The 144,179-nt window shown below is 43.4% G+C and overlaps 1 protein-coding gene across 1 annotated transcript; it reads left to right on the top strand.

Annotated features, from left to right (window-relative positions):
- The first annotated feature begins 37,529 nt into the window (after positions 1 to 37,529).
- LOC126162303 (esterase E4-like) lies at positions 37,530 to 139,464 on the top strand. Its single transcript, XM_049918721.1, has 10 exons — positions 37,530 to 37,737; positions 64,484 to 64,621; positions 64,707 to 64,866; positions 70,331 to 70,516; positions 94,891 to 95,090; positions 103,344 to 103,512; positions 115,989 to 116,158; positions 134,063 to 134,216; positions 138,744 to 138,873; positions 139,049 to 139,464. Exons 1-10 carry the CDS (start codon positions 37,603 to 37,605, stop codon positions 139,227 to 139,229), a joined length of 1,623 nt encoding a protein of 540 aa, XP_049774678.1. The 5' UTR covers positions 37,530 to 37,602; the 3' UTR covers positions 139,230 to 139,464.
- Positions 139,465 to 144,179: the final 4,715 nt, after the last annotated feature.

Raw genomic sequence — 144,179 nt, 5'->3', positions numbered from 1 at the left:
AATACAATTATTTAAAACGGCAGCTAAAAAGTAACTGTTGTGCAATACATTTTATACATTGAAGTATTACTTAGGTAAAACAGAGTAGGGGTCTGATAAAAATGTTGTACAAATAGATAATAATAATAATAATAATAATAATAATAATGATTATAAAACATCCAACATTCCACATAACATTTTCACTTTTTTCCTTTCTAGAAATACTTACCCCCAAGCTATGCACAGCACAATACTAATACTTCTTCCTCTTTCTGAGCTCAGCGTCTCATTTATTATGGAGGGATGCTGACTCAGTTTTTCGGGATAGCAAATGGGAACTTGCGGTACAGAAAATGGCCCAGAGATCAATAGTGTGTGTGTGTGTGTGTGTGTGTGTGTGTGTGTGTTTGTGTGTGTGTGTGTGTGTGTGTGTGTGTGTGTGTGTGTAGTGAGCGAAGTGTTATGAAACAATCTACATCTACATCTACATCTATACTCCGCGAGCCACCTTACGGTGTGTGGCGGAGGGTACTTATTGTACCACTATCTGATCCCCCCTTCCCTGTTCCATTCACGAATTGTGCGTGGGAAGAACGACTGCTTGTAAGTCTCCGTATTTGCTCTAATTTCTCGGATCTTTTCGTTGTGATCATTACGCGAGATATATGTGGGCGGTAGTAATATGTTGCCCATCTCTTCCCGGAATGTGCTCTCTCGTAATTTCGATAATAAACCTCTCCGTATTGCGTAACGCCTTTCTTGAAGTGTCCGCCACTGGAGCTTGTTCAGCATCTCCGTAACGCTCTCGCGCTGACTGAATGTCCCCATGACGAATCGCGCTGCTTTTCGCTGGATCATGTCTATCTCTTCTATTAATCCAACCTGGTAAGGGTCCCATACTGATGAGCAATACTCAAGAATCGGACGAACAAGCGTTTTGTAAGCTACTTCTTTCGTCGATGAGTCACATTTTCTTAGAATTCTTCCTATGAATCTCAACCTGGCGCCTGCTTTTCCCACAATTTGTTTTATGTGATCATTCCACTTCAGATCGCTCCGGATAGTAACTCCTAAGTATTTTACGGTCGTTACCGCTTCCAATGATTTACCACCTATGGCATAATCGTACTGGAATGGATTTCTGCCCCTATGTATGCGCATTATATTACATTTATCTACGTTTAGGGAAAGCTGCCAGCTGTCGCACCATGCATTAATCCTCTGCAGGTCTTCCTGGAGTACGTACGAGTCTTCTGATGTTGCTACTTTCTTGTAGACAACCGTGTCATCTGCAAATAGCCTCACGGAGCTACCGATGTTGTCAACTAAGTCATTTATGTATATTGTAAACAATAAAGGTCCTATCACGCTTCCTTGCGGTACTCCCGAAATTACGAAATGTGTGTATAGTGTGGGCAGTGACTGATAGTGAGATACGAATGAACGGTGTGGCATTACATTATTTAATAAGTTATTTGTAAAAAAAGTATTGTATACCAGGACTAAATCTAATGATTATGTCTAACTAGAAGTCTGTAAATATATGTGTATACGAATTAGCTTATTTTAAATTGGTCTAAACTAGTAAATACTTTGACATGTCCTATATCCTTGTAAAAAGAGATCTACGGATGAAGAAAGCTACTACTACTAGTACTACTACTACTACTATTACGGTGAAGCTTGTCTTCTGCCTCGAGCAATAGAAACAATTCCATCACAGCTCGCGCATAGTACACTTACGTTTCCGTCACGTTTTTATGTTACGTTTTCTGCAGTGTTCACAGCTGTAATGCTTATTTATGGCCTAATTTTATCCATTGTTGTTAGTGTCGCTACCACAACTGTATTACTTACTTAAAGCAGAAAACAATCCTACTGGTTTATTTCGAACTGCGGGGCTCATCTTCAGGATCTTAGGCAGTTATTCGAATTTAGGTTACTGTTGGTCGTGTTGAGAGTACCTAGGTAAGGTGCCACAGTGTGACTAATTTTTTTAAAAACTAACATCACACAGTATGAGCAGAAAGACTGATACATTTACATACCTTTTGCCTCACAGCACATTTGTAAACAAAATTCAAACACATCAAAGAATATCCAGATGTAAAGCTGCTACATTTCTGTCTACATACCAGTGTCATTATTTCTAAGAAGAAACAAAGATGTTACGTTATTATTTATGCACAGATGTCATTTGGAAAACGATTATTTGTGCAGATATCCTATGTGACCTAATGTTAGGAAATGGCTGCAACTATTAAACTCATGTTTTTTTGTTTTATTGAAAATAAACTTTTCAAACTATTGAACAGACTGTTGCTGTTAAGTTCATCTTGCTCATTGAGATATACAGAATTAGCTACGGAGGATTTATCCAAGTGGTTGAGCCTGAAAACATCAGTGGGTTCTTTGTAACGAATATGGAAATGTCTTCCTGTTTTTTCCTGTCACACAGGGCAGCTGTTTCACTGTAAGTTACATGTTGTACTATGTTTTGTTAATGGGGGTTTACGTTCACCAAGTGGGACAAGTGGTGTCCATGTTTGTTGCTTGCGGAGAAATATATTTTTATATTAGTACTTCTAAATAAGTTAGTAATTTTTTGTGACTCTGAATCTAGATATTGTTGTGTAAGTAGTTTTTCCTGCAGTGCTTCTATTAACGATTTGGCTTGTATTTTGTTGGATAGTTTGTCAGTGGATTTTGTCTAGCACCCATTATTCATTGTAATAGCTTGCTTTGACGGCATGTATTTGCTCTGTTAGTGCCATGTGTTTTAAATGTAATGTTTGTGTCCTGTTCAAAATTGACGTTTGGATGGTATGATGATTTGTGTAATGCGATATCAGTGTAGGATGGACTCTTAAAAATTTAAAAGTTGAATTCGTGTTGTTCATATTCTGTTGTGATCTAGATATCATTATGGAGTGAATTCAATAATACTTCATCTTTTGTGTGACCAAATAGGAGTAGAGTGTCATCCACGTTACAGGAGATACACAACACTAGTGTACATGTAGAAATGTAACATCTCTACATTTGGATATCCTTTTGTGTCTATGGAGTTTGTTTAAAAATGTGCTGTGAAAGGAAGAATATGTATAGTTACACAAATATGCCTACTCATGCTGGGCTTACAAGCTACGACTAATGAAAACAGTAATTTTTCGAACTAGTTCTGTAAAAATTGCAACCATAATATACCACCTTGTAATACGTCTGTGTACTCTTAACAGAGCGAGTAGTAACATCAATTTGCAACATGATGTAAAATGACCAACTATATGAAGATGATGCCCCATGGCTCGAAAGCATTGTGTACTAATTTGAAAATCACGATTTTTAACTGAAGGCGGTTTTTTTTCCGTTTTACGAGTAGAATAGACCCTTGAAAACAACACTGACAACAATGTAGAAAATTAAATTATAAATACTTTATACATCTGGCGACACTACAGAAGACTATACATAATAACGGGACGGGAACGTGTGTGTACTTTTTGTGTGCTGTGAAGTCTGTGGTAAGAAATTATGATTATGTGAGTAATGTGTGTATGTATGGATGTTGTAACTGTTTCACGTATTAGGCCAGGTTGACTAGTATATAGTTGTTTACGGGTGCTTAATCATTTATTAATTGCTTTCTGTTATGCTATTTGCCACAGTTATTTCTCGTGTGATGTAGATAACAGTCAAAAACCTATATTATTTTTTCGTTGGAATGCTATGTCTGATGCGTGAACTGAGCAGGTAGAAAGGCAAGCGAACGAATGATAGATGCGTCAAGCAAGTTCTTTCTTGCTCCCCGAAGTTAAAAAGCACCTAGACGACGCTATAAGGGGAGGTGGGTACATATCGTCAGAAGATATATATGACCAACATGGAAGTGTGTCACTGAGTATGGAAATCCATGAACAAGTCTAGAAGAAAACTTTAAGCAACAGTCAATATCTAATAGTTTATGATAATGATGGCATGACCGAGCGGTTCTAGGCGCTACAGTCTGGAACTGCATGACTGCATGACTGCATCCTGCCTCGGGCATGGATGTGTGTGATGTCCTTAGGTTAGTTAGGGGTTTAAGTAGTTCTAAGTTCTATGGGACTGATGACCTCAGAAGTTAAGTCCCGTAGTGCTCAGAGCCATTTGAACTATTTGAACCATTATGTATATATGACGATGATTGAAATTGATGATCACAAATATTATTTTCTTTATTGGTTACCTATTGCGCACCCGAGACAGAAACTGTGTCGTATTTCGAAATGACCTCCTGCACTCTCTGTGGAAATTAGCCAGTGCTCCCAACACGGATGACTTTGCATGACTAGGGAATGATTTCGAAGTTCATGTAACCACCTGCATAATGTTATAATGTTTCGGCTCATTAGTGTATTATGGAGATGCTAGACAAACGAGGTTATCCTGCACGGACTCTTATGTTCTGCGTTCGCTGGCAACACACCGCGTCCTCTACTCGTCCACCGCGGCGCTCGGGGTCACTTAACGAATTTATAACACCTGAAGATGGGAGTATAAGAGCCCGAAATCGGTCGTGCTCTAAATAAAAGAGCCTTACAACTGTAGCGGTATTTTCAACCTCTGGACATTTATTGTTAATTCGGGCCGATTATTGTGTCCAGATACGCCGTTATCTACATGGACGACTGCTCGAAACAAGGTGCGTGCCACGGACGCAGGCCTATGGGAGCAGTCTTATGTTATTCGGGACGTTCACCTGGGCTCCCATGGGACCTGCGGCAGTAATCGACCGTATCATGTCAGCTGTGGACTAACTGAACATTGTTAGGTACCTTCTGTAAACCCTTATGCTTAATGTCTTCCTCAACAGCGATGGCATCTTCCAGCAGGATAAGTCTTCGTGTTAAAAGTCAGAATTTTGCTGTACTGGCTTGGCGAGCATTATAGCGAACTCGCGTTGACGTCTTGGCTATGAAATTAGGATTATTTTAGTCCGATTAAATCCAACTGGGACGCTATCGGGCGCCACCTCCACAGCCACAAATACGGGAAGTGTGCGACCTGTGTGTAGGCATCTGGTGTCATGAACCTCTGCAAACCTATCAAGTACTTGTCGAATCCATGGCACGCGCAATCACTGCTGAATTGCTTTCCAGAAGTGGATCAGCAAGCTTTTAAGTAGGTCGTCATAATGTTTCGGCTCATCAGCGTATTATGGAGATGCTAGACCAACGAGGTCATCCTACACACTCCGTAGAGTTTCTGCATGATTTATATCCAGACACTAAAGTGAAGATTAAAGGAGATGCAAGAATTTTATATCAAGTGCCTGTGCATCAGAGTATTAGGAAAGGATGCAGTGTACCGCCAACATTATTGCATATATACACTGAAGACATTTTGAAAAGATGGAAACCAGAAGAAAATCATGGGTTACAGATTTGGCTGCAGACGATCAGTTTCTGGTATTTGACAGTGAAAATAAATTACAATGTGCAACTGCTGGGCAGAGAATATAACGGAATCTCGATTAAATAAATGAAGTTAATGGTATCTAATGGAGGAGCGCCAATCGATGAAAACTTGTTAGCAACAGGTTTAATTATCTGGGAGAACAAATATGTCACATGCACAATAGAGATGTGGAGATCGAGCTTAATCAGTTTTGTTATGCAGGGTGGTCAGAAACAATCTGGAAAGCTTTTAAAGATGTTGCAGGCTACGTTGTGCTGAGAAATAATTGTTGAGAAAAACATTGTATACGTTGCACCGTTCCGTGTTAATAAGCTCAAATGAAAACGCCTTTGTGGAGACGGTGTCGCCAAATGTGTTCTACATCTACATTTATACTCCGCAAGCCACCCAACGGTGTGTGGCGGAGGGCACTTTACGTGCCACTGTCATTACCTCCCATTCCTGTTCCAGTCGCGTATGGCTCGCGGGAAGAACGACTGCCGGAAAGCCTCCGTGTGCGCTCGAATTTCTCTAATTTTACATTCTTGATCTCCTCGGGAGGTATAGGTAGGGGAAAGCAATATATTCGATACCTCATCCAGAAACGCATCCTCTCGAAACCTGGACAGCAAGCTACACCGCGATGCAAAGCACCTCTCTTGCAGAGTTGGCCACTTGACTTTGCTAAACATCTCTGTAACGCTATCATGGTTACCAAATAACACTGTGACGAAACGCGCCGCTCTTCTTTGGATATTCTCTATCTCTTCTGTCAACCCGACCTGGTACGGCTCCCACACTGATGAGCAATACTCAAGTACAGGTCGAACGAGTGTTTTGTAAGCAACCTCCTTTGTTGATGGACTACATTTTCTAAGAACTCTCCCAATGAATCTCAACCTGGCACCCGCATTACCAACAATTAATTTTATGTGATCATTCCACTTCAAATCGTTCCGTCGCATACTCCCAGATATTTTACAGAAGTAACTGCTACCAGTGTTTGTTCCGCTATCATATAATCATACAATAAATGATCCTTCTTTCTATGTAATCGCAATACATTACATTTGTCTATGTTAAGGGTCAGTTGCCACTCGCTGCACCAAGTGTCTATCCGCCGCAGATCTTCCTCCATTTCGCTGTAATTTTATAATGCTGCAACTTCTCTGTATACTACAGCATCATCCGCGAAAATCCGCATGGAACTTGCGACACTATGTACTAGGTCATTTCTATATATTGCGGAAAGCAATGGCCCCGTAACACTCCCCTGTTGCACGCCAGAGGTTACTTTAACGTCTGTAGACGTCCCTCCATTGAGAACAACATGCTGTGTTCTGTTTGCTAAAAACTCTTCAATGCAGCCACATAGCTGGTCTAATATTCCGTAGACTCTTACTTTGTTTATCAGGCGACAGTGAGGAACTGTATCGTACGCCTTCCAGAAGTCAAGGAAGTCTACCTGGGAGTCTGTATCTAATATTTTCTGGATTCCATGAACAAATAAAGCGAGTTTGGTCTCACACGATCGCTTTTTCCGGAATCCATGTTGATTCCTACAGAGTAGATTCTGGGTTTCCAGAAACGACATGATACGTGAGCAAAAAACATGTTCTAAAATTCTACAACAGATCGATGGCAGAGATATAGGCCTATAGTTTTGCGTATCTGCTCGACGACCCTTCGATGTCAGCCATTTTTTCGTTCGTGCGAGGATTTAGAGAAGGGTGCTGCCTTCCTCTGTGAGACAGCTTTGGAAAAAGGTGTTTAATATTTCAGATTTACGCGTGTCATCCTCTGTTTCAGGGCCATTACCATCCCAGAGTGTCTGGATATGCTGTTTCGATCCACTTACTGATTTAACGTAAGACCAGAACTTCCTAGGATTTTCTGTCAAGTCGGTACATAGAATTTTACTTTCGATTTCACTGAACGCTTCACGCATAGCCCTCCTTACGCTAACTTTGTCATCGTTTAGCTTCTGTTTGTCTGAGAGGTTTTGGATGCGTTTAAATTTGCACTGAAGCTCTCTTTGCTTTCGCAGTAGTTTCTTAACTTTGTTGTTGAGCCACAGTGGGTTTTTCCCGTCCCTCACAGTTTTACTCGGCACGTACCTGTCTAAAACGCATTTTACGATTGCCCTGAACTTTTTCCATAAACACTCAACATTGTCAGTGTTGTTTGTGAGTCGTGGCGCCTTCTTTTTATATCTGGCGCCAGCCGTGTGCCGTCTCTTCGTCTTAGCATGACTTTGCTGTGGCGTGATTGGCCACGTGAAGTTTGAAGAGGAGCGGGCTAAAACGGGCTCACAGGTCGGTTTCCAGGGAGGTTGGTGGGAGTTACGAGCATATTCGGGAGAGGGAGAGGGCAGTACTGTCTGTACGGAGCGAGGTGTGGCTACGGCGGCCGTAGCGAGGAGTCATCACTGGAGCAGTGCGGCGCCGCTGTTGGTTTGGCGACACCACTGAGTGGGTCGGCACGGCGGGGCCACGTTGGCATAGCAGGACCTGGGGATGTCGGCGTCCGCAGTGGAAGCCGTTGCTGTGCGTGGATTCTTAGGTCTGGGTGTGGCTGTGTCCTGGCCTTTGGCATCACGTTGTTATCTCCAAGCCTCATGCTGCTGTTACAGACGGCGTCTTTTCTCGCTGGTGAGCGATTTATTAAGTTCTGTACTCCGATGTACCAAGTTGTTGGCCGTTATTTTTCTGTAGGGAACAGTGCTATGTTGCGATTGCAGTACTTTACTTCCTGGCTTAGCAGTACCCTTGTTCAACTCTTTCTACACTGCTCTGTGTATTTAAATCAGTTTGTTGTGCCTTTAAAATGAGTTTTATACGGTCGTGCCAGGCATGTACATTTAAAATGTTTTTATGTGAAGCCAGTAAAAAAAAAAACTGATCTCTAGTTCTGTTAGTGATTATTAAATTATATTCAGTATGGGAGGTATCAGGTATCATTATCAACAATGTAAATTTCAAATTTGTTTGCAGCCCGTTACTGATATTTAGCATTACTTAAGTTTGTTAAGACTCTTAACCGCCCAGTGTTTCTGTAACTTGAGTTGTGTAATTAAATACTAATATGCTGTCCATTTTCACTGTATTGCCTACTAATCATAGTTAGTCATCTCCTTGTCTGAAAATTTGTCTATATGAGCCACACTATGAGCTGTGTGGTATTTACCGAAATAGTCGCTTCCTCTGATCTTTTAATTCAATGTTCGCTACCTTACTGCTGAGTAAAAGGTTTACGGCTTCACAAGAGTCACAACGCTTGGCTATAAATTTATTGGTTTTTCCATATGTTGCAGAGTGCGGCTTGTATGTCTGTGTCGTACCCGAGGCTGCCTTTGGTTGTTGCTAGCGTCGGGTGCAGTCAGTCGGGCCTGCGCTGTCTCAAAGGGCCGTAGGGCGTCTACACAGTATTTTTGAGAAAGCACCTCCCTTAAGAGCATTTTTAGTTATAAACCAGGATATTTTAAGCAAGAGGAAGTAGAAGGGTTTGATTCTATGAAATTGTGTCGTGCTTAAGGTCCCCTTGACAAGGGATTGGTTGTATCCTTGTGATTATAAAATTCTGTATGGAATTGCGGTTTTTTGTTTGAAGCAGAAGTTTAAATTCAGTTGACGTATAATTTCACTAGCTGTGCCTACTTGCTGATGTTACAAGAGTGATTTTGTTTTACAATGAAGTATTCATATATAAATATTCCATTTATCTTAAGAAGTCACCCTTTTAATTGTTGCGTGTTATATTTGACTGGGCAACCGCCGGTGGTTCCGAACTATAAATACGATATATTGTCAGTTTTAGTCTTTCATCTTCTTGTTACATTTTATTTATATAAAATTTGCCGGCTACAGACCGGTTATTGAAGTCTTAGTATCTATGCTGGTACCAATGTGCAATGGTGTTATGCTATTACGTAGTGGTAAATAAAGGAATTAACACGGTATTGTTATACTGTACCCTGAAATCGGTGTCGTCCTTTTACTCTCGCAGCCAAATGCTCTGCATTCACACATCACTTTGGCTTCCTGAAACCGAACAAGAGAGCGATACGGAAATTGCAGATGACCCGGTAATAAGGATCGAGCCTGAGCTAAAGGCGAAGCAGTTTCGTTTGCTATCGTCTAGTGCGCTGTGAGAACAACTGACTCTAACTGCCTCTGGCGGGTCACTTGAATCTGCGCTTGCAACAGCCTGGTTGACTAACTTCAATATTAATTAACTTGGAAACGGCGCAACTTATCGAATTCTTTTCTTAACAATTATTTTCCATCACCAAGATACCCTGCAACATCCTTGCAAGCTTTTCAGACTGTTTATGACCACCCTGTATAGTGGCATTATTAATTCAACCTTACAGAACAAACCTCGAAAGTAAACAAAAATAAAGTTTCATAAAACAATGGCTATGACACCCCTGTTGCAAGGGAGTGACAATTGAGTCTCATGAAGAGGGACGAGATGAAATACTGCCAGCGAAATGAAATTTTTAAGGCCCGTGAGGGGTTACACACTCCAGTACTGGATTAGAAATGTACAAATTAGACAAGAGATGAAGAACATAATGGTAAAATACACAAACAGGTGCAAAACGAATGTGTGGGTGGGGTGCCGGAAGAAATGCTGAAGAAACAGCTGTTGAGACACTGGCCAAAATAAGAAGAAAACTTGGTGGGTCCAAAATAAGATGATCTCACCAGCAACCCTTCAAGGCAGAACACCATAGGCCCTGGAAGTGAAAATGATCATGATGAGGATGATAATGATGATGATGAAAAGCTACCTTTGTGTCTAAAATCAGAACATTTTCTTGCTCAGGTAGTTTGAATGATGATCGTTTTAGAGAATTATTTAGCATATTGCAATGCTGTCTGGTGACAAACCCTGGAACGACGTCAATCTCTAGCTCACTATGGCATTGTTACAGCCAGTGCCACACTGTACGTAGCCCTTGGGACTGGACGATATCTGTAGCCGCCGTCTGGCCGCTTGCCGGCTGCAGCGGCGCACAGCAGCATTCCCTGGGCGACCGCCGGCGTCGCCCTTTCGTCACAAGTGAAAAGTGCGCCCTGGGCGACGGCGAAAGCGAGGGAGGCAGCCCCCAATTATTCAGGAGGGCGGCGGATGGTGGGCGGCGCTGATCTCTTATTCAGGCGCAGAGCGCAAACACAGCCCACGCGAGCGGTAATGAAAATTGTCGGCCACTGGCTACTCGCCAGGGGCTGGCCCACTGTGGTACCGCGAAAGCGGACCCATTCGTGCTGCTCCAGAATATGGTAGCAACAGTTCCATCCAATGGTGTGACATCATTGAGGGAGGGGGACTTGGAAGGAGGTAGAGATACAGTTTTTGCACTCCCCTCTTTCCCTCACGTGTAAGTGATAAAGGTAGAGTCAGCAATATGTAATTATTTAATTAAAAGTACTTTGATAATAAAGTTTGTAAACTTATATAAAGATTTTGACGGTGCTGACTGGAAGGAAGCAGGGATAAAATATAGGGAGCGAAAGCGCTATTTACAACTTGTACAGAACCAGACGGCAGCAACAGGATTCGAGTGGCATGAAAGGGAAGCAGTGGTTGAGAAGGGACTGAGGCAGCTTACGCCCAATGTTATTAACTCTGTATACTGAGCAAGCAGTAAAGGAAACCAAAGAAAAATTTGAGTAGGAATTAAAGTCCATGAAGACAGAATAAAAATTTTGAGATTTACAATGACATCGTTATTCTATCAGAGACAGCAAGGGACTTGGAAGAGCAATTGAACGGAATGGATAGTGTCTTAAAAGGAGGATATAATATGAATATCAAAAACAGCAATAAAGGAGGATAATGGAACGTAATCAAATTAGATCAGGTGATGTTGAGAGAATAAGCAAAATAACTGATGATGGCCAAAGTAGAGAAGATATAAAATGTAGAATGGCGATGGTAAGAAAAGCGTTTCTTAAGAAGAGCTGTAAGTGTTAGAAAGTCTTTACTGAAAGTATTTCTATGGGGATGAAATATGGTAAACTGTTTAGACAAATAGAAAACAGAAAGTAGAATGGCGATGGTAAGAAAAGCGTTTCTTAAGAAGAGCTGTAAGTGTTAGAAAGTCTTTACTGAAAGTATTTCTATGGGGATGAAACATGGTAAACTGTTTAGACAAATAGAAAACAGAAACCTTTGAAATGCGGTGCTGCAGAAGAATGCTGAAGATTAGATAGATAGATCAGGTAAATAATGGGGAGGTACTGAACAGTACTGAGGGAAAAAAATTTATGGCACAATCTAACTGGAAGAAGAGACAGGTTCATAGGACAATTTTTGAGATATCAAGGGACCACTAATTTAGTGGTGAAGAGAAGTGTGGAGTGTAAAAATCGTACAGGGAGATCGAGTGGTGAATACCGTAAACAGATTCACAAGGATGTAGGTTTCAATAGTTATTCAGACATGAAGAGGCTTGCACAGGATAGAGTAGCTTGGAGAACTGCAACAAACTAGTCTTCAGATTGATTACCACAATAACAGCAACATTTTTTAAAATATAGCCCTTTTTTAAAGTGGACTAAAAACTATAAAGTTATTTCTCATTGCCCCATGCAGATTCACAAGTCCGTAAGGATGTTTCTGATAGATCGATACTGTGAATATTTAATACGAAAATACTTCTAACATTTATAATCAAAAACGTGTGGCACATGTAATAAATAACTGATGCATTAACAGTCACCGTCCTAACGTTTATCTACTAGATGTCTCCACGTTTGCTATAAATCTTACAAATGTTAAAAACTCTCAGCAACAAAATTTTGGAACTATTTGTATGAGGATAACGATCTATATGGTACTAGGAGAAATTATTTTGTAAATTTTGGTCTGATTTCAAAACGGTATGTATAAAAAACGTTTTTCTTTAAATAAACGTTTTATGCTTTTTAGTCTTGAGTGCGTGAAATTTCTCAACGTATTTTAACATTTTAATGAGATTTTAAGATAGATTTGTGTTGAATACTGGGTTTATTTCAATGTCTTTTGACATGATCGTATCTGAAATATAGTGTTATGCCTACCTAATAGCATAATATCTTTTTGTTCTATTGTTATTTTCGGAAAAAATGAAATGAATAATCAAGCAAAGTTAATTTATACAAGACTTTCATTTCACTACTAGCTTTATACATGCAGCTTCACCCTTGTACACGTGTGTCATACATATTGCACACATTTCCTCCTACCTCATCTCTCTATCCATGTTCTCCTATCCAATCCCTCTGTACATCTTCTCCTCTCTCTTTGTCCATCGCCTCCTCCCCCTCTCTCTGGCCAACTCCTACTCTGTCTGTCCATCTACCCTTTGTATGTCCATTTCCTGCTGCCTGTCTCTCGGTCCACCTACTGCTCCCCAACTCTCGGTGCATGTTCTCCCTGCCATTCTCTATCTTCTGTTCCCCCCCTTTCTTAGGATGTCTGCTTCCCCATTTCTAGGTCCATCTTTTGCTCTACTTCTGTCCTTCTCCTCCTCCACCCTCTCCCTGCTCATTTTAACTTCCCCCTCTCTCTGTCCATTTCCTCCTTCTCTTCCTTTCTGTCTGTACTATCAGAAACAGTCTTGATCACAATTTATTTATTACCGTAGTAAATAAATTCCGATCAAGACTGTTTTTGATAGTAAACATTTGTAACACATTGATAACTGTCACTCCCATAATGTATTCAACAGTAATTCCTTTCTGTCTGTTTCCCCCTCCCTCCTGTGTCCATCTCCTCTTCTCTCTGTCTATTCGTCTCCTATTTCCCCCTCTCCTTGCTTATCCATGCCTGTCCACACACATACCTCCGAAATGCATCCAGGTACTACCTACTCAACATGCTGGGCATGCAGGGCAGCATAGATGTCAGGCATTACATGAGGCATATCATCAAGTAAGTGATTAATATTTTGCTTGACACCAGTGTCTGTTGGTAGCTGAATCAACCTATTGCGTGCTTGTAGCTATAGATAATCTTAAAAATCTTACAATTCCAACTAAATTTTCTCCTGTCCCCTCTCCTTTCATTCCATTTTTCAGCCCCTCTCTTACTTCCCCAAAAAGAAAATTGATAATGGGCGACAACCTCTAAGAGTAGGCGTGACAAATTCTGCATATCACTTTCTTATGAACATTTGAACAGTGGTTGAGATTGGTTGAGTCAGGATGGCCACCTGTCGCAAATTTGTAATATAACATAGCCGCCTGATGTGCTGAATGTTGGGGGAGTATCACCAAATAAATGTAAGATAATAATCTTAACACTTTCAACAAGTCGGCTTACCTTTCAATTTATGTTGTTAACAGCTGTCTCCTAATCTGCATGAAAATATACTGTTCAAAACAACTTTTGCACCGCACTCATCACTTCCATAGCTGCCACGAGATGGTGGCCTGAAAAGCTGAAAGCTGGTTCGTGATCTAGTAAATATAATTTTGCGGAACATTAGGAAGTCTTTCTTATTTAATATTACAATTATTTCCTGCCAAGCACTGACAGAAAATTCAGCTAATTTTGTTTTCTTTCTCTGTAACCTTTTCGACACAGGAAATAACTGTGACTTAGTCTCATGAAACTTAATTTTTCGTGTTTGTTCCCTTGAATCTAGGCATACGCTGTTTCATTGATATGTAGATAGTGCAAAACTATTCTGAAAAATTTAGTTTCCCAAGTAAAAGAACGTTTTCAGGATTTGTACAGACTACCACACTGGCAATTACTATTAAAGACGACTTTCTAATACTCTCTCTAGTAACGTTTCGATAGTGCAGCTAATATTTCTGGGTGTAAGAGTTGTATGAAGAAAATTTATCTTCAAGAACAGCCACAGAGCTGCTCCATCCACTGCAGTAATCGTTGTTTTGATCTTGCGTTACCGTGTGTTTCAAGAATCTGTGATGTCTTATGCGATATACTAGCAACTCCAGAATACGTCTCAGATGTAATTCTGGAATTCGATAAAAGGGAAAACGCGTCCACGAGATGAATCCATATCTAGAAGTTTAACGAAGGATACCAATGTGTCTGACCCGAAGGGTTGTAAGGGTAAAATATTTCAAACGTTTCAGGGAAAACTACGGCCGGTTCCAGGAAACAGTGATGAAATACTGAACGCACAGAGCTCTATGGAGGGCGAAAAACGGTCAATTCTACGGCGCTGACGAAGGGACTAGGAAAGACTAACATCACCATATAAAAACAACCGCAAGTGAAGAAGCAGCCAGATCTCTGCAGAACCCAAATTTTAGTGCAGCTGGGGTGAAATGTTATGCAGACGTTCTAAAAGATGTTATCGCGAATCGCAGTACTGCGAAAGCGTTTGGTACGCCGTTAGAGAAAGCAAAAGATTATTCTAGGAACCTAAAGCTGAATGACCCAAATATGTCACGGGCTTGAACACAGCAGTGATTCTGAAATCCACAGAAACTTAGCCTGTTCCTGAAGAATTCTGTCATGAACGAAGAAAGACGTTCTTCATTGTCTTCTGAATGACAATAATCGAAGTGTGAACCAAGCGACTATCCTATCTTGAAGAAATGCTTTTACGTCCTCCCAAATAAATCCTTCATCTACCTGACGTTTGGAACAGATGTCTGGAGTAAACACAGTAGCCTTTAACCTTGGCAGGCTTCACGCACTACTCGAAGTGCTGCGTATGATTACCACTGGCGTACAACCATGTAACGTATACTCTACTGGATTATGACTTAGTGCTGGATTTTTGGTAGGGTTAAGTAAATATATCCTGGTGTTATGCACGTGACCGTTCTGATTGTAAGGGCTCGCGTTACCTCTGATACGTAATACAACACCTTACAACGACTTTAAACTTGCCAATGACGTAGCCGAGACTCATCCAGCTACCCGTCCTTCATTTATTTAACTTTTTATTTACGCATCTAGTTCCTTGAGGCCAAATACAGGAGCTAATCCCCACTGTCATGGAACGAATCAGTACGTGAAATTACATAAAAAAGTTGACAATATATAAAATAAAATTTGCTCAAATCTTAAGCAGAAAACAAGTTGCTAGGTTTGTAGTAACATTATCAAAACAATGATATATAATTCAGGAATTTGCTGGAAAGCTTCCAGGAATTCTCCTATAGAACAGGAAGGGTGAGCCACAAAAATTTCTTCAGTTTTGGACTTGAAAGTGCGAGGTTTACTTTTAAGACTTTTTTAAATTTCATTTGATAGCTTATTGAAACTGAATTGAGCATAATACAATAAGCTTTTCTGCGTGGGAGTAAAGGAGGTTTGATCCAAATACAGACTGGATTTCTGCGTAATATCCACTGAATATTGACCGCGTCAAAGCTGGTAATTCTTGGAAATAAGCACATATTGTCGACAACGAACGAGACTATATATTGAGAGGCAATTATCAGAACTACGGGACTCCTTAACAGGAGTAAACGTATGCCACCTATCGCTCGAACTCCCCGTTTCTGAGCCAAAAATGCTCTTTGTGATAGGAAAGAGTAAGCACAGGGTATAATGCCGTATAGCATAAGTGAATGAAAATAGCGAGACGAATTTTCGTGTTGGACCAACACTTACAGTAATACTGTTCTAGTATGAAATACAGTAGCTTTCAGTTTTTGAAGAAGATCTTTAACATATGCTTTCCATGACAATTCACCATCAATCTGAACACTTAGGAATATGGATTGCTGTGACTTACTATTCATGTTACATAAGCAGTCTTTTCAGTAACTCCAGGAAGTATCCTGATACCCATCACGTTTCATGATAGGGCCATTCCCAGCGTCGCCCACCCCTGTAGATCGGTTGTGTGACATACAACTCGTGGGAAAATGAAGGCCACCAATTCACTGTACAGATTCAAACTCCAAAGTCAAGATAATGTTCCCCCATCGGCCTAGTATTCTAGGCCGGCAGGACGACTTAAAACTGGTGGGAAACCATGTACCCACATCTCCCCCTTCTCCCTCTATGCCACTAGTATGACATAAAAATAGTGGGAAAGCAAGCCCCCTCCTCCTCTCTTTTCTCTCTTTCTAGGACAGTTGTGTGAGTTTCGTCATTCAAGGTCTGCACTTCGTAGTGAAAAGATCATCAGAGATGTCAGCTACAGAGTTATACCACTTAAAATGGCGGTGAATATCATCTTAATTTATGATCCAAAACCAAGCAAGGTACTTTGACATTACAGTGTGTTACTAAATAACTGTGGGAAATTCGAAGGGGCATCTTGTCCTGTTGACTGAATTACTGTAATTTTACGACGTCATTGCATTTTCTGTAAGCACTCCAATGTATGATCACCCACATTGCTACTGATAATTCTAGGGTAAAATGTTACATTTTTTGTTCGATGCCCCACCCCACCCCATCCTCCACCAGTATTAATAATATCCACTTTTCAAGATTATAATCCAGAGACGTACATCACTAAGAGACTTTAAATGTTAAACATTTTCCTCAAGATGATACTTTAAACAAATATATTAATGTCCCATCTTATACAATTAGTGCAGCATGATATTTTAACAAATACACCCATATCCAACATTAAGCAGTTAGAACATTACAACAAATATGCTCTTGCTAGTACCAATTCTACGAGGAACTTGTCCCTGTGCTACGTTGCTGTAAGAGTGCCCTAAAAGAATCTGACCCTATAGTGTTACAGTATACTTGTAAATAATAGCAGAAAATGTACACACACAGCAAATTGCTAAATTTACACTGTAAAAAGTTTCACTCCAACCCACCACCACCGTCGGCATATGATGGATAACAGGATAATCCTGAAATTTAAAGCAGAGCGGTAGTCCCACGTTAAAATCTTCTCCTTGGTAACGCGTGACTGACTCTCCACATAGCTAGCGCAAGGCTGATGATTCTTCCCAACACTTCGCCAGCACTTACACACCAGATAGGTAATGGTACAGGCGAGTGAGAGAGATGAAGAGTGGTCGCTCAGTGTTTCGCCTGCCACAAACCATCAAAAAATACGCCCATACATGATAAATAACAGTCAACAGCTTTTAAATGGAGAGCTGTAGTGATCAGGTTGCGCCACCCAAATCAGAGAATACGAGACCAGCTGGTTTAAGCAGCCTGTACTGAAACGATCTAATAATTTTTATTACAAGTCTCTCTAATTTGTTGAGAATACATCCGGAAATGAGTCATTATCAGTATTCCACATAGTAGCAAAGTTCTACTGCACAGCAACTTTTTTTATATCCATTGTACTAGAAAAATGACCTGAAGCATTGGCAATGGAAATTATACAATGAAATGTTTTCTTGGTGGCAGCATGATCACGACTAACAAGCTTAATGCAGTCATTAAATTTGCGTTTTGTTAATGTGTACAGTGGTATTCTATGACAGCTGCATCTAATGAGCCATTGACAATGCCATTAAAAGTATATCACAAGTCATTATGCAAGACGCATCCTCATATTGGTTTCTTGTGTAACTTTTTCGTTTTCAATGCAGTCGGTGGACAGACCGTAGTGAAACTCTTTCGTTACAGGCAATGCTCGTGGAGTTTGGGGGCAGGTAAAGGTCGTACCCAACTGAGAGCGAAAAATCTTGATACACACATACCTTTGTAAGTAGTGGTAATCTCACTGCTCCAATTATATGGTATTATTGACCAATAATTTTGAGTGCACATACCTATGCATGATTTCTCGTAAACGCTGTAGCGTAACGAGAGAAATTAATTTGCAAAGCCACAACACACTGAGCCGTGTTTTAAATAGTACTGCCTACCTAAGTGTCGCTAACTGGCACATTGACATTATTTTTTGGATTCTTTTTGTCCGCCTCGGATTACACTGATCGTTTCTATATTACTGTCACTGACAGTATTCTGCGTGAACTCAGTCTTCGATGTCAGAGGACTACCAGAAGTGATTTTCCGTTTTATAAAGTTCAGCATTATGCTGATTCACAACAATCGTTTCATTCTAGCGAGGAAAGAGACAATCGCTCGTTGTTCGGTGAGTGATATTGAACATTATTCGAAGGAGGGGTAAGAGAACTAATGAAAATTGTAACGTCCCATCTATGACAGTGTCATCAGCTTACATCTGAGTCTCACACCAGAGCTAGTTAGTGTAGACCAGTTCGAACCAGTGGTCCAAGGATGCCGGCACGGTAGCTCAGCGTGTTCGGTCAGAGGGTTTCGCTACCCTCTGTAATAAAAAAAACTGAGTGAACTGATCAACGAACAACCTGAACGGGTGTCATAAGACGTCCGCCCCGACCATATACAACGAACAAAATAGAACAAAATAAGATAAAAAAAGAAAAAAGGGTAGTGTCTCTGGCTAGTAATAAAAACATGCTCGGTGCCGTGTTCGAACCCCGTCACTGCTAAAAGTTTGTAGAATAGACAAAACTCCAGCATACATCTGGAATCAGATGTGCAACATAGATTTCCACCAACAGAATGTCTACACAACGCCAGTCAGTGTCTTGTTTAGTACAGTTTTGTTGCGTGGTACTGCCTCCCGCCATTAACAGATGAAGCATTGTAAAACTACAGACTTACACGCTATATAAGCCCACAACAACCAACTTCCTGGTTTTGAAATGCAATTTGTTTATAAAGAATAGCAAGTACTCCAGCAACGCAATGAAACCAGACACATAACACAGATCTCCACGTAGTTGACTGGAAACTAATTAAAACTACCTGCAGACCTAGCATAGTTTATAACATTTTATTGGATCTTTTTCATCTGGAGGGTGTACTTCTATGCTAGTCAACGTTTTTGTGTTTGTATTTTTGACAGTGTTATGGAGAACAATATTCTGAATTAATAAAAATAAATCTGTTTCTCCAGTTTTAATAATATGACACTCATGTGTAATATCAGTGTCGTCTAAGGTGACAATCATCTACATGAGTCTGGTGCAATATTCTTGGCAGTCGGTCCATTAGAATACTCATTTTAACTCTAACCAGTTTCATTTCGTAGCGAGAGTGTATTTGTTTGTTTAAGCAATGCGTTACTGTAATCATTGAAGGTTAAGCCAAAAATCACTAACAGGTGCTCGCTGAATGTTAGCTAACATCGCTGCTCTGAAGTGGGTGGCTCTGGCGAGTCAGTTGCAGCATGACCCACAGCATCGTGGCTAAGCGGGCTCAATTATGACTGATGTACTATGAGGGAATTCACATTGATGAGTGGCTGGCTTTAGAACCTGTGAATGCATATCTCTAATATGATGTAAATTATGCAGAGTAGCCAAAACACTAGTTTCTATGTCCCTGGCGTTCCAAGTATCGTGTAAACTAATGTGCATATAGTAAACAGCAACGAGTCCATCGCTCTTACGTGTGGCCAATGTCCTCCAGAATCAGTAGCTTAATGTCAAAATCAGTCAGTTGCTTGAATGTCAAGGTGAATAAGCATTGTACAAAAACTAAGCAATTTCCAAGAAATAATATTAGTTGTCATGGGAAATGAATGTAGAGAAAATGTATGCAGTCATTACAACCTAGCCAGTTAGGGGAATGATTTCCAATTCTTTGTGTGAATTAATTGGAATCTATTACCGTCAGCTATAGTTTGTAATGGAGGTAACCTATTTTTGTTTATAATCTTGCACATTACCAGCTGAGCTGTATCTTTGGCACGCCGTTATAGTTCTTACTGATGCAATGGTAGCATCCTCAGAGGAAAGCGACCACATTCCGGTTATCAGCATCAAGTTTCGTTATTTGTTCATCAACCACATTTCTCATAATTACATATTTTGTCCATATTTTTCCATATTTCACATATTTTCCGTAATTTTTCCATAACCTATTGGTAAATGTACAAGAATATTTGTGCTGTAATAGCTTGTCCCGCCAGGTTTCTTGCATCCAATAGTTATTCCGATTCCCCCACTAAGCTAGAGAATTTAAGAAGTATTTGGAAGGTTACGTCTTCTGTTTCTTTCAGAATGTTCACCCATAAATTAATTGCCTTCAACACACTACGTTAACCACAAAAACGAATCTTTATGTGCACTAAAACACACTATGTTTGCAGTGGAGGTGAGGTGGAGTACTGAATTTAGATACGTCAAATACAGATTTATGCCTACTGATTCCTATAAAATCTCACTGCACGACCACCTAACAACGATGGCATCCGTTTATGCTTTCTCATATGTTAATGACAAAGAACACAGTCCTGCTACATTTTTCAAAGCTTCGTTTATACTCTAGAAACACAAGATGGACGTAACAGATGGAAGTAATGTGCCACGGTCTGACTTTATCCTCATGTAAACAAATAATACAACTGTAGTATTTAGCTGTGTGGGCCTGTGTCGGTTCCTCACGGGGCCCTACTGTCCAGGATAGATGCAGGATACAGGTCAGCGGGGGGTCCACATGTGTTAAGTCGGGGTACAGTTTGGGGATGGACAATGAGCATTCGATCCAGGGTCGAGTCTGGAGGCGGATCCACACATTTTAATTCCAGGTAGTTTCCGGGAGAGGATTTAGGCGTATTACATCCGGAATAGAGCTCGGATGTGAATCCACCACTGTTAGGTCAAGAATAGAGTCTGGAAGACCACATAGCAGACGGCACAAATGCTCATTGTCCAGTTTAGAACAAACTGTTATCGGTGGCCTCAAGCTGAAACTCTCGCTGCACTTTTGAACTACGTAATTTTTGCCACATTCATAATATGATCACTAATGGCTGCTCATGGGTTACCATGGTCCAGCCGTGATTTTCGCAAGGGTGACGATGAGAAAAGATGTGTTATCAGTTGTCGTCCAGTCTGTCAGACAATTCTTCGGGAAAGAGCAGAAATATCTTCTGGTAAACCTTCCGGGATGTAAGGTCGTGGTCCATGAAACTCCTCAGCTCCTAACGTTTCGTCCAGAGCTGCGCTGGACATCTTCAGAGGGGTGTTTCTCCTCCGGTGAGTCTTGCCGACTGACGGGTCGGACGTCTGAGAGCGTCTTATATATCGTAGAAAGTGGGCGTGACCAGAGTTACACATGATATGCAGAGATAATCTTTGTCAAAGATAAAACTTAACTATCGATCGTAATCTCGTCACGGATAAAACTATCTAGCAATTCTGTAGTGCTACTGTCCAAATATCACTAAGTTTCATGGTCTCTTCTTTCCGATTAAAATTATCCCTATGTTTATATATTTCAATTGCTTCTCTACAAAGCCGTGGGTAATAGTTCGTCGTCGTAGATAAAATTTTTGTTTCGGAAAACCTCACTTGATGATTTCCTGACTGAAAAGCGTGTTCTGCTACAGCCGATTTATCTGTTTTTCCTAATCGGCAAAGGCTTCTGTGTTCTTTTAACCGTGTATTTACGCTTCTTTTTGTTGTTCCAGTATAAACTTTTCCACATGTACATGTAGCAGAACACGCTTTTCAGTCAGGAAATCATCAAGTGAGGTTTTCCGAAACAAAAATTTTATCTACGACGACGAACTATTACCCACGGCTTTGTAGAGAAGCAATTGAAATATATAAACATATGGATAATTTTAATCGGAAAGAAGAGACCATGAAACTTAGTGATATTTGGACAGTAGCACTACAGAATTGCTAGATAGTTTTATCCGTGACGAGATTACGATCGATAGTTAAGTTTTATCTTTGACAAAGATTATCTCTGCATATCATGTGTAACTCTGGTCACGCCCACTATCTACGATATATAAGACGCTCTCAGACGTCCGACCCGTCAGTCGGCAAGGCTCACCGGAGGAGAAACACCCCTCTGAAGATGTCCAGCGCAGCTCTGGACGAAACGTTAGGAGCTGAAGAGTTTCATGGACCACGACCTTACATCCCGGAAGGTTTACCAGAAGATATGTCATCCGGTCGTGAAAGCCTTCATACTGTGAAAGAGCAGAAAGCTTACTGCAGATCCACTGTAAAACCTCACTGTAATTTATTACACCAATTTTACAAATAGACGCTGTAGTGGGATGTCTAAAACGTTACTAGCACAATGCGATGCTCGAAAGAGAGATACTCTTTTAGCAAGGCCAATACATTTACTAAGGACTTGTCGTTTCCATGTTCATTAGTGATTTCTTTTCTGTCCACAGTAAGGTGCATCGAATTACTACACCAGCCTGCATGACATAAGATGACTGAAATTAAAATTTGTTTTTAAGTAATACTTTTATGATGATTTCAAAACTATCCTCAATCCTCTCATATCACACGGTTTTTTCGTAACACAAAAAAATTTACTTTATATATTATTAGAAAAGCAAGCTGGGAATACGAAAATACCCGGCTCTTACGTGAGAGGAGGCAGCACAGCAACAAAAGGTATCAAGTATACAGATTTGGTGAACTCGGAGACGTTTCGTGCCTAAAACTAAAATCATCTTAAATTAATATGTAGACCACAAAAATGTCACTTCCGCCACTACAATGGGCTTGCGGAAACAAGTTTAAGAGCTGCTCCACAAGATGAATCTGATTTAAACTCATTTGTACGAAATTTCCCTTCATCAGTCAAGGAAAACTGAAAGATGATTTTTTTGGTCCCCAAACCGATGAAGAATCAATAATTTGTGAATTAAATGAATATAGCAGGAAAGATAACGGACTGCACTGAGGTCTGTTAGTGAAAACTTTCTAGGGTAACAAAAATCATTTAAATTATAAGAACACTGTCCGAAACATGTTGAAAACTTTTAAGAAGTTGTTTTGTAGCATGAGAATAAGAGCTCCATTTCTACACCCACATACTGGCAACATCCCAGAAACAGTGAAATATTTTAGTAAAAAGCAAGGGGAACACTCCACCAGGACATTCAAGAGCTAGGGAAGAGGCGCAAGGGAAGCTGGAATGAAAGTATAATGACCGACTATTATTGGATGTTGAAGAGGGACAAGAAAAATGAATAATGAAAAAAGGCAATAGAGTGCACTTAGTGTTGCTAACACAACTGTTTGTAGCAGTTTAGTATGTATCTAAAAGCCAAACAATAATTAAAATTCAGATCTTGATAGAAACTTTATTTTGAAATTTGTGCTCGAATTACTAAAATCGTTAAAATATTATATCTTATTTTGCAAAGAATCCTGACACGGTTGAAGAAAATGAAAGCAATTTTCAATACCAACATTAGAAATTTATTGTAGAACACAAGTTTTCGAGAAAAATCTTAGAAAAATTTTGTAAATGCAGGCCTGAGTTATCAGTCACTGCCAGTTTACACCGCGTTTTCAGGAATGTTTAATTTTTAATTTCCAACGATGTTTTGCGAGCACTTAAGAACAGAACTTCAAATCACTGATTTTCTGCAATATGTTGATATCTCACACAAAGAGCAGCTTAATGCTTGATAATACATGGACTTACTGCGAAAAAGTTGGCCAATTGCAAGTAGGGATCGCATACTGAGGGTTCCGTACAAATTTAATTCTGTATATAGACTGTTTATTCATTCGGGGACTCTAGGAAGCTGAAGATTATTTTGATACTGGCAAGATATCGGTCCCAGGCATTCCAAGACTTTCAAGAATATTTTAACTTCAAGTCTGAGGTTTGATAGCAAATGACAAAAGAAAAATGGTTTTCCTTCGCGATGGTTACAAATTAACATATTTTCCTTTTACTTGTACTGTGAAACCCTGCTTCTTCCCAAATTTCATGATTCTAGGTCAACAGGAAGCACGCTATAGGTTTTGATGAGTGAGTTTTCGGATACCAAAGTATGGGACATAAATAGCCGTATTTCGATTGAACTGACTTAGGAAGTTAAAGTTTTTACACTGCCAAGGGACCTTAGACTTTAATATGTACAATAAATTTGAACCTGATACGTCAAACCGTTCCAGAGGTCGAATGTCTTAACAGAGGGACAGGCAAACAGACAGAAAAAAATGACAAAAAAATATTTTTTCCGGTTGTGTAACTACAAATTAAGAGTTTTCGAGTAGCGAAATATGTGACACAAATGGTCGTATAATTTGAATTAATTGACATAGAAGCTTAAATTTTTACACCCCGAAGGGACGAAAGACATTATACGTGACATAGATTTGAACTTGATACAGCTACTCGCTCCTGAGAAAAAGGGTTCTTAACAGTCGTCCAGACAGACAGACAGACAACAAAGGGATTATGTAAGGGTTCCGTTTTCACAGAACGGGGCACGGAAATCTAGAAACCACTCAAAAGCTGAGGGTCGCTCCATGAGCGATGGATATACTGTATGCGGGATGGGAATTGCTAAGTCAGACAGGAAACGAACAGGGAACAGACTCCAGTGTAGAGTAAAATTAGGTAATGAAATTAAGTGAACAAAGGTTGGACAGACAGCCAGGTGAATTGATGTAAAGAGGTCCTTTCCTTGATTCCAAGAACCAAATGTGGTTCGCGACAACGATTAAGTGAAAGTGGGTTGGTTGATTTGTGGGAGGGGACCAAACTGCTAAGTCATCGATCCTATCGGGTTAGGGAAGAACGGGGAAGGAAGTCGGCCATGCCGTTCCACGGGAACAATTCCGGCGTTTGCCAGAGGCGATTTAGGGAAATCACGTAAAACCTAAATCAGGATGGCAAGATGCGGGTTCGAACCGTCGTCCTCCGAATGCGAGTCCAGTGCGTTAACCACTGCGACACCTCGCTCGGTGTGAAAGTGAAACTTGTGGGAGGAAGATGAATGCGTGCCACAGAAATCTGCAGTGCTCAGCAAACGCAAGAGAAGTCTTTTTTTCTAGCTCAGGATGTCAACAGGTAATCGCGTTTTTGTGAATAAAGAGTTAAAATGAGCACAGGTTTCGCGAAACTTCTTCGGCAACTAACGGGCCTGTGGCAATAGACTTTTTAATCATTAACCAGAAGATACCAGTGCTGTGGGTACCAGAAACATCGTGGCGTCACGCTGAACTGTATTCGAAAGAAATGTACACGTAGAAAATGCTGCCACGAATTCGCATGTAATGGCAGCCGGGTCACGGGAGAAAGGAGGTGAACGGGCAACCATGTAAGAGACGGCTTGCTTATGTGGGGCATCGACCCACTGTTTACATGAAGAGTCAAATGGTTCAAATGGCTCTGAGCACTATGGGACTAAGCTTCTGTGGTCATCAGTCCCCTAAAACTTAGAAGTACTTAAACCTAACTAACCTAAGGACGTCACACACATCCATGCCCGAAGCAGGATTCGAACCTGTGACCGTGGCGGCCGCGCGGTTCCAGAGTGTAGCGCCTAGAACCGCTCGGCCACCCCGGCCGGCCATGAAGAATCCAGAAGTGTAGTGAGAGTGGGCGAGCCGTGAGGACAGTTGCGGCGTCTGCACCGTTCGCTCGCTGGCTGCTGGTGTGGCAACGGGACGTACGGCAGATCTCCCCTGACTACGTGTAGAACGATACGTAATGTTTTCAGAGAATCGTACTGGTACGAGGGCAGTTCAATAAGTAATGCAACACATTTTTTATCTGAAACAGGGGTTGTTTTATTCAGCATTGAAATACACCAGGTTATTCCCCAATCTTTTAGCTACACAACACTATTTTTCAACGTAATCTCCATTCAATGCTACGGCCTTACGCCACCTTGAAATGAGGGCCTGTATGCCTGCACGGTACCATTCCACTGGTCGATGTCGGAGCCAACGTCGTACTGCATCAATAACTTCTTCATCATCCGCGTAGCGCCTCCCACGGATTGCGTCCTTCATTGGGCCAAACATATGGAAATCCGACGGTGCGAGATCGGGGCTGTAGGGTGCATGAGGAAGAACAGTCTACTGAAGTTTTGTGAGCTCCTCTCGGGTGCGAAGACTTGTGTGAGGTCTTGCGTTGTCATGAAGAAGGAGAAGTTTGTTCAGATTTTTGTGCCTACGAACACGCTGAAGTCGTTTCTTCAATTTCTGAAGAGTGGCACAATACACTTCAGAGTTGATCGTTTGACCATGGGGAAGGACATCGAAGAGAATAACCCCTTCAGCGTCCCAGAAGACTGTAACCATGACTTTACTGGCTGAGGGTATGGCTTTAAACTTTTTCTTGGTAGGGGAGTGGGTGTGGCGCCACTCCATTGATTGCCGTTTTGTTTCAGGTTCGAAGTGATGAACCCATGTTTCATCGCCTGTAACAATCTTTGACAAGAAATTGTCACCCTCAGCCACATGACGAGCAAGCAATTCCGCACAGATGGTTCTCCTTTGCTCTTTATGGTGTTCGGTTAGACAACGAGGGACCCAGCGGGAACAAACCTTTGAATATCCCAACTGGTGAACAATTGTGACAGCACTACCAACAGATATGTCAAGTTGAGCACTGAGTTGTTTGATGGTGATCCGTCGATCATCTCGAACGAGTGTGTTCGCACGCTCCGCCATTGCAGGAGTCACAGCTGTGCACGGCCGGCCCGCACGCGGGAGATCAGACAGTCTTGCTTGACCTTGCGGCGATGATGACACACGCTTTGCCCAACGACTCACCGTGCTTTTGTCCACTGCCAGATCACCGTAGACATTCTGCAAGCGCCTATGAATATCTGAGATGCCCTGGTTTTCCGCCAAAAGAAACTCGATCACTGCCCGTTGTTTGCAACGCACATCCGTTACAGACGCCATTTTAACAGCTCCGTACAGCGCTGCCACCTGTCGGAAGTCAATGAAACTATACGAGACGAAGCGGGAATGTTTGAAAATATTCCACAAGAAATTTCCGGTTTTTTCAACCAAAATTGGCCGAGAAAAAAAATGTGTTGCATTACTTATTGAACTGCCCTCGTATATACCCAGGTGTGCAAAACTTACGGATGAAAGTATCTTTTACATGATGTTTCACTGCTATCACACAGATCGATGGAACTTAGGCCATACATAGAAATGCTACAGTCTAGCACAGAAATGAACAGAAATGGTACTTTTATTCAAAGAAAGTAACTACATCGACGTCACCTTGATATGGTTGTACCTTGGGCTTTACAAAGGATGAGACACAATTATTAATGTGGTGCGCAACCACCACGAATAGCAGTGAATGCTTTGCAACGTACTCCAGCGCTGGTCACACGATTAGTAACGTGTTCTTGCTGTAGGGCCGCTGAAAAGAAGCAAATGGGGAAACATTACAGTTTTGCTACATAGTTGACCAGTGAGTGTATCGTATTGAAAGATTTGGAGCCTTTTATAACGACTGTGTTCGCCAACGTTCCCGGCTGCATCAGAATCACTGCTTAGATTGAATCAGCTCTCATCCGACAAGACCTCACAACTTAACCATCGCAAACGCTGCCGCCGATGTGCATGAGTCAATGGAACACAACGTACTGTTCGTCGGGCAGACTACCTCCATACAGTTGCTGTGTCACTGTGGAGCGTGAGATTGCGTGCCTTGCCGGCCGGTGTGGCCGATCGGTTCTAGGCGCTACAGTCTGGAACCGCGCGACCGCTACGGTTGCAGGTTCGAATCCTGCCTCAGGCATGGATGTCTGCGATGTCCTTAGGTTAGTTAGGTTTAAGTAGTTCTAAGTTCTAGGGGACTTATGAGCTCAGCAGTTAAGTCCAATAGTGCTCGGGGCCATTTGAACCATTTTTTTTTTTGCGTGCCTTGCATTTCTGTTAAATGTGATGCCAGGTGCATCTGCTGTTTGTCGTGGGTCCCTCCTTGCCTGTTGCAGAATGCAGCGGTCATCTGCTGCTGTAGTTAACCATGGTCAGCCACCTCCTCTACTTCGGGTTCAAATGGTTCAAATGTGTGTGAAATCTTATGGGACTTAACTGCTAAGGTCATCAGTCCCTAACTAAATTATCCTAAGGACAAACACACATACCCATGCCCGAGGGAGGATTCGAACCTCCGCCGGGATCAGCCGCGCAGTCCATGACTGCAGCCCCTGAGACTCCTCGGTTAATCCCGCGCGACCCCTACTTCGGGCAGCAGTGCCAGTGGTTGTGAACGCTCCCCATGCACGAGAAACAATGCTGTCAACAATACCAAACTCCGAGGCAACATGCAACACACTTCGTCTTTTTCCAGTGTCCCGATCGTTGTTCCCCGCGTGAATTAATCCAAGTGTTATATCCGGGCCTCGTTATAATGATGAACGCCACCACAGTACGCTGCAACTGCTCTCTGTTTGACATACACTGCCTCTCCGCGTTCCTTCAGCTGCGTCGTGTTGCGGGGTCAGCCACATTTTGTGCCACAATCACGCTAACCTCATACTTCGGCGCAACTGGAAGACCACTGGCGATATGCTCCATTTTCATTCATTTCCACCGAGTAGTTAATATGTTATGTTACTCTATTCATCTAGTCCACATGTTTTGCGGTATGGTGTACATTTGTAAAGTATCAGAAGCTTATAGCACCTAGGAATTCCAAGACACAATTTTATTGTTAATCGGAAACTTACATGTATGCCTCCATGTCACTGATTGCCAGGATCTCTTTTCCGGTTGCGCCTTACTCCCCTTGCACACAGACCGGCGAGACTTCGTTGCCTAACAGGGCGATCAATAAACATAGGAATGATAATATGTGATAAGTGAACATGTACACGGATGAGCCAAAACATTATGACCACCTGTTTAATAGCCTGTTATTCCTCTTTTGAAACACAGTGCAAGAAAGAATCTGCTTGGCACGGATTCTACAAGTCCTTGACAGGATTCCAGAAGTATGTGGCACCAGATGTCTGGCACAGGTCAAGCAGTGCCCGGATTTTACGGGATGGTGGTTAGCAGTCATGCAGCTGGCGCCCGATATGTGTTGCGGTGGGTACACATCAGGCACATTTGCTGGCCAAGACATCAACGTGAATTCACTATAACGCCCCTCAAACCACTGTAGCACGCTTCTCACCTCGAAACACGGACAGTTATTCTGTTGGAAAATTTCATCACAGTAGGGGGGGCGGGGAGGGGGGCGATGCAGATGGTCCGCAATAATGTACACTGCTGTCATGATGCCTTCGATTACCTCCACAGACCCCATAGAAGACTAGCGTACTTCTGCCCTCATTGGCCTGCACCGGTGGCGCAGTGCATGTTTCGTGCAGCCGTTTGCCTGGATGACGGCGCATAAAGACTCAACCATCGACCTGGTATAACAAGAAATGAGATTCGTTCGACAGGCGACACTCAGTGAAGCTGTGCCCACTGCAAACATAACTGACGATGTCGTTGGGTCAACACAGGAACACATAGGGGCCGTGTGATGTTGAGCTCCATGTTCAACAATCGCTTTTGAATGGTCGTGCTCCGAAACACTTGTGCCTGCACCAGCTTTGTACTCGCTGCCTGTCCTGGATTACGCAGTGGTGGATCCTCTGACCTCTACGTTTTGTGACGAGACATTTTCGTCCAATATTATGCGGTCTACTCGTTATTTCACCATTCTTCCACCATTTTATATAGGAGCTCATGACAGGCGGCCAGAGATTCTCGTTTCCAGTAGCAGGGCCGTAATACTGTGCCCTCTGACAAAACTGCGTATATCAGTGGATTTAAGCATTTACGGCCCGCATCTTTGCTGTTATGAAATTCTTCTGCTTACATTCTTTCCTTGCTGCATCACGTACCTGCAGCACGTACCTGCAGTGGTCATAATGTTTTGGCTCACCAGTGTAAATAATGGTTAATAGCTGAAGCAGGTCTTCCAATGAAAGGTCATTACACGAATGTGTTCTTAGCATCCACAAACATCTGACATGCAACTTCAGGAAGCAGCACAGGAGAAAAATTTACTAACGGGTCAGATTAAACCTTTTATCGTGGTGCTCCATATTGTACGTTTAGGAGAGTGTAGTTATTAAGAAAATGTATTATGACATCAAACAAGTAAAAGTGCAAGATAGAGAAAAGAGAGAAACTATTCTCCTGATCCACTAGTGCTAAGAAACGTGAAGCGATCCAAGAGAGGAAAACTCTGGAAGGCGTGAAATACTAGTCTGAGATATTTATCACTTAAGTTTAGAATAAACTAGATTTTGGATAAGTTCGGCTCTGAGCAAACATAATCGTCGTTTAATGGAAAAATGGCAAGGACAATAGAAAAGGCTACAGGGCATTGTGAATTCCTGTCACAGCTCAGATTTTATAGATCGGCCATTATCAAAGTGCATACACGCTCATACCACCACACACGATTATCTCAGTCAGCAACGCACTGTGACAAGTGAACAGCAGCTATAACATAACATCTCAATCTGAATGTACTCACCAATCTTTTTCTCGTACCTATGCCAACGAAAGTAAGTAACATTTACTTGGCAAAGGTATCGAAAAACACCGTGCGAAAATGTATCGCACATAAAACGTTAAGGTTATATAATATGCCAATAAAATGACGCTACATTTGCGATGTTGCTGTTGTGATCTTCAGTCAAAAGACTGGTTTCTTGCAGTTCTCTATGCTACCTCATCCTAGGGCTCATACGGAGGTATATAGACAGTCGTTTTTCCCTCACTCTGTTTAAAGAAAATGACTAGTAGTGGTACAGAGTACCCTCCGACACGCACCGTTTGGTGGGTTTCGGAGTATCTTAGTAGATGTAGACATAGGTGACCAAGGCTACGTTGAGTTATGTAGAAAGTGAGAGCGTGTGCGTAGTAGCTCCCAACAGAAGCACCTGCAGTGCACATACAGCGGCATTCAACATACTCTGATGCAGCCTTAGACTCAGAATAATTTAAAAGGCAATTGCAAATAACAAGTAAGTGCAAATCTGTTTAGCCACCAACATATTTTGTGGAGTAGAGTAATCCCTCAGTAATTCGGACTTCTCTAACTAGAAATTAAGACTGGTGCTTTTCTCTTTTTTCACTAAATGAACGGGGAACTTTCTGTACTGGACATCATCGCGCCAAAATTGTTTACTGTAAAAAGTGGTACGCATCCCACTCTCTTCCCATTCGCTTCATCTGTGTCCGATAATAAAGGACGTCCTGTATGTATTATTGTTGAGAACGAAGTCAAAGCTGCTCAGTTCGCTTACTGAAGCTCACATGACGAGTTGTATTGAATTCCATTTCTGTGATCGCTTCAAAGTGTACTAAAGTACATGCAATCGTTTTACTCAGAAGATAAAATGAAACAGCTTGATAAATTCCTAGTTGATGCTTCCGCACTGAGTTTTACGACAATATGACAGCGCTAAGTCGACTTTTTAAGACGGTAAGAAAAATCGGAATAAAGCTTAGTCGTTTACGCAATAAGAAATGGGAAACAAGGGGAAAACGAAGACCGACCACTGGACCAAAACGACAATCACTGATCTTGGGGTGTGGACCTTGCCGAAACGGCAACCCTCTGGAGTTTCTGTAAAAGGAATATTTTACCGAAGAGTCGCAGTGGAAAGATTAACTGAAAAGTGTGTGTGGTACCTTATGTGTAGACTTTGCAAGTGTTCATGCAGTTCATAAAGATTTAATGTTCAACACATGGTCATTAAATAAGGAACGAATCACTGTTTTTTTCGTGTGCTACTACTGATGGTTGAAAATCAGTCCTAAGTAGGAAATTTATAAAATGTAGGCCAGTCAACAATACTCTGCAGCATCTACCAGGCACCTATAAAGCTAAGTAACAAATTGGCTTTTATATCACAGAGCTATGCTTTTACTGGTCCAACAGGTATCGAGAGTGAAAAAATTGCAATATCAGATGGTAGTGCATCTCTCCATGCTACTCTACCCTGTGCAAGCTTCTTCATCTCCCAGTACCTACTGCAACCTACATCCTTCTGAATCTGTTTAGTGTATTCATCTCTTGGTCTCCCTCTACGATTTTTACCCTCCACGCTGCCCTCCAATACTAAATTGGCGATCCCTTGATGCCTCAGAATATCCCCTACCAACCGATCCCTTCTTCTAGTCAAGTTGGGCCACAAATTTCTCTTCTCCCCAATTCTATTCAATACCTCCTCATTAGTTATGTGATCTACCCATCTAAACTTCAACGTTCTTCTGTAGCACCACATTTCGAAAACTTCTATTGTCTTCTTGTCTAAACTATTTATCGTCGACGTTTCACTTCCATACATGGTTACACTCCAAACAAATACTTTCAGAAACGACTCCCTGACACTTAAATCTACACTCGATATTAACAAATTTCTCTTCTTCAGAAACACTTTCCTTGCCATTGGCAGTCTACATTTTATATCCTCTCTACTTAGACCATAATTAGTTATTTTGCTCCCCAAATAGCAAAACTCATTTACTAGTTTAAGCGTCTCATTTCCTAATCTAATTCCCGCAGCACCACCCGATTTAATTCGGCTGCATTCCATTATCCTCGTTTAGCTTTTGTTGATGTTCATCTTATATCCTCCTTTCAAGACAATGTACAGTCTGCTGTCTCTGACAGAATTACAATGTCATCGGCGAATTTTTCTTTTGTTTCCTTTACTGCTTGCTCAATATACAGATTGAATAACATTGGAGAGAGGCTACAACCCTGTCTCACTCCCTTCCCAACCATTGCTTCCCTTTCATGTCCGTCGATTCTTATAACTGCCATCTAGTTTCTGTACAAATTGTAAATAGCCTTTCGCTCCCTGTATTGTACTTCTGCCCACCTTCAGAATTTGAAAGAGAGTATTCCAATCAACATTGTCAAAAGCTTTCTCTAAGTCCACAAATGCTAGAAACGTAGGCTTGCCTTTCCTTAACCTATTCTCTAAAATAAGTCGTAGGGTCAATAAATATAACACATAAATTTTCCAGTACTGGCAATATTCATTTTTGAATACGAAAGGAAATATATAGGTGCAGCCGTTTACACTTCAAGCTTGTTCAGTGTAAGCTCAGGTCTTTTTTTTAATTTAATTTTTAGTGATATTGTTCATTATTCAGATATTATTACATTGGTTGCTTTGAAATTAAAAATACTGTACAGCATTGCAATTAGTATTAAAGTATACATACCTGTAGTTTCTATTTAACCACTACACACTCTGTATGTTATGTTTCTAATTGTACCCTCAAATAATTGTTACAGGAAACGTTTATGTAATTCATACTGGGACTCACACCAGTTATTCTGAAAAGGGTGTACCTGTGGCTGCGTCGCGTATCACTAGTTTTGTTATGATGAATGATAGTAAATAGGCAAATGTACATGCAGTAATTTCATTAACCTCATGTATATGACTGAGATATGTGTTCTTAAAAATGCCGTTTTGAGCGGCGGTTTTCGCTAAGTCACGAACAATTTTCTTATGTTTAACGTTAGCCATGATGTGCGTCCCGCCGTTCCCCTCCACCCCCGCCTCAGCGTTGATGGCGAAGCCGTCGCTCCATTCCCCAAAAGCACGACGAATCGGCGGCACGCGCTGCGTCACTGCAGAGCGGTGCGTGCGAGGGTAATTGACAGCAGCGTGCACCCGTGCGTCAAGCTATTCAAGTACCTGTGTATCATACAGTGTAGATATTGCGCGACAGATTTAACATTTGCAACACAGTTTATGTTATCCGGCGTAAAAAAATATGTTCTATCCCCTACTTCACACTCGTAGGGGTCATTTTTCTTCTTGTTACGTTATAAAGTTCTTCCTCGTGGTTCAAGGCTATCTCCACACCAGATTTAATCGAAAACGGTTCGGCAGTTTAGTTGTGAAAATGTGACAAAGTTAATTTTGCATTTGATAATATCAGTTTGGAAGAATGGATTAAACGCTTTGAGGATTAATATTTACGGAATACCCCGTCGGTTCTCGGAGGAACACAGACTTACTGAATACACAGTATTAATGGCCCACAACAATACTTATTTAATAGTTCGTTAAGAATCCGCTATAAGATTCTTAGGTCATCGTCAGATAATAATAAACTGATTGTCCACAAAACTTCAGCGAGAGTTCATATCTGTACAACGATCATTGTACAAAGATTACGTTCACCAGTTTATGCATGTGACATAGAAGCCTGTGACACTACCCACTTGAACAACGTATCTGGTTTATGCATTCATATACGGTAGTTTTAATATCTGAGTAAACCGTAATATAAGATTTATTTGGTCAGAGTCTCTTTGAGTATTACGTTATGCTTCATTTTGTATCGATAGTCATAAAATCTCACATATTTATGTAAAAATCTTTGTACAACTATGAACCCTCGCTGAAGTTGTTTGGATTCTCTGTTTGCCGGCCAGATTGGTTGAGCGGTTCTAGGCGCGTCAGTCTGGAACCGCGCGACCGCTGCGGTCGCAGGTTCGAATCCTGCCTCGGGCATGGATGTGTGTGATGTCGTTAGGTTAGTTAGGTTTAAGTAGTTCTAAGTTCTATGGGACTGATGACCTCAGGTGTTAAGTCCCATAGTACTAATAGCCATTTCAACCATTTTTATTATCTGTTTAGCATTAAGTTATCTGATGATGGTCTAGGAGGCCGAAAGTCGATTCATAACGAACTATTAAATAAATATTATTGTGCAACATCAATGTTGTGTATTCAAGTTTTTAATGACAGTATAAGCACTGTATTCATTGTGTTGAACCGTATTAAGTAGAACATATCAGTCAATAGAAGCATTTTCACAGATGATACAGGTCAACCGCCAAAGATCTTTTTCAAAGATTGATTATGTTTCGCTATGCCGCGATACATTCTTCAAACGATGACACGATTTTGATGGAATAAAGCCTGTGTGGCCGGCCGGAGTGGCCATGTGGTTCTAGCACTACAGTCTGGAACCGCGTGACGGCTACCGTCGCAGGTTCGAATCCTGCCTCGGGCATGGATGTGTGTGATGTCCTTAGGTTAGTTAGGTTTAAGTAGTTCTAAGTTCTAGGGGACTGATGACCTAAGAAGTTAAGTCCCATAGTGCTCAGAGCCATCAAAGCCTGTGTGTCGCTCCACGCTAAACTGAAGTTACCTGCGAAACCCCGATGAAAATTTATTCTGTAGTTTTGGAGCTTAGCGTGTTCAACAGAGAAACAGACACGACGTTTTTAGGTAAATTTTAAATCGCAATATGGTAATTCTGCGCCTGTGTTATTCCGAATGGCGATGTAGAGTTCCTTCGGACATGGGCGCATGGCACTACGGCTGCTAGAGCCGTCATGAAACACATAAAGTATATTCGCAGTTTCAAATATGGACTAACATCAGCTATATAATGGAAAGACAACAATGAAAATTTGTGCAGAACCGGGACTCGATCTCGGGTTTTCTGCTTTTCTCGTCCGATCGCAATACTTTTATTTTTTATCAAATTTTGTTCGTTAGATTTGTTCGGGGCGGACGTCGCGTGACACTCGTCCACATTCATCGTTGATCCATTCATTCAGTACTTTATTACAGAGAGCAGCTTGCCCTCTGACCGAAAACGCTGAGCTACCGTGCCGACATTTCTATTGGGCTATCCGTACACGGCTCACTGCGAGACCCGGGCTTCCATATGTCGTCAACCACGTGTGTCTACATCCAAGCGTGTCCGAAGATTTTTGATATCGTAATTCGAAATAACACAGGCACTGCAATATCGTATTTATCCGCCGACACCGGGCGACGGACTTACAAGTAAAATGCTCACCTACATGAAAATAAACATAATGAATGTACGAGAACAGGTTTTCCACACATGCAAGGATAGCCAAAAGGTAAGGCGACCGTTCGCGAAAAGAGGGAAGTCAGCAGGGTTCGAGTCCGAGTCCGGCACAAATTTTCATTGTCGTTCATTATACGGCTGATAGTAGTATATACCGAAACTACGAATACATTTCACGTATAAAACCTCAATAGCTTTCTTCTGTAAGTAGGCTGTTTTTATGTTGGTAACGCCACATAGCGCTCTGTATGAAAATCACTGGATGTGCTGTGCTGTGTGCAGTCTGTTGCTCGTTTGCATTGTTGGAATTTTCTATTGTGTTGTTGTTAACAGCGCGTAGCGTTGCGCAGTTGGAGGTGAGCCGCCAGCAGTGGTGGATGTGGGGAGAGAGATGGCGGACTTTTGAGAGCGGATGATTTGGACTTGTGTCCATCAGAGACAGTAAATTTGTAAAACTGGATGTCATGAACTGATTATATATATGACTTTTGAACACTATTAAGGTAAATACAAATGACTTTTGAACACTATTAAGGTAAATACATTGTTTGTTCTCTATCAAAATCTTTCATTTGCTAACTATGCCGATCAGTAGTTAGTGCCTTCAGTAGTCAGAATCTTTTATTTACCTGGCAGTAGTGGCGCTCGCTGTATTGCAGTAGTTCGAGTAACGAAGATTTTTGTGAGGTAAGTGGTTCATGAAAGGTATAGGTTATTGTTAGTCAGGGCCATTCCTTTGTAGGGATTATTGAAAGTCAGATTGCGTTGCGCTAAAAATATTGTGTCAATTTAGTGATGATCAGAATAAGTAAAGTGAGAAATGTTTGAGTACCTTCAGTTCTGCTCAGCTGTTTGAAAATCAAATAACGTAAGGGGTTTATCAGCACCATCATTCATCAAATTTTTCTAAGGGGACGTTTCACTTTTCAGTGATCGGATTTTCTTTCAGTGATCCGCTTTTGATGACATATAGTCTGTACGTTGCCTCTAGGTAAGCTCAAGTTATCTATGAAAACCTCATAAAAATTCGTTCCGTAGGTTTGGAGATTGACACACACACACACACACACACACACACACACACACGACTGTCTCAGACACATCTTTGTTAGTGATATTATTTTGATGAAATAAAGGCTACGTTGAAGTTACCTGTGAAATCCCATCAAAAATCCCAAAAAAATTGGTCTGGTAGTTTTCGAGATTTACGTTGTTCAAACAGGCGCGACAGTTTTACTATTTTATTTTAAGTATATAAGTTTACTCGAGTTTCACCGCAATAACTCCGATGCTGCACTCTGCTGTTAACACGACAGAAAATGAACAAGTTGAGTCAAAGTATTAATAAGTCAAAGTTTTGATAAGTCATCGTTTTGAGCAAGGCATCAGAAGGAGTGGGAGTGCAGGGCGCGCGTTGTTACGCGCCCGCCTCGGTGTGTGCCCCGAGCACTGCGATAACAAGTGGGACGCGACGGTTGCAGATGGCGGTCACGCTGGCTCACTGCTCTGTCCATCTCCCCCCTCCAGCGCCAACTCGACGGGAAGCACCAGCGACCTTGGCGGCAGCGCACAACACCAGGCAACGCTCTAACGCGGTGCGCTAGTAGAAGGCAGGCGCTGTTGTGCGAGAGAGCGGAGCAGAATGTCTTCCGTTACAGCGACCGTCCGCCAGGGAGCTCTGCGGGGAAAGGTCGCCACCACTCACACTGGCAAGACGTATTGCAGCTTCCAGGGCATTCCTTACGCCAAGCCGCCTGTTGGTCCGCTCAGGTTCAAGGTTAGTAGCCATGCGCAGTAGTATCGAGTTTTAAAGTCAGCTGACTCGCCTGACCAGAGCCCCTTTATCGAAGCTCTAAATATTATTTTGGACTTCAGATGCAGAAAATGTAATGGAACAGTACTACTATTCGATACATTTTACGTTCACTTCGTGTTTATAAACATCTACCATATATCGATTATGATACTTCGGGTGGTTAAATTGCTGGTGTTTGACAGATATTTTTTGCCGTCCTTAGGACTACAACATAAGAACATCATAATCTTCCAATAACTCCAGAAATGCGCCATCAATAACATATCATTTATTGGGTCGTTAATTTTGCAGCCACTGTTGCACTTCAGTAAATTACTTTGCTCGGGGCCCAGGTCATTCACGGGATGAAACAAGAGAAACAGCTGTTTGCATAATTTACGATAAAGTACAGATAAACCGACACCGGTAGCGTATTATTTATTTTATATTTCTTCATGAGACGCGAGTGTCCCGTGATATTCGTTGCCCCGGTGCAACACTTGGAAGTTAATCAGCGCAAAACACCTTCGTCAAGACAAACTTTATTTTATGTACTCAGCAACAAACTTTACATTGTTTACATAACAGGAATGCCCTTACGACCAAATATTGTAAATGGATTTGTTTCATTTTACTGCGTGTCCTGACTCACTTGCACAACTGCTTCCCACAAAGTCCTTATAAAAATAAACATGACCCTGGTGAAGAAATCCGTGACCAGGTCTTACTGTCCCCGGAATCTAAAATGTATAGAAATTCATCGTAGCCATCTACACTTAACAGGTAAAGTACATTTAATCATCCTCGTTAGAAAGTCGGCAATATGCAGGCCTCGAAAGCACAACACTCTATGAATCTTTCGGTGAGTAATAGGGCCTACATAGTAGAGAATTTTTTTCTGGATATAAGGCGCGCCTCTGATGTAAACAACTTTTTTTTTATAAAAACCAATACATGTGACAGCACATTTGTGCGATCATCAGTGGGCAAGGGCGCCCATACCTGCGAGGTAATGGGGTCCGCACAATCCCACGGCCCCCCTCTCCCTCGCAGAAAAAAGGTATTGCAGTCAGATGTTCTTAGAAAATGATTTAAAAGGCTGTATTATGCAGGTTTTTACGGCGACTTAAAAGTTAAAAATACTCCGTACTCCCCAGGACCAACTCCTTTCGCGTTCCACCCCCCCCCCCCCACTCCCCACAAAAAAAAACAGCGATAATGGTATGAAAGCACTTACCAATGGGTATTCTTTATTCAGTTTTGTAAAATGCAAACATGTTTTGAGCGATAGTTATTATAACGAAAGCGAGGCTTACAGGAAGTTTTCTTTGGTGTCATTAACTTAAATTTTACCTTACTGTTTTACGTGGGTCCCTTTTTAGATTGTTCGATGCAGTTAGCATGTCATCTGCAATTAAACGATCTTCCTGTGAATATTAACTTTTTCCTTCAACGTAATTTTTCTGCGCGAAATTATTCTGTGACTATATTTTGCGTTTATTTACAGCCAGCTTTCGAAAATCATCCCTAAAGTGCATTCTCGTGTGTCGTTGTTAAGCACACAAAAACACTGCACGTATTTGTGGATTTCCCGCCTTAAATAACACATCTCCACTTCACGAAAAATCGATGTTAGTGTTGCAGCTGTGTGTCAAGTCCCTGTTGATGGAGACTTGTTTCATATCACTTTGGCGCCAAATTGTTTACATTCTAGGTCCGTGTGTCTGTCTTTCTTTAACATTTCCTTTCACGTCTTAATTAGTGTGCGATTGCATACTGTAGTATAGTTGTTTATGATCAGTTATCCTTTGTTAATGCCTTGTGGATGTGGAAATTTTTTGTTGTAAGTTTATAGCACAGGCTGTTGTTGGATTTTGATATTTTTAAGCCTATTTTAGTTCGATGATAATCGTGGGCCATAAAGTCGACAGGAAATGTGATACTGGAGCTGTTCTGAACAACTTGTTTCAAAGTTCCTCTAAAAGTAATGATTAGATTAGCACATTTGCTGACCACTTAGTGACCCACAACCATCACCAAATTAAGAAAGTGACTTAAAAGTACAAAAATTGAACCGTAGCCATTACTAAAAACTTAAAATGAGAGAACACACAGAAAGCGTCAGCAGTAGGAAAACAATTTATAAACGACTATACTGCACTATGCAGTGGCACACTAGCTGGATGCACAGTACTCAGAAGCAGTATTTCGATTAGTGGGGAAGTATTAGTTACTTGGGAATTCCTTAAAACATGGGTTTTGTATGAATGACGCATGTTGTTTAAATTTATGACTTCCTTGTCTTTTGAGTCATCAGTCTTCTGTTTTGATACGATCCGCCACGAATTCGTCTCATGTGCCAACCTTTTCATCTCAGAATAGCACTTGCAACTGTTGTCTTCAATTCTTTGCTGGATGTATTCCGATCTCTGTCTTCCTTTACAGCTTCTACCGTCTACAGTTCTCTGTAGTACCACGTGAGCTACTCCTTGAAGTCTTAACAGATATCCTATCATCATGTCCTTTCTTTTTGTCGGTGTTTCCCACATATTCCCTTCCTCTACGATTCTGCGCAGAACCTCACCATTTCTTACCTTATCAGGCCACCCAATTTTCAACATTCGCCTTCAGCACCACATCTCAAAGGCTTCCATTCTCTTCTGTTCCAGTTTTCACATTGTCCATAACTCACTACCATACAGTGCTGTGTTCCAAATGTACATTCTCAGAAATTTCTTCCTCAAATGAAGAGCTGTGTTTGATAAAAGGCAGACTTCTCTCGTCCGAGAATGCCTTTTTCGCCAGTGCTAGTCCGCTTTTTATGTCCTACTTGTCCGGCTGTCATGGTTTGTTTTGCTGTCTAGGTAGCTGAGCTCCTCAACTTCGTCCACTTCATAATCCCCAGTCCTGATATCAAGTTTCACACTGTTGTCATTATTCTACTGGTCATTACTTCCGTCTTCCTTAGATTTACTCTCAATTCATATTTGGTACTCATCAGACTGTTCATTCTGTTCAACGCATCCTGTAATTTTTCTTCGCTTTACTGAGGATAGGAACGTCATCAGCGAATCTTATCATTGATATCCTGTCACATTGAATTTCAATCCCTTTCTTGAACCTCTCTTTTATTTCCGTCACTGCTTCTTCATGCATAGAATGGACAGTAGGGGCAAAAGACTAGGCTCATGAATTTCGCCCTTTGTAATCCGAGCAGTTCTTACTTGGTCTTCCACTCTTATTGTTGCCTCTTGGTTCTTGTATAGCTTACCCCTATTTTTTGACAATTTAGAACGTATTACACCATTTTATATTGTCGAAAGTTTTTTCATGTCGATAGAGCCAATGAACGTGTCTAGAGTTCTGCTTCCATTGTCAACTGCAACGTCAGAACTGCCTCTCTGATACCTTTACCGGTCCTAAAGCGAAAACGATAGTCGTGTAACAAATCATAAATTTTCTTTCTCATTCTTCTGTATATTATTCTTGTCAGCAGCTTGTAAACATAAACTTTTAAGCTGATTGTACGATAATTCTCGCGTCACTTCTTGCTATCTTGGGACTCGTATGGATGCTGATTTTCCGGAAGTCTGACAGTATATCGCTAGTCTCACACATTCTACTCACCAACGTGAATAGTCGTTTTGTTGTCACTTCCCCCAATTATTTTAGAAACTATGATTGAATGTTACCTATCCCTACTGCATTGTGTGATCTTGAGTCTTCCAAAGATCTTCTAAATTCTTATAATAACAAAGGATCCTTTATCTCTTTCCTGTCGACTCCTGTTCCTTCCTCTATCACTCCGTCAGATATTTCCTCCCCTCATAGAGGCCCCCAGTGCACTCTTTTCCACCTATTCGCTTTCTCTTTTGCATTTTTCAGTGGAATCCTCATTGTACTCTGTGTTACCGACCTTCCTTTTTAACTTCACCGCAGGTTGTTTCAGCTTTTCTATATACTTCGTCCGTCCTTCTCAAGATAATTTATTTTTCATCTTCTTCAAATTTTTATACACAAATTTCGCCTTAGCAGTCCTGCACGTCCTTTTTCTTTTATTCCTATGTTGTTGTTGTGGTCTTCAGTCCTGAGACTGGTTTGATGCAGCTCTCCATGCTTTTATTCCTAGGAGACCTGTATATCTGTATTTATGAATTTCCCTGAACATTTTTATAATTCCTTCTTACATCGATTGGCTGAATTACTCCGCCTGTTATCCATGTTTTCTTCGCAGTTGCCTTCCTTCTACTTACGGTTTTCTCTCCAGCTTCAGGGACTACTTGTTTACAAATGGCTCTGAGCACTATGCGACTTAACTTCTGAGGTCATCAGTAGCCTAGAACTTAGAACTAATTAAACCTAACTAACCTAAGGACATCACACACATCCATGCCCGAGGCAGGATTCGAACCTGCGACCGTAGCGGTCGCTCGGTTCCAGACTGTAGCGCCTAGAACCGCACGGCCACTCCGGCCGGCCTACTTGTTTACAGATGTCCATTCCTTTTCAAGTGAACTGCCTTTTGAGTACTAAGTTTCGCAGTATATGTAGCCTCAGGGATCTTCAAGCGCATCTCTCTCCATTATTTAGTACTTCTATGCTTATTGGTTCTTCCTGGCTAGCCTGTTAAACTTAAGCTAACTCTTCATCATTACTAAATTTGGATCTGAGAACACATCTTCTGCTGGGTAAGCCTTACAATCAAATATCTCATTTTGGAATCTATTCCTGACTACGATGAAACGTAACTGAAATATTCTTGTATCACCAAGGCTTTTCCTAGTATACGTCGTCCTCTTGTGATTCCCGAACAGAGTATTCGCTATTGCTAACTGATATTTATTGTAGAATACAAGGTTTCTCCTGTCTCGTTCCTAATACCAAGCCCACATTCTCCCGTAACCTTTTTTGTACTCCATACCCTACAACCGCATTCAAATCCCCAATGACAGATTTACATCTCTCTTTACGTACTGAATCACCTATTCAATATTCTCATATACCTCCTCTGTCTCTTCATCCTCCGCTTGTGACATAGGTATGTATACCTAAACTATTGTTGTCAATGTTGGTTTGGTATTGAGTCTGATGAGAACAGTCCTATCAGTGCTATCAGTGAACTGTACATAGTAACTTACTCTCTGCCCTACCAATTCATAGCGCATCCTATTCCATTACACCATTTTCTGCTGCGGTTGATATTACCCTGTACTCATCTGAGCTAAATCCTACTCTCGTTACTTCACTGACCCTTCACTGTATGTAGGTTGAGCCTGGGCATTTCCCTTTTCAGTGTTCTCTACCACTTTTAGACATTCGAAATTCTACGGCTCAACTCGTAGAACGTTATCCATTGGTTGGTTTTTCAGTCGTTTTCTCCGGGTCACCTCCCCCTACATCCATTAGATCCTGCTCATTGTATACGAGTCTGGGTCTTCCATTACAGGTATTACCCGTAAACATTTTCATGACCAATCTGATAAATCCTTGATACTTCAGGAAGTGTTCTCTTAACCTATTTGTGCTTTTGGTTTACTTGTGCCGTAAATTGTTTTCCAAAATTCTGCTCAGTATCTCGCCATCTGTAATTCGATCTACCCATGGAATCTACAGAATTTTTTGCCTCCTTCCTCCCCCATAGCCCTTCCTCCGTCTCACCAATTGTGCTTTCATCAACCATAATTCAGTACCATTTATAGCCTCTCCAAGTTGGACATACCAGCGATCACAATGAACAATATTAAAATATTACCTATCTACATATACATCCATACTCCGCAAGCCACCTGACGGTGAGTGGCGGAGAACGCTCTTGATCACACAAAAACACTTATATTAGGAATTACCAGTTTCGACCTGATCTGAATCATCTCCAGTGACTACACAGAACAGGAACTGTGGATACCACCCACTGAGTCTACAATATCAGTGGGTGGTATCCACAGTTTCTGTTCTGTGCCATCCTCTGCACACGTAATCAGTGGAGAATGGACCAAAGAAGTTCCACATCGGATCGAAACCGGTCATCGCTTACAAGTAAAAGTGTTTTTATGTCATAAAGACTGTCTAATACATCATTCGGTGTCATTGTTTAATTGTATCTGTTGATTTCCTCATAATGACATCATAATATTGAAAATATGAAATAAATATGATGTGGTCGTTTTTAAGATTTTATGAAGCGATAAAATTCCTTTAGTAAGAAAAATGACTGACTGAAAGTAATTACATGTTACTCTAGGTTCCATAAAACATATTTCTACACACTTGAAAAGGAAATAGTCTTTTTCTGGACAATGAGGAAAGTAACTGTATCGGCAATAAACAATTTCTTTCTTAAAATTATATAAAAGCAATCTTCTGTAGATGGTTGTCTTGAAATAATATAAGGTTCTTCTCACATTAAATTAATAGACTCGCTTCTCTTTCCTCCAAACACCTTTTTAAGTTTCGTAAACGTGGCTTCCATTTTCCCTAGTTACGCCAGTGTCTACAGCCTAGCATTTGTTCTCGAGCCACACCTGCTTGGCCATCTTACACTTCCTGCCAATCTCATTACTTAGACGTTTGTATTCCCCTTCACTTGCTTCATTTGTTACGTTTCTGTGTATATTTATAGCTTCCCTACCATGTATCTCAAAAATTATTGTGGGACTTTTGCTAAGTGTTGTCTTTTTACATATGTGATTTATGCCTTCCCTATTTCATCACTCAAAGCTTCCCATTTCGTTCATTTTTCTGTTCTATTCCTTTCTCTGTATCAGTGCTGCCTAATGCTCCCTCTGCAAGTCTCAAAAGCCATGGTTCCATCAATTTAGCCAACTCACTTCTCTAAAATTTCCTACTTTTTGTAGTTTCTTGAGGTTTAATCTGCACTCGGCCATTATCAGAAACACGCGATATCGTCACAGTAAACAAGTACCCCCCTCCCCGGGTCTCGCGATTATTTCGCGAGCTCGTGCATGGTGCACATGGGGCCCCAAGCTATTGCAACCCATTCGTCCTTCCCAAACTGCGTTTCCTTCTCTGTGCCCCTCCCTCCTCATCCTTGCACCTTCCCCGCTGCGCTCTCTTTTCCCTCTCTCGTTCTCCTTATTTATATCGATCTGGCTCTTCACCTGTTTCGTTGTATTCCTTGCGGTTTTGTTCCTCTTGCCTGGCCTCCTTCATCCGTTTTTGGCGTTTTTGGTCCCCCCTTCTGGGTTGACTTCCACTTCTAAATTATCTGTTTTAAGTGTGAGCCATGTGGGAAAGAACTCGCTCCATAGCACCTACAGTGTGGATTTCTGTCCTCTGTTTCTCTGTTCCTTTCTCTCTTTCTTCCCTGCCATAATGGCCCTCTGAGTCACCACCACATGTAACCTTGTGGTGGGTCTGTTATGTACCCATCTGGCTGAGCCCCTTGACAACTCAGGAATCACCCCACTAATAACTCAGCTGTTGCCTCCCTATGTATGCCAAGGAGTGGTTGCTTGTCGTCCTGGAGCATTGGAATTCCTGGCTACGGCCAACTTGCCAAATAGCCCTTGCTGGGCTGGGTGGCGCCCATGGGGAGAGCCCCTGATTGCAGTGGGTGCTTCCTGGGCGGATGCTTGGCACATGAAGTGCATTAAGCTGTGAAAATCTGGCCCTTCCCAAATGGCCGTCTCTTCAAGTGGTACCGAATCATTGTATGTTGCTTCATATGACCCTGTCACCTTCCCTTCCTGGCTCTACCCTGGGAGGAGGGAAAGTCTCAGCATCTTGAGATGCATCATTTTCCCCACTACCTAGTCTGTATGACGAAGGGTGGGTCACATTCACTGCCAGAAAGCCATTTTTTTTGTGGAAAATATTGAGGACAAGTTTGGCAAAGTGGAGTCTCTCAGTAAGATGTGGCCAGGCTCCCTGTTGATCAAAGCTTCTTCTGTTGCCTAATCTGCAGCTCTTGATGCTTGTCTTGGTGACATCCCAGTATCTATTACCGCTTACCAGCCTTTGCATATGGTCCAGGGAACTGTTTTTCTTATGGACCTCATCCTTCAAATTGATGAGGGACTCTGGGATAATCTGGAGCGACAAGCGTTAATTTTGTTGGATGTGTGCGGAAGGGTGGTAAAGACCACTGTACCAATACTCGTGCTTTTGTTTCTGAGAATGTCAAGAGAATGTACAGAGAATGTAAAGGTTACCTGTTACCCATGTGATTTGAAGCTGTATGTCCCGCCAACCATGAGAGGCTTTTGGTGCTTGCATTTTAGGCATATGTCTTCCCACTCTATGGCGAACCCTCTGTGAGGTGAGTGTGGATACCTATCCCATGAGGGAAGTCCTTGTGCTCCGCTATTTGTATGTGTAATTTGTCATGACCACCACTCACCAGTTTACAAGAAAGAAAAGAAGGTCCAAGAGTCAAGTCCCTAAAACATCTATCTTATACTGAGGATCATCAAAAATATGACCAACTCCACCCAGCAGCGATGTCTTCTACTTCTGCCTCTTCCTTACCCTGGTCCCATCTCCCACTCCTCTCCTCCTACCCTGTAGTTCCCCTTCCCCTTTCTTGCAAGCCAGGAGCTCCTGTTGCTTCCCCTCAAAGGACAGTTCCTCCTCCTCCTGCCCGGTGTTTTTGAGATCAGACGAGGCTTCCCCAGCATCCTGGGGCTCACCCCTCCTCCTCACTCTAACATACCCAGTTTTTATTGCTGCCACCCTGTCCTCATCAGTGACGAAAACTGATCCAGTGACATGACTTCCCCTCGGCTTTTTATGTCTAACCTGGGCTCTTGCTACATGAGAATCCAGTGTAACTGCAATGCATATTACCGTCACTGTCACCTAGCGGAAATACAACAACTTGTTTCTTCTTATTCTGCATTCTGTCTTAAGAATTGCACTTCGATGATAACCATTCTCCAACGTTTTGTGGCTATTTGACGTTCTGTTGGAACCATTCCGGCCCTGAAATAGCACCTGGAGGGGTCTGCATTTCAGTTCGCACCAAAGTCATTAGAGACTGGATACCACTGAGTACCAACCCGGAAGCAATAGTGACATGAGTGCGAATGACACTAGCAATCACCATTTGCAATGTCTACCTCCATCCAGGTAGCTCGGCTCCTTACTGCCTACCTTAACGGAGCAGCTCCCATTCCTTTACCTCCCCCTCTGGGACTTCATTGTACAGCACCCCTTGTAAGGGGTTGCCACTTCATGGATAGTGATCTTCTAACTGACCAACTTATTACAGACTTTGATTTGCATCTACTCAGTGATTGTTCTCCAACACAATTCAGTGACACTCATGGCCCATTTCTACCATGCATCTCATTACCTCCTCTGCTGCTCTTGTGGCTTCACTACCCTGGCCTTTCCATGATAATCGTAGTGGCCACTTTCTGGTGATTCTATCGTCCCCTAAAACCTTGTCCGGTCTTCTTTGACCTACATAAGGCTTACAACACAGCGTGGCGACATCACATTTCAGTTACCCTGCATGACAGGAGCTTTCGTGGCCCCTTCCGAACTTTACCCACGAGTTTTTATGTCACCAGCTCTTCCAGGTTAGAGTTGGCACTTCACTCGGCACTCCTGGGATGCAAAAGAACAGTATCCCACAGGGCTCTGCTTTAAGTGTCACACTCTCCGTCGTCGCCATCAATGGTCTTGTAAAATTGTCTGGGTCTGTGAGATATTCTGGCGTCGTGTTCTTTCCATGCTTGAAGAGTTACAGGTTGCTACCGTCTTCTACACTAACGGTTCTAAAACAATAGACAAGGGGGATACGTTTTGAAGTCTCCTTCTGGTATGTATAACACCCCAAATATAGAGCCCCTAATGACATCCCTTTTGACAGCAAAAGATATAAAAATTGCTGATCCTGATCTTGACGGTAGCTACTGGCAACAAAATATTAACGCTATTGAAAATTTGACCAACAGAAATTCTAGGGAACTAACAACCTCTGTTCCACGGAAAGAACTAAATGAAAGACTATCAGATGATCACTTAATCTATAAAGTATGAAACTCTAAATAAAGAATACAAAACATATGCTTTACGAAGGTTAAAACCCACGCGAGATAAAGTGGTCAGAGATAACATTTATACAAGAAGAGTTGTAGCCACATCGAGGTGTAAGTTCGCTGCGACTAAAATAAAAAATTTCAGTGGAGGTGTTAATTCGCTCTTTTGTAGACGTCGCAATAGAAGCACGCTTATTGACCAATATTAGATTGCTTCAGAACGATCTGGAATTTTAAAGTTTTTCAAGTATCGTATCGTCTTGACGTATTAGTCAAAGTTCTGAAGAAAGGTGATAGAACATTTGCCGTTAAGCCAGACAACGAAACAGATATTATACGAGAGGGAAAAGTATCTCGTGTCATACTTAATCAATTATCGGACTTCGTCGTCGTGACCTGTGATTGTCACGAACATTGAAGGACACAATAATGTACCAGACACCTACATAAACTCTACAATTAGACTTGAGTAGGAAACATATACACGCAGTCATGAAGAATTCACAGGGACGCCGTGTTGTCGGAAGCTGTAGTTAATGTCAGAATTGCTGATGTAAATCGTAGCTTCAATTCCGTGAATGACAGATGGGTGTGCTTTCCAGTGCTGTGTATAGATAATTCAGAAGTTCAATAAACTCATAACTTCAATACTTCGTGTCGTCTACATCATTTAATTGAACTTCATTGTGTAACAGTGAATAATTGTTTTCTTGATAGAACGCTTAAGCTAAAGTTGATTTGAGTGACGTTATTAACAGGGAACAGTAATTGAACATTGTATTACGACGCTTTCTGTACTTCACTTAGAGAATACTTTATCTCTCTATATACGACGTGGGAGTTGTTGAATTAGCCCCGTAGCGACGCATTAACGACGCTATAATACATCACAAATCAACATTCTCGCTAGGCTATAATGTGACATCGGCTTGAATGGTGTAACTTATAATTCGAATTATACTTTTTACGTTTGAACATTCATTTGCAAATCTACCGTAAGCTTAGAAGCCAGCCGCGAACACGCGAAGGATATTTGGTTTATTGTTTCAGATAAAGGGAGATGTTGTGGTACTGAGTGGTGCAGTCGCTGTGTGAAGCAGTAAAGAAGACAGACATCCTTCGAACACCATTGCTTCAATTACAAGCGAGGGCGTGCTGCTCCATCGATACGCGGATATCGGTTAAAGGCAGATAGTATCCGAAACTAAACAAACAAAGTGAGGAGTTTGTTACAACAGTTACAGAACGGAGTTGTCGCGATCGACGAACGCCGACCTGTGTCAACCAGACTTGAACATCCATTTCCATCGAGCCGACGCGCACACACTCGCCACATAAGGAACACCATTTACTACTGGGATCATGTACTGTGATCATAGCAGAGCTGCTAGCCAGTAACAGGGCTCTCCATTTTGTCACTCAGGCCTCCATCCACAGTCTTTCAATACGTACCTACACAATGAAGAGCTTGCAGGCTATTGACTTTGGTCTCTCCTATCCATGACAAGCTTTCTGCCCCTGGCCGTGCCGCCTGCTCAGTTGTCTTCGTCTTGGTCCCAATTCATGTGTGCATCCCAGGGAATTAAATGGCTGACCGTTTGGGTAGAGTGTCAGATACTTGCCCCCAATTTCCTTTCATAATTTCACTTGCAGATATGTAGCTACATATCAGATCTCTCTTTGCTCAAAAGTGGAATGACATCTGGTGCGCTGCTGCCCTCAGTATGAACTCCACACAATCAAGGAGACTACTGACGTCTGGCGCTCTTCCTTCCACTCTTCTAGGAACGAGTCCACTGTCTTATTCCGTCTATGCATCGGTCACAAAAGGCTCACCCATTTTTTCTCTTGTGTAACGAGCCACCCCCGCAAAGTGCCTGTGGAGCCAGTCTAACGGTATCCAATATATTGGTGCAGAGTCCCCTTCTTTTGGCCCTTTATACTAAGTATAGCCTTCCAGATTCCTTCACTTTAATATTAGCAAATAATGGTAGGATTGGTCCTCAGTTTCCTACATGACAGTTGTAAGGTTTTGTTTTACATTTGGAGCAGGGGCAGAGTGGTTGTGGTTGGGGCCTCTCTTCACGTTTCCTGGGTAAGGGAACCATGATCACTCCCCCTCTCAAAAACAGCTATTTATCCTTCTGTTTTTACCGTTTTTAGGTTTGGCCTACCCTTTTATGCCTTCTCTTGTGTTTTCAGCTTCCCCGGATTGTAGTTCGACACTTCTGACTCGATTCGCCCACTTTTAGCGGACACCTCTATCTTACACAAGTAATTTTTGAATTGCAGGACTGATGACCTTACCATTTAGTCCAATAGTCCCCACAATAAATCAATCAGACAACCGAAAACAAGTACAGTGGTGACTAACGAAAATGATTCACATCAGGTGTGTATACAGGGTAGTCCATTGATAGTGACAGGGCCAAATATCTGACGAAATAAGCGTCAAACAAAAAACTACAGAGAACGAAACTCGTCTAGCTTGACAGGTGAAACCAGATGGCGCTATGGTTGGCCCGCTAGATGGCGCTGCCGTAGGTCAAACGGATATCAACTGTTTTTTAATAGGAACCCCATTTTTATTACATATTCGTGTAGTACGTAAAGAAATACGAATGTTTTAGTTGGACCACTTTTTTCGCTTTGCGATAGACGCCGCTGTAATAGTCACAAAAGTGTAAGTACGTGGTATCACGTAACATTCCGCCAGTGCGGACGGTATTTGCTTCGTGATACATTACCCGTATTAAAATGGACCGTTTACCAATAGCGGAAAAGGTCGATATCGTGTTGATGTTTGTCTATTATGATCAAAATGCCCAACGGGCGTGTGCTATGTATGCTGCTCGGTAACCTGGACGACATCATCAAAGTGTCGGTTCCGTTCGCCGGATAGTTACGTTATTTAAGGAAACAGGAAGCGTTCAGCCACATGTGAAACGTCAACCATGACCTACAACAAATGATGATGCCCAAGTAGGTGTTTTAGCTGCTGTCGCGGCTAATCCGCACATCATTAGCAGACAAACTGCGCGAGAATCGGGAATCTCAAAAACGTCGTTGTTGAGAATGCTACATCAACATCGATTGCACCCGTACCATATTTCATTGCACTAGGAATTGCATGGCGACGACTTTGAACGTCGTGTACAGTTCTGCCACTGGGCACAAGAGAAGTTACGGGACGATGACAGATTTTTTGTACGCGTTTTATTTAGCGACGAAGCGTCATTCACCAACGGTGGTAAAGTAAACAGACATAATATGCACTATTGGACAACGGAAAATCCACGATGGCTGCGACAAGTGGAACATCAGCGACCTTGGCGGGTTAGTGTATGGTGCGGCATTATGGGAGGAAGGATAATTAGCCCCCATTTTATCGATGGCAATGTAAATGGTGCAATGTATGCTGATTTCCTACGTAATGTTCTACCGATGTTACCAAAAGATGTTTAACTGCATTACAGAATGGCGATGTGCTTCCAAAATGATGGATCTCCGGCACTTAGCTCGCGTGCGGTTGAAGCGGTATTGAATAGCATATTTCATGACAGGTGGATTGGTCTTCGAAGCACCATACCATGGCCCGCACGTTCACCGGATCTGACGTCCCCGGATTTCTTTCTGTGAGGAAAGTTGAAGGATATTTGCTATCGTGATCCACCGACAACATGTTTCAGTTAAAGCGATACTGAAGCGGTCAATGCATGTGCGAACATTACGGAAGGCGAACTACTCGCTGTTGAAAGGAACGTCGTTACACGTATTGCCAAATACATGTAGGTTGACGGACATCATTTTGAGTATTTATTGCATTAATGTGGTATATACAGGTAATCACGCTGTAATAGCATGCGTTCTCAGAAATGATAAGATCACATTGGAACAACCGAAATAAACTGTATTTTAATTTAAAAAACCTAACTGTTACCAACTGTTCGTCTAAAATTGTGAGCCATATCTTTGTGACTATTACAGCGCCATCTATCGCAAAGCGAAAAAAGTGGTCCAACTGAAAGAATATTTCCTTATGTACTACACGAATATGTAATAAATAATGGAGGTTCCTTATTTAAAAAACGCAACTGATATCCTTTTGACCTATGGCAGCGCCATCTAGCGGGCCTACAATAGCGCCATCCGGTTTCCCCTTCAAGCTAGACAAGTTTCGTTCTTTGCAGTTTTTTCGTTTGACGCTTATTTCGTGAGATACTTTGCCTGGTCACGATCAGTGGACCACCCTGTATAATACTCCTGGAAATTGAAATAAGAACACCGTGAATTCATTGTCCCAGGAAGGGGAAACTTTATTGACACATTCCTGGGGTCAGATACATCACATGATCACACTGACAGAACCACAGGCACATAGACACAGGCAACAGAGCATGCACAATGTCGGCACTAGTACAGTGTATATCCACCTTTCGCAGCAATGCAGGCTGCTATTCTCCCATGGAGACGATCGTAGAGATGCTGGATGTAGTCCTGTGGAACGGCTTGCCATGCCATTTCCACCTGGCGCCTCAGTTGGACCACCGTTCGTGCTGGACGTGCATACCGCGTGAGACGACGCTTCATCCAGTCCCAAACATGCTCAATGGGGGACAGATCCGGAGATCTTGCTGGCCAGGGTAGTTGACTTACACCTTCTAGAGCACGTTGGGTGGCACGGGATACATGCGGACGTGCATTGTCCTGTTGGAACAGCAAGTTCCCTTGCCGGTCTAGGAATGGTAGAACGATGGGTTCGATGACGGTTTGGATGTACCGTGCACTATTCAGTGTCCCCTCGACGATCACCAGTGGTGTACGGCCAGTGTAGGAGATCGCTCCCCACACCATGATGCCGGGTGTTGGCCCTGCGTGCCTCGGTCGTATGCAGTCCTGATTGTGGCGCTCACCTGCACGGCACCAAACACGCATACGACCATCATTGGCACCAAGGCAGAAGCGACTCTCATCGCTGAAGACGACACGTCTCCATTCGTCCCTCCATTCACGCCTGTCGCGACACCACTGGAGGCGGGCTGCACGATGTTGGGGCGTGAGCGGAAGACGGCCTAATGGTGTGCGGGACCGTAGCCCAGCTTCATGGAGACGGTTGCGAATGGTCCTCGCCGACACCCCAAGAGCAACAGTGTCCCTAATTTGCTGGGAAGTGGCGGTGCGGTCCCCTACGGCACTGCGTAGGATCCCACGGTCTTGGTGTGCATCCGTGCGTCGCTGCGGTCCGGTCCCAGGTCGACGGGCACGTGCACCTTCCGCCGACCACTGTCGACAACATCGATGTACTGTGGAGACCTCACACCCCACGTGTTGAGCAATTCGGCGGTACGTCCACCCGGCCTCCCGCATGCCCACTATACGCCCTCGCTCAAAGTCCGTCAACTGCACATACGGTTCACGTCCACGCTGTCGCGGCATGCTACCAGTGTTAAAGACTGCGATGGAGCTCCGTATGCCACGGCAAACTGGCTGACACTAACGGCGGCGGTGCACAAATCCTGCGGAGCTAGCGCCATTCGACGGCCAACACCGCGGATCCTGGTGTGTCCGCTGTGCCGTGCGTGTGATCATTGATTGTACAGCCCTCTCGCAGTGTCCGGAGCAAGTATGGTGGGTCTGACACACCGGTGTCAATGTGTTCTTTTTTCCATTTCCAGGAGTGTATAAACCTGGATTATATGCTGACTTCCGCTAGTCGACGAAAGTGCCTTAATTCCCAGTTATAAAAAAAGTTAAAAAAAGTTCACAGGGATGGCGTTTATATAGTGGAGTTATTTTCGGCTTATGAGTTCTTTACTTGTTTTTCCCACCACCCCTTGGTCTCTGCCATCCACAATCTTCTTGTCGACCTTGGTCCTTCTACTTATTTGGTTGATTTCCTTTGGATTCCTGGCCATGTGTGTATCGTGAGTAATGAACATTCTAATCGTCTGACTGGGGGGGGGGGGGGTCAAGGGGGATTGGTAATTGTCAACCCTCACCTGCCTCACTGCCTCACTGCCTCATTGTCCATGGCCCCTCTGCGTGTTGGTTTGCTGCCTTACATCAAATCCCTTTATGCACAATTGTGGGCCGACTATTGATGTGGTTCCAAAATGATGGATCTCTGGCACTTAGCTCGCGTGCGGTTGAAGCGGTATTGAATAGCATATTTCATGACTTCGTGAAATCGCCCTCATGGTGGCCAATATTATGCTGGGTGATCTTGCCTTTTGGCCCTTCACACTAAATATGCATGCCCCCATTCCTGGCCCTGGGTGTTAATGGACGACCCTCGCCTGGTTACGCCTGCCCTCGGTTTTCTTCACAAAAGTGGTTTGCCCTCCCATGTTTGGGTCAAATGGCTCTGAGCACTATGGGACTTAACTTCTGAGGTCATCAGTCCCCTAGAACTAGAACTACTTAAACCTAACTAACCTAAGGACATCACACACATCCATGCCCGAGGCAGGATTCGAACCTGCGACCGTAGCGGTCGCGCGGCTCCAGACTGTAGCGCCTAGAACCGCTCGGCCACACCGGCCGGCTCCCATGTTTAAGTACCTGAATTTCCCTCTGGAGTTGTTGTCCTGGAGTTAACGTTGGTGTTGGTTACAGAGGCCGCAGCATTGCCCACACGCCAGCCAGAATCTCTCCCTGCCTTTCCCTTTTGTATTGTTTGGTCTTTTGTACCGTTTTGTTTCCCTTTTTTGTGTCTTTTTTCCCCTGGTATTGTCCCCATTTTGTCATGATCATGGTATGGTGTGGAAATCGTGGAGGTTCGATGGCAGTGTTGGCGCCCAATGTGTGTAGCACCTCTGGGGGGCCCCTGCTCTTGCTGTTCCCTTCCCCCTCCCCCTTCTCTCCCTGTTCTTTGATCTTCATGTTGGCCCGATGATACCCGTACTTCGTTTGCTCGTTTTCCCTTCCCCTTGACTGGACTGTGGTATTTGTGTTGTTCCTTCCACTTTGTCATGGGACTGATGACCTCGCTATTTGGTTCTCTCCCCAACCAACAAATCAATCGATTTTTTCTCCTGGTGGGACATTTTGTTATTCTGTTCACCAGGCTTAGAAGTGTTTGGCAGTAGGAAATTTGTCGTGAGCGTATTGTGGATGGAGTTCACGTGAGACTCTTGTGCAAGTTAAATGTCGCATTAGTAGTGCACATGCTCTTATTACTGCTAGTTCCATTTTAATGTGTCCCTGTGACTTTTAGTAAAGTTATTTTTCCTTCACTATAGTGTTAAGAAGACGAATTTGTTATGGAAACTGTTTATGCTATGACGTCACTGGATACGCTGTAAAAAGTTTTGCGACCTTTGTCAGGATAGCACAAACGTACCCCACATTCAACAACTTTTTCTATTTGGCGGTTTGCAAGGCGCTGCTGAGCAGTAGATAAAAACGACGCTGTATTTCGGCGTACTAGTGACATGGAACCCTTAACAGAAGCGGTATAGTGCAATGATAAAGCAAGAAAGACCGTGAGTGCGGTGCAGCTAAATCACAAAAGATGCTTATTACACTCTTATGTCATGTAGGTCTTGTTTTCTTGTGAGTGATATAAAAACAGACGGTATTCTGCTAGTCTTCGAAGGGAAACGGCAGAAAAGATGTCGGTCACAATGAGTCCAAAATTACGGTAGTAAAATTATTTTTAGACAGTGACGACGTCCTTGCTGTCGTTTAAGACTTTAATAACAAGATGTTACTTGTTATTATCAGGGACTTAGTGGTGATAAAGACCTAACCAGTTATTCATATAATGGTTGAAGGCTTTCGGAGACACTTTGTGTTCTAGGTAAAGCTATTTCCAGGTATTCGTCAGGCTGGCATTGCAAGGAACTACAGTCATTACAGCGTCGTTAGTTTCTCTAATGGTTGCAAAGAAGTATTTCTTAAATGACGCGTTGGAAAAATGTCTTCCCTCTTTTGATGCCCGTTTGTACACGTACTTCTGTATGCAATCTTTATTACTAAACGCCTAACCCGGTCCACATGTATGGTCCCAGCTTCAGATTTTAAGTTTCTAATGGACCCAGGAGCAAAGTAAGTTTCTCATTATTTAATATAATTATTGCCCGAATTTAAAAATTGAAATTGTCATAATGTACTCACTAAGAGAATAATCGTACGTTAAATGTTTGATACGAAAGTGAAATATTAAAATTAGAAGCTGTTTACATGTCTTGAACCAACATAAGTCAATTACTTAACTACTTTCATCGAATATGAGAGCACTTAGCGACTTCAAACAATCTTTTCACAAATTTTCAAACCTATTCGAATTTTTTTTTTGTCTGACACCATTCAACTTCAGCGTCAACCTGTTGTTTTAATGTAGTTCTTCTTACTGATCTATTCGCAACACATCTTAGGACAGTATCGACATATATAATCGAATATACCTATAAAATTATTTTATAATACGATACCCAGGTCAGGACCATGAGGTCATAAACAATGAGACGCGTGAAAGACTACTTATTAAAAACTTCGATAAAGAATTGGCGGCGGGTACGTGGGGCAGAGAGGGGGGGGGGGGGGTTAAGAACATAAGTGTTCAATGGTTCATGATCCGCGTGTAACTGGTTAGGTTCCAGGTCACGAGACACTAGTGACCACTGAGTGAACAAAAGGCAGCGAGAACTCAGTGAAGTAAAATTCCTGATCACCAGAGTGTACAATACTGTTGTGGTAAATGCCTTACGGAGTTCTTGCCGCATCGGATTTTTTATCTAGTCTCGGGACTGACTAGAAATCTGACGCTGCGAGAGCTCCATGAAGCATTTATTCCAGAATGCAGCCGCGAAAAACTACGTTGTCCACAGTGTTCTGGGTTTACTTTCATGCCTTTCCTCGTTTTCTACGGAATAAGGGGGTGTTAATCTCGATGATGACCCACTCAACCTACGTGGCGTTTAGTTTGAGGGTCGCCTTTGTGTCTCTCTAGAGAAGCAGGCTGTGCACTTGCTACGCCATTAACTTATCTTTCCTTTCCTCCATACTATTTAACACTTTTGTTTATCCTAATACTGGCATACAGGAGCTTACAGCACTGGCACATTTTATGTAACCTGTTGTATTGAAAATCATCATTAATTTGTAAATAATAAATATTACAGAAGAATGGAGGAACAAGTAAAAGGTAAGCAGTGTGTGCAGTGGTGGAGAATGAATAAGGCGCAACTGTCAGTGACTAATTATCACTATAATGCCCGCATCTCGTGGTCGTGCGGTAGCGTTCTCGCTTCCCACGCCCGGGTTCCCAGGTTCGATTCCCGGCGGGGTCAGGGATTTTCTCTGCCTCGTGATGGCTGGGTGTTGTGTGCTGTCCCTAGGTTAGTTAGGTTTAAGTAGTTCTAAGTTCTAGGGGACTGATGACCATAGATGTTAAGTCCCATAGTGCTCAGAGCCATTTGAACCATTTTTATCACTATAATCATAATCATCACAGTTTTTTGTGCCATTATCTCACATTGGCATGGGTTTGAATTGATTATTAACAGATGTCGTATGGTTAATTTAAGGAGAGGTTGTATGGCGTGTGGCCTGTGGCCTGTCGCTATCTTAATTCTCCCCCCCCCCCCCCCCCCCCGCCATCCCACACCCCAGGATGGAATACGTGTACTTCAACTGTCTACTTGTAGTGTTATCTGTGTTAAAGTGAGGGAAAGTTTTCGAAATGTTTGCAAATCACGTAACTGAAGCCAGACTTGGGTTCCTGCCCAGTATTCACCTAGTGGGATGCAGAAAACCAGCTAAAAACCATTTCCAGACTGGCTGGCACACCGATTGTCGTCGTGAAACGGCCGGACGATTTTGATCTTGTGCTGGCGCACCTCCCAGTCTCGAAAGAAGGGAGACAGCCAATCGTACCACACTCGCCCCCCCTCCCCCACCCCGATCACACCCTATGTGTCAGTGGCGAGTGGCAACTTTGAAATCATTCAGGGGAACCGCTGTTTTTATTGCAGATTGCGATTCTACGGCAAAATCTACATAAGTTTTGTCTGAAGCATTTTCTCTTTTTCCCACAGATGGTGATGTAATCGGCGGAAAAGAAATGGATACACAATAGTAATTTACGACATGCTATACAATAGCCCTTGAATATTCACTGACAAATGGGACCCCACCTCCACGCTACGGAGGTAGTACAGGCCAATATTTCATAACTTCTCATTGGAAACCCCCTTTTGTAACCAATAATTCAAGAACAGTCTTAATCGCATTTATTATTGTTATAATACCGGTTGGCGGTAAAAATGCGTTTAAGACTGTTCTTGAATTATTGATTAATCATACTAATCGCTGCTTCTCTCCACAACCATGTTGTCCAAAAAACCCATTTGTAACGTTGTATTTCTCAGACATACCGAACAGGGGACTACTCGAGGCGCCACTGTGGCCGTCTCTGGAGCCGAACGCTTCTCTACTTTTCCAATTAAAGTAAGTGTTCAGACGTAATACCGCCAACTTTAGTACACTTTTCAAATGACCGTACACAGGACAGAAATACACAGGACGGAAGTACATATGCGGGAATGTCGACACAGGAATTTCTGATGCAGTGGACCATATGTTCACCGCCTGTTGGCATTGCTGGTACGCCCTATTTTTTAAATATACCAACAGAAAGAAATGTAGCGACGTCAAACCCGGTGACCTAGTGGGCCATTTAATAGGGCCACCTTTCCCGATCCACCGAGCAGTGTAAAAATGGTCTAATACCTCCCGTTCTTCAATTGCCTAATGCGGTAGGCAACGGTTTTACTGAAGCCACATATCTTGTCGAACGCCTGGGGAAACATCATACTACATTACCGGTAATTCCTGTTCCAAAAATGTTCCATATTTGGGTCCGTTCAATGTGAAGTCGATAAAATATAGACCAAAAAATTTGCTCTCCATGCTGACCTAAGAACGTTGATGGTCAACTTGCCGTAACCAGTGGGTGCTGTCTACACTCCAGTTATGCCTGCTGTGCCAGTTAACGCTACCATGCTTCGTGAATGTAGACTCAACGGAAAATAGTACGTCGGCAAAGAACGTAGGGGTCGTTTCCATTTGTTGATATGCCCATTCACTGAACACTACCGCTCAAGGAAATCGGCGCCATGAAGTTCTTGATTTAGTGATACGTCGTATCGATGATACTTAAGACGATGCAGTATTATGACAATACTGCCTACGGACATACAGGAATTGCGGTATAATTGCCGGGTGCTTAACCGTAGATTGTGGTGCACTTCCGCTAGTACAGTTATTTCATTATCTTCTGTAACACGTTTGCCTCGTTTCTTTTGTCCGTCTACGCTGCCATCAGACGTAAAGGCGTTCACAACCTTGTAAAAGAACGAACGAGGACGCTCGGTATACAAGACAACAGCAGCCTTAACATTTCTCCTACGTTCTCTGTAAATAGGGATTATTTCAATTTTCTCTTCTGTGGCTGCAACATATATCGTCCACTTGAAAGTCTATTCTCCAAATGATAGGTAGGTGTGCAGGCAATAAGCACTGTGCAAGTTTTGTAATTTTTAGATGCGTTATCTGTTCTACGTCTGCACAATACATGGGATCCAGTCGCGGTGTCTGTTATGATGCGTCGTAGTTCGCTATATGGCCACCGTGAAGCGTCGAGCAGTCCCTTGTTCGATATGTCGGACGAATACAGCGTTGTGAATGTGGTTTCCAACTTATTCTTCTCTTCTTCAGTAGCGCTACAGCCCTTGGTGAGCCTTGGCTTCTTGAATGACCTTCCTGAACTTTTCTCGGCTGTTTTCTGCTCTTTTTCCATCCCCAGACTCCCATACTTCTTCTAGGTCTCCCTTTTCGCCTAGCTGAGTGGATCACTCCTTTCATCGTTTTCTTTGGAATTAGATCCTCTGCCATTCTCTCCACGTGTCGTAGCCATCGCATTCACTGTGATTTCAGAAATTTTACTATGTCCCTACTTTGTATTAACACTTGTAATTTGGCGTTGAAACGTCTTCTCCAGCCTTCTTCCTCCTTTATTGCACCATATATTTTGAGAAGTATTTTCCGCTCAAAGGTCCTTAGTGCATCTTTGTCATGTTCTGTGAAAGCCCATACCTCTGAGCCGTATGTGATAACTGGACAGACTTGGGTGTTATATATTCGCAGTTTCGTTTTTCTTTTAACGACGCTATTTCTGAAAAGTTGTATATTTGCAAAGTAAGCTCTGTTTCCTTCTTGTATTCTTTCCCTTATTGCCTTTCCAATACTGTTATTTTTTATCAGGGCTCCCAAGCAGTTACGAGGACGCTCCTTCGAAGTGTCCCCCATTGGTGATTAGGTCTTGAGGGGTTCTTCAGGCCTCGTATTGTGTCATTACCATGTATTTTTTTTGTTTTCATTTACTATGATGCGAATTTTTAAGTCTTCGGTTTCCATTGCCTGTTATGTTTCTTGGAATGTATTGATATTTCTTTCTACCATAACAATGTCATCAGCGTATGCACATATCTGGCTAGTTTTCATAAATATGGTATCTCTTTTGTTGATTTTATTAACTAAACTATTCAGGGCTATATTGAATAGGACAGTGGAGAGACTATCACCTCGCTTCATGCCTCTATTACAGTCAAAGCTTTCACTTTTTCTGCTAAGGACCTTTACTTTTGCTCTTGTCTCAGTCATTGTCATTCGGATTAATCTTATTAGTTTAGCACATATATCAACTTCTTCCAGTACCTCCGTACAGTTATTGCCGGTTTGTGCTGCCAGAGGCTTGTTGAAGTCGATGAATAGGAAATGCAGCTCTATATCATATTCATAGAAGTTTCGCATCATTTGTCTTATCACAAATATTTGATCAGTTGTTCCTGTGTTTGGTCGAAAGCCACACTGATTTTCCCCTAGTATGTCTTCTGCTCACTTCTGTATTATATCGTTTAATATACTTGTGAAGATCTTATAACCTGTGCTTGGTTTTAGTTTTCACATGCTGTTCTGTCCGCTTTCTTATAAATGGGAATTATTATTCCAGTTTTCCAATTATCTGGTATAGTTTCTTTTTCCCATATGTCTGATATTGTTTTCAGCTCCTTTATTACATCATCGCTACAAGTTTCTATAAATTCTGGGATTGTGCCGTCTTCCCCAAGGGCTCGATTGTGTTTTCACTTGTGCACAACCTGGGAGGCCTCTTGTAGTGTTGGTTTTCTTGCCTCACTGGCATCATTGTCTACTTCCAGCTCCACTCTTTGCTCGTGTAGAGCTGTCTCTTCATCTTCCACACGGGTGCTTAGTGTGTCTTTGAAATGCTCGGTCCACATTCCCACTATCTGTTCTTCCTCCCTTATCATTTTCTCGTCTGTACTAGAACATGCCATTATGTTTGGCTGGAATCTGTTCTTTATTTTGCCTACAACATGATACAGCTTTCTTATTTCGCTCTGTTCCTTTAACTCTTCTAGTTCTTGGAATTTCTTCTTAGTCCACACTCTTTTCTTTCTTTTGAACTGTCTGTTAGCTCTTCTCCTTAATTCTCTACGTTGTTCCATATGTTCCTGGCTCCTCTCTGTAGCATTTTTGTTCTTGCCCTGTTCTTTTGCGCTATTGGTAACCTACAATCTTCGTCAAAGCATTCCTGGGTTCTTTCTGTTCCTTCTTATGTCTATTATTTCTTCTGCAGCATCCTTAATGGCATTTTCAATCCTGCTCTACTATTCGTGTACTCCTACTGCGGTCCCTTCACTGCTCAACTTCCTGCTGAGTGTTACTTGGTACTTTGTAACTTCATCAGGAATTTTGAGTTTGCCAGTGTTCCATTTCATCATCTTTCCTATTCTGTTGCCATTTGTTAGTGACAGTTTCTCTCTGAAGACCGATTTTATTACAAAGTGGTCTGAGTCAAAGTTCGATCCTCTGCAGCACCGTACATCCTCGACTGACGTGGAGTTGCGTGCAGTCACTAAAATATGGTCAATCTGACTGACTCCTCCATCGACTGCAGACTTCGAAGTTCCCAGATGGATCCTTTTGTGTGGGAAGCAGGTACTTTTAATAATCATATTATTCCTTGCTGTTAATTGGCGTAGTAAGTCTCCATTTTCGTTGTTTTCTTCTTGTAGTTAATATCCTATTACTAGTATCAGGTCACATTTAGGTACTGCGCAGTATACTTTTCCAAGTTTCCAATTAGGAATCATGAAATACTGGCCTGCGCTACCCTCACATCCTGGAGTGGGGTCCCACGTACCCTTGGATATTCAACAACCATTGAGTAGTTTGCTGTAAATTACATTTATATTCCTCCGATCGCAGCACCATCTGTGACGGAACGAAGAAAATGCTTCAGACGAAACGTATGTAGACTTTGTAACATGAAATAAAAAAACGGATGTTTCCATTGAAGATTTCAAAGTTGCGCATCCCTCCCCCCCCCCCCCCAACCCACGTCACCCACGCACAGGGTGGAGGGTGGGATGGCAAGTCGAGTGTGGTATCGCTGGACGTTCCCCTCCAGACAAACAAACTGGAATTATAACTTTTTTCATCACCTCTTCGAATGAACCAATTGTATAACGATTGAATTCACGATATCCAGTGATTTATGGCACTATACGACAAGTTCGTTTATTTAGATAGCAGCGTATGGGGCTTGAATATTGCGTAATGAAATGCCGAAACTGGTTGCCTTCAGAATAAAATAAAATATCTTAAAGTACACGGCAATCGGTGAATTTTATTGACATTGACAATTACTTAACCAGCCGATGTTCCCTGGTCATGATGGACCAACCCGAATTAAGTTCGTTGGACGCCATGGAGGAAGGTCAGAGGCACGGTGGTACCGTCGCTCTCTGTTATGGAATTCTTCGCAGTATGCAACCGTTCATGGCTCTGATGAAACATCACTGAAATGTCACGGGTAGAGTTACTTAAATAGCTGCAGTATCTCTGGCTCAGAAAGGTGCCTTGTACAGTTAACTGTCAGATTTCCCTTAATATGTAACAATCGATGTCACAATTTGTTGTATCTCACGGCAACAAGAACACATTCGCTGTGTAGGTGCTATGTTATTTAAGAAAACAGCTTTCCAGATTGTGGATACCACAATGGCGTGCCGAAAGAGGTGGTGCAATGGTTAGCATACTGGATTTGCATTAACTTGTCATCAGAGGTGAACCCGCCAGTATAAAGAAATATTGGAGTATTTTGTTGTAAGTAGAGAAGCGATAACAACACAATGGGAGGGACGGGAGAGCTAAGCGTCTTCGAACGCGGTCTAGTTGCCGGATGCCATCTGAGTAAAAAATCCTTCAAGGACATTTCAAACCTTATAAAGCTGCCTAGAATGACTGTTGATGTGGAAACGCGAAGAAGCAAGCACAGATAAACCTAGACCAGATAGAGCTCACAACGATAGATAGGGTGCGTCGAGAACTGCGGAGGATGTGTGTCTAAAAATCAAATTAAATCAGATGAAGGAATAACTCGCGAGCTTCAAAGTGCTACCAGCAGCCCGGCTAGTACAATAACGGTACGTAAGAAGTAAAAAGCAAGAGGGCACAGTTATGGACCAGCTCCTCGTAAGCCACACATTTCTGTAGTCATTACCAAGCGATGCATGAGGTGGTGTAAAGGGCGACGCACCGGATAGTGGATCACTGTGAACAAGTGATTTGGAGCTATGAATATCTCTCTATTCTGTGACTAACCGATGGAAAGATTTGGGTTTGGTGAGTTCTTGGAAAACTTCACCAAGCACCATGTATAGCGCCAACACTGGTGAGATGCTACGGTATGTGGGTGTTCTCCATGATTAGGACGTGGTCCCCTTCGTTGCCCTTAACAGAACGCCGCGCGGGATTAGCCGAGCAGTGTCAGGGGCTGCAGTCATTGACTGTGCGGCTGGTCCTGGCGGAGGTTAGAGTCCTCCCTCGGGCATGGGTGTGTGTGTGTTTGTCCTTAGTATAATTTAGGTTAAGTAGAGTGTAAGCTTAGGGACTGATGACCTTAGCAGTTAAGTCCCGTAAGATTTCACACACTTACGAGAACTCTAAATACACAAGGATGAGAAAAGAGTTTACAGCATAATTTTCTGCGTCTGGAACCGCGCGACCGCTACGGTCGCAGGTTCGAATCCTGCCTCGGGCATGGATGTGTCTGATGTCCTTAGTTAGGTTTAAGTAGTTCAACGTTATATAGGACTGATGACCTCAGAAGTTAAGTTCCATGGTGCTCAGAGCCATTTGAGCCATTTGAACCATTTGAATGTTCTGCTTACAACAGAGGAACAATTCGGAGACGACGAATGTATCAGCGTGACAAAGCACTATCTCATAAAGCTGTGTTTATCTGGCATTAGTTTGTGTACAGTAATATTCCTAAGTTGACTTGCCTGTCCAGGGTACCAACATGAACTCACTGGAACATCTCTGCGATCAGTTAGAACGTTGACTTCTCTCCAGACCCCAGCGTCCAACATCACTACCTTCTATGGTTTCGGCTCTTGAGGAAGAATGGACTGCCACTCCTCCACAGACATTCAGACACATCACTGAAAGTGTCCCCAGCAGAGCTCAAGCTGTATTAAATGCCACTAATAGGCGTCCGGATAGTTTTAACAAGATTGTGTCTACACTAATGGACAATTTGCTTTAATCATTTTGAGAGAAAAAGTATATTTTCCTGGACTCCCCATGCCTTTCTTATGTAGAGCCTTTTGAATTGATACATACCTTTTCAGCCACCTGAGCCTGCGGAGCCGTGGTCCGGAGTGAGAGACGCCACCAAGGAAGGCAATGTGGCCCCTCAGTTCAGTGATACCACGCAGCAGTACATGGGGGACGAAGACTGTCTCTTCCTCAACGTCTACACACCTCAGGTCTGTGTGCTGTATTTTAATCCCTATCATTTAGCGCGAGTGCCTTTCCTGTTTAACGTGCAGGTCTGATGACGTGCTGCTGCAGATGCCGAGTGATAGCAGCGGCGCCGTGACACCAGTAATGGTGTGGATCCACGGCGGCGGTTACACGGTCGGCTCTGGGAACACCGACATGTACGGTCCTGACTACCTGCTCGAGCACGGTGTCGTCGTGGTCACGCTCAACTACCGTCTCGGCGTCCTGGGTGCGTGGACACTAACTTAAAGATTAAAATAATCACTTAATTTTATCCATTTTATCAATGTTTCTTCCGTTTCTGTATTACTTTGGTAAAATGAAGAAAAATCTCCTTCGGCGACAATCATGATTTTAGTTCAATGCACGATGCATATCGACTCTTTGGGATTCATCTCCACGTGCTTTGACTGTTTATATCAGTTTTTTTTTCAAATTTAAGTTAATTCTGGCCCCGGTAGGAATACATTGTTGCTTTATAGAGTGGCACATTGTGAATATAAGTTCAAGCATTACTTTAAAACCAAGGATCCACTACTGGAACCAATAAGCTATATTTGTCTTGGTTTTATTCACTAAAATTCACCAAGTGCCGCTCTGTAATGTATGATCTTAATCTTACCAGGACTAAACCTGAATTTGAGAAAAAGTAGTTGTGGGCTCTATAAGCAATCCAAGATATGCATATATCAAAGCATCGTACATTGAAATAAAATCACGATTGTGATTGAAGACGTTCTTCTTTATTTTATAAAAAAATGTCAGTATCAGTGAATTTAAGCGACACACCAATGGAAGAATAACGGTAAAGTGTTGCAACATTGCAGAAATAACAAAAACGAATGTAATATGTAAACGACGAATAGTCCATATCCATATTGTTCAGTACGTGTTTCTTACAATTAAATTTCAGATTGTTTATACATCACTCGTGTTGCCATTTTGTTGCAACGTCCTTGTTACTTGGGTTCACATACAATCATTCTAGACAGAAAATTCATATTCTGAGCTGTTTCTGGTGTTTGGAAATGGCCACATTCTTAATTGTGTATTAGCTCCTACTGCCTGGCTGAATTCAGATACTGTGACAGAATCATTTATTATGTTTTCCATCGGGTCTGTCATATGTTGAGGATAATATTTCTTTGGACATATCGAAGAAGGCTTTCAAAATATTTTCGTTTCCCACCTTGGCCGTATTACAATCATCGTCATTTATTTCATACCAGTAGCTGATATCGGTAATGAGCTATTTTCAGGTGCTTGCTTATGTCTTTGTAATTCTAGACACTCACCCAATATGGCTGTGTGCAATGTACTACTGTCATTTATGTAGCTGCTGTAGTAGTCTTTATAGCTGGAGATAAGTCCCTAGATAATTGAAGCTTATCACTTGCTAGATGGACACACCACCGACTTCTGCATTACATGGTACAGCTGCTTTTGATATTACCATACTCTGTTTTTTTTATATGAGAGTTTCATGTTACATTGCTTAGCTGTTTTGTTAAATTGCTGAAGTAATCTTTGTAAATTATCTCCACTATTTATCAGTGCAGCATCAGTAGCATAACATATATTTACCACTTTGTTTCCTATTTTATATCCCAGTTTTATTCTTATGTCATCAATCATATGGTCCTTTTGTAAGTTGTACAGGAGTGAACTTAATAAGTCTCCTTGTCTAATTCTTGTAGATAATTCATCTGTGAATCCGTATATTTCAATTCACGTTTCATTACTTGAATATTTATATATCTTCTATGACTTTCGCGAAACCATAGGTACTCTCTCGCTGGTTGAGGGTTGAATCCTACCCTTTTTCTAAACCTATCAAAGACTTTTGACAAGTCAACGAAGCATAGGTTGGCTGGGTTATTAAAATCGATGGATTTATCCACAATTTGTCTTAAAGCTGTAAGGACCTAACCATTGAGGTGAAAAATCAAGCGGTAAAGGCAACAATGGTAACCGGATGCCTGCAAAATACTGTATGGAGAAACAATGTCAATTGATAGGAAAATGAAAAAATATAAAGCAATGATGCATCCTGTTTTGACATAGAGCAGAAGCTGAAGTAGAAACGAAAAGGATAAAAGATAACGGTAGTGGATCCAAGGAGTACCATATGAACACAAGATACAAATAAATATATGAAGACAAGAAAAAGAAATTCGAAGGGTCGTGTGGGAAGGCTGGATCCAACAAGACGAACTAAGATTTGTAGGAATGGATGACAGCAGGAGAAACGACAACCTAGACGACCACCCAAGGGCCCGCAGCTCGTGGTCGTGCGGTAGCGTTCTCGCTTACAGCGCCCGGGTTCCCGGGTTCGATTCCCGGCGGGGTCAGGGATTTTCTCTGCCTCGTGATGGCTGGGTGTTGTGTGATGTCCTTAGCTTAGTTAGGTTTAAGTAGTTCTAAGTTCTAGGGGACTGATGACCATAGATGTTAAGTCCCATAGTGCTCAGCCATTTGAACCACCCAAGGGATCGGACTGCAGTTGTACAGCACATCCGCGTAATGAGGCAGACAAACAGAAACAACACTAGTCAGCAGAAGGAAAATAACCACTGTCGTAGTAGAATCGAACAACGTTCCGTACCCATCAAGTATTTGATAATTCCATAGTGGCGTAACTACGAAAAAGTTAGTGGTATACCACGTATAACATTTCTCACCGCTGGTTGATCTGATCTTGTAATGGATGAAGGCTCATAGAGTGACGTAGACCTAAATTTACGTGCGCCCCAGGAAATTGATTTATGACCATTCATTTTCATGTTGCATATTACTGACATTGCAGCCAACGTCCTTGCCTAGTTGAATACACTGGTTCACGTAAAGTCATCGAAGTTAAGCAACGTTGGGCGCGCCGGTATTTGGATGGCAAGCGTTGTTGGCAGCTTCCCCTTTGTCTTAGCGGGAAATGGGAGTAGAGGTGGTGGCAAAAATTTTCTTATCGGAAGGCTCTTCACCAATGTCCTAAATTAAATTCTGAACCTATTCGCAGTGTATGTCTTTGAAAGGGGACATGTGACACTTGATAGCGATTCGTTCGTCGGCTGGGGACGTTCAGATCGGCGGCGCTCTAGGAGCTAGTCGACAGGAAGAGGCTACGTGCCGGCACCGCGTTTCACCCTCGCCTTTCTCTCATCATCACACGACGCAGGGTAGGGAACACGTGCCCCTCGAGCTCTCCCAGCCAGTCGTGCCATATGACTTTACTTTCGTATGATTTTCCAGACAACATTAATAGTAACCTGAGACTGTCCGTAGATGATGCAGTTGCCGATAACGAAGTGCTGTCCGAATAACTGCACAAATATTCTGTCAACTTTTGATGAGATTTAAAAGTGGTGCGAATACTGGCAAATTGGATTAAATGTTCAGAAACGTGAAATTGTGTACATGTTAAAACGAATAAACGCTGTATTCTATGACGACAATATCAGCGAGTATAGGCTCAGTAGTAGGTAAAGATGGAAGACTTCAGTCATTGCTAGAATACTGAAGAAATTCAATCACTGTTCAAATGTAGATTGCTTACAAAACACTCGTGCGATCCTTCCTAGAATTTTGCTGAAGTGGTGCGACCCTTACAAATAGGACTAGCAAGGGATATTGAACGTATATAAATAGTAGTAGCGAATGGCGAGAGGTTTATTTGTCCCAGCAGTCGCTTGAAGACAGACGAAAACTATCCTGTGAAAGTCTGCTTATAGGGTTCCAAGAACCAAATGTAAATGATGAATCTAGAAACATACAACAAACCCTAAGAATAGCTCCCCAAGGAGTTCTTACAAGATTAGAGTAACTACACCACGGATGGAGGTGCTTAAGCAATGACATGCTCCATACGTGAATGGGACGTGAAGAAGCCCTACTAGTAAAATGGGTAGTACTGTCTGCCATGCACTTCAGTGGTTTGCATAGTATGCATGTAGATGAAGACTTAATTAATCTGGGAGTGACTACTAGATATCAGAGGAGCCGCCGCCAATATAACATGGAAAGCTGTTTTTGTCTGCGGGGTGGGGGGGGGGGGTGGTTGAGGAGGAGGGAAGGCTAGCGAGGGGAGGTTCTATTCTGTTTTTCACTACAGAAGCAATAACAGAACAATGGGTTGGGCAGGACTTGGAACTGAGTGACAGATCCTAAAGGGATGTTTCAAATCCTGTAAAGCTGCCCACGTCGATTGTTGGTCATGTGACTGTGAAGTGAAAACGCGAGGCAACTACTGCGGCTAGAAAAAGACCAGCTGCCTGGTCTTGTTCTAGCCGCAGTAGTAGCTTCGCGTTTTGTTCTGACAGACAGGGGGTGGGGGTGTCGAGCACTGTGGCGGTGCTAGGAGGGAGGAGGGCAAGGGGGGGGGGTGTAAAAAAATCACTTGAAATCGGCGGAATGAATTACTCGAGAGTTACGAAGTGCTATCAGCAGTCTAATTAGTGCTGTGATTGTGCGTAGGAGTTAAAGGGTCGAACAGACGCTCAGAAGACAAGGGCTTTCGTAGCAAGTGCTAAGCGACGATTGAGGCGGACAGTGGATTACTGGACACGAGTGACATCGAGTGATTAGACTATACCCTAGGTTAATCCAATAGAAGGGTGTAGGCCTGGTGAATGCCTGTAGAACACTACGTGCCATCATTTGTAGTGGCAACTGTGAAGTGCCGAGGAAGTTACGTGAACCGTATTTTTTGCGGCTTGGATGGATGCTGGTGTTGCGCTTAAGACTGTAAATGTGGAATTATGTGTACACATTTTATAGCACTGTGTACTTTGTATAGCAGAGGAACAATTCTGAGAGGATGACTGAATCAGCATGAGAAGCACCCTGTCATAAAGCAGCAGTGGTTAGTGGCAGTAACATTCCTGAGCCCCAGAGTCGCAACTTGCACCCAATCGAATACCTTCGACATAAATTACATCGACGACTACGCTTCAGAACCAAGCGTTCAACATCACTACCCTCCATGTTACCAGTTTTTGGGGTAGTCTAGGCTGCCATTGCTCCACAGACATTGAGGCACTTGACTGAAAGTGCCCCCAGCTAAATTCAAGCCGCCATAAAGGCGAAGGATGGACGCAATCCACGTTAATGTCCACTAATAGGAGTCCACGTACTTTAATTAGCTGCTGTATTTAAATAACAGATACAATATACACACCCACACAGGAAGGCCACTTTAAGGATCTGAGGAAGTACTTGAAAATGGCACATCGGTGAGTATAGTTGTAGTGCGAAATAAATGTGACTGTAATAGAGCCAAGATGGATAAGGAATTGTCTTTTAATGAATATCTAGCTGTGGCACCAGATACGAAAGAACTTACTGTCGAAATTTATTAAACACACTAAGCTATTTTTGTATCGTGGTATGGCAACAACTATGGGTTTTCAAACAAAACTTTCAATGTTCGCAGTGAAACACTGCAGAAACAGCAGGACGATGTACTGACTTCAAAACTTCTCTGCAATTTCGCCCCGTTACCTACGTGTGACACTAATGGAAAGGGACTGTATATTTCGTTTAGGTTTATTTAAGAGAGAAAAGGGCAAGGTAATCCTGAGTTGCATTGGACCTGCTTCAGCTCAATAGTGGGACTCGCTTTCTGTACTCATGCCCAGTCTTAAGTTCAGACTCATTTTATATTGAGTTTTTCTCCACGTAACGCTTTGCTTGTTATGCAGGTTTCATGAGCACGGGTGATTCAGTTGTAACCGGCAACATGGGACTCAAAGATCAAGTTATGGCCCTCCGCTGGGTCAAGGACAATATTTCTGTCTTCGGTGGAGACACCAACAACATCACGATATTCGGCGAGAGCGCTGGTAGCAGGGCCTGTCATCTGCACGTCCTGTCACCAATGGCCAAAGGTAAGAAAGAGATCTTTGCGTCTTTGCGGGGTCATGAATCCATTTGCCATTGTGTACTTGCCTTACATCCTAGGTGTTTCAGAGAACATAAACACAACAGTATATTTTAGTATTAGATTTACAATGAATAAGTAAATAACAGGATCACGCACTATTAATAAGGTCCAGAAGTTTTAGTAGTCTCAGTGACTGTATGCGACGCCGGCACGCAACCGCTTTACAAGTTACATAAGTACTTCATATATCTGGTCGTTACATAATATACTCCACAGAGATATCTACAGATACAGCACAACCAGTGTGAAAAATCTTCATGCTGTCACTTTCTACGTCCTCTCCATCACTTTTATCATATTTTTGCCCGATTTTGATAATTTCTGTGTTAAAATTTGGTCTGTTTAGCAATTTGCCTCATTCATCCATTTAGCGACGCATTCTTCATAAATTTCTACTCCTCCTTTAACATTTTAATTAACTTACGACATTATTGAACACGATAATTCATTGACGTGCGCGTCATTTGTGCTTGACCGACTGGAGGCAGGCAGGATAGGTGGCGGTTTACTGAGAGGCCGGAATACTAACGGCTTGATTAACGAGAGTTTAGTGTGTCACCGACTGCTTTCAAGTCTCTAGAGCAGGGGACTGTGTATAAACGGAGATGGATGTCGTGCATGACCAATGGGACAAATTTAGTAGGCAAACACTTCAGACAGCTGGATACATCAACTTTGTGCCGAAGTACAACTATGAGGCAGGATAAAAGGGTTCTGTATCCTTAGTACTCACGTACCTGCCGATGTTTCCTCTATTACTATAACCTTACACACAAAACATAACGGTGCATTCATCCTGGACACCAAGCTATCACGTATTTGCCTGGTGATCACATCGAGCTCCACTTCAGCTTACCAGGTTATGCCGATTTTGAATTATTATGGTGCTATAGCGCTCCCCAACAAACTTCTTTTTCATTGTTCCTTTCTCTTTAGTACAAGTTTTGTCGTGAGTTAGCTTTAGTTAAGTTAAATGGTAAATACTAAATTGTAGAGTGGCCGGTATCAGTATTATGGATCGGTGTTCTGTTCAGATCCACTGTACACCATGGAACCTCTGAAGACAATGGCATAGGTGCATGCATTTGAAACAATTTAATCATAAGAAATTATTCGGCGTAAGTAGTGAGAACGACAAAAGGGAGTCTCAACAGCCACAAAGACATAGTCAGCAAAACATGTTCGTAGTTTCCATAGTATTGGCTCAGAGCGTTAGTGACACCTTTCGTTTTAACTCTAAACATTATTTCAGTCAGTGCTTACATTTATTTTTCAGTCGCTACATCGGATTCGAATGTCTAATCATTATCAACAAATAATTTTTGGCCGATGCTGCGCGAAATCAAGTAAGGAGACACTTTATTCCTCAAACAAGAGGACTAACGGTACAGGCTTCCTAGCATGTTTTAAACACAGCCGTAGACCAAGAAAATATTTCTGATTTACTGATAATGAGTACACAGTCTGACATAGCCACTGAACAATTTAAGTGCGCAAAATATACTTCATAGGCCGAAAAATTACATAAACACTTTCTAGTTTGTCACCAAATGTAAGGTGATGTTTATGGTATAAATATCAAGGAAAGTAAACGAAAAACATTCCTAAAAGGTTAACGAGAGAAGATAGTAAGAAATAGATCGTTATAGTTTCTGAACAAATACGATGTGCATCTAGCTGCTGTACTGCTCAACCAACGTACAGAATGAACACAATTATTATCAACGACAAAATTTTCCTTTATTAATTGCGTCGAGCAACCAGTTTTCAAGGAGGAACATCAACCATTTATAAATGTTCTTAATAGCTTTATAATTGAATTTGTCCTTTTATCACCCGTAAGAAGCACCGGTACCCCGATGTATATTCATCTCCACACACACACACACACACACACACACACACACACACACACACGTGGATGTGATCAGTGTTCGGAACCAGAAGTCATACCTGTGACGTCTCACGTTAAATATTCATGACTTTTGTCACGTAACTAATTAAAAATTAAAGTTCCTGTCTTGTAACTATGGCAACATCTCGGATCCACTCGAAACTAGACGACGCAAGTAGATAAAACATGCGAGTAAATAAATAATTTGAAGAAGATAACATTACTAGCAAGGTAGAAAAACATACCAGTGTAACAAAATGTTTACAGGACATTGTATTATACACAATTACAGGAACTTATTTCATAGTAAGTGATCCTTATGTATATGCACACACTCGAGAACTAAGTTTTCTATGAGAATAAATGCATCTTTGTATTTAAGAAAGTATAACTTGTGTTTAAACTAAATTCCAGACACATTCAGTAATTCAGCACCCTTATGTCCAAGAAGCGGCCGGATAAGCGAGAGTCCAGTGTATTTGTTAGGCTGACTCGTGATAAGTCACTGATAGTCTTGTGTTTGATAAACAGTACAACCAAGAACAGTGCAGTGAAAGAAGATATTGTCTTGTACGGCACTACACTATATCTGAGAGAAAATGAATGCCACAGGGTGCATCTTATTACGCATCACCAGATTCTTGTCCACAGTTCGTCGAATAATATAAGCAATGGAACATTGTAAAACCGTTTTCCATGTCTCACCCGAACCACGAGGATACTTTGGTGCAGGAATACAACTCTGGTGTCAGTCTCCAGGGTATGTGGAACAAGCAGCATCGAAATTGTCCACATAGGGTGATGTACATTACTGGCAGTACTTCCTTATTAGAATTTAAAAAGGCCAACGTTTCATATCAGCCGGCTAGTATCGACACTTCCGTATCACACGGTGACGGTAACCCTCTTCTTAATTTCCTGTGAACTATAGCTGCCCTTTATTAAAGATTTAAAAATGGTGCTCTGATTGTGTCGAAGACTGTTATTTAAATTAATTTAATGTTTTAATTTTGTTTTTCTCGACAACGATTAGGTTGCCTTTAAAATATTGTTGCCTTTTAATAAATAGTGTCTGTCCTTTCAGACGTTTATAGGAAATTCTGTCGTGCGACAATGTATTTCTGAAGTATTTCTGAACGGCGTTACAAGAAATGCTATCCTGATAGAATATGTTTCTGAACGCGCACACTGAGTATAAATGGAAGCTATGTTTTAATATCGGTTAGTACTGGACTTCTTCAGTCAACCACGACGACAACCGCGTGTTGTCGGCAGTGTCCGCCTTGTGGAAACGGCATTTCGAAGAAGCTTGAAGTCGGTCGTCCTGTCACCCATGTTCAGTCTCTACGTATTCCATCGGAGTGGCGTTGCACAGCCAATTCGTTGTAATGGTGATTCTAGGTCTGAAGTCTCATGCGTTGCTTTAGCTATATGATTATTCGTGATAATGCTCTTAAATGGAGATCAGCATCACTGAAGAATGCTACTAGACCGCTGGTTTTCGTCGCTGTCTTGTCTCGAGTTGGTTCTTATTATTTCCTCGGACTTAGTCCCTCTCGACAGCTAATACATCAGTGAAACGCGACGCACTTACTGCAGCTGACGGTGATCCAAAGATCTGCCCTCGTTAAAGGTTATACATATATCATTTCACCAACCTCTCTTGGCCAATGTAAGAATACCTAGCGCACTCGTAGGATACTGTGAACAAACATTCTTTATCTGCGAACGGGAGTGGTTCTCTGTGTGGTAACTATTACTACCTCAGAAAGCTGCTTCTTTTGTTTCGGATGTAACTAACCTGTTACTATGGGTTATTACGTTATTATTGGGAATGTAAATACTTATTGCTTATGAAATTAACGTGAGAAGATAAGGGTCGCCACCGACTCTAACCATACAACTAATCAAAGGTTTGGTCGAGTCGGAAATTAAATTAATTTGATCACAGACCAAAAACTCACAAAAATGCATACGTTGTGATGTCACTCATAGGGGATACGATGTAATTAATAGTATTCCCCGTGCACTGTTCACGACAATCAAACATTTAAAATAAAATAGCACATGCAAGAACACTGCAGAAGATCAGCTCCCAGCAACACACCTGAAAATAAAACTTAATCTAAGGCATTTGTCTTCAAATAAAGGGAAACTAATCACTGGACCAGTGCGTAAGGAAACGCGTTGGATGTGCTAACAGGAAAGCTACGAGGTAAGTGGCTTAGGTGCAAAAACGTAACCTCGGAATACAAGAGGCAATTGTGGAAAAAATAATTTATTTGTAAGACATGGATGGAAGCATGTACACAATTCCTGATAACATTGAAGAAGAGCGTCGATACGTTCACCGCTATAATCTACACCTAAAATCATTGGTGTGAATCATTCATACAACTGCTGTTGCCTGATAACTGATCGCAGTAACTCGTGAAATGGTACACGTTTCGCAGTACACCCGCGTGCCCACGTGGTTTCTGGAGACACAATTTCTAGGTATAGTACCCAAATTGCAACAATATCACATCACACAATCATGTTAACATTATCTAAAACAAACATGTGATCGGACAATTAGTGATGCCGGTAGCCCAACAAACTATAATGTTCTAACACGTGGTTGGCTCCCCACGGACGAAAGACACATAAAGCAAGGAAAATTTACGAGAAGGCAAAGCTATAAATATTTAGAAAGATGAAAGCTTATACAGGCACAGTTGAAGGCAGACAGACATTCATACAGAAGAGAGTGCTCACTTCTTATCGACACCTTTGTGTGGCGCTCTTCCGGCGAATCCAAGTCTGCTACAGAAATTTACTAAAAGAAAAATCTGCCAAAGTTTTGCATTCCTTGCTGCGACAAGGCAAAGCAATCTTTCAGATTTGAAAAGCGAGTCCAAAAGCTAACAGGTCCCCTCTCGCCAAGTAACAGCGCGCCACGCGGTCAGTCTAACTCACCCTTCTTTGACTGGAGCACAGCTGTGGACGCTTCTCGTACCGGCGGCAGACTGCCACCCTATTTCCTCTCCAGCCTTCTCCACGCTCCTCATGGACCGGAAAACCCAAAGACGACATTTCCGCCACCAACCTAACGCAGGTGGATTTCTCACAAGTAGCGCAAACCTCTTTGCCTACTTGACCACTACGAGAGTTGGCTATTCTGTACAACTGCTGCTGAATCTGTAGGACTATCGCAGACTTTCTGCAGCAGACTACGCCACCGTCTAGCAACGTGACACACAACGACATTCATTCAATCACACCACAATGAGTTATGAGAAAAGATAAACAAGGAAAGAAAGAAATACTAGTGAAAATGGGCTACCGGACTAATGAAAGCTGGCTACAGGACCCTTTCACAGATATTAAATGATAATCGTGTTTGCGACGTGATAACTTAATTTGATCAAGGAGGAATCTTTGAGACCCGCAGTAAAACGAAGTGCTCAAACAAATACCTGACTAGATGACGTGTAGTAGGACAGCGGTACCTGTTAACTAAGACTTGAGAAGTGCAGTGACGCGGACATGGTGGCCAAACCGTGTTCGCTAGGAGAAGAAAGACGAGGCGCTCGAATACGCCATTATCACGCACATGAAGCGCCTGAAATACACTGATCTGCCTGATGGGTAAAATTCCTTTGATCAAGCTCCGGAAAATGTGAAACGTCGGTAAAGACTAGAGGAAAACTGGAACAAAGAAAAATTGGATGACTATTTTCGTAAATGTACTGAGAAAAAATGACAAAAATGCAGTGTGTTTTAAAAGAAACTTTGTGATAAGTGGCCAGTTTCCAGTGGGTAATGCGTAAGTAATTCTGTGGCCCTTCAAAACTGACATGTACCATGTTTCGCAAGCACAGATATATAATGTATATTTAGGATCATCCGTGTTTCTAGAATACCTCTGCAGTATGGGTCCACATTAACCCAGTATGTCGGGACCTTGCTGCAACTGCAACATGTTTTAAAAGGGACGATAGGTGGTTGACTTGGTTTTACTCCTTTCTGCATTTCTAGCAATTCTGAAATGAAACAATATGGTATCCAATTATAACTCCAAACTGATCGCTCTCCCTCTCCCTCGCCCCCCCCCACCCTAGTCTTTCGCCTCCCCACTACACCTTCCCCCCCCCACTACAATCTCTCGCCGCCCCCCCCCCCCCTTACTCTTTCCCTCTCTCTCACACAGGGGTTGATGGTTGGGAGAGAAGAAACAAAGCAGAGAGAGAGAGAGAGAGAGAGAGAGAGAGAGAGAGAGAGAGAGAGAGAGGATGGGAGAAAGGGCACTGCTTTTGGCAGGAAAATGGTTTTCACTAACATTCGCTGTCACAGAAGTTGAAGCAGCCAGAAGAAATAATATCCTGTTGATCCAACTTCATTGTTGTAGTTTTCAGTTTAGAGATTGCTTTTATGCAGTTGAGAATGCTACTCTATTCTGTGCAAGCCTCTCCATCTACGAATAACTACTGCAACCTACATCCTTCTGAATCTGCTTAGTGCATTCATTTCTTGGTGTCTCTCTCTCTCTCTCTCTCTCATCTTTACGCTCCACACTTCCCTCCAGTACTAAATTGGTGATTCCTTGATGCCTCAGAATGCGTTCTGCCAACAGATCCCTTCTTCTGGTGAAGTTGTGCCTCAAATTCCTCTTCTCCCTAATTACATTCAGTACCTCCTCATTAGCTAGTCCCATCTAATCGTCAGCATTCTTCCATAGCAACACATTTCCAAAGTTCATTTTCTCTTCTTGCCTACACGGTTGACTGTCCATGGTTCACTTCCATACATGGACACACTTCACACAAAACGTTCAGAAAAGACTTCCTGTCACTTAAGTCTGTACTCGATGTTAACAAATTTCTCTTCTTCAGAAGCTCTTCTCTTGTCATAGCCAGTCCATAGTTTATATCTTCTCTCCTTCGAGCATCATCTTCACAAATATAAAACTCATTTCCTACTTTAAGGTCTCATTTCCTAATATAATTCCCTTTGTATCCCCTGATTTAATATGACTAAGTTCCATTATCCTCGTTTTGTTTTTGTTGATGTTCATCTTATATCCTCCTTTCAAGACACTGTCCATTCCGTTCAATTGCTCTTCCAGCTCTTCAGCTGTCTCTGAGAGTATTACAATGTAGTCGGCAAACATTAAAGTTTTTCTTCTAATAATTTCCGGGTATGCAGCCGGATCCCGTCGACATTCTGCCACGATATTTCGGCCCAGAGACGTCCGGCCATCATCAGGTGAGTACACAACTACTGAAGAGCCCAGGTGCAGTCACAGAAGAAAATAAAATCAAGGTTATCTTTCGTCCACCAGCAAAGAACCGGGCCCTGGTTGGATCCGTTAAAGACGATTTACAACTGAAGAAGGCAGGCGTCTACAAAATTCCCTGTGAATGTGGCGCTGCATATATTGGCCAGACGACAAGATCTGTCCATGAACGATGTATAGAACATGAAAGATACACCCGTCTGCGGCAACCGTCAAAATCGGCAGTAGCAGAGCACTGTATTTCCTTGGGACATTCAATGGAATACAATGTAACAAAAATTTTATCCCCGGTTTCCGGTTTTTGGGATTCCGTAATCAAGGAATCAGTGGAAATACGTCTTGCCAATAATCTTATAAATCGTGACAACGGCTTTCAGCTGGATAAAAATTGGAATCCTGTTATTAAAATTATACAATCACAGCGGAATCGACAGTGTCATTCGATACTCAATGACTAGATGAACCTTTATTTCCACCACCGGGGGCAGCACGTACAACTCGGCTATGCTGCGCATGTCAACACCTGACGCATGCGCTGTAGGATGCCAGTACATTTCATATGCGCGAGATTCGGCATAAATACCGCGACTGCACCTGGGCTCTTCAGTAGTTGTGTACTCACCTGATGATGGCCGGACGTCTCTGGGCCGAAATATCGTGGCAGAATGTCGACGGGATCCGGCTGCATACCCGGAAATTATTAGAAGAAGAAATACGCCGGGAAAATTTCAGAAGTCACATTAAAGTTTTTATTTCTTCTCCATGGATTTTAATTCATATTCAAATTTTCTCTTTTGTTTCCTTTACTGCTTGCTCAATATACAGGTTAAATAACATCGGGGATAGGCTACAACCCTGTGTCACTCCCTTCGCAATCTACTACTCCCCTTTCATGCTCAAAAACTGGTTCAAATGGCTCTGAGCACTATGGGACTTAACATCTGTGGTCATCAGTCCCCTAGAACTTAGAACTACTTAAACCTAACTAACCTAAGGACATCACACACATCCATGCCCGAGGCAGGATTCGAACCTGCGACCGTAGCAGTCTCGCGGTTCCGGACAGCGCGCCTAGAACCGCGAGACCACCGCGGCCGGCCCCCTTTCATGCTCCTTGACTCTAACTGCCATCTGGTTTCTGTACATATTGTAAATAGCATTTCGCCCCGTGTAATTCAATCCTGCCATCCTCTGAATTTGAAAGAGAGTGTTCCAGTCAACATTGTGAAAAGCTTTTTCTGTGTCTGCAAATGAGAAACGTAGATTTGCCCTCCTTAACCTTTCTTCTAAGATAAGTCGTAGGGTCAGAATTGCCTCGCGTGTTTCAACGTTTCTGCGGAATAGAAACTGATCTTCCTCGAGGTCGGCTTTTACGAGATTTTCCATTCGTTTGTAAAGAATTCGTGTCAGTATTTTGCTACCGTGAGTTATTAAACTGATAGTTCCGAATTTTCACACCTGTCAACACCTGCTTTCCTTGGGATTGGAATTACTATACTCTTCAAGTCGGAAATTACTTCGCCTGTCTCATATATCTTGCTCACCAGAAGGAAAAGTTTTCTCATGGCTGGCTCTCCCAAGGCTATCAGTAGTTCTAATGGAATGTTGTCCGCTTCCAGGGGCCTTGTTTCGACTTAACGTCTTTCAGTGCTCTGTCAAACTCTTCACACTGTATATTATCTCCCGTTTCATCTTTATGTACATCCCCTTCCATTTCCATAATGTTGTTCTCAAGTACATCGCCCTTGTATAGAGCCTTTATATGCTCCTTCCACCTTCTGATTTCCCTACTTTGCTTAAAACTGGGTTTCTATCTGAGCTCCTGATATTAATACAGGTGGTTCTCTTTTCTACAAAGGTCTCTCTAATTTTTCTGTAGGCTCCGTCTGTCTTACCTGTAGTGATGCATGCTTCTTCATTCTTACGTTTGTCCTCCATCCTTGCTTAACCATTTTACACTTCCTGTCGATCTCATTTTTTAGACGTCTGTATTCCTTTTCGCCTGCTTCCCCCCCTGCGGGTTCGGGGGTTAGAATAGGCCCGCGGTATTCCTGCCTGTCGTACGAGGCGACTAAAAGGAGTCTCACATGTTTCGGCCTTATGTGATGGTCCCCTCTCGGGTTTGACCTCCATCTTTCTAAATTATTCCGAAGAGCGAGCCAATTGGGGAAGGGCGCCTTACATGGTGCACTGTATCCGTCGTGCAATTAGACCTTTAGCCGTCTTTATCGTCGTTGCAATGGTGTCCCGCTCGTTTTCGATCTCTTGGGCGATTACCACACTGCACTCTGCAGTGTTTCTTTTAACTGCGACGACGACCTTGGCCATTTTTGCACCTAAGATCCAGCACGGTAGCCAGTCCGTTGTGGTGGGGCCGCCATGTACCCTCTTGGTTGTAGCCCCCTGACAACACAGGGATCGCTCTACTGATGCCTGCGCCGTTCACTCCCCACGTATGCCAAGGAGTAGATGCCCATCTCCCTGGGGCATCAGGACTCCCGGCAATGGACATCCTGCCAGGTGGCTATTGCTGCGGCTGGGTGGCGCCCGTGGGGAGGGCCCTTGGTCGGAGTAGGTGGCATCAGGGCGGATGACCCGCAATGAAGCGTGGTACATCATCTCTCGCTGGTGGGCCACCACCAGCAGTCTCTAAGCGATCGAGGTCTAACCTCAACGGCAGGAAATACGATCCACGATCATTTCCCTCCCTGGCCACTCCATGGGAGGAACGTATGGCAAAAGAAGGCAGTGGAGACTATTCACCGCGGTTCCTTGTGTGTACGCGAGTTGATGGGGAATCGTTTATGTCAACCAAGCTCCAGTTTTTTGTGGAGCATTTAGAGGACAAGTTCGGGGAGGTGGAGGGCTTGTCCAAGATGCGCTCTGGTTCTGTGCTCATCAAAACGGCATCCTCCGCCCAGTCACGGAGGTTGCTCAATTGTGACAAGTTGGGGGATGTTTCAGTTAACATCACGCCGCATAAGAGTCTGAACATGGTCCAGGGTATTATATTCCACAGGGATCTTCTTCTGCAGTCCGACGATGAATTACGCGCCAACCTCGAACGACGAGGTGTTCACTTCGTCCGGCGCGTTCACCGGGGTCCGAGGGATAATCAGGTAGCCACCGGTGCCTTCATCTTGGCCTTTGGGGGTGATGTCTTACCCGAAAAGGTTAAGGTGATGGTTTACCGTTGTGATGTGAAGCCATATATCCCTCCTCCGATGCGGTGTTTTAAATGCTGGCAGTTCGGGCACATGTCATCTCGCTGTACTTCCAGCATCACGTGTCGGGATTGTGGACGTCCTTCGCATCCTGATACTCCATGTGCCCCGCCTCCTATCTGTGTTAACTGCGGAGAACACCATTCCCCCTGCTCGCCGGACTGTAGGATCTTCCAGAAAGAAAGGAAGATAATGGAATATAAGACCCTGGACCGCCTGTCCTACACCGAGGCAAGGCGGAAATTTGAGCGGCTACATCCTGTGCCAATGCCAACTAGTTATGCCGCTGCTGCAACACCAGTTCGATCTCAGCTCGGTCAGCATTCACCGGCCCCCTTGGTTGTGGGGGCACTTCACTCCCTGTTGCTCCTGCTCCATCTACTTCAGGAGCAACACCACCCCAATCACCGGGGACATCTGTTCCCCCTTCACAGCCGAAGAAGCGTGAGCCTTCTTCGGCTCCTCTCGCTCGGAAGGGGTCCCTTGGGGCCCTCCCATCCCAGGCTTTGCCCAGTGCCAAAGCGGACACCCGCAAGTTTGTCGAACAACCACCGGTCGGTGGTCGTAGGGCGTCACGGTCGTCTTCAGTCCCAGAGACTGACCCAGTGAGGCCCTCCCAGCCAGAACCACCTAAGGCTCAGCGCGCAAAGCAGTCGAAGAAAAAGGCTCCCAAGCATCCTGAAATTGCGGTGGCACCTGTCCCACCGCACCCTTCTCCCTCTGCGTCCGAAGATGAGGTGGAGATCCTGGCGTCCGCTGAGGACATGGATCTCGCCAGTCCCTCGGATACAATAGATAGCTGTTGTCCAGGTGGTGACTCAGTAGCAGCAGGGGCCCCGGAGGCGTAATCTGCCTCCCCAGTCCCTTCACGCCTTTCCCATCCATGGCTAATACCATCCTCCAGTGGAACTGCAGCGGTTTTTTCCACCATCTAGCTGAGCTCCGCCAACTTCTCAGCCGTCATCCTTTCCTTTGCATTGCTCTGCAGGAAACTTGGTTTCCAGCAATGCGAACCCCCGCCCTCCGTGGCTATCGGGGTTATTTTAAGAACCGAGCAGCTTATGAAAGGGTGTCTGGTGGCGTCTGCATCTATGTCCTTAACTCTCTTCACAGCGAGTTTGTACCTCTACAAACAGCTTTAGAAGCTGTCGCTGTTCGGGTGTGGACGCCACAGGTTATCACCGTCTGCAGTATTTACCTTCCACCTGATGGTGTTGTCGCACAGCATGTCCTGGCTGCTCTGATAGCCGAACTGCCGCCACCTTTTTTGCTGCTGGGTGATTTCAATGCCCACAACCCTCTATGGGGTGGGACTGTCTCCGATGTTCGCGGTCGGGCCGTGGAGCATGTGTTGGCTCAGCTCGACCTTAGCCTCTTGAACACCGGTGCTCCCACGCATTTCAGTGTGGCCCATGGCTCGTTCTCGGCCATCGATCTCTCTATTTGCAGCCCTGGCCTTGTCCCATCCCTCCACTGGAGAGTGCACCCTGACCTGTGTGGTAGTGACCATTTTCCCATCTATTTGTCACTGCCCCAGTGTCATTCTTCTGGGCGCTTGCCCCGCTGGGCTCTCCACAGGGCTGACTGGCCAGCTTTTACTTCCGCTGCAACCATTGAGTCTCCCCCACAGGGTGACATTGACGAGGTGGTTCGTGTTTTAACCACGTCCATCATTTCAGCGGCCGAGGTTTCCATCCCCCGTTCTTCTGGCCTCCCTCGGAGGAAGGCTGTCCCCTGGTGGTCGCCGGAGATTGCTAAGGCTATTCGCGACCGTAGGCGGGCTCTCCAGCGTCATAGGCGGCACCCGTCTCTGGAGACCCTCATCGCCTTTAAGAGGCTCCGTGCCTTCGCCCGCCGTCTTATTGCACGGCGTAAGCAGGAGTGCTGGGAGCGGTATGTTTCCTCCTTGGGCTCCCGTGTTTCCCCCTCGCTCGTGTGGTCCCGGATACGGCGGATTTATGGACACCAGACCCCTACGGGTGTCCCGGGGATTTCTTTGGACGGCGCTGTGTGCACGGACGCTGCCGCCATTGCTGAACACCTTGCTGCGCACTTCGCTACGAGCTCTGCGACTGCAACTTATCCCCCCGCCTTTCGCTCTCTCAAGGAGCGGGCCGAGCAGACGCCATTATCGTTCCACACGCGTCGTTCTGAAACTTACAATGCTCCTTTCAGCGAGAGGGAATTCCTCGCTGCCCTCGCCGATTGCCCTGATACAGCACCAGGACCGGACTGCATCCACGCACAGATGCTGAAGCATCTCTCCAGGGACTGCCAGAGACACATTCTCGCGATATTTAATCGCATTTGGAGCGAAGGCGTGTTCCCGTCGCAATGGCGAGAGGGTGTTATTGTCCCCATCTTGAAGCCCGGTGCGGACCCACTGGCGGTGGACAGCTATCGTCCCATTACCCTCACCAACGTTTTGTGCAAATTGCTCGAACGTATGGTGGGGCGGCGTTTGTGTTGGGTCCTTGAGTCGCGCGGTCTCCTCGCTCCATCCCAGGGTGGCTTCCGTCGGGGCCGGTCTGCAGTGGACAATATGGTGCGGCTGGAATCTGCTGTCCGTATGGCCTTTGCCCGACGTCAGCATCTCGTTGCTGTGTTTTTCGATCTGCGGAAGGCGTAAGACACCACATGGAGGCATCACATCCTCGTCACATTGCATGAGTGGGGTCTTCGTGGTCGGCTCCCGGCTTTTCTTCAAAGCTTTTTATTGCGCCGCTCTTTCCGGGTGCAAGTCGGTGCCACCTCTAGTTCCTCTTACATACAGGAAAATGGGGTCCCGCAGGGCTCGGTGTTGAGCGTCTCCTTATTTTTAGTGGCCATTAATGGTCTGGCTGCAGCAGTGGGGTCGTCGGTGTCTCCTTCTTTGTATGCCGACGACTTCTGCATCTCATTTAGCTCCACGACTACGGGAGTCGCCGAACGCAGGCTGCAAGTCGCCGTTCGCAAGGCAGCATCATGGGCTCTGACTCACGGTTTTCAGTTCTCTGCACCCAAGACTCGAGTTATGCACTTCTGCAGGCGTCGGACGGTCCACCCTCATCCTGAACTTTACCTCGACGGCCACCTGCTTGAAGTGGTGGACACTTGCCGCTTCTTGGGACTCGTGTTTGATGCCCGACTCACATGGGTTCCTCATGTTACTCAGCTGAAGCAAAAATGCTGGCGGCACCTCAACGCCCTCCGCTGCCTTAGCCACACGTCTTGGGGTGCAGATCGCTGCACGCTGCTGCCGTTGTACAGGGCCTTTGTGCAGTCCCGGCTTGATTATGGGAGCCTGGCCTATGGGTCTGCGTCCCCCTCAGTGTTGAAGTTATTAGACCCCATACACCACTGTGGGGTTCGGCTTGCAACTGGCGCTTTTCGCACCAGCCCCGTGGATAGTCTACTGGTGGAGGCCGGGGTTCCCCCGCTGCAGATTCGCCGCCATCGTCTGCTCGCCGACTATGCTGTCCACGTACATTGCTCGCCAGATCATCCCAATCGTCGCCTGCTTTTCCCTGCCATGGTCCTTCATCTGCCCGAACGGCGACCTAGGTCTGGGCTTTCCGTCGCTGTCCGTGTCCAGTCCCTGCTGTCCGAACTGGGGTCATTCCCTCTTCTGCCTCCCTTCCGGGTCTGTACACCTACGCCTCCCTGGTGTTTGTCCCGGCCGTCCGTCCGTCTGGATTTGGCACAGGGACCTGAGGACTCGGTTCCGCCTGTGGCCCTCCGTCGCCGTTTTCTTGCGCTCCTCGAATCATTTCCGGGCTGTGAGCCTGTCTACACTGATGGTTCCCTGGTTGATGGTCGCACTGCCTACGCTTTCGCTCACGCTGCCCATGTTGAGCAACGCTCCTTGCCGGTTGGCTGCAGTATTTTTACTGCAGAGCTGGTGGCCATCTTGCGCGCTCTTGAGCATATGCGTTCCTGCTCAGGTGCGTCCGTCGTCATCTGCAGTGACTCCCTGAGCAGCCTCCAGGCCATCGACCGCTGCTATCCCTCTTCTCCTCTGGTGTCATCTATTCGGGAGTCTGTTTCCACCATTACCCACTCTGGTCGTTCGGTGGTTTTTGTTTGGACGCCAGGTCACGTTGGCATCCTGGGGAACGAACGTGTTGACAGGCTGGCCAAAGGGGCGATAGACGCCCCAGCTTTGGAGATCGGCCTTACGGCTCGCGACCAGCAGCTGGTGTTGCGCCGTAAGGTGCTTGGGATGTGGGCTGCTGAGTGGCGTGGCATGACAGCCCCGAATAAACTGCGGGCTGTCAAGGAGACGACCGCTGTGTGGCGTTCCTCCCTGCGGGCTTCTCGCAGGGACTCGGTGGTCCTGTGTCGGCTGCGCATCGGCCATACGTACCTGACGCATGGCCATCTCTTGCGTCAGGAGGATCCCCCCTTGTGTCGGTGTGGGTCCCGGCTGACGGTCGGCCACATTTTGCTGGAGTGTCCTCGACTGCGCACACTCCGGCAATCTTTTAATCTCCCGGGCACTTTGGCTTTGGTTTTATCTGACGATGCCTCCATGGCTGATGACGTTTTAAATTTTATCCGTGGTAGTCAGTTTTATGGTTCGATTTAGGGAGGTCCTGCACCTTTCCCTTTCTGTGTCTTTTGTCCTTGTGTCTGTTGCTGTTCTGGTGTGCCGTGAGATGGTTGACTCTTTCCCTTTTTTGTTGTCGTGGTCAGTCAACCAGTCTCCGGCCATCTTCTTCTCTTCTATTTCTTTCTGTCTGGTGTTCGTCTGTACTCTTCTTTTCTGTAGTGTTCGTTGCCTAATTTGTGTTCTTTAGCACCTGGGGGGGGGGGGGGGCAGTCTCCTTCCCCTTGGGGTTTTATCTGCTCTGCGACTTTGTCTCGCTTGTTTTTGGAATGGGGGACTGATGACCTTCGCTGTTTAGTCCCCCTTAAACATCCCAACAACCACCACCATCGCCTGCTTCATTTACTGAATTTTTATATTTCTCCTAAATAATCATACCCCTACTTTCGCCCCTCTCCTCCCTTGTCCACCAGTCACAGTCCAGTATTTTATCAACCATTAAAACAACACACCAAATCATTGTGTACCTCATTTGGCAGCATATTTCATCTTCTTATAAAGCCACATTCCTTGCCGAGTCAGAGATTATGACCAAACACATATTTTTATCTCCCAATCACAGTCCAATATTTTACTGATCATTTACGCAAAGCAGCCATTGACTATGTAGTTTCCGACCCGCCATAATGTTACGATTTAATAGCTGGTAAAATACTGGAAGGAGAATGGGGAGGACTACAAGGGTGAAATCTGTTGATATTATATACACATAGGTCATTAACTGTCTTCTTTTTTGTATGCAACATTCAAGACCTTCGATAATGTCTTTATTTCAATGTCAGTGACTGCGTAGGAGGTCGAATTGTAATAAGAATGTCTGTAGCTCTCCTACTTGCAATATCTACATCTACATCCATACTCCACAAGCCACCTGATAGTGTGTGGCGGAGGGTACCTTGAGTACCTCTATCGGTTCTCCCTTCTATTCCAGTCTCGTATTGTTCGTGGAAAGAAGGATTGTCGGTATGCTTCTGTGTGGGCTCTAATCTCTCTGATTTTATCCTCATGGTCTCTTCGCGAGATATACGTAGAAGGGAGCAATATACTGCTTGACTCCTCGGTGAAGATATGTTCTCGAAACTTCACCAGAAGCCCGTACCGAGCTACTGAGCTCTCCTGCAGATTCTTCCACTGGAGTTTATCATCTCCGTAACGCTTTTGCGATTACTAAATGATCTTGTAACGAAGCGCGCTGCTCTCCATTGGATCTTCTCTATCTCTTCTATCAACCCTATCTGGTACGGTTCCCACACTGCTGAGCAGTATTCAAGCAGTGGGCGAACAAGCGTACTGTAACGTACTTCCTTTGTTTTCGGATTGCATTTCCTTAGGATTCTACCAGTGAATCTGTCTGGCATCTGCTTTACCGACGAGCAACTTTATATGATCATTCCATTTTAAATCACTCCTAATGCGTACTCCCAGATAATTTATGGTATTAACTGCTTCCAGTAGCTGACCTGCTATATTGTAGCTAAATGATAGGGGATCTTTCTTTCTATGTATTCGCAGCACATTACACTTATCTACACAGAGATGCAATTGCCATTCCCTCCACCATGCGTCAATTCGCTACAGATCCTCCTGCATTTCAGTACAATTTTCCATTGTTACAACCTCTCGATATAATACGGCATCATCCGCAAAAGGCCTCAGTGAACTTCCGATGTTACCCACAAGGTCATTTATGTATATTGTGAACAGCAACGGTCCCACGACACTCCCCTGCGGCACACCTGAAATCACTCTTACTTCGGGAGACTTCTCTCCATTGAGAATGACCTGGGTTCTGTCTTCTAGGAACTCTTCAATCCAATCACACAATGGGTCTGATAGTCTATATGCTCTTACTTTGTTCATTAAACGACTGTGGGGAACTATATCGAACGCCTTGCGGAAGTCAAGAAACACGGCATCTACCTGTGAACCCGTGTCTATGGCCCTCTGGGTCTCGTGGACGAATAGCGCGAGCTGGGTTTCACACGATCTCCTTTTTTCGAAACCCATGCTGATTCCTACAGAGTAGATTTCTAGTCTCCAGAAAAGTCATTATACTCGAACATAATACGTGTTCCAAAATTGTACAACTGATCGACGTTAGAGATATAGGTCTATAGTTCTGCACATCTGTTCGACGACCCTTCTTGAAAACTGGGATGACCTGTGACCTGTGCCCTGTTCCAATCCCTTAGAACGCTGCGCTCTTCTAGAGACCTACGGAACACCGCTGCAAGAAGGGGGGCAAGTTCCTTCGCGTACTCTGTGTGAAATCGAACTGGTATCCCATCAGGTCCAGCGGCCTTTCCTCTTTTGAGCGATTTTAATTGTTTCTCTATCCCTCAGGCTTCTATTTCGATACCTACCATTTTGTCATCTGTGCGACAATCTAGAGAAGGAACTGCAGTGCAGTCTTCCTCTGTGAAACAGCTTTGGAAAAAAGACATTTAGTATTTCGGCCTTTAGTCTGTCATCCTCTGTTTCAGTACCATTTTGGTCACAGAGTGTCTGGACATTTTGTTTTGATCCACCTACCGCTTTGACATAAGACCAAAATTTCTTAGGATTTTCTGCCAAGTCAGTACATAGAACTTTACTTTCGAATTCATTGAACGCCTCTCGCATAGCCGTCATAACACTACATTTCGCTTCGCGTAATTTTTGTTTGTCTGCAAGGGTTTGCTAATGTTTATGTTTACTGCGAAGTTCCCTTTGCTTCCGCAGCAGTTTTCTAACACGGTTGTTGTACCACGGGGGCTCTTTCCCATCTCTTACGATCTTGCTTGGCGCATACTCATCTAACGCATGTTGTACGATGGTTTTGATCTTCGTCCACTGATCCTTAACACTATCTGTACTTGAGACAAAACTTTTGTATTGAGCCGTCAGGTACTCTGAAATCTGCTTTTTGTCACTTTTAATGAACAGAAAAATCTTCCTACCTTTCTTAATATTTCTATTTAGGGCTGAAATCATCGATGCAGTAACCGCTTCATGATCGCTGATTCCCTGTTCTGCGTTAGCTGTTCCAAATAGTTCGGGTCTGTTTGTCACCAGAAGGTCTAATATGTTATCGCCACGAGTCGGTTCTCTGTTTAACTGCTCAAGGTAGTTTTCAGATAAAGCACTTCAAATTTCACGGGATTCTTTGTCCCTGCCACCCGTCATGAACGTTTGAGTCTCCCAGTCTATATCCGGCAAATTAAAATCTCCACCCAGAAATATAACATGGTGGGGAAATCTACTCGAAATATTTTCCAAATTATCCTTCAGGTGCTCAGCCACAACAGCTGCTGAGCAAGCGGGCCTATAGAGACATCCAATTACCATGTCTGAGCCTGCTTTAACCGTGACCTTCACCCAAATTATTTCATATTTCGGATCTCCGTCAATTTCCTTCGATACTACTGCACTTCTTATCCCTATAAACACGCCTCCTCCTTCACTGTCCAGCCTCTCTCTGTGGTATACATTCCAATCTGAGTTTAGAACTTCATTACTGTTTACATCTGGTTTCAGCCAACTTCCTATCCCTAGTACTATGTGGGCATTGTGACCGTTTATTAATAAGAGCAGTTCTGGGACCTTTCTATAGACGCTCCTGCAGTTTACTATTAGCACATTAATATTGTTATTCCCTGTTGCATTTTGCCTACTCCTATCTTGCCGCGTCTCAGGAGGCGTCTTGTCGGGCCTAGGGAGGGAGTTCTCTAACCTAAAAAGGGAGTTCTCTAACCTAAAAAGGGAGCTCTCTAACCTAAAAAAACCACATGTGCACTCCACACGTACTCCGCTACCCTTGTAGCCGCTTCCTGCGTGTAGTGCACGCCTGATCTATTCAGGGGGACCCTACATTTCTCCACCCGATAGCGGAGATAGAGAAATTTGCACCCCAGATCTTCGCAGAATCGTTTGAGTCTCCGTTTTAAGCCTTCCACTCAGTTCCAAACCAGAGGACCGCGATAGGTTCTGGGAACAATACTACAAATAGTTAGCTCAGATTCCACCCCGCGAGCGAGGCTTTCCGCCTTCACCAACTCCGCCTACCGCCTGCAACAACTTGCAGTCGGGTGCACCCAGTGCTCTCTATCGCCGCCGGCAGGCCCTCCTCCACATCTCGGATGAGACCCCCCGGTAAGCAGACAGAGTGAACACTGGCCTTCTTCCCCGACCTTTCCGCTATTTCCCTAAGGGGCTCCATCACCCGCCTAACGTTGGAGCTCCCAATCACTAATAAACCCCTCCCCCCCCCCCCCCCCCGTGTGCCTGCTTGGACCTTGCTGAAGGAGCGGCCACATGTCCACTCACAGGCAGAGCGGGCGATGCCACACGGCCAGCCTCCACATTGACCCTCCGCCTCGTGCGCCGCTAACGCCGCTGAACCCGCCACTTCCATTGGGGAGAGGGTGGCCCCAGTACCCGCGAAGATGTCTCGACAGCAGCATGGTTTTGGGACGTGCGGGTGGGTTAGTGTCCCAATGTTGGATAGCATGGGAACGTTGGAGTAGGCATACTTGTCATAAAGGTCTGTCTACCATGTATGACCACTAGATCAAAGGTGCGCCATACTATGAACATCGAACCGCTTCAAATCTTCGCCTGCCATCCAAGCAAAATCAGTGGGTTCCAAGCAACAATTATTTACCCCACGAAATTCGTTGGAGACTCCAGCAGCTGGACACGGGAATTAGCATCCCAAGCTTAGGTTACTGTTATCACCACAAAACAAATGATTGCATTTGGTGGCATGACTGGGGACCGCAGACTGCTGATGAATGGCATAGCATTTTATTCAGTGATGAATCGCGGTTCTGTATCACTGCGAAAGGCCATCGTTGGTGAGCGTGACGGCAACCTGGGGAGAGGTCCCTCTCTACCAATGTTATGAAGATGCATAGCGGTGTTAATCGTGGCTTTGTAGTATCAGCAGTCATTGAGTATGATCTCAGGTCGCCTCTGGCGGTGATTAACGGAACTCTGACAACACAACGGTTATTTCGCGGACATCCTGCGGACTCATACGCAACCTCTCATGTGAAAGTAGTGAAAATATTGAAGTTTAGTTTTTCAACTGGACAGTGTTCATTCACAGTGAACTGTGAACTGTACATGTGATGGTGAGCTTCTCCCATGGCCAGCAATAACACCAGAGCTGTCCCAGCACAACATGTGTGGGACGAGATGGGACATAAACTCTGTCGCAGTGCCAGTATCCCGGATATCAAGCACGAATCACAACAGCTGTGGACCAGAACGCCTCAGGGGAGGAGACAACGGCTTTTTGACATCTTTCCCAACAGAATCAGTGCACGCATTCGGGCCAGAGGGGTTGCAACGTCATAGTGATGCGTGAACTGATACTGCCAAGTTCTTTCTAAATATGTTTCGATTCTGTAATCCCTGAAATAACGTCATATATCCTCCATCCCGTGTAGCTGCATTTCAGTTTCTCCTCCTCTTCCTGATGCTTCGCTTTCTTGGCACCCAGTGTACAAAATGATTTAAGTTTCAACAAAATTTTGATCCAACTGAATAAGCTGTTGATAATTACTATCTATATCAGTCTTATTCCTCCACTAGCAAATACTGTGCTAATTTTTTTAGATTTGTGCTTAAAATTCTTGCATAGAACATAAATGCTGTGTAAACTATGCTTCTCCCTTTGTAGTTTTCACACATTTTTTCTCATTTCTTATACACAGATACTACTTTCCTCTTTTTGCAATTTTGTGGTACTTCATTTTGCACCTACCACTTGTTAAACAGCTGTTACAATATAAGGTGTAGAGACGACCATCCATATTTATTTAACTCCGTATTGATGCCATATAAACCTGTTGCCTATTTTTTTTTTTAGTTTTTCAAAACTGCTGTGGGTTCTTTTGTCATTCAGGCCTTTTACTTCTATTTTTGGATCTTTTCCTGTATTCTCTTCCATCTTAGGGTCATAACGTAGATTTTTATAATTAATCCATACACCGTTCGTAATATTGATCAAATGAATTGTATCTTTTTCTGTTTAGTGTAATGTTTTAAAGCCTTAAGTGCTATCTACTGATGGCCATGAGTATCGTGTTCTATGTCGATGATGTATCTATCAGGGGCTTGCTGATGGGCTCTTTTCGCTATTACTTTTGTGTAATACTTTTTGTCTTTATAGAGTTCTTTTTTTACGGGTATACTTTGAAAGATATTCTTTATACGGTTTATTTTTTTCTTGTTTTGCTTGCTCAATTTTTGTTGAAGAAATTCGTAATCTACGCCTTTCGTGATATTTTTTATCACCTTAAGCCTTCATTTTCAACTTTATTTATTGCTTTTTGAATATATGTGCAATCTTCATCAATAATGCACCGATCAGCTGACTATTCTAATCCTTTTTTGATGAATTCTGATGTACACTATTAATACTTTAATCCTGAAATGAATATATTTGTAACCTCTTCTTGTTTTTGGGTGGTAAAATGTTTCTACTGCTTACATTTAGTGACAGTGTCAATTTAACTCATTACAAGATATTGATCAGTTCAGATAGTAGATCTTCTGTACATTCTTGTATCTTCTACTTAATCTTGTATTCGTTTTTCTACAAAAGCTTGTCACCTAGTACCTAAACCGGTCACTGACAAGATTTTACGTTTTAAACCATGCTCACTCCATCTGGCCGCAAGGCAAGGGGTAATTAGTCTACGACTTTCTGCTCCTACTTCTTATCGAGCCCCATGTCCCATCACTATGCACGAACTTCGACAGCTGAAATTGTATTATTACAGAACAGTTCAGTTACAATTATATGTAGTGTTAGGAATAGAGCCGTGAATTCCTGGAGCCAGGACATACTGCCTGTCAGATGCAGCCCATCTGTGGTGGCCCCAAATGGCCGGCGGCATTCGTGTCATCAGTGCCACGTAGCTAGTTTCTGCTGTACGCTCAGTGGATGACGTGCGGCCAGTGTAACACCTCCTTCAGTTGTCACTCGTTTTACTCAGATTACCAGACTGGTGAAGTTTTCTTTGAACATTGTGCTGAAGGGCTGTCAATTACAGCCTATTTATGTTTTCCTTTGATTCTTTCTGCTGGTCTATGCCCATTCAAAGCGTACTCTGGAAAATGGCGCGACCTGTTTCCTATCTTTCCCTAACCCAGCTTGTGACAGGTCTCTAAGGACATCGTCCTTCAGGGGATGTTAGCCTAATCTTCCTTTTCCTTAACGAGGAGCCATGGCCAGTAAAAGTGCGCTATTTCGGTCGTTAATTGAAAACATAATTTCTGCCATAAAAATGTCAGTTTGGGACCTACCGGAGAATTTTTCGTTAATCTTTCCATATGTCTAATGTGATACTGTAATTAACTCTGCCTTTAAGTTAGTCTGATTCTGACGAATTCGTCTTTTCTTAAGTGATCATATGCAGCTTGCGATGTACGGGGGTTGGAACTTAAATAGTGGCAACTATTTATTCACAACTGAGGCAAAAGAATTACATATTTGCACATGTTATCGTCCTTCCAAGTAGTCACCAGCGTTGTGTAGAATCCGTTGCTAGCGATGTGGAAGGCGTAGTATACAGTTAGCAGAATCTGATCTGTTGATAGTGCGAATGGAGCGGTCTACTGCCTGTCGAATCTCTGGAACAGTTCTCTAGCGAATGCCACGAAGTGGTTTCTTCAACTTCTGAATTAAATCAAAGTTATTACAGTTCGTTTTTGGAGCATCATCTGCGACCAGCTTTGCGAAAGAAGTGGCGACACTTTCTGCGCAACCCACCCATCGTTTTGCACGACAATGTGCGGGCGCATACAGCGCAAGCTGTGGCTGCTCTGTTCGGTCGATGGGACTGGGAAGTACTGTACCATCTACCATACTCCTTGTGACTTTGATTTTATTCCTAAGATGAAGGAACCATTTCGTGGCATTCGCTTCAGAACTGTTAAAGAGATTCAATAGGCAATAGATCGCATCATTCGCACCACCAACAGAACAGGCTATACTAACGGTGTACTAAGAATTCCACATCGCTGGAAACGGGTTCTACACAACGCTGGTGACTACTTTGAAGCACAGTAACAGGTGCAAACATGTAAATCTTTTGTATTTGTTGTAAATAAATAGCCACTATTTAAGTTCCAAACCTCGTATATCTAGTAGTTTCAATGATGCTTCAGTTGGACTGACGGAAAATTTTCATCTAAATCAACGTGATTACTCAGCAACTTTCACATGGGTGTTTGCAGAGGGTACATAGCACCACTTCCAAATTATTTACTCTTTCATTCTTTAGTATCACGTAGGAAAAAGAAATACCTAGATCATTCCGTGCGCGCGCGCACTTGTTTTTCTTATTTTAATCACCATGGTCATCCCCCATCTATGTGACAGAGTAAACAAACGTAACGGCAGTCGTAAGGGGTAAGTTCGACACACATTTATTATGACGACTCCCGAGTCAACCCGCAAACAGTCTGCCCTTCTCTGTACTACTTCCATGTCCTCCATCAATCTCATCTGGTAAGGATCCCATACTGCGTAGAAATGGTTTGAGGACGGACGAGCATAGTGTAGGTAGTGTGTTCTGTTGGTTTGCTGTATCTTCTAAGTGTTCCAACAAAACACGACCGTTGTTTGCCTTCACCACAATATGTTATGTGATGGTCCCAATTTAAGTGCTTCTCCCTAGCATTCAGTCGAATCTACAGCCTCTAAATTTGTGAGATTCAACGTAAAATTTTTAGTACTCGTATGGCGGACCTCAATGCCAAGAGTCCGTTGCCTCTTATTCCACCATGCCGATGTCTAAATCATTGTACTTCGTTATAATCTTCTGGTGACTTCACTAGACTGTAAACGACAGCATGATTTGCAAAAAAAAAAAAAAAAAAAAAAAAGTCTGCTCAGATGGTCTCCTACATATTTTATATAAATTAACAGCAGAACAGGTCGCATAACACTTCCTTGGGGAATGCCGGGCAGGACTATCGTGTCACCAAATCTGTCAGCTGCGACTTTTCCGGAAATTACGGATTCAGTTGCATAGCTGAGACGATATTCCACAGGTAGCTAATCTGGTTAGAAGCCACTTGTGAGCTACGGTTTGAAAAGCATTTTGGGAATATAGAAATATGGAATCAACCGGAGATCGCCTGTCCTATGAATGATAAAATAAAGAAAGATATTTTCTGAATCTGCGCTGGTTCCAACCATTTCATTTGGCTCTACTTAGTGTATGCAGACCTGGATTAGTTCTGGATTGTTGTAGATACCTGTTGGCTCTGATGAGTAATGTGGCTCAGACCGGAGAGTCAGGAGCTTTTGAGGGACGCTACACGGAACACTTTGCAGGCCTGTTCCACCGCGCCATCTGCCAGAGCTCGGTGGCGTCACGCGGCAGCCTAGACGCACCGGTGGCGGAGCGTACGTTCCGGCTGGCGCACCACCTGGGGCTGAAGCAGGGCGCCTCCTCAGAGGAGCTGCTGGCCTTCATGAAGGAGGTCCCCGCCAGGAAGCTGGTCGAGGAGATGATGCACTGTCGCTCCCAGAAGGTGAGTGCGGCCGCTGTAACAGGGACAAAATCCCGATATCTCCACGCAGGCGGACTGCCCACAAAGCCTGTAGAGGCTTACAAATCTTTAACATACTGCAGCGTGTCAGCAACCGTAAAATGTACAGAAAATAATTTTTTAGCCTTCAGTTGCAAGGTAATTTTTACTCGTTTACCTAGGTTTCGATTCCAGTAATGGAATCTTCTTCAGAACAAAAAATTAAAGTATTTTGAGAGCCAAACACAGGCTCCGTCTACGTTCGCCTTAATGGTTTTAATTTCGACAGACATAATCTTATGATTGCGTCTTTATTGTTTTAATTTTAACTGTGACATGGCCAATGTTTGGCTTTCAAAATAATTTAATTTTTTGTTCTGAAGAAGATTCCGTTGTTGTTGTTGTTGTTGTTGTTGTTGTTGTGGTCTTCAGTCCTGAGACTGGTTTGATGCAGCTCTCCATGCTACTCTATCCTGTGCTAGCTTCTTCATCTCCCAGTACCTACTGCAACCTACATCCTTCTGAATCTCCTTAGTGTATTGATCTCTTGGTCTCCCTCTACGATTTTTACCCTCCACGCTGCCCTCCAATGCTAAAATTGTGATCCCTCGATGCCTCAGAACATGTCCTACCAACCGATCCCTTCTTCTGGTCAAGTTGTGCCACAGACTTCTCTTCTCCCCAATTCTATTCAATACTTCCTCATTAGTTATGTGATCTACCCATCCATTACTGGAATCGAAACCTAGGTAAACGAGTAAAAATTGCCTTGCAACTGAAGGCTGAAAAAATTGTTTATTTTCTTATATTGCCTGTAGAGGCTATTTGAACAATGTACTAAATTCCCTGAATTAGTTCGGTGGTTAGCTTCCACCATTTTTTAGCGAAGATTATTGGTCGCAGATTAAGGCAATCCAATGTACACTACTGGCCATTAAAATTGCTACACCAAGAAGAAATGCAGATGATAAACGGGTATTCATTGAACAAATACAGGGTGGTCCCGAATTCATGGTACAAACTTTAATGGTAGGTGCAGGACATTGTAACAAGGATATATTGTATAGGAATGTATAGTCCCAGGTGACGCGGTGAGGCGTAAACAGGGGAAATAACGGCCGAAAGGAAAACGAAAGATTTTATTGAAATCGTTGTTGACAAGTGTCATGTTTACAGTAAGTGTTCAAAATTGCGTCCACCATGAGCGATACATGCTTGACAGCGTCGGTGCAGCGATTGGCGTACACGTTCAAAGATGCCTGGTATTTCACGCACACCTGCAGCAGCTACAGATATGCGAGCAACGAGATCCTCATCTGAGTCAACTGGAGTCTCATAAACAAGACTCTTAAGATGTCCCCATAAAAAGTAATCGAGGCAAGAGAAATCAGGAGATCGGGGTGGCCAAGGGACTGGTCCACCACGCCCAATCCATCTAGCACCAAACGTGGCATTCAGGTAATTCCGTACAGCAGTGCTGAAGTGTGCTGGCGCTCCATCGTGCTGAAACCACATGCGGTTACGAATGGCGAGCGGAACATCTTGCAGCAGTTCTGGTAACACTTCTTGCAGAAAAATAAGATAGCTTTCGCCACAGAGTCGCGTGGGTAGTAAGTATGGCCCAATCAAAAAGTCGTTCACAATACCAGCCCACACATTAATACCGAAACGTTGTTGATACGCATGTGGACGCGTTGCATGTGGATTATCTGTTGCCTACACATGGGAATTGTGCGCATTAAAGACACCCTCGCGTGAAAATGTCGCTTCATCTGTAAATAGCACATGACCTACGAAATCCGGCTGCAACGCACATTGCTGCAACAACCACTGGCAGAAGTTCACGCGAAGAGGATAATCTGCCGGATTCAATGCTTGTACTTCTTGAAAATGGAAGGGGTGTAAGCGATTTTCATTTAACACTCTGCATACAGTCTGATGACTCACATGTACGTCACGCGCAACAGTTCTTGTGCTTGACTCGGGTCTATCAGCCACTATGTTCAAGATGCGTTCTTCCAGTCTTGGAGTGCGTACAGCTCTTAATCGACCAGCGTCATGTCTGTTGACGTCGAACGTACCTGTTTCACAAAGTTGACGATGTAACCGTTGAAAAATTCTATGATCCGGCATTCGTCGATTAGGATACTCCGCGCGATACATTCGTAACGCAGCTCTGGCGTTACCATTTGCACGGCCGTACATGTAATGCATGTCTGCTTTTTCTGCATACGTAAAGTCACCCATCGTCTACGGCAGCCAATTGTGAATGGCGCTTGTCCCTACTGCGATACATCATGTTCATCTACTGCCCTCTACCGGCAGTGACACCAACCGATCACTCCATTTCTCTTTCCCCTGTTTACGCCTCACCGCGTCACCTGCGGCTATACATTCCTATACAATAAATCCTTGTTACAATGTCCTGTACCTACCATTAAAGTTTGTACCATGAATTCGGGACCACCCTGTATATTACACTGGAACTGAAATGTGATTACATTTTTGCACAATTTGGGTGCTTAGATCCTGAGAAATGAGTACCCAGAACAACCATACGCTTGGGCATTGAGTCAAACAGAGCGCCGGCCGCTGGTGGTCGAGCGGTTCTACGCGCTTCAGTCTAGAACCGCGCGACCGCTACGGTCGCAGGTTCGAATCCTGCCTCGGGCATGGATGTGTGTTAGGTTAGTTAGGTTAGTTAGGTTTAACTAGTTCTAAGTTCTAGGGGACTGATGACCTGAGTTGTTAAGTCCCATAGTGCTCAGAGCCATTTGAACCATTTTTTCAAACAGAGCTTGGATAGCGTGTACAGATACAGCTGCCCATGTAGCTTCTGCACAATACCACAGTTCATCAAGAGTAATGACTGGCGTATTGTGACGAGCCAGTTGCTCGGTCACCATTGACCAGACGTTTTCAGTTGGTGAGAGATCTGGAGAATGTGCTGGCCAGGGCAGCAGTCGAACATTTTCCGTATCCAGAAAGGCCCGTACAGGACCAGCAACATGCGGTAGTGCATTATCCTGCTGAAATATAGGGTTTCGCAGGGATCGAATGAAGGGTAGAGCCACGGATGGTAGCACATCTGGAATGTAACGTCCATTTAAAGTGCCGTCGATGCAAATAAGAGGTGACTGAGACGTGTAACCAATGGCACCCCATACCATCACGCCGGGTGATATGCCAGTATGGCGATGACGAATACACGCTTCCAATGTGAGTTCACCACGATCTCGCCGAACACGGATGCGACCATCATGATGCTGTAAACAGAACCTGGATTCATTCGAAAAAATTATGTTTTGCCATTCGTGTTACCCAGGTTCGTCGTTGACTATACCATCGCAGGCGCTCTTGTCTGTGATGTAGCGTCAAGAGTAACCGCAGCCATGGTCTCCGAGCTGATAGTCCATGCTGCTGCAGACGTCGTAGAACTGTTCGTGCAGATGGTTGTCTTGCAAACGTCCCCATCTGTTGAATCAGTGATAGATACGTGGCTGCACGAGCCGTTACAGCCATGCGGATAAGATGCCTGGCATCTCGACTGCTAGTGATACGAGGCCGTTGGGATCCAGGAGGCGTTCCTTATTACCGTCCTGAACCCACCGATTCCATATTCTGCCAACAGTCATTGGATCTCGACCAACGCGAGCAGCAATGTCGCGATACGATAAACCGAAATCGCGATAGGCTACGATCCGACCTTTATCAAAGTCGGAAACGTGATGGTACGCATTTCTCCTCCTTACACGAGGCATCACAACGACGTTTCACCAGGCAACGGCGGTCAACTGCTGTTTGTGTATGAGAAATCTGTTGGAAACTTTGCTCACGTCAGCACGTTGTAGGTGTCGCCACCGGCGCCAACCTTGTGTGAATGCTCTAAAAAGGTAATCATTTGCATATCACAGCGTCTTCTTTCTGTCGGTTAAATTTCGCTTGTGTAGCCCTCTTTTTAGTGGTGTAGCAATTTTAATGGCCAGTAGTGTAATTTAGTTAGGTGGATGGAGAGTGAAGAAATACGTAGGGGTGAGTTTCAAGAGCTCTCACGTTGTGCCTAGGTCCTAATAAAAGTTGATTATCACTGCTTTAAGTGCAGACAGGCAATATGATGTCCACTGATTGTATTCAGCTACACAGACAATGAAATTACGTAAACGTAAACATTATTTATTATTCAAGCATTGGAACACCAATAAATCCAGTTTTCTCTCGCTTTCGCTGGCTGTTGTGACAATACTATTTTGATTTCGACTGGTGTTTTTCAGATATAACCTCAGCGGATAAAAATTGGTCACCCTAGTGCACAGTCGCAGCTGAATCTTTAAGCCTTTACAGATGGCGCAGCGATCGAGTCATGTGGTCAACCACGCGCACACTGCCTCTCTTTGAGCACAAGGAAGTAGCGATGAGAGAAATTTGTATTTCAAGCGGACATGGTACATAAACATCGATAAATGTACGCACTTGACAAAACATCTAGAACTGCAATCGTATTTGGCCATGCCCACGGCCGTACGTTGCGTGAAGTTGCTGCGTTCGTTGGTGTTTCGTGGCGGATTCTTCAATATGACTACAAGCAGTGGTGTAACACATTGGTCGCAAAACACGTCAGAATACCTAGCAATTACAGTTACGAACAACTTAAATAGAAAAAGCAAATAGAAAATGTTGTGGGGAAGGCGAACTAAAGTCTGCGTTTTATTAGCAGAGCACTAAGAAGAGGCAACAGATGTAGTAAAGAGACTGCCTACACTACGTTTGTCAGTCTTCTTTTTGGAGTACTGCTGCAGGCTGTGGGATACTTTTCAGATAGAATTAACGGAAAAGTCGAGAAAGTACAAAGAAAGGCTGCACGTTTTGTATTAAGAGGAAATAGGGGAGAGTGTCACGGACATAAGACAGGATTTGGTGTGGACAACACTAAAGGAAAGGCGTTTCTCGTTGCCGCGGGAACTTCTCACGAAATTTCACATCGTATCACATCATCATTTAAGACTGATTATGCCTTTCAGCGTTCAGTCTGGAGCATAGTCCCCCTTATAAAATCCCTCCATGATTCCCTATTATGTGCTAACATTGGTGCCTCTTCTGATGTTAAGCCTATTACTTCAAAATCATTCTTAACCGAATCCAGGTACCTTCTGCTTCGTCTACCCCGACTCCTCCTACCCTCTACTGCTGAACCCATGAGTCTCTTGGGTAATCTTGGTTCTCCCCCACCATCTAAGTCTGTTCGCCCAGACTGCTACGTTTATAGAGTTCATCCCCAGTTTTTCTTTGATTTCCTCATTCTGGGCACCCTCCTACCATTGTTCCCATTTACTAGTACTTGCAATCATCCTAGCTGCTTTCACAGCCGTAACCTCAACCTTATTGATAAGGTAACCTGAATCCACCCAGATTTCGCTCCCATACAACAAAGTTGGTCAAAAGATTGAACGGTGCACAGATAACATATTCTTGGTACTGACTTCCTTACGAAATTTCAATCACCAGATTTTTTTCCTCCAAATGCGAAAATATGTTGCTGATTCCAACTTCCATAGGAAGAAACGATCGTCATAATAAAATTAGGGAAAACAGAGCTCGCACGGAAAGACATAGGGGTTCGTTTCTTCCGCTCGCGTTCGAGAGTGCAATAATAGAGAATTATTGTGAAGGTGGTTTGACGAGCCCTTTGTCTGGCACTCCCGTGTGATTCTCAGAATATCCGTCTACGTGTAGATGCAGACATAGACGTAAGTCCTATCTGGGAGGGACTGAAGGTGCGTACCACGGCACTGTAAATCAAAGTCGCTTCAAAACCCGACACGAATGGCTGCAGGCTGTGATTGAAGGTCCATCCCAAACCTGTTAGAACATCGCGACAGGAACGACATGCTGAACATTAGGAGTCGGTCACCTCGCAAGAGACCATTGCTCACACAGACACGTAAAGACAACAGAAAAGTTCATCGGGCTGGAAGAGTATGTGAATGGTTTCCTGAACACGGCACCACGCTATTATGTCTCTATTGGTACGGAAAAACACGTGACTTGCACCTCAAAGGAAATCTTTGGAATCTCTTGGAACAGCGAGTAAAATGCCGACATCAGCAGCCCTACAGTTGGGTGGAATCATGTCAAGCAATCTTCAGCGAGCTTAACCTAGATGCGACGTAACTGCACAGCCTTGTGGTATCACTTCCCAACTGCTTTTAGATTATAATAAGCAAAGAAAAACCAGTGTGATGTATTCTATTAGATGTAGATGGTGTGCTTGCAGTCAATCCTGGAAGATAAAAAGTCCAGGAGCCGAATTACCCATTACTAACTGGTGCTTGTAAAGGTTTCTCTACGGGTAACTAACTTTTTGTCCGTTGAGCTTATAACCTACGAAAATCCAGACCAATTAAACGAAATTTCGTGTAGAACAATTACTATTTCTTGACATTCACATGCGATTAACCACTTCAGCCACTTTCAGCCTGTTCACAACCTCCTTAATAACTTCTTATTATCATTTTTTCCTCTGTATTACAAATTAATATCCTTCCTCTCTTTTCCCCCACTTCCCTGTCATCTAGATTAGTTTCACATTTAATGTTCCTAAAAATTCTGATTGCCTCAACTAGACTCCAGCGCTCAGATCCAAAACTTTTCATTTCTGCTCTCCAGTGCTGAATGAATGTGTTTCTGTTAAAGAACATGGCTCAAGTGTGAATGGTAGGCTTACGACATGACGATAGCGATATCAGAATAGATTTAATGCGTAAACAAAATGAGTCATGCCTTCAATGTGAGATTTTCCATCCACAGAAAATAAGATAACCGTTTTACCAGCACGCATCTGCGAACTAAGAGTTCTACCTACTTTTATTTTCGGAAAGCAGTCGAATCACGCAGGATTCATATTAATACAAACCCAAATTCATAGTTCCAGAGAATATAATTACTGTTGCTGACATTGATTTGTCCAGACGTACAGGTGCACGGCTTCATGTGATTTGTCATGTGACATTCTGTTCTGAATAACAAAGAAAGCAGTTGTAGCGCCCATTACTTCTATACAGTCATTGAAAATGTAGCTGTCGTTCTGAAATGCTTTGAACAGTAATTAAAAAATAAAAAACACTCTGACTGAAGGTCAAAAATTATGTACAAAATATGTCTCTAACCAACAAGTTACTATCATAGACAGGCTACGACTTTCTGCTTATTACTAACGTAAGAAAGAGAGAGTTTACGGGATTTCTGGTCATTTAGTATTACTCCTACACAAATATAGACGCACACCGTATCATACGCTGGTTTGAATGTCAAAATGACATCCACAGGTCAATTACTTACAACGAAAATACAGTTCTATCTCAAGCGAAAAACACACACACACACACACACACACACACACACACACACGCACACACACACACAAATATTATTGTCGTTGTTATAATGACTGCCTGCTTTCTCTTCAGGTAAGTTCTACTGAAAAGATATGTTGCGTCATTGTTATGGCTTCATTGTTACAATGTTGAGCAGGCTATACATATTAACTACAGTCTAATGTTTTGTTTTGTTCTGTGTCGGCATAGCTGTCAATGACAGCGCTTTTGCGACATAAGAAGCTGAAAGAGAGCAGCACTGCACTGCTTGCTGTAATTTACCGCTTGTCGAGAAAGACAATACCCTATTCTCTCGTCGTTGTGTTCATTTGCTAACAATACTCCCAATACTCATTGCAATCAAAATCTTTTCGAAACATACGTCATTTAAGAAAAAAGAGAGGATGATTATAAATGCAAAACAAATCAAACCAGAAACTTTTTAATTCTCTCAAAAATTGCGAATTTAACATTTAATCGCCTTTTGATAAAATTACTCATTCTTTTTATCCTATCATAGACAAAGTATTGAAAGTATAAAATTGCTCGGTTTCACTTTTAAATTATTAAATGAACATTTTTCACGAAACATTTCAAAAAGTAAGCTGAATAGTCCTCATGTTGTGCGATTAGCTCATGGAAGCTATTCCACGCAGAAGGTCACTGCCAATAAAAGGTAATATTAGGCAGACCAAAAGCGAAAACTTGGAGCACATGACGACAGCTGATAGAGTTTATATAAAATAGCTGGTACTGAAAGAGACGATTGGTCTAAAGCAATTTTATCTTGTAGCGGAAAGTGTCCGTAAAGTTAAATCGAAACATACTTATTTTGAAAGCATTATGAGAATTACGGCGCCGCACTAAAAACAACGTGGGTTCGCAGGACAAGACGTTGCAAGAAATCTTCCCTTTCCGGCCGACGCTGGAGCCGGCGGGCGCTGAAGGCGCACTGATAAGCGAAGACCCGGCAGACATCATAAGCAGCGGCAAGTTCACCCCCGTGCCCATCATTTTCGGTGTCACGTCGCAGGAAGGCTTAATCTACGCCGGTGGTAAGTAACGCTTTTAGGATGTTAATAGTACAGTGCGCACACTTCACGCAACTGAGACCTAGGACCTGAAGTCACAGTCTGAAATTAACTTGTTCACCATATTCATATGTGTGTCACATATCATTAATGCACGAACTCTATTAACATTGTAGAGTTAGATTAGCATTGTCACCTATTACATACATGCATGAACTGATGAGCCAAAACATTACGACCACTGCGACCTCGACGTTGGATGCCGTGTGGTGGTGTTTCGAGGGGCACGTGACGCGGTAAGAAAAGTTTATAAGCAAAGCAGACACAAACGGGATTGACCCTAGAAAAGATACGGACTGTAAAGGGGAAATCCATTGAGACAAAGCCTGTGAACGAGTATCCGGAAGGCGGCGAATCTGGTAGTGTGTTCACGTTCTACTGCGGAAAGAGGTAGGACAGTGGAAGTACCACTAGTCGCTAAATGGCAGGAAGTTTACAGCCCTTCACAGAACATGAGGTTCGCAGGCTTGTCTTCTCTGTAAAGTACGGTACATGGTGGTCGCAATCTGCCGAAGCAGCACAATGCTGGTACACGCACAAGAGTTTCGGAGCACACCGTTCATCGTACGTTATTGAAGGTGGAACTGCGCAGCAGACCACCCCTACGTGCTCAAAGGTTGACTGACCCAACGACATCGTCAGTTACCATTGCAGTGGGCACGGCACTATGGGGATTCGACCGTTTATCGATGGAAACATGTCGGCTGTTCGCAGAAGAAAAGGTTACAGGAGAATACTGGCTTGGGACAAGGAATGAGAGAGGAGAAAGACTAATAGAGTTCCGTAACAAGAATCACAAGAGGAGAAGGTATACTTGGAAAAGCCTGGTTGATACGGAATGATTTCGGTTAGTTCAAGAATCACAAGAGGAGAAGGTATACTTGGAAAAGCCTGGTTGATACGGAATGATTTCGGTTAGTTTACATCATGGTCAGACAGATTCCGAAATCAGATACGGGATTCCAAGGTGTACCCAAGAGCATATATAGGCTCTGATCACAATAGCGTGGTGATGAAGAGTAGGCTGAAGTTAAGACATTAGTCAGGAAGAATCAATACGCAAAGAAGTGGGATACTGAAGTACTAAGGAATGACGAGATACCGTTGAAGTTCTCTAAGGTTATAGATACAGCAATAAGCTCAGCAGGCAGCACAGTTGAAGAGGAATGGACATCTTTAAAAAGGGCCATCACAGAACTAGGGAAGGAAAACATAGGTACAAAGAAGGTAACTGCGAAGAAATCATCGCTAACAGAAGAAATACTTCAATTGATCAATAGAAAAGAGGAAGTACAAAAATGTTCCGGGAAACTCAGGAATGCAGAAATAAAAGTCGCTGAGGAAGGAAATAAATAGGAAGCGCAGGGAAGCTAAGACGAAACGGCTGCAGGGAAAATGTGAAGACATCAAAAAAGAAATGATTGTCGGAAGGACAGACTCAGCCTAGAGGAAAGTTAAAACAACCTTCGGTTATATTAAAAGAAAGGGTGATAACATTAAGAGTGCAACCGGAATTCAACTGTTAAACGCAGAAGAGAAAGTGGATAGGTGGAAAGAAGACATTGAAAACCTCTGAGGGGGAAGATTCGTCTGATTCGTCAGAGGAAGAAACAAGAGTCTATTTAGAAGAGGTAGGGGATCCAGTTTCAGAATCAGAATTTAAAAGAGCTTTGGAGGACTTAAGATCAAATAAGGCAGAAAGGACAGATAACATTCCATCAGAATTTCTAAAATGATATGGGGAAGTGGCAACAAAACGACTATTCACGTTGTTGTGTAGAATGTATGAGTCTGGCGACATACCATATGACTTTCGGAAAAGCGTCATCCACACAATTACGAAGACGGCTAGAGCTGACAAGTGCGAGAATTACTGCACAATCAGCTTAACAGCTCATGCATCCAATAACCTTACAAGAATAACATACAGAAGAATGGAAAAGAAAATTGAGGATGCGCTAAATGACGATCAGTTTGGCTTTAGGAAAGGTAAAGGCATGAGAGAGGCATTTCTGACTTTGCAGTTAATAATGGAAGCAAGACTAAAGGAGCATCAAGACACGTTTATAGGATTTGTCGACCTGGAAAAAGCGTTCGACAATGTAAAATGGTGCAAGATGTTCGTAATTATGAGAAAAATAGGGGTAAGCTATAGGGACAGACGGGTCACATACAATATGTAAAACAGCCTCGAGGGAATAATAAGAGTGGACGACCAAGAACGAAGTTCTCGTATTAAAAAGGGTTTAAGACAAGGTTCAATCTGTACATCGAGGAAGCAATGATGGAAATAAAAGAAAGGTTAAGGAGTGGAATTAAAATACAAGGTGAAAGGATATCAATTATAAGATTAGCTGATGACATTGCTATCCTGAGTGAAAGTGAAGCAGAATTAAGTGATCTGCTGAACGGAATGAACAGTCTAATGAGTACACAGTATGGTTTGAGAGTAAATCGGAGAAAGACGAAGGTAATGAGAAGTAGTAGAAATGAGAACAGCGAGAAACTTAACATGAGGATTGATGGTCACGAAGTCAATGAAGTTAAGGAATTCTGCTACCTAGGCAGTAAAATAACCAATGACGGACGGAGCAAGGAGGACATCAAAAGCAGACTCGCTATGGCAAAAAAGGCATTTCTGGCCGAGAGAAGTCTACTAATATCAAATACCGGCCTTAATTTGAGGAAGAAATTTCTGAGAATGTACATCTGGAGTACAGCATTGTATGGTAGTGAAACATGGACTGTGGGAAAACCGGAACAGAAGAGAATCGAAGCATTTGATATGTGGATTGAAAAGATAAAGAATTGAGTAGGTTCTCCGCAGAATCTGAGAGGAAAGGAACATGTGGAAAACACTGATAAGGAGAAGGGATAGAATGATAGGACATCTGTTAAGACATGAGGGAATGACTTCCATGGTACTAGAGGGAGACAGAGATTGGAATACGTCAAGCAAATAATTAAGCACGTAGGTTGCAAGTGCTACTCTGAGATGAAGAGGTTAGCACAGGAAAGGAATTCGTGGCGGGCCGCATCAAACCAATCAGTAGACTGATGACAAAAAAAAAACTCCTGCGCTTGCATGTGACCTGTGGTATTAATCGAAGACGCGCTGACAGTTGTCAACAACCCGAATCCCTTAATGCTTGAGGTTTTTCCCGACGGCGTTGTCATCTTTCAGCAGTGTAAATGTCCGTGTCTCCGAGCCACAAACGTGATGCAGAGCATTATAGTAAGCTCATGTTGATGTCTCGGCTATCAAATTCGGGTGATGTAAATCCTGCGGAACCCATCTGGTTCGCTGTCGAGCGCTATCACCGTGTTCGCAAATAAGCGGTCCGTTATTAACGCGAATTACATGACCTTTGCGTAGACATCTAATGCCACATACCTCCACAAACGCCGGCCGGAGTGGCCGAGCGGTTCTAGGCGCTACAGTCTGGAACCGCGTGATAGCTACGGTCGCAGGTTCGAATCCTGCCTCGGGCATGGATGTGTGTGATGTCCTTTGGTTAGTTAGGTTTACGTAGTTCTAAGTTATAGGGAACTGATGACCTCAGATGTTAAGTCCCATAGTGCTCAGAGCCATTTGAAACATTTTTGAACCTCCACAAACCTACCAAGAATCTATCGGATATGTGATACGCAGAATCAGTGATGTATTTCGTTCCAAAGACGGATAAACAACCTATTAAGCAGGTGGTCACAATGTTTTGGCTCATGAGTGTACATACGTAAGTTACATTGCTTTTGTTGTCCACTTTGAAGTATGAACATGGGCTGTCCGAAACCTGTTTGGTAAAAGTTACACGACTGATAGTTCGAGACGGGTAATACGCAGTATGTACAGGAAACAAGAGAGAATAATGCAATCGAGGATCAAAAGAGAAGACCACGGATTAAAAAGGGCGTAACAGGGTGTCAATTTTTATTGCCGAAAAAAAACAATGAGTAAAACACCAAAAGTCGAAGTAAAATCCAGGTGAAAGGGTAGAAATGACAAGATTCACTGATGATATTGCTGTCCTGGGTGAAAGTCAGGCAGAATTAAAGAATCTCTTAAAGGGAATTAACGGTCTCTTGAGCATCAGACATGAGAAAGGCGACAACCCAAAAATCAAAATTTAGTAGATTGTGGTTTTTGCCACCTTCGAACGAAACTAACGTATTTCAGGTGAATTACGAAAGACGTAACAAGCAGATTAACCAAGGCGTAGACCAGTCTTCGCCAAAAGAATTAATTAGTATGAAGCATAGGCTTTAATTGGAGGAAGCAATTAAAGGTTATTTTTTATCGTGCTCTCAACGAATATGTGATTGTAGACAGAGCCAAGCTTAAATTGCAAGAATGTAAGAACAGGCAATCGGTCGTATCCTACCCTACGTAACCATTTCTGTATTTGCCATAACCCATTTGGGGCAATGACGATAATTTTCATCTGGATGGAGCGGGATATGAACCGCCTTCTTCCCAAATGCGTGATTTGTATGCTGACTACTTTCCAGTTCACCTGGTTTGAGTAAGAAATTGTATGGAAGTGAATCAAGAAGTGTGAAAAGCGAGTACGAGGAAAATGGAAGCATTTGATATGTGAAGTTCCATAAATACACCAAAATTAAACGATATGGTAAGATAAGGAAATAGCAGCATATCTGTAGGACTGGCGAGGACAGAGATAAATGGAAAATAATTTCAGGAACGAGATGATAAGGCATGTACGAAGACATCGGTGGATAACTTTCATTGTACAGTGGAGCAATAGAGGATAAGAATTGTGCAGTGTTTAAAGGTTATTTACAATCTGAACAGAAAATGGGCTGTAATTGAGTCGAAGAACATGGTAAGGAATTAGTATTTGAGGAGGTAGTAGTACAGCATTTTAGCCTATTCCATTGCTATTTGATCTATACATTGGGGAAGCTGTAAGGGAAACAAAGGAGAATTCTGAAAGGGAATTAATGTTCAGGAATAAGAAATAAAGACTTAGAGTTTGGCTGAAGACAATGTAATTGCATCAGAGACGGCAAGGGGCTTATAAAAGCAGTTCATCGGAACGACAAATGTCTCGAAAAGAGACTGTAAGATAAACGTCAGCAAAATTAATATAAGAACGGAATGTAGTTGAATTAAAACAGATGATCCTGAGGGAATTAGATCAGAAAATGGCGCACTAACAAGTAGAGATGAGTTTTGCTAATTGGGCGGCAAAATGACAGGCGTCCAAATTAGCCACTGAACGCGAGCAGCTAGAAAAGCGTTTCTATAAAAGAGAAATCTGTTACTATGGAGTATAAATTTAATTGTTAGGAATTCTTTTTTGAAGATTTATGCCTGGAAAATAGTCGATAAAAACTTGAGACGTGAAGAGAACAGATGGTTTTGAAATTTGCTGTCACAGAATAATTCTGAAGGATAGTTGGGTAGATCGAATAACTAAAAGATGAGATACTGAATTGCATTGAAGAAGATGAAAACTTACGGTACAACTTAACTACAAGAAGGGATCGACTGATAGGACGCGTCCTGAAGCATCAAAGCATCGTCAGTTTGCTAACGGAGGGCTACGGGGATAAAAATTCTAGAGAGACACCAAGGCTCGAATACAGTAACCAAATTCAAATGAATATAAGTTGTTGTAATGGCAGAGATCAAGAGGCTTCCACGAGACAAGCTACTGTGGAGAACTGCATCTAACCAGCCTTTTAGCTGAAGACCACCACCACCAACAACAACAACAACAACGACAACAATAACAATAACATTAATAAGAGAGGACGTTGAGAATAAGTGTCTCTATAAAATGATTATGTTGGCAGAATAACTGGAACAGTGTACTTGTTACCTCTTAACACGCTAATGTTGTGTGCGTGTATTGTGAGCTGACTAATGGCACCATTGTCAAATAACCTTGAAATTGCGGAAGTTATCATGTCATTACACGCAAAGGAGAACGAGAAAACGCAGTCTAAGACTGTGCGTGATAGCAACCAGGCGTAGAACAAAATAGCAGCTCACAGCTCATAGAGTATAAACCATGTCTGACCAGATTTGCGTCTACTGCTGCACTTTATCAAAACTTGCTGCCTGTAGGTCGCCGAAGCATATCATTTATAATAATCCTGCATCGAGCAAGCACATTATCTCGACAATACAGAACAAGGGCAGCCACTGATGCTTACATAACAATTAATTACAAGATCGCCTAAGTTCTACAGTATTCACATTACCGTTTCTGGAAATTTACTGCCATCATCAGATGTGGTAATTAATTAACAAGCAGATTCGTCTTAATACAAAACCCTCAACTTAAATTCATTCTGAAAATAAGTGCTATAAAATACGTCAATGACTTACATGATTCCTTTTTATTTGTTGTTGCTTCATCCCCCTCGTCCCATACGGGCGGGAAGTGGGTTGTCAGCGGTTACAGTTCACCAATATTCTGCCAAACGATTTAAAAAATTTAAAACACAGTAAAATTTGACATAGCGTTAGAAAAAATTTATGGGCTAAAAGAAACTGGAATTAAAATAATGTCGCATGGTCTCTATATTGTGCTTGTGGAAGTCAATGGGAAGGGAAACTTACCATACAACTATAGGAAGAGAGTCACTATTAGAAACCAGTTGTAAAAGTTACATCTACGAACAAACGAGAGCAACAAATTGACATTAAAATGTTAAAGTTTCAAGAAAATGGATTGACTTGGGTAACAGTGTCATCTACTAGGTGAAGTGGTTGCTTCTGTATAAATTCATTAATTTTTCAGATTAGAAGTATCATAAAGACTCAAACAAAAGGATATGCCACACAGGCAATGAGAGAGAGGAAGTGCAACTACTCTCATTTGGAATCGAAATTATTGTAAGTGCTGTTTATTTTTATCTCAAACGAAATCATATTGATTGGCTTTATTGGACTGAACGTAAATTAGCATGACGCCAAAACGCCGTTGTTGATTGATGGTGCACTTGGTGACGAATGGCCCGACGAGTATATAATTTTCGTATAAAAGAAGTTATTTTGTAAAATGTTAGTCCGTTTCAAAGTAAGGTGTTAATAAAAACATAATGATAGAACACTGGTGGCACTCGTTCATTGCGTCAACAAACCAGCCATTTCCAACTTAATTTAAACGACCAGATATTAATTTCCTGGTTCAATTTTAATCAGAAGAGCTGACAGGTTTGAAATTTTACAATAAAACGAGATTACAATGGAACATTCTAATTTTTATTGGCAAAAATATATACCTAGTACAATTTATGTATCGCCTCATTGTCAGAAAAAGAAGAAAATACGGTGTTGCGTATTGCTCAGATATAACAATGTGTCAAAGATTTTCATTTTTTACAAGACTTCGTTCTGACATAGGTACAATCAAAAGAAAGTTTTTTCTTTTCATTCATTAGAGTTGACATAAACTTGCAAACATTGTAACTGCAATAATACTATTAGCTGTTACATGACTGTCCAGAAGCAGAAATATCATTTGATATTTTTAGCATCATGTCCCTCCAGGGTTATTCAACCACGCGCAAGAGTCCACCACCTACGTTTTTATCAAAACATATGTTATATGGGTAATGTGAGAACTTTAGGTTGGCGCACAATTTCGTAGCGTTTCCCCGTAAGTTTAATGAGCAAAACAGATACACGTTACAGAGAATTTAGTCATCAACAAAATATTCTTCTTGACTATTTACAACAGTCTGTCAACGCTGGGGTAAGTTTTCGATTCCACGACTCTAGAAATCACGTGGTTATGATGTGAAGCACTCGTCGAGTCGTGTTCTGAGTGCTTTTTTTCGTCCGGAAAGGAAGTTCGTTGGACGTTGTTAGACGAAGAGCGGAAAACGTGAAAATTTAGAGGGCGCAATGTCAGGTGAATAAGGCGGGTGTGGAATGACTTCCAAATCAAAAACTTTTATTCTGATCTTTTGCAGTCTATCATAATGCAGTTAAGCGTTATCATGGAGTAGTATCACTTCATGCGGTATTCCTGGTGGTCGCTCGGGGACTGCGTCTGCAAGACATCTCAGTTATTGACAATAAATACACTCCTGGAAATGGAAAAAAGAACACATTGACACCGGTGTGTCAGACCCACCATACTTGCTCCGGACACTGCGAGAGGGCTGTACAAGCAATGATCACACGCACGGCACAGCGGACACACCAGGAACCGCGGTGTTGGCCGTCGAATGGCGCTAGCTGCGCAGCATTTGTGCACCGCCGCCGTCAGTGTCAGCCAGTTTGCCGTGGCATACGGAGCTCCATCGCAGTCTTTAACACTGGTAGCATGCCGCGACAGCGTGGACGTGAACCGTATGTGCAGTTGACGGACTTTGAGCGAGGGCGTATAGTGGGCATGCGGGAGGCCGGGTGGACGTACCGCCGAATTGCTCAACACGTGGGGTGTGAGGTCTCCACAGTACATCGATGTTGTCGACAGTGGTCGGCGGAAGGTGCACGTGCCCGTCGACCTGGGACCGGACCGCAGCGACGCACGGATGCACACCAAGACCGTGGGATCCTACGCAGTGCCGTAGGGGACCGCACCGCCACTTCCCAGCAAATTAGGGACACTGTTGCTCTTGGGGTGTCGGCGAGGACCATTCGCAACCGTCTCCATGAAGCTGGGCTACGGTCCCGCACACCATTAGGCCGTCTTCCGCTCACGCCCCAACATCGTGCAGCCCGCCTCCAGTGGTGTCGCGACAGGCGTGAATGGAGGGACGAATGGAGACGTGTCGTCTTCAGCGATGAGAGTCGCTTCTGCCTTGGTGCCAATGATGGTCGTATGCGTGTTTGGTGCCGTGCAGGTGAGCGCCACAATCAGGACTGCATACGACCGAGGCACGCAGGGCCAACACCCGGCATCATGGTGTGGGGAGCGATCTCCTACACTGGCCGTACACCACTGGTGATCGTCGAGGGGACACTGAATAGTGCACGGTACATCCAAACCGTCATCGAACCCATCGTTCTACCATTCCTAGACCGGCAAGGGAACTTGCTGTTCCAACAGGACAATGCACGTCCGCATGTATCCCGTGCCATCCAACGTGCTCTAGAAGGTGTAAGTCAACTACCCTGGCCAGCAAGATCTCCGGATCTGTCCCCCATTGAGCATGTTTGGAACTTGATGAAGCATCGTCTCACGCGGTCTGCACGTCCAGAACGAACGCTGGTCCAACTGAGGCGCCAGGTGGAAATGGCATGGCAAGCCGTTCCACAGGACTACATCCAGCATCTCTACGATCGTCTCCATGGGAGAATAGCAGCCTGCATTGCTGCGAAATGTGGATATACACTGTACTAGTGCCGACATTGTGCATGCTCTGTTGCCTGTGTCTATGTGCCTGTGGTTCTGTCAGTGTGATCATGTGATGTATCTGACCCCAGGAATGTGTCAATAAAGTTTCCCCTTCCTGGGACAATGAATTCACGGTGTTCTTATTTCAATTTCCAGGAGAGTATAACGTTGGTTGCACCTTGGGAAGCAATTCGTAGTACATCACACCGCCGCTGTTCCACCAGACGCATAAAAGAATCTTTTGTGGACAGGTCTTTGGGTGGAGGACTCCTACTTTGTTTTGGCTCAGTCATTCCTTTCCTTTCCTTATATCGGCATAAAGGCACCATTTCTCGGCACCAGTGACAATACAGGATAAGAATGGTCTATGCCATTCGAGCCAAGTGATGAGGAGCAAGCAGTGATATGGCCAACCGCTGATTTTTGTGATTTTGGCCTACAGCTAACTGTAACAATACTCCGATTTTTGAGCCTTCCCCCCTGCGTGCAGATTTGGCACGATGGTGGAATGATCGCATTTGGTATTTCTCGAGTAAACTGACAAGGATCATTGTGGGTTACTGCTGTTAATCGATGTTGATCAAATCCCGCAGATATTCCTGAACGTGGAGAGTCGCTATAGTGAAAACGATCCTTCTTAAAACGAGAAAACCATGTTAATACCGTGCTATGTCCAGTGGCATTAACCTCATACAGGGCACAAATGTTTCTGGCTGCCACCCCTCTGTTGAACACAAACAGAAGAATTTGTCGGAAATTTTCCGATTTCTCCACTTCGCACTCCATTTTCTAGCGTTGACAGTTGCACACTCGATTTCCAAATGACAAAATGACTATATATAAACGCAAATAGTAACTGTATGCACCTACCTATGTAAAGAGTGTGTCTCCATTACATTGAAAACAATATAGTCAACTCAACGCTATTCTTTGCATTGTCTAAGTACTCAGATATCGATAGTAACTATCTGAGGGGAAAACATGGGAGCGCGATTCTAAGCATTGTTGTGAAGCGAGGTGTGTCTGCGAGAATGGAAGTCGTAGTGTCGGTCGAGAGATCGGAGACAGAAAACGTGTCATGCTGCCCTCACGTCGGCGATGGCAGATCATACCCCATTCAAGGCCTCATTTCATTTATATAGCCAGGAGCAATTTGATGGCTTAGCTACGCTTGAAGATGGAATTAAAGGTAAAATTTGCAAGCATAGCGTAAAGCGCAATTGCAGGGTTAAGCTCGTGATCGTTAGTCCGAGTATGTAATAATCCAGTGTTTTGCTTGTCAGCCGGCCGCGGTGGTCTAGTGGTTCTGGCGCTGCAGTCCGGAACCGCGGGACTGCCACGGTCGCAGGTTCGAATCCTGCCTCGGGCATGGGTGTGTGTGATGTCCTTAGGTTAGTTTGGTTTAAGTAGTTCTTAGTTCTAGGGGACTTATGACCTAAGATGTTGAGTTCCATAGTGCTCAGGGCCATTTGAACCATTTTTTTGCTTGTCAGATAAAGAAGCCACCTTATCCTCCAGATAATAATAATAATGATTATTATTATTTTCCACGTCTAATTAATAAATATGCTGTGATTGTTTCATGTTAATGTAACTTCGAAATTGAAATAATCTGTTAATCTGGCACTCAGTGATTATTGTTACCTATGTCATTATTATTATTATTATTATTATTATTATTATTATTATTATTGTCTTTTATTGGTTTCTGAAGTTTTAAGTAGACTTAAAGAAATCCCTTCTCACAAGCTATGTAGTAGTTAACAGGACCCAAGAAACTCCTTTTTATTAAATTCATTCGTGTTAACAATAAGCTTTAGCCGCTGCTGCTCCTGCATGCTGGTGCGAATTTCAGTAAACCACAAGGAAAAAGGCAGTCATCTAAAGAGGTGAGTGCAAAACTAAGGGCCAAAACAGAGACACTGACACACCACAAGACGTCATGTACTCTAATAGAGTACATTCTGTTGCACAATTCAGACTCCGCGTATTTGAATAAGAATTTACAAGTGATAGTCACATAAGTTATCCAAACGTTAGTTTAAAATTTCTCATGTAACGATTTGTTGAGGGCTTAAAGGACAATTAAACTGACACTGACACTGAAACTGACACTGACTGACATACAACACGAACACAATGTTATGCAGCTAGGTTCTATTTACTGATAGCTTAGGTTCCTTATCGAATTTATTTTCACAGACGAACATAGGCATATTTGTTGTAGCTACGTTACATATTGGTTGCATATACGCTACACCTTACAGTATTTGCGCCGGCGTTGTCTTAGCAATTTCTTTAGCAGTTACCAGCATTGCACTGCTCTTTTCCAACTCGTTGTTAATGATTATCCTTTGTTGCACTTACCAATGACAATGTTTATACAAATGCACTTCATTGCTCTTCCGTTAATCGTTTATTGTTTATTTACATAAGTTTTCAATGTGTGCGCTTGTATGTTGGTAGTTCTGGTGATCCGCACTTTTATACCATTGTTACCTTACTCAAAACTATCTCTCTGCCTCATGACATTAGGATATGATGACCGTTGACATTTGTGTACTCATTTAAAAAAGTTATCTAAAACGTGTAATATAAAGTTTGTATATTTATTAGTTTTTGCTCCTGCTTTATTTAAAGTTACATTTTCTCCAGTACGTCTATTAACGCAGCGTACACGTCAGTAGCACTACATGTGAAGCATGCAGTATGTAGTTATGTGGAAAAGGGAGACTTGTCACAACATTCGCCGGGGGCATGAATTTTCGGTGTCTCATGTGCCAGTTCTGTCGCCCTTTGTAACGGCTGGTAAACGGCGCCGTGCTTGTATTGCATTGTATGGAAGTGGGGACCTAGAAACGACGGAAGGGCTTTCTCCCACAAAGGTACACAACCCCACAATAGGCTACAGTAGTCCACTCACCCCACCGCCGCCCCACGCCGAACCCATGGTTAATGTGCGGTTCGGCGGTTCGGGATTCTGCTCCCAGTGGACCACTCCCCCCTCCACCCCTCCCACCGCACACGTGCGTTAGACCACACGGCTAACCGGGCGGGCTGACGCTATGCTTACTCATTTAAATTGACGATACGATCAAACATCTGAATTTCCGGCAGTGCTGGGCAAGAAGGACGCGTGGCGCGACCTGAACGCCAACTTCGATGTGCTGGTTCCGGCCACGGCAGCGGCGACACCGGAGGAGAGGCGGGCGGCCGCGCAGGAAATCCACCGCTTCTACTTGGGAGACCGGCCGCTGGGCGACGACACGTTCTTGCAGTACGCGCAGGTACGTGCAGAGGTGGCAATGCGGTTCTTAGACGGTTTGCGTTGTAGTCTTCAGTCCGAAGACTATTGATGCAGCTGTCCAAGCTACTCTATCCTATGCAAGCCTCTTCATCTCGCAATACCTGCGGCAACTTACATCCTTCTCAGTCCGTTTAGTCATATTTCGGTCTCCATCTATGGATTTTACATCACATTTCCCTCCAATGCTAAATTTGTGATCCCATGATTTCTCAGAACGTGTCCTATGAACCGATCCCTTATTCTAGTCAGGTTGTGCCACAAATTTCTTTGCCTCAGTCCTGTTCAGTAACTCCTCATTAGTTGTGCCATCTGCCGATGTAATTTTCAGCATTCTTCTGTGGGACCACATTTCAAAAGCCTCTTGTATCTTGTTGGCTGAACTGCTCGTCGTCAATGTATGACTTCCATTCGTGGCTACAGTCCGTAAAATACTTTCAGAAAATGCTTCCTAACACGTAAGTCTACGTTTGATGTAACAAGTCGCTCTTCTTAAGATACGCTTTCCTTGACATTGTCGGGGACTGATGACCTTAGAAGGTAAGTCCCATAGTGCTCAGAGCCTTGACATTGTCAACCTACAGTTTATCTCCTCTTCACTTAGGCCTTCATCAGTTATTTTGCTGCTCAAACAAAGTCCCTCAGTATCAATTGATTTAATTCGACTACGTTCCATATCCTTGTTTTCCTTTTATTGATGTTCATCTTACACTCCTGGGAATGGAAAAAAGAACACATTGACACCGGTGTGTCAGACCCACCATACTTGCTCCGGACACTGCGAGAGGGCTGTACAAGCAATGATCACACGCATGGCACAGCGGACACACCAGGAACCGCGGTGTTGGCCGTCGAATGGCGCTAGCTGCGCAGCATTTGTGCACCGCCGCCGTCAGTGTCAGCCAGTTTGCCGTGGCATACGGAGCTCCATCGCAGTCTTTAACACTGGTAGCATGCCGCGACAGCGTGGACGTGAACCGTATGTGCAGTTGACGGACTTTGAGCGAGGGCGTATAGTGGGCATGCGGGAGGCCGGGTGGACGTACCGCCGAATTGCTCAACACGTGGGGTGTGAGGTCTCCACAGTACATCGATGTTGTCGCCAGTGGTCGGCGGAAGGTGCACGTGCCCGTCGACTTGGGACCGGACCGCAGCGACGCACGGATGCACGCCAAGACCGTAGGATCCTACGCAGTGCCGTAGGGGACCGCACCGCCACTTCCCAGCAAATTAGGGACACTGTTGCTCCTGGGGTATCGGCGAGGACCATTCGCAACCGTCTCCATGAAGCTGGGCTACGGTCCCGCACACCGTTAGGCCGTCTTCCGCTCACGCCCCAACATCGTGCAGCCCGCCTCCAGTGGTGTCGCGACAGGCGTGAATGGAGGGACGAATGGAGACGTGTCGTCTTCAGCGATGAGAGTCGCTTCTGCCTTGGTGCCAGTGATGGTCGTATGCGTGTTTGGCGCCGTGCAGGTGAGCGCCACAATCAGGACTGCATACGACCGAGGCACACAGGGCCAACACCCGGCATCATGGTGTGGGGAGCGATCTCCTACACTGGCCGTACACCACTGGTGATCGTCGAGGGGACACTGAATAGTGCACGGTACATCCAAACCGTCATCGAACCCATCGTTCTACCATTCCTAGACCGGCAAGGGAACTTGCTGTTCCAACAGGACAATGCACGTCCGCATGTATCCCGTGCCACCCAACGTGCTCTAGAAGGTGTAAGTCAACTACCCTGGCCAGCAAGATCTCCGGATCTGTCCCCCATTGAGCATGTTTGGGACTGGATGAAGCGTCGTCTCACGCGGTATGCACGTCCAGCACGAACGGTGGTCCAACTGAGGCGCCAGGTGGAAATGGCATGGCAAGCCGTTCCACAGGACTACATCCAGCATCTCTACGATCGTCTCCATGGGAGAATAGCAGCCTGCATTGCTGCGAAAGGTGGATATACACTGTACTAGTGCCGACATTGTGCATGCTCTGTTGCCTGTGTCTATGTGCCTGTGGTTCTGTCAGTGTGATCATGTGATGTATCTGACCCCAGGAATGTGTCAATAAAGTTTCCCCTTCCTGGGACAATGAATTCACGGTGTTCTTATTTCAATTTCCAGGAGTGTATATTCTTCTTTCAAGACACTGTCCATACCGTTTAACTGCTCTTCTAAGGCGTTTGCTCTCTCCGAAAGAATTACATCGGTAAACCACAATTTTTTTAGTTCTCCTACACAACAATTTTCTTTTCTGTACTGCTTGTTCACTGTACAGATTGAATAACATAGAGATAAGCTACAGCCCTTTCTCACTTCCTTTTCAAATATTACCCCTCAACTATAACTCTTGCCTGGTTTCTCTTTATGTTGTAAATAGTCTTCCGCTTCCTGTATTTTATCCCAGCTGTCTTCAGACTTCCAAAGCGAGGATTCCAGTCAACACTGTCGAAAGCTTTCTCTAAGTCTACAAACGTCATAAACGTAGGTCTGCCGTTACTTAGCCTGTCTTCTAAGATAAGTCGTGTGGTCAGTATTGCTCCGGAATCAGAAATGATCTTCCCCAAGGTCGGCTTCGAACAGTTTTCCCATTCTTCTTTAAAGAATACGTCTCAGTATTTTGCAATCACGATAATCATCATCATAATAAAAACTGGACATACAAGGTTTCCAATGAATGCGCCTCAACTTGAAAATTAAATATCTGGAATACAAAGTTCGATAGTTTGGTGCAACAAGCGTATATTGATGGTGGAAGCTGTAAGAATTTTGAACAGAAGTGGTACAAGTTTCGAAATGGTTCGATAAGTAGCTAAAACATGGTACCTTGAGTAGCTTGCAGGGATCAGCACTCATAATTGAACTAGTCCGCGGTAGGCAGTCACTGCAACCAAATCACAACCGTTTCGGAATATCCACCAGTCACAGTAAAGAGGTGGTCTCGCGGTAGCGTTCTCGCTTCCCGAGCACAGGGTCCCGGGTTCGATTCCCGGCGGGGTCAGGGATTTTAACCTGCCTCGAGATGACTGGGTGTTTGTGTTGTCCTCATCATTTCATCATCATCCAGGAAAGTGGCGAACTTGGAATGAGCAAAGGTTGGGAACTTGTACGGGCGCTGATAACCACGCAGTTGAGCGCCCCACAAACCAAACATCATCATCACAGTAAAGAGGTGACGCAAATGAACAATGAAATTTCCATCAAATACTACAGTGTCTCGACGGAAATGAATTTAGATGCCAAGCAGATTGGCGATTCTAATTCGTCCAGCACGGTGGGATGGTTCCGAAACTAGTGTATTTCGCTGTGCACCACAAACAGCTGTCACAGGAAGTTAGGTCGCATGGGTATGGAGGCCATTCCATCTCTGCGCCGGTGAATTTGCAATAATCCAACGCAGTGACTCTACTCCTTTAGTATTCATGAAGAAAATGAAGCACCTGTTCCTTGCGATGTGGTCTGGCCTCACCTTGCTTGAAGCATTCGGTGCCCGATCGATACTCCAACGCTGTGTTCCAAACCTGTAGCGTAACATTCATTACTGATGCTTTCTCGCATGGGAAAAGGGCAATAAAATCTGTGCTGCACGCAGCAGCCTAAATAGTAAATTCTGGAGCATACAGTGATTCCGCTTCACACGAATAGGGATTTTGAGAACCCCACAATCGCTTAATTTGTGTGTTAACACTGCCATTTCGATGCAAGTACTTCACCTGTAAATCAGATGCAGCCAGCATCAAATCTTTCATTATGAATCATTGTCAAAATGTGATTAGCAAAGTCAGCTGTCCGTCGCACGGGTCGTGCAGGTGTGGTATGACAGCTTTGGATACTGAGTAGAAACGTTTGTGGGCCCTGTCTCAGTATTTTCTGCGTGCTGGTTCAACTGGCTCTAAGCACTACAGGACTTAACATCTGAGGTCATCAGTCCCTAGACTTAGACCTACATAAACCTGACTAACCTAAGGACATCACATACATCCGTGCCCGAGGCAGGATGTGAACCTTCGACCGTAGCAGCAGCGCGGTTCCGGACTGAAGTGCCTAGGACCGCTCGGCCACAGCGGCAGGCTTCTGCGTGCTGGACCCTCCAAACGAATTTCTCCTGTAGTTCTTCTTTCTGGCCTCATTAGATTTCTCTGAATAATCGCACAAACCTTAGCGACATTTTCAGGACGAAACAATAGTTTTCCTTGGGCCAACATTACCCTGTACGTCATCGATCGCGGAGCCTGTCCGTCGGAATCTGGAGCATACCTTGCGAATGTTTTCGCGTCGTATTCTTTTGGAACATTCAGTCGTGTTTCAAAACTTCGCCTTTTTGCTATAGGAATGTGTTTTAATCTGTGGTACTCCAGTACCAGAAAAACACATTGTTCAGCGGAATACATCATTTCAACCTCTCCGTTCGGTTCCCTAACCTCCTTCGACGTTTCAGCGGTGGACGTGATTCTTCTGAGCTGCACCGCACTTTGTATAGTCACTACGTATTGCAGTTACAGCGCGATTTGTTAGCAACTTTTCGAACAGTTTCGAAACTTCTGTATAAAATGCTGACAGCTTTCACAATAAACATACCGTTTGTTGCACTCGCCTATCGATCTTAGTTTTCCAGATATCTAATTCTGAAATCAAAGACTTCTTCGCTAGACACCTGTACTTGGTTTGGCTTTTACGCAGCTCCCTCAACGAAGATTTAACGGAAAGGAAGGGGGCGGACCTCCTAAAACTTTTGTAACTCATACCCTTTAGTAATATACGTTTTTCAATCTAGGAAAATCTCTTTAGTTTCTTATTTTAAATATTCTGGAATGTTTATTACACAAATTATCTCCACATTTTATGTTTAAATCAATTAGTACGTATAGAGAGAACTCGTAAAGAATGTGACCTCGAACCCTCATAACCGCACGAAAATGTGCTTAGACAGTTCTAAAACAGTGGCATGAGCCATTCGCATGCAAAATTGCGCGTCTTACCACGAGAGCTGTTAGACTGATCAATTATTTAAGATCTAAGAGAGGAACCTTGGTAAAGCGAAGAGACAAAGTATTTAAATAATGGGTTGCAAATCACACATATTTTGTCGTCGTAAGTTGCTTAAAATAATGGCGCTGGCTGAAAAAGTGTTTGTACGGCTATTCCGTCTTCCAAGTGCAGGTGTGGGGTCTCAGTGATGTGGTCAAAGCAAAGTGGAACAGTACAATATACGCAGCTTAATAAACACAGTTTGTCACATTTTGGATTCAAGCCGGCCAATATCATACGCCACACCAGTTAAGTTTTCAGACGATGATATTGGAACGTCAACTACATAATATGCCTTTTACCAAACAAACTGTTAGGTAGGCTTGTTCTTATGCATATCTTTCCGTTCTGCTTTTGCTTTGGCCACATAACTGAAATCCCACACCTGCACTTTGAAGACGGAATAGCCGTACAAACACTATTTTTCAGCCAGCGCTGTGTGACACTATTACGCCAGTAGAATAAGATGGTTGTTCAAATCGAGCAATTATTTTAGCAGAGGGAAATACAGCAATAAGTCATGACATTGACATAGAAGTGTTATTGGTTCTATTATATCGATACTTCATTTCTTTGTTGTGCCAAAGTTCCGTCTTAGACATTTAATGGGTGATCATTCAAAGGTTTCCGTGGTAAGACGCGGTTTTGCATGTGGATCTCTAATACCGCTGTTTTTGGGATGAATGGTTTATATTCTAAGCACATTTCGTGCGGATGTGAGCTGTCAAGGTCACTTACATCTGTTGTCAGTAACACTAAACGCTTTTTATATCAATGAAATTTCTTTTAAATTTATTACATAAAGCTACAGCATACGAGTTAGCTTTAGGATAGTACAGTTGAAGTGGCAATGTTTTCGTTGAGACGTGTTACTCTGTAACTACGTGAATGCTGTGTCTACAACGTTACTGTTGTAAATAACTACAAACTCTTTACCTTTGTGATATTGTAAACGCAGGATCAGTACCGTATTGCTGTTTACTTTGTGTTTTTTAACAGATCAGAAGATAAATATCACTGCCCGAAACCGGTAATTCTGGGAATATAAAACGGCAATCAACAATCTGAAACTGCATTTTCTAATCATAGCCACTTCTATGCAGACAAATACTAAAGTATCGTAGGGCAGCTCTTCTCAAACTTTTCACGGCGAAACTTACGTAGAGGAGGATTTCCATCCAACCCCTCCCCCTCTCCCCCTGCGGGTCCGGGGTTAGAACAGGTCCGAGGTATTCCCGCCTGTCGTAAGAGGCGACTAAAAGGAGTCCCTCCACCTCACGGGGGTAGTTAGCGCCTGCGTCCGGAGACGGACGGTTCCGCGACCTATATTTGTGGTCATTTTGGTTTTTCACTTCTTCTCGTTTCTTCCTTCCTTTGGTTGGTTCCTTTCTTTGTTCTTCTCCATCTCCCTGTCTTCCTTACTCTTCTCCTTGCCTTCTTCTCCTTGCCTTCTTCTCCTTGCCTTCTTCTCCTTGCCTTCTTCTCCTTGCCTTCTTCTCCTTGCCTCGTCCTCCTTGCCTCGTCCTCCTTGCCTCGTCCTCCTTGCCTCCTCCTCCTTGCCTCCTCCTCCTTGCCTCCTCCTCCTTGCCTCCTCCTCCTTGCCTCCTCCTCCTTGCCTCCTCCTCCTTGCCTCCTCCTCCTTGCCTCCTCCTCCTTGCCTCCTCCTCCTTGCCTCCTCCTCCTTGCCTCCTCCTCCTTGCCTTCTCTGGTCTCCGCCTCGGCGTTTGAGACAGTCTGTCCTCTCTCTTCTTTTTCCTCTTCTTCCTTCCTCCCTGTGCGCGCCTGAAGGCCGACCACGCGTTCGCACGCATTGCCGGTGACGGGGTAACGCGTAATTCCCCGCCCTGGGTAGACAAGTAAGGCACGCACGTACCCCCTGGTAAAGGCCAGGCCCAGGGAGGGGTGATTGCCTGAGCTGATACCTTCTGACCATGCCGATTGGTCCCTCCGTCTGTTTCTCGGGAGGTGTGACCTGAGGTGTAAACATTCACCTAAGGCGGGAGTGCCCTCTGAGAGGGTCCCCATAAGGAAGGAGCGCGCCATCGGAGACGCTGGCAATCATGGGGGATTGCTCCGCAATGGATTTTTCTTCTTGTTCTTCTTCTTCTTCTTCTTCTCTCTCGACTTCTGCCCACAAACGGAAACTTGACCAGCCACCAGTGACAAAAGTACTACCGCCTGCCCCACAGTTCCTCGTCGTTTCTCGATCTGAGGAGGGAAAGGAATTTTCCTCTGTCAACCCTTTCGTTATCCAGAAGGGCGTAGATGCCATAGCCAGAACTGTTACGTCTTGTACCAGGTTGCGTAATGGTACCTTGTTACTAGAAACTGAGAGCGCCTTTCAGGCACAGAAACTGCTTCGAGCCACACTCCTGTACACGTTCCCTGTCCGGGTGGAGGCTCACCGAATTTTGAATTCGTCTCGTGGTGTGGTCTATACTAGATCACTCGACGGATTGACTGACGAGGATATTCAGTCTTTCCTCGCTGAGCAGGGCGTGAAGGCTGTCCATAGGGTCATGAAAAAGGTCAACAATGACCTTGTACCGACCCGGACACTTTTCTTGACCTTCGATAGTGTTAAGCTGCCATCGCGCATCAAAGCGGGCTACGAGGTTATTTCTGTTCGCCCCTATGTCCCGACACCTACGCGCTGCGACCAGTGTCAGCGTTTTAATCACACTCGCCAGTCTTGTTCCAATGCGGCTAAATGTGTCACTTGTGGCAGGGATGCCCATGAGGGTGACTGTCCACCTCCGTCTCCTCGTTGTGTGAACTGTCAGGGTGACCATGCAGGGTCCTCCCGCGACTGTCCCATCTATAAGGAAGAACGCTGTATCCAAGAAATTCGGGTCAAAGAGAAAGTGTCCACCTCGGCTGCTCGCAAGCTATTTGCTAGTAGGAAGCCCACGCTGCTCCCAGCGGGGAAATACAGTACTGTCCTCGCCTCTCCTCGGACTACCAGGGAGGTGGCAACCCAGACATGCGATCTGACCTTCAGCACCACGGTCGTCCGTTCGGCCAGTGCTAAGATCGCGCGGTCGACGTCTCCTCTTCCGCCCGTCACCCCACAGACACAAGCCCCTTCATCAGCTTCTGCCAAGACGAAGACCCAGAAGTCAGATGCACGGGCCTTCAAGAAGGAACCGTCTCGTGCAGACTTCCTACGTACCTCGACTTCCCAGCCATCGACCAGTACTTCCACCAAATGACCTTCGAAGAAGGCTCATAGGAAGCACAGTTCTCCTCCTCCTCCACGGCGCATTTCTTCTCCTGCGCCACCCAGCGGTTGCCGCCCCAGGCCGTCATCCGTTTCGCCTGGCCGCACCGCTGGTAGCCGAACATCTGGCCGTTCACCGGCGGAGGAAGCTCTCCCTCCCGGCCATCTTACCAAGATGGCCGATGAACCTATAGAACCAATGGACGATGACTGTCCGCCTACTGATAGCGGCGGCAGTGCTTGCTCGAAGCCAGGCCCTCAGCGGCCTTCGAGGTGACCCCTTCTCTCATCTTCCTTTTCTTACGATGGCACTTATTCACTGGAATATTCGCAGCATTCGCTCCAACCGAGAGGACTTGAAGTTGCTGCTCCGCTTGCACCGTCCGCTCGTCGTAGCCCTCCAGGAAACGAAGCTACGCCCATGCAATCAAATTGCCTTGGCACACTACACCTCTGTGCGTTTTGACCTACCCATTGTGGTAGGATTCCGGCTCATGGAGGGGTTATGTTGCTGGTCCGGGATGATATTTACTACGATCCCATCACATTGCACACCGGCCTGCAGGCAGTTTCCATCCGAATTACTCTCCCCACTTTTACATTTTCCATTTGTACCGTTTACACTCCGTCGTCTGCCGTTACCAGGGCAGACATGATGCAAATTATTGCTCAGCTACCTGCACCATTTTTGTTAACTGGAGACTTCAATGCCCACCATCCCCTTTGGGGCTCTCCAGCATCCTGCCCAAGGGGCTCCCTGTTAGCAGGCCTTTTCAACCAGCTCAATCTTGTCTGCCTCAATACTGGCGCCCCTACTTCTCTTTCGGACACATCTCACACCTATTCCCATTTAGACCTCTCTATATGTACTACCCAACTTGCACGCCGGTTTGAGTGGTATGCACTTTCTGATACATACTCGAGCGACCACTTACCGTGTGTTATCCATCTCCTGCAGCATACCCCCTCTCCGTGCTCATCTAGTTGGAACATCTCTAAAGCAGACTGGGGACTCTTCTCTTCCAGGGCGACCTTTCAGGATCAAACCTTCACAAGCTGCGATCGTCAGGTCGCACACCTCACGGAAGTCATTCTCACTGCTGCTGAATATTCCATCCCTCACCCTACTTCTTCTCCCCTGGTGGACTGCAGCATGTAGAGACGCTTTACGTGGTCGTCGACGTGCATTACGCACCTTTAAACGCCACACTACAGTGGCGAATTGTATCAAATATAAACGATTACGTGCGCAGTGTCGTCGTGTTATTAAAGGAAGCAAGAAAATCAGCTGGGCTGTTTTCACAAGCACCTGCAACAGTTTTACTCCTTCTGTTGTCTGGGGTAGCCTGCGCCGGCTATCTGGCACTTGGTCCACTCACCAGTTTCTGGCTTGACGGTCGCGAATGACGTCCTTGTGGCCCCTGAGGATGTCTCCAATGCCTTCGGCCGCTTTTTCTCAGAGGTTTCGAGCTCCGCTCATTACCACCCTGCCTTCCTCCCCCGAAAACAGGCAGAGGAGGCTAGGCCACCTAACTTCCGCTCCTCGAATTGTGAAAGTTATAATGCTCCATTCACCAGGCGGGAACTCGAAAACGCACTTGCCCGGTCACGGTCCTCCGCTCCAGAGCCTGATTCTATTCATATTCAGATGCAGACGAAACTTTCTCCTGCGGGTAAAGGTTTCCTTCTTCGTACTTATAATCGCATCTGGATTGAGGGACATGTTCCCGCATGCTGGCGCGAGTCTATTGTTGTCCCGATTGCTAAGCCGGGGAAGGACAAGCACTTGCCTTCCAGTTATCGACCCATCTCGCTTACCAGCTGTCTGTAAGGTGATGGAGCGAATGGTTAACTCTCGTTTGGTTTGGCTGCTCGAAGCTCGACCAATGTACAATGTGGATTTCATAGGCGCCGCTCTGCTGTTGACCATCTGGTTACCTTGTCGACCTTCATCATGAATCACTTCTTGCGGAAGCGCCCGACCGCAGCTGTGTTCTTTGATTTGGAGAAGGCTTACGACACCTGTTGGAGGGCGGGCATTCTCCGCACCATGCATACATGGGGCCTTCGCGGTCGCCTCCCTCTTTTTATTCGTTCCTTTTTAATGGATCGACAGTTTAGGGTACGTGTGGGTTCTGTCCTGTCAGACACCTTTCGCCAGGAGAATGGGGTGCCACAGGGCTCAGTTTTGAGCGACGCTCCCTTCGCCATAGCGATCAATCCAATAATGGATTGCCTTCCAACTGATGTATCAGGCTCCCTTTTCGTGGACGATTTTACTATCTACTGCAGCACGCAGCGTACATGTTTCCTGGAGCGCTGTCTTCAGCGTTCTCTTGACCGTCTTTACTCCTGGAGTGTCGCCAATGGCTTCCGTTTTTCTGCCGAGAAGACGGTCTGTATTAACTTCTGGCGCTACAAAGAGTTTCTCCCACCGTCCTTACGACTCGATCCCGTTGCTCTCCCATTCGTGGAGACAACAAAATTTTTAGGTCTTACATTTGACAGGAAACTTAGCTGGTCTCCACATGTCATATTTGGCTGCCCGTTGTACCTGTTCTCTAGATGTCCTCCGTGTTCTCAGTGGTATGATGTGGGGAGCAGATCGAACCGTCCTACTTCGCCTATATCGGTCGATCGTCCGCTCCAATCTGGGTTATGGGAGCTTCGTATACTCCTCTGCACGGCCATCCATCTTACGCCGCCTCAACATACAACATCGGGGTTTACGTCTTGCGATCGGAGCGTTTTATACTAGTCCCGTCGAGAGTCTTCATGCTGAAGCTGGTGAATTTCCACTCACCTACCGGCGCGATATACTGCTTTGTCGGTATGCCTGTCGGCTACTGTCAGTGCCCGACCACCCGTCTTATCGTTCCTTTTTTGACGACTCTCTCGACCGTCAATACGGGTTGTATGTCTCTGCCCTGCTAACCCCTAGAGTTCGCTTTCGTCGCCTCCTTCAACACCTTAATTTTTCACTCCCTGCAACCTTTCCAGCAGGCGAGAGCCACACGCCACCTTGGCTCCAGGCTCAGGTTCGCGTTCACCTTGACCTCAGCTCGCTCCCAAAGGAGGTTACCCGCGGTTCGGTCTACCACTCCCGTTTTGTCGAACTTCGTTCGAAGTTCATTAATATGACCCTCATTTATACAGATGGCTCTAAGACCAATGACGGGGTCGGGTGTTCTTTTATTGTCGGGGCACAAAGTTCCAAATACCGGCTCCATGGCCATTGTTCGGTCTTCACAGCTGAGCTCTTTGCCCTCTACCAGGCTGTTCTTTACATCTGCCGCCACCGACATTCTGCTTATGTCATCTGCTCCGATTCCCTGAGCGCCATCCAGAGCCTCAGTGATCCGTACCCGGTTCACCCTTTCGTGCACCGGATCCAACAGCAGCTGGTGGACGACGGTTCTCCGATTACCTTTATGTGGGTTTCTGGCCATGTCGGTATCCCTGGGAACGAAGCTGCAGATGCCGCGGCCAAGGCTGCGGTCCTCCAGCCTCGGACAGCTTCTTGTTGTGTCCCTTCGTCAGATTGTAGCAGGGTCATTTGTCGGCGCATTTTATCGCTGTGGCATGCCGATTGGGCTGCACTTATGGATAACAAGCTTCGGGCCTTGAAACCTCTTCCCGCGACTTGGACGTCCTCCTCACGCCCTTCTCGGCGGGAGGAGGTTGTTTTGGCCCGGTTACGAATTGGACACTGCCGGTTCAGCCATCGCCATCTGCTGACGGCTGCGCCGGCCCCGTTCTGCCCATGTGGGCAATTGCTGACGGTCCGCCACATTTTAACGTCCTGTCCGGATTTTAACACACTGCGTCTTGATCTTGGCCTGCCATGTACTCTAGATGCCATTTTAGCGGATGACCCACGAGCAGCTGCTCGCGTTCTTCGTTTTATCAACTTGACAAACCTCTCTAAGGACATTTGATTATGCTGTTTTTTTTTAATCCTATGCCTGTCAGTCTGTCTTTTATCGTGTTTTCCCTTTTAGTTGCTATTTTAAACTTGGGTTTCGCGGTGCATTCCTAACGTAGTCTGGGCGCTAATGACCATTGAGTTGTGCGCCCTAAAACCACAAAAAAAACCATCCTACCCCACTCGCAGAATCACTGATTGCAGAAACAGCACTAGTCCATGCCTGTTGCTTTCGAGAAGAATGGAAAAATATGTTTATTTGCTGCCTTGTCAGTTCAATTACGCTTTATAAGATACAGTTTCTGATGATATCGAGACACTATTTTCATGTCGTGATTATAAAATTATTTTAACACTATGCCGTCCGGCGACACCACAGTGGTGTCGTGCGCGAAATAGCTGTCAACGGCCAGCGACACCACAGTGGTATCGTGAGCATAGTATCGCTCAGTGGCCGGCGACAGCACTTCAGTATCTTTTGCATTCTGTTTCTTTGTTTAGGTAGCAGTAAGTTACGCACGTCAACAAATTTCTTGTTTTTGTAAGTACTTGTGCCCTTTCATCATGGCAGACGAAAGAGACGATACGATTATTCACGATGGATGCACGGACGTCTTGTTTGACGAACCGGACGACTTGGCCGATTGCGAAGAAGACACTGAATATCAAAACAAATGAAAGTGAAGCAGAATCGTCGGAAGATAATGAAATACATCAAAGAAGAACTTGGCGAACGCTACGGTTGCCAACTGATTCGGATGAATCAGAAGAAGAAGAAGAAGAAGAAGAAGAAGAAGAAGACAGTACACGGTGGCCAGATTTTGATTTACCGAGGACCAATAATAAATTTGCAGGATCTCCGGGTTCCAACGTATTTCCCAAAGATACACAGAGCGTCGAGAATATCGTAGAATTATATATTGGGAACGATCTATTTGAATGTATTAGCAACGAAACCAACAAGTACTACAGTCGAAATTGCAATAGAAGGAAAGTGGATTTAAAAAATGCCAAGTTTGTCGACGTTACGGGAACCGAACTTAGAAAATGGTCTGTGCTTGATATCCTTATGGGAACTGTAAAAAAAGCAAGGACCGATGACAATTGATCAACGAATCCGCTGATGCACACAGATATTTCGCAAAACGAAGTCCCGCACCAGATTCAGACAAACACTATCATTTTTCATTTTTCCGACAACAGCAATAAACCGGACAATGCCGAGCGGCTTTTCAAAGTGCAATTCGTAAGTGTTATTGTTCCAAAAAGTTGAAAGAAACCTTTAATCCAAGTCAAAACATCTCAGTTGATGAAGGAATGTAAAGTGGCGTGGACGGTTAAATTTTAAAGTTTACAATCCGTTGAAAATTACGAAATATGGCATGCTCATTCGGATGCTGTGTAATTCGAGTGCTGGATACATTTCCTCGTTAAGATATATTCCGGCGCTGGGCAGCCTTTAGCAAAAACACTGATGGAACTATGGAGACATTCTTATGCAAAGTGGCATCACTTCTACATGGATAACTATTAAAAAAATTTAGAACTTTTTGAGAAGTTACTTCCAAAGAAAATTCGAGTTTGTGAAACCATGCGGCAAAATAGAGGATTTCCGGGAAAATTAAAGCGCGCCAAGTAAATGTGTTTGAAGCTTGTCATCAACGGAAAGGTGAAGTTCTCGCACGCACAGGTATGGAGAGCGTCGAAAATTAACGATACGGATTGATCTCTACAGTGCATAACGCCAGCTTGACTGACATTCAAAGAAAATGAAGAAAAACCAAATACACAATAAAAAGAAACTGAAAGTGAATTAGACTACAGCACATAAATGAAAGGAGTGGTTCAGGCAAACCTATATTTGAGCTATTACCCTATATGCAGAAAAACTATAAAATGGTCAAAAAAGTTTGCATGTACCTTTTTAATTGCGCATTATTTAATGCGTTCCGTACATGGCAGTATTTCGATAGAGACCACAATCGTCTCCGATTTCACGATTCTTTATTGAAAGTGTCGTAGATGAAAGTGTCTGAGCAAAACTTGAGGGTTGCCACTACATCGCGTCAGTTCATCATGATCCGGTTGACAAGACTTTCTGGTCACATAAGGCAACACCAGCTAATACTTATTTCCGAAACGAATAAACGAAAACGAAGGAACTGCCATGTATGTTCCAAAAACGAAAAAAGGAGAACAAACTTAAGCAAGTCTTGTGAAGTTGCGTTACATCTTGGAGACGTTTGCTGCGTATCATACCAAAGAGAAATACTAAGTACGAAAGACAATGCAAATAAACAAGTATATGAAACAAACAAATTTAGTACTTATTTCCGTATGTATGTCTTCGGAATTTCATGAAAGTAGGGGAACAGGGTTGTGAACTTACGAGAACTAACGATGAGATTAGTAAAACTTGACAATGTATAAGTCTCCCGATAATGTCAAAACTGCCAGCGCCAAGCGAATACATTTTTATAAGACGTGCTGACGGCAAAGTGGATACATTTTCTGACGATATCCAGACATTATTTTCAGTGTCGTGATTATACAGTTACTTTAACGCTTAATGTTGGTGGACATGTGTTGTTCCTGAAATAAATTGCTTTTCACAAATGCAATTTCGTGTTACTCAACAGTTTACTTCAGAATTTATTGATTTGAACACCAAAACTGTTATCGTAAGGCTACATAATAGGTTCTGAACTCGAGCTTCATTGTTTCTCAATACATAAACTTTGTAAGTTCGCATACAGGTTTACACCAACTTTTAACTACTGAACACAGTCAGTGAAATAGAAGGGTTGGTAAAATAACTCCTATCCCCATATTTCTTATTCATTCAGGCTCTTTATAGTCCGCTAAAAGTTAGTTGTGGAATGCTCTATAAAAGGAAATGTGCTCTTCAGGGATATATGATTGCAGTTTCTTAGTCAGCCGTTTTCTTGCCGCTCAGTGACACAGTTTTCGTATGATGTAGCAGTTGCTAAGTTACTTTAGTGTTTAAATCAAGAAGTAAACGAAAAAGTATGCCTAACTAGGCCTCCAATGTGCGGTTTGCTGTCATATTTCCACTACACTCACTTTTGTATTAAAATTCCATGAATTCTGATACAGTGAAATATTTTCTCATTTTTTGGGAATACTTTGCTGTTTACTGATCCTAAAGACCGGACACTGCGTTTGTAATTTTCTGGCCATCATTTTTGAACTCTTTAATATTCAGTTGAAACAACTTCAGCCTGAAAGTTTTGTAAGGTACTAGCATTAGCAATGAGTTCTACAAAGTGCGTGTCCTGTGAACACTATCAACAGCTCAAATTTTCTTCTTAATGACCGTGAAGTCCTTGTCATATTGCAGGAGCGAATGGCCTCTAACTGGGAAATAACTAACAGCGACAAAACGCTGAGAAATCTCAACTGCATCAGGAATCTTACCATAGGTTAATTCTTATTCTTCCCTGAGTTACCCATTTAAAAAATATGAAAGAATTTGATGTTCGATGGCAAATAATTTTGTGTGAAGTCCAGTAAAGAAATATAGACTTCATCAGGTCTATTTTTGCGACGACATCATAAATTTACAATGTTTAGAATGTTGAACGTCCTGTTTTGAGGTAATGGATATTGAACTCAAACGTTAAGTTTCCAGAGGTAGAACGCATCTTGAACCGGCATGCTAGGAAGTGACAGATTGTACATAAAATATATGGCAATACCTGCAACATCACCCCTTTTTGAGCTACTTCTTTTCCATTACGAATATGACCAGAAAATTTTGAAGCTCTGCATTTATGGTCCATCAGAATTGTATCAGGAACGATCTTGGTATTTCGTTCAGTATCTTTTATTTTTAAGCCTTCAACAAGTTCCATATTTGCCAACTTGTGGACGACCAATTGTAAGTGTAAACCGTTCTTTGAATATTTTCATCCAAAAGTCATACTTAATTTTACTTGATTGGGGATGACGTATTTTCAATTGCTAACGCATGAGTTTGACAGTAAAGTTGCCCATTTAAACGTTTCATAGTAAGTTTTTCGGGATAGGAATTTTTGTGATCGATAATCATACTGATTTCTGCATTGAAGATTAGATTTCCTGGTGCATTTTTACCCCTGTTATTAATAGGAGACTTTTCACAAGCTAAGAGATTGGTTATCCTCCTGACCCTTTGGCTTGTGACCTCAAGAATACATATGAAATGAAATGTTTCTTGCACACCTCAGATAGTCCATAGAGGGAAATAATGAAATATTGTAAGTTGTTGGGCATTGGTTTGCTGTTTGCTGCTTCTGGTACTCTTCCTCTCCTTCAACAAATATTACCTACAGAAGTCAGTCTTTGAAGATAAGAATAGTGAGCATTCTGTGATGTCACAGCATGGAAATGTGAAAATATTTCATTTCCGTCCTCTTCGAAAATCCTTTCAATGTATTGCTGATGACGCCTAGAAAATCATATATTTACTTCACTGATACAATAAATCTTTAATTTATCTTCAATTATACATATCCTTTATTATCATAACATTACTTACTTCCAGGCTTCACCCATGTTTTTTCTTTTAAACTAACTTCCCACTGTAGTTTATGTACTCTAAATCTTTAATTTGCGACCTTTTTATGATTTCACGTTGATGCTAATCATTACTTACACCCTTTTCCTCTTTAAACTTTCACCACCATCTACATCCATATATTCTGTCATAGTGTTTAACATTGAAAATTCGCACGAATGCAGAGATAATATCAGGCAACGAACTAACCAACGTTGGTTGCAGAAATAGTATTAGTTCTGGGCAAGTGTTGTTTCTCCTCTGATACAACTTTGGCATCTCATTTCTTCCATTAAGAGTGAAGGAAACAATGTTCTTCTTGCATTAGTTGGCTAGAGGGAGCAGAATAGGGACATCAACTCTTAACTTAGTATAACCAAAACGTAGACCAACGTTGTTCCTGCAGTCAGCTATTAATATAATTACTATTAAAAAAACATAAACAACCAGTATGCGATTGTTATATATGTAATTAGTATTAACAAATAAAACAGTCATTTGTTTTGCATGAAGACTATCTCAATGACGTTCTTTACTGTTATATGTGAGCAATATCTGAAAAAAATAATTATAGATAAAATAAATGTATCGTTAAATAAATGTGAAAGTAGAAAATTGAAACATGAGCGATGGAAACAACCGAAAAGAATTAGGTTTTAAAATTGAAAAAATACGTTATTTATTCATTTATTACTTAAAATTTGTGTATAAAAATTACTTTCTGCTGAAGACTGAAAAAAGATAACTTTAGATTTCATGAGATTTACTTTGAAACAGTTCGAGAATTTGTCCCCCTGACAGGCATTACATATCCAGCATAAGTGTGCTGCCACACCTCAGCACAGCTTGCACCCATGCCAAATTGTTCGGCCTTGTTGGAAGTTAACCACACAGCAGCAGTTACTGATATGTTCGTCTTTTTGAAGCTTTTTTTTTTTGTTTTCGAGAATTGTTCCGACATGTCAATTTATGCGATCTTCTCAGTAAAGAGGGTCGCTGGGACAGAGACAATGAAAATATGTGCTGCTATTGCAGACAGCTTACCAGCGTAAGTACTTACTCCTGAGTATACTAAAGAATAGCCATGTTCTGTGAGAAACTGCAGACCTCAGTCCCGCGAAATAATGCGATCAATGTGTTCTCATGTGTTACAGTTACGAGGAGACTACTATTTCGTGTACACAGCGCTGGAAGTCACCAGGTTGCATGCTTCAGTTCCTGCAGCGCAACCCGTCTACTTCTATTTCTTCGATGTCGAAACGAAGCTTAACATTTTCAAGATGATGTTCGGAGCCTCGAAATACAAAGGTATTAATTTCAGCATGCAATACTGTTTTGTGGTCTGTTAATTAAACGTCGCTGTTGCCATCGTAACTGCAAGTGTGGCTGATAACTCTCTCTCTCTCTCTCTCTCTCTCTCTGTGTGTGTGTGTGTGTGTGTGTGTGTGTGTGTGTGTGTGTGTGTGTGTGTGTGTGTGTGTGTGTGTATGTATGTGTATGTGTGTATGTGTGTATGTGTATGTGTGGGGGGGGGGAGAGGAGAGGAGAGAGAGAGAGAGAGAGAGAGAGAGAGAGAGAGAGAGAGAGAGAGTCAGACATTATTATGATAAGCTAAGTAACTTTTTTGATTGCTGGATTACGCTTCAAAGCGAGACAATTCATTACACTATTTTTCAGTGTAGTAACCAAGCCATTAGAATCGTGCTAGTTGGCGCATTTCGTCTTTGGTGTACGTTTTTCGTTCCCGGATAATTCACTCTCACAGTATGATGATGTACCTCTTGTTAGCACAATAAAACTGTTGAGTACAGGACACTTGAAACATGTAGTGTCCTCTGACAATGCGCCACTCTCGTTGCACCTTATCGTAGGACCCCGTGGGTAACCTACTTCCCAAAGTTCTTACTTATTATTTTAATATATTATTATTAGTTAGTTAATTTAAATATTCCTTATTTATTATTATAAATAAATATTCTTTATATTTTAATTATTGGTTTTAGTTGGTTTAGCTTAGTTCCTTATTTCCTTTTATTTGTATTCTCCTGAAAACCTGAAAAACATACGTATTTCATTTTAAATACCACAGAAGGGCAAGAGATATATTCCGCAGCGGCGATCTCGCGGAAATTTCTCGTCGTTATCTGCTCCAACTGAAATTTCTAAAATCTGCTCGCTACGCAGATCGTTCGGCACAACTGTGTGCTATGTTGTTTGATGAGTCTGAGTGATAGGTACAACAATTTAGCATGTTAAACTTTATTAATTCGGAGATAATCTCTCGACGAATTCAGACTGTGAAAATGCAGGTTCGCACTATTGTTCCAAACTTCACCTCCGAGTGACCTACGTCTCGTAATATCTGTACCGTGATAATTAACTAATTTCGATATGGAGACACACACTCCTTGAATACTGGATGTTAGTTATTGGATTTTATTTAGTGCAAAAAGTATTTGAACATTTACTACACACCGTAATGACGTCTCACAACACCACCCATTCACCTCTTTCGCAGTAGACAGTATGTTTGTTTATTTCTGCCGCTCTTCAGTGATACCCTACTTGAGGGTACTGTCTACAGCAGCGATGCATTAACATCAGGAGACGGAACATTGCGCTGCACAGATTCTTCCCCAGACGTGGTACCTCTCCTTATCCGACCTCTTCGCAAGTCCGAAATATACATTATTTCTAGCTTGTAATTGAATGATAAACGCAGTTGTGTAGTCTGTAGGATATCCTGATACATTGTGAGCTTTGTACGAGGGTTGTTCAGACAGTAATGCACCGCATTTTCCTTCTCAGCCGAAAACAATTCTACGAATGCGATACTTTAAGTATGTATTATTTCAAATTTCCTGAGTGAGCACGCCAAGTTTCTGTAACTTCCTATCGATAGTGTAGCTGCAGGTCAGTTTTATAATGGTGTCTGGAACTAATTAACATTACAAGCAACGTGCCGTCATTGAATTTCTCACTGCAGAGAAAGAAACTGTGGCGAATATTCACAAACGCTTGTGCAAAGTCTATGGAGCATCTGCTGTCGACAATAGTACAGTCACTCGCTGCGCATGGAGGGTGAGGTCAAGAGAAGACGGTTCGGCGGAGCTCCACGATTTGCAGCGGTCGGGGAGACGGTCCACGGCAGTCATAGTTGACATATTTCAGCGAGCTGATGCGGAGGACAGAGCAGTACGACTCAGCCGTTGGCAGACATTTTGAGGTCGATAAGGGGGTGATTCACATTATATACAAAACAAAACGATAATCTCGACGGAGGAATGTTTCTTTTACACGCAACCCCAAAGTACGTTCTCAAACGTGATTGGTTTAAGCAATATATTGACCACCAGCAGTATCTATGTGTCTTAGCCGGCACATAGCGAACAAATCTTCGACGACAAACATTTTTATAAGAAATCCCGCCCGACTCCAACGAGATAACTAATAATTTACGGTTATCTCCTTAAATCGAAACGGTGTATGAAGGGAAGATATATCTGAAAAGGGCTGCGGGCTTTCCAAAATACACTCCTGGAAATTGAAATAAGAACACCGTGAATTCATTGTCCCAGGAAGGGGAAACTTTATTGACACATTCCTGGGGTCAGATACATCACATGATCACACTGACAGAACCACAGGCACATAGACACAGGCAACAGAGCATGCACAATGTCGGCACTAGTACAGTGTATATCCACCTTTCGCAGCAATGCAGGTTGCAATTCTTCCATGGAGACGATCGTAGAGTTGCTGGATGTAGTCCTGTGGAACGGCTTGCCATGCCATTTCCACCTGGCGCCTCAGTTGGACCAGCGTTCGTGCTGGACGTGCAGACCGCGTGGAACGACGCTTCATCCAGTCCCAAACATGCTCAATGGGGTACAGATCCGGAGATCTTGCTGGCCAGCGTAGTTAACCTTCTAGAGCACGTTGGGTGGCACGGGATACATGCGGACGTGCATTGTCCTGTTGGAACAGCAAGTTCCCTTGCCGGTCTAGGAATGGTAGAACGATGGGTTCGATGACGGTTTGGATGTACCGTGCACTATTCAGTGTCCCCTCGACGATCACCAGTGGTGTACGGCCAGTGTAGGAGATCGCTCCCCACACCATGATGCCGGGATGCCGGGTGTTGGCCCTGTGTGCCTCGGTCGTATGCAGTCCTGATTGTGGCGCTCACCTGCACGGCGCCAACACGCATACGACCATCATTGGCACCAAGGCAGAAGCGACTCTCATCGCTGAAGACGACACGTCTCCATTCGTCCCTCCATTCACGCCTGTCGCGACACCACTGGAGGCGGGCTGCACGATGTTGGGGCGTGAGCGGAAGACGGCCTAACGGCGTGCGGGACCGTAGCCCAGCTTCATGGAGACGGTTGCGAATGGTCCTCGCCGATACCCCAGGAGCAACAGTGTCCCTAATTTGCTGGGAAGTGGCGGTGCGGTCCCCTACGGCACTGCGTAGGATCCTACGGTCTTGGCGTGCATCCGTGCGTCGCTGCGGTCCGGTCCCAGGTCGACGGGCACGTGCACCTTCCGCCGACCACTGGTGACAACATCGATGTACTGTGGAGACCTCACGCCCCACGTGTTGAGCAATTCGGCGGTACGTCCACCCGGCCTCCCGCATGCCCACTATACGCCCTCGCTCAAAGTCCGTCAACTGCACATACGGTTCACGTCCACGCTGTCGCGGCATGCTACCAGTGTTAAAGACTGCGATGGAGCTCCGTATGCCACGGCAAACTGGCTGACACTGACGGCGGCGGTGCACAAATGCTGCGCAGCGAGCGCCATTAGACGGCCAACACCGCGGTTCCTGGTGTGTCCGCTGTGCCGTGCGTGTGATCATTGCTTGTACAGCCCTCTCGCAGTGTCCGGAGCAAGTATGGTGGGTCTGACACACCGGTGTCAATGTGTTCTTTTTTCCATTTCCAGGAGTGTATTTCTGAGACCTCTACTACGACGTATTCAACAGAACTTCCTTCTCAAGGGTGAAACGAACGTACGGCTTTTAACCAAGTACGTGTAAATGAAAAGCTCACCGTAAGCCACTACTATTCGTTTACATTGACTAACTTTCTCTTTTTTAATTCGTAGAATAAAGCTCAGATTTGCTTACAAAAAGGGAAAGTGAAAGCACTTGGTGTTCCTGTTCGTAACATGAAAACAGTAACTCACTTACTTGACGATCACATAAATTAAATCAACAGTTTTATTTTATGCGGGAGAAGTCAACAGTACTAGTTGATTGTTGCACTGATGAATGTCTACAAAAAGCTCAGGATTAGAAATCTGCCTCTGGTATTTTAACTATAAGACTCAAACGCATTAATAGGATGTGGTTACTGAAGTGCGCCAAACAATAACCGTGTTGAAGCGAATGATGAGGAAGACAAATTAATTAATAAACACAGTTGAATGGAAGATACGTGGTATAAGAATAGCCTTTCTTCTGTATAAATCGTACACCTGTCCCGCCTAAGTGCAGGTCTATCTCAATTGAGGTAGTCGGTTTTCATAGAGCAAGGACAGAAATCAAGGGCCAAAAACAATATCATATTAAATTCCAGTACACATTGTTTCTTAGTAATCAGAGAATTATTCCTGTTTGTGATACCATGCTTTGCCAGATAGACAGTAAAAAATATAGCTTAGTGAATAGATAGATACGCATCTACTTGAGAGGGGGTTGTTATACTGGGTGAGTTTCCACATGAATGATACTATCTAGCGGCATTGATCGATAGTGTTCCACCTTTCTATATGGAATCGGACATCTTAAAAAAGTGACAGTGACAGCAAATGGTTGTTTATGTGCAGGAGCGGCACACGCTGATGATATCCCGTACCTGTTTCGTTTTGGACTCCTCAACCCCAGCCCACCGAATAGTGTGGAGGGAAGAGTCATCGCCAGAATGACGAAACTCTGGACCAATTTCGCTAAGACTGGGTAAATTACTTACACTTACTGCTATTCCTTATTTACTTATCATATTGAGTAGAGATGAATTTTCTTCTGGTTTATCAACTTTTTTTTCTTCTGTGAACCAGTACATAGTCGGCTTTTGGTATGCAATTAAGATGCGATTTCATAGTTACATTGTGCATTTTCTCATCGTTTCCAGGAAACCGACACCAGGAGGCGACGAGATTATCTCTGTATCTTGGCCTGCGGTGAGTGCGGACCACTGCCAATACCTGGAGATCACGAACGATGGACTTGCAATCAAGAAAAATTTGTTCAAGGAGAGGATGGATTTCTGGAATGAGCTGCATAAAAAGAAAGCTGGTGTTAAGTCATCTTAGTAGCCTCATTCACCAAAAGTTGTCAATAACACGCACTGAAAAGGAAACTTGCACCTTTACGGAACAGAAGAACGCGGTATCTGCATTTGTTTTCAGGGTTCAAGAAAGTGTGTCCGGTGCCGTATGTCGAATTATGGTGTAATTATTATCGACAGTATTCCTTCATTATCTTACTAAATACTTTAAAACTTGTAAACCATTGCAAAAAATAAACTGGTTATCTAGGTAGAATAGATCGAAGTCTTTATTTCATCTGACTGTACCCTCATTTCGTAAATCTGAAGCTTTAATAATAATTCTTTTGCAGCTGGTATGCTACAATCATTGCCTGCATGTCGCGTAACACACATTTCTCATTAGTTTAACTTTCTGTACTTCTTTTAGAGTACTACTAAGAGTGCCTCTGGTAATCATATCACACAGTAAAATGACTAGTAAGAGCAGTGACAATATTTCATACGTTCAATTTGGAAAATAAATATTGCGCTTCATAGCGGGTAGTCCAGAGTCCAGACAATTATCCTTCAGTTTCTGTACAAGTAAAGTAGAGGGCTAAAATTTAAAAAAAGATTTTAACCTGAAATTGTGACTCTTCAACTGATGAAGGGAAACAAAGAATCATTAACTTACAGAATTTTTGAAAGCGTGTCTCAGAGACCGCACTCCACTCTCCATTGATGGAAATAGTAGAAATTTCTCTTTTATAGTGTCACTGCTTCAGTTTTCGCCAGCATACCCGAGTATAATAAAATACCGGAGGATGGTGCTTGGAAATAGACTGAAATATCATTTAAGAGGAAGCAAGAGTGTGTATTAGGGACATGTGGTGGAGGGAAATGGACGTGCCCTTCCAAAAGGACATTCAGGGTGTTTGTCTCAAGATAATCAGGGAACTATGGAAAATCTAAATCTAAATGTCTGTTTAGTGATTCGAATCCTTCTCCCAAATATGATTCCCTGTTTAGCCACTGCACCATCTATCATGGTACCTGGAAAGAAATACAGAAGCCCGACAGATGGTGCTGACTAAAACTGAAACAGACCACTTAACAGTTTAAATAAATCAGCTACATAATACAAAATATATTTTCGATTTAGATAAATATAGTACGTTAGTGTAACCCTCAGGAAAATAACAAATCAAACAATGTTCATGGATGCACTGAAACAAAGTTTCTTACTTTCACCTGATCATGGAAACACCCTGTAAGTAACCATCACGTTGGAGGATTATTGCTGAATAGCCGAACGACACACTGTCTCATCCTGCCTAACTGAAAAAGTGTTCCATCTCTAATGACACGACTATCAAAGAGACCAATTTTAAAATTCGATCCTTCCTTCGCTGAATCTTCTTCCTTATGAGATACTCACTCTGCATTGTTACCAGGTCCCTATACGTAAACTGGGAAATGTATGAATGTTGGGAAACTCAAAGGATCTGTAGATCTGATGAAGCCGGCAAGATTGCCAGATTTTCCACATATTTTTAGGGTATAATCCATAACCAAGTTACCTTAAAATAACCCCAGGTTACCTACGATTTTATTCTTAAAGTGGATACTGAAAAAGGTTGTGGCATGGTGAACCCACTGGTATTAAAATAGTCTGCTGATAAAAAATTAAAATTCTCAAAAAGATTTTTGTATTTTAACTAAAGTGGTAACTTACAAATGTTGTTATAGTTACACATATTGGGTGCAATCAAAAATTTGGCATATTACAATACAAAATACAATTGTCTTGATATATTATTGTCCTTGCCATTATTAATGTGAAGTCTGTGTGTACCACTGTAAATATAAAATGTGGCTGTGTGATTGAGGTCATCTAACTACATGCTGAAAGGCTCTCTGGTACAGAATTATCTTGAATGATAATGTTGTACATGATGTAAACGTCTGTGCTCCACACATTCACATCAGTCCGCTTGATCTGAATTGATGGCTTCGTTAATTCCTATCGTGTCTTGTCATTTGCTACATCGAGTAATCCAACATTCGCTTCCAAGGTTTGAACATCAATAAAATTACAAGTTTGAATAAGTAATCTGATCGTCGCACTTTCATATACACAAACCTAAAATCACTTCCTTGCTGTAGATCAATCGGCCTACTTCTCCTCTCTGAAACATCGTTGATTCCTGTAATGTTCTGTTATTTCTTTTCTTTCATTATAAAGAAACACAAGACATGCGTGAAAATGCGGAAATCATCGCTGTTTAATGACGAACTGCTGTGTAGGCATTGGGCTGTGTCGGAGTCGAGTGAATGGAAACCTTTTTCAAACTTTCGAAATGAAAGTTCAGCTTCAGGCCGCGTAATTATTTGCATGCTCTGCCACCCAACCAAAGCATTCATACCACTCTTTCTGCTGTCAAATCACAGTGCCTAATACAATAAGTTGAAATGGACCAAATAATTATTTTCACGGACAACTTTGGACTGAATATAATTTCCATATTCATTTCATGGTCCATGAACAACATACGCTTCACTTCAAGTTAACTATAACCTAGGAATTACATCAAATTATTATTTTCTAATGGCTTCCAACAATGAGCTTAAATCTCCTGAAATTCAGTACAGTTCTTTTTCCAAACATTTGCACCATCGTGATTAATATTTAACAACTCAATGTATATATTAAATTTAATTCAAATAAGTAATTACCTTGTCAAAGAATTCATTGCTGTGACAGATGTCTATCTCATTGTATTACCTCTGACTGTTTGAGGTGCACTGCACTTTCACCTGTTCGTCGCGCTCGCTCACTGGCTGCATTTACTCTGACCCACCACTTGGGCGCTTAGTGTCCTACATTTCGGTATAAGAAGGTATAGTTTGTAAACATTCATAAAATTTTTAAAATAACCGTGCGTGATACAGTACATGATTCTTCTTGACAACAAACGTGCGTTACTACCATAGTTGGGGCCACGTCACTACTGCACAAGTGTCCCCAATTAACTGTATTTGGAATATGCTGCTTAAAAAATCTTCTCATATACACCTTAAGAATAAAACCGCATTAAATCCCAGATATCATCCATTATTCAGATAATAAGGCTCGTGAAAATTCTCATAAATATTGTAATTTAAAACAAAATTGAATCATCACAAATTAACTGTTGAACTGATTAGTTAAGATACTGTTTGGCGGGTCCCTTTAACTAATTTAATCCAAACCAAGGTTGAAAATGGATAATGGCACAAAGAATAAAAGAGTGATAGCATGCTACCATTTTGAATCTTGTAGTGTAACGACGTATGTTTTGTATAAACTATTTTCTTTTGACATATGACCATGTGCAGACTTCGTCACCAACGTCAGTTACAAAACACTTCAAAATTATTTAACCTCTTTTTAAAGCTGTCTCCGAATGGTTCTTGAACGAAACTGTAATTAAAACATCATTTGAGTCATATGCGCAGAATTAAGTCACTCAGTCCAAATTGGTATGCGCAAACTTTTTCAATTTAGATGTCGTTTGTTTCTTCTCAGAAATGATATTAATGCAAGTTATCTGCTTTAATAAGTATTAAAACCACACTGAATAAACTTTCAAGACTCAAACTCGCGATGAACGTTGTCAAAAATCAATAATCTTGTCAAATAAGTCAGTAATACTTCTTCCTTAACATAATTCTTCATAAATACATTCTCGGAACACGTATTTAAACTTTTGTAGTATACACTAGTTTATTACCTTCATATATACTATATATAGGCGTGAACATGAGCCTTGACAAGATAGGACTGAACATCTACAACATGATTAAACTTTCTATGACTTCATTGTTGTAGAAACATTACAAATTCTTATTTTTTTCAGTTTTTAGAAGCACGACGCAACAACTCTGTTTCAGGATCTTCTGTTGCTCTTTGGCTGTCTACACGCAACGTATAGTGGCCAGCAATTTTCTCACTGGTCCCGGCAGTGAAGACGCTGTCTCCGTTCGTTGCGGCGCCCTCTCCGTACATGAAACATAAAAATAAATACAAAACTTTAGATAACTCACAACCATTACAAATATTACAAAATACATAACCAAAACACTAAATTAAACTTGTATTCACCTGCAAACTGGGCTGACACTGGTGGATGGGTGACGCTTCAATTTCGCGTCCCACTACAACGTTCCCACTGGACCCTAGGAAAAACCATAGAAAAAATGGGGTATAAATCAAATTGCCTTAGATTGGGAAAGCGGAATGCGCTCAAAGACTTTGACATGATTCAAAATGATAGAGAGCAGCAATCAGTCGTCGTTTCCAAATATGAGCTAATAACGAGCCATAATCAGTACAGCATTTCAGAGTTTTTATAGATTCCCTGGCACGTTTACATCTCTTGTTTGCGCTCCTGTCACAGTTCACTAATTAACTGCGACAGGAGCGTGAACAACAGATGTTGACATGCTGGGGCATGTATAATAACTCTGAGATACTGCATTGATAATTGCTAGTTTCTGGCCAAAATTTGGATCTGCTTTAATAAAACTAGAACGGAAACGACTGATGGCTGCTTTATATCATTCTGAAAGCCTGGGTAGAAACTTGGTCTACCTTGGCATACACCAATTAATGTCAAGGATTTTTGTACTTGAAAATTCAGAAGATAAAAGACAAAAAATTTCGGTTTCGATAACAATTTGAACTTCATGAAAAACGAAAAATCAATTATTCAATTATCACCAGAAAAAAATTAGGCCAATTGACATTTACATCAAACAGTGATCCATACGATGAGTGTCATTGTACATAATATGAAGAACACTCAAGGCTTCAGTGATGCATATTTTACAAGTAAGATTTTAGGTTGGTTGAATTTTGAAACAGCAGTGGGATATCAGTGTAGGTTCTCAAAAGAGCAGATCTGCTTCGGATGGTTGCGTATGATGGGCATGAAATGGAATGACTGCTTGTTGAGGGTTAACTGGATCGAAT

Source organism: Schistocerca cancellata, chromosome 2 (assembly GCF_023864275.1).
Source record: "Schistocerca cancellata isolate TAMUIC-IGC-003103 chromosome 2, iqSchCanc2.1, whole genome shotgun sequence".
Classification (NCBI taxonomy): Eukaryota; Metazoa; Arthropoda; class Insecta; order Orthoptera; family Acrididae; genus Schistocerca; species Schistocerca cancellata.
The sequence above is the reverse complement of the archived record's forward strand: the minus strand, read 5'-3'. Positions and strand labels throughout refer to the sequence as shown.

Coding starts and splice junctions, on each gene's coding strand:
- LOC126162303 (XM_049918721.1), top strand. CDS start 37,603: ATGTCTTCCGTTACAGCGACCGTCCGCCAGGGAGCTCTGCGGGGAAAG. Junction 37,738..64,483: donor TTGGTCCGCTCAGGTTCAAG/GTTAGTAGCCAT, acceptor ATACCTTTTCAG/CCACCTGAGCCTGCGGAGCC. Junction 134,217..138,743: donor CGGAGCCTCGAAATACAAAG/GTATTAATTTCA, acceptor GTTTATGTGCAG/GAGCGGCACACGCTGATGAT.